At 51.1% G+C, this 121896-nt stretch overlaps 2 protein-coding genes and 1 long non-coding RNA gene across 11 annotated transcripts; all 3 read right to left on the bottom strand.

Annotated features, from left to right (window-relative positions):
- Positions 1-1315: 1315 nt before the first annotated feature.
- Positions 1316-39316, bottom strand: TTYH2 (tweety family member 2). Of its 6 annotated transcripts, none has more exons than XM_037809255.1 (14): positions 39135-39316; positions 31759-31931; positions 27976-28087; positions 23128-23348; positions 18657-18752; positions 18113-18185; positions 12717-12786; positions 12430-12485; positions 11790-11882; positions 11419-11511; positions 9847-9989; positions 8946-9131; positions 8376-8454; positions 1316-3239 (listed from the first exon to the last, which is right to left on the bottom strand). In XM_037809255.1, the coding sequence occupies exons 1-14, from the start codon at positions 39261-39263 to the stop codon at positions 3156-3158; spliced, it is 1608 nt and encodes a 535-aa protein (XP_037665183.1). In that variant the 5' UTR covers positions 39264-39316; the 3' UTR covers positions 1316-3155. The 6 variants fall into 6 exon arrangements, 5 of the variants coding, with proteins under 5 accessions (XP_037665183.1, XP_037665184.1, XP_037665187.1 ...); XM_037809256.1 differs by having other exon boundaries at positions 23128-23344; positions 27984-28087; XR_005212694.1 differs by having other exon boundaries at positions 3176-3239; positions 8946-9082.
- LOC119513812 lies at positions 36674-38833 on the bottom strand. The gene is made up of 3 exons (XR_005212695.1): positions 37648-38833; positions 36957-37142; positions 36674-36853 (listed from the first exon to the last, which is right to left on the bottom strand). It is a non-coding gene; the product is annotated as an uncharacterized LOC119513812 (long non-coding RNA).
- A 5718-nt stretch (positions 39317-45034) lies between the features above and the next one.
- Positions 45035-47777, bottom strand: RPL38 (ribosomal protein L38). 4 transcript variants are annotated; one of them, XM_037810176.1, is made up of 5 exons: positions 47709-47777; positions 47478-47519; positions 47255-47315; positions 45639-45761; positions 45035-45107 (listed from the first exon to the last, which is right to left on the bottom strand). In XM_037810176.1, the coding sequence occupies exons 2-5, from the start codon at positions 47478-47480 to the stop codon at positions 45082-45084; spliced, it is 213 nt and encodes a 70-aa protein (XP_037666104.1). In that variant the 5' UTR covers positions 47481-47519; positions 47709-47777; the 3' UTR covers positions 45035-45081. The 4 variants fall into 4 exon arrangements, with proteins under 4 accessions (XP_037666104.1, XP_037666103.1, XP_037666105.1 ...); XM_037810175.1 differs by having other exon boundaries at positions 47681-47764; XM_037810177.1 differs by having other exon boundaries at positions 47634-47743.
- Positions 47778-121896: the final 74119 nt, after the last annotated feature.

Here is a 121896-nt window from a genome sequence, read left to right as displayed (position 1 = left end):
CCAGAGATAATCAAAGTCCCCAAAGCAAATCTCATCTGATATGGACTGCAGGTTTCTTAAAAATATCACAATTATCATAGAAGAGTTATCCCCTGGCTCCTAGCCTTTTCCCCACTGCTCTTGGTATCCTGTAACTAGACAGAAAGGAGGCTGTTTTGCTGGAGGGGTGGGGAAAACTTATTTCCATTCAAGGGATGCTCGAGTTTCTGGCTCAGCTCTGAGCCTGGTGAGTTCTGATGCCCAGAGCTCTCTGCCTCTCACCTCAGGAGCTCCCAAAGGATGCACGAGCTGCTCCCTTCGGGAAGCTCCTTGAAAGGCAGTCAATCCAGGGGGCACAGCTGGTGCACGGGAAAGTAAACAGCAGCTTAGGGCCCGGGGTGGGGAGGTGGAGCCCGCCCTGCCGAGCCATCTGGGGCTGGCTAGGTGGTTCACTGGTGAAGCGAGGTGCTGCAAAGAAAGCATGAGGGGCGCCTCATGTCACAGGGGCCCCTGCCCAGAGATGCACCTGATGGAGGTGACAGTTCAGGAAGCCAGGGCAGCAAGGACCCGCCACGAAGCTGCAGGAGGCAGGCAGCCCTGCATGCCTCACCTGGGAGAGGGGGTCCCTGAGCGACCTCAGCCCCAACCCTTTGGCACGACAGAGGTGCCCTCTGTGTGCTCAGACACTCCTGGCTCTGCCTCTTGTTCCAGTCAAGTCCTTAACTCTTGGCACCTCCATCACCTTGTTTGTAATCAAACAACCTGATAGGGTTATTTGGAGGCTTAATTAAATATAAATATAAAGCCAGACACCAAAGGCCACATGCTGTATGATTCCAATTATATCAAATATCTGGAAGAGGAAAACCCATAGACAAAAAATTGGGGGATGGGAAGCAACTGCTTAATGGGTACGGGGTCTCCTTTTGGGTGATGGAAATGTCCTGGAAGTAGGGGTGGTGGTTGCACAGCATTGTGATTATATTAAATGCCACTGAATTGTTCACTTTAAAAACTTAAAAAACTAATAGAGTGCTTGGGACATTCCCCAGCATGTTACCCACAGCGAGCACTCAATAAACGCTAGTTATTAGCAACATCAAGGGCAATGAAATTTGGGGAAATTGGGGCGAAAGACTAGGGTCCTCTACGAGCAGCCAGAGGCCCCTCAAGATGTGCCCCACAGCGTTTGTTCAATGGCTCCATCTTTCAACCCTCCCTCTCACCCAATTCGTAGCTTTTAAGCACCTGCCCCCCAACCCCAACCCTGCTAGAAGAAACCATTCTACACCCTCTTTATTCCCTGCGGCTGAGGAAGTCAGAGACCAACCGCATGTTTTAGTACAAGAGGTTTATTTCTCTCCCAGGTGAGGGTACACAGTAGCGAGCAGAGGTCTGCCCACCTGGCTCCTTTAGGGACCACCCAGGGAAGTTTAGTGTAGTCTACGTGCATTAAAAACACCTCCTCGAGTTGCCAAGAATGAAACGTTAAGAAGCAACGCCTTGCCGTGGCGGGAGTTCCCACCTGCACGTGATGTGGTCATACAAAGGGTGAGTCCACGGTGCCCGGGATGCCCAGGTTAAGGCAGGTGAGCGACACTGAGTTCCGGCTGCCCTGTGGCCTGGTTCCGTGACGGAGGCTCCGCTGGGGACTGGGAACCACTCGGCTGCCAGTTGTTTTTTACAAGGTGGCTCTTCCAAACTGGGAATGGAGTCCTGGTCCCCAGCCAAGCATCCCCGTTTCTGGGGTGCAAGGCGGGGAGCGGGTGGCAGTGTTGTGCACTTGGCTGGCAGGAGCTGGAAGCACCCAAGACCCTTAGCCCGGATCCTCGGCGGGTCGTTATTGCTTCCTGGCCAACAAGATCTTCCTTACCTGGCAGGTACAGGTGAGAAGGGAGGTAGGAGGGGTAGGGAAGGGAGCCATCCTCACTTCAAGACAAAATCACCCACTTCTGCCAAAAAGCCTTTCATGACAAACTTGCTTGAGAAGACGAGGGAGAGGGCAGGGTGGCCATCACCTGCCCCCCCAAACAGGGGACTCAGTATTTCCTCCTCAGCTTCCCTCCTCTCTTAAAGGGTCTCCCGCTCTCCCTGAGTGGGAGGAACCCAGAGCCCCATCAAACAGCAGCTTGGGACAGAACACCTCATTTATATTTATTTTATTTAAAAATTCACCCCACCTCGAAATCCATAAAAGAACCCACGAGGCCCATCTCTGCCAAGATGTGGTACAAAACCAAGTGTAAGGAAGGAGCCTCAAATCTACTGTAAAAATAGGATGTGCTATGGGTGGCAATTCTTTGGTTAATCAAAATGTTTAAAACACTGGGGGGAAAAAAAGGGAGAGTTAAGTTGCTTTTAGCGCGTCTGTTAACACCTGAGGCCGTCCCTATGCAGCTGACAAACTCACAACCTCGTTTCTGGGATGGAGAGGAGGCAATGGAAGGTTCCAGAAGACAGGCAGAATGTGGCAGGTATGCACCCACATTCCAGCAGGGGTCTTGCAGCAGAAACCTTCAAGCCTGGGACCCCCAGCCTCCCACCCCAGAGCGTCCCTAATAACTTTCTCCTCCGTGGCCCTGAACTCTTAACTGGATGGTGTTTTGGTCTCATCAGTGATGCCACCTGCCTTAAGAGGACCTCCTCAGCCCACCCCACTGTGACCTGCAGGGAAATGACCACCCATCTGTGCGGGCGGGAGGCGAGGGAGGGGCTGCCCTGCCTCGGCCCGGCCCCCACCTGGCTGCAACCCCCCACCTGGCTGCAACCCCCCACCTGGCTGCCACTCCCCACCTGGCTGCTACCCCCAACCTGACCAGTGCAGGTGGCGGGGCTGAGCCGCCGGGTCATGGAGGGGCTGAGGAACGGCAGCTCCGGGCCAGCACCTCCCGCGTGACCAAGCACCGGGCAGGCCCTTTCTGGCGTGCAGAGGAGGGCACAAGAGGGAGAGGAGGCCCAAGCCCCGGGGTCTTCTATCCTCCAGGGGCTTTCGTCTCAGCCGAGCCCGGGCTGGTTCTCCCTGAATCCCAGCCATTCCTCTACAGTGGCAGGTGCCTTCCAGTCCCCTGGTCCTGCACGTCCCCAGTGGCTTTGGTTTCTATTAAAGAAACGCAGCTTGTATTTGCATTAATTAAAAAACAAAACGGATCAAGGAGGCGGGAGCCCCTGAGAGTCTGTTAGGCTGGATACTCATTCCTGAAGTGCCTCAGGTGCTGCTCGTCCCCCACCGACAGGTAGGTGGCCCTCATGCTGGGAGAGTACTGTGGGGAGAGAGGAGAGGGGAGTCAGAGCAGGCGGTCACGATCATGCCAACTTCATCACCGGGTAAACCCGGGCATTGTACTAGGGAAGCAGTGAGCACTGGGAACCAAGTTTTAACCATGCTGCATTGTGGGGACTGGATGATACTAGGGGGGCTGGGGCAGGCACTTGTGGCTGGTGATGTTTCCAGCCTCAGTGGGCAGCACGCAGCCTGGGAAGTAGGGAGGGGTCCTGTCTCTGGTCCTGGGTCCATCGGGACACCTGGCTGCCAGCCTCAAATGCACAACGAACAAACAGGTCATCCGTCCTCCCCTGCCATGGCTAACAGCTCCCTTCTAATGAATACTGCCAGCAAAAAGGGGTGGGGGCCTCGTACCAGGGGCAGCTTCAGGGTGCACCTGTGCCATTAGGAGCCCACCTGGCAAGTCTGCTGAGGGCACAGGTGTTAGGCTCAGACAGCCATGTTCAAACCCCGCCATCTTACTCATCCTGTGACCTTGGCTGACATTCTTCAACCTCTCTGGGCCTCAGTTTCTCCACCTATAAAATGCACCTAAGAGCACTTAGCTCTTACATTGAAAGGATGAAATGATAAAAAGCAGGCAAGACCCTTGCTAAATAATACATGTAGCCCAAATGACTCAGTCATGCTAAGCCCCACATCAGCAGACCATTAACTTAATTTCTGCTTCTTGTGAGCGTTCAGCTATCCCGGAAGCCCAAACCCAAGGCCAACCAACCACAGCCCCCAGCTCTAATTAAGCTCACAAGTCCCAACCCCTCTGTGTTGTAGTGTCAGCCTCCCTGTACAAACCCTGCCCCTTCCACCATTCTCTACAGCTCCCTTCTACTTTCTGAATGGGATGCAGCCTGATTCATGAATCACTCAGTAAGGTGAGATCGTAAATCGCATGAGAAGTTTTTAACAAACACCCCTGAAACTCACTGTACATTAGAAACACCTGGGGGACTTAAACATCCCTGCCACCCGGCCGCACTCCCATCAGTATTTTTCTTTTATCGGGGTAGAACTCACTGGGAAACTGAGGCCCAGAGAGGTTGAAGAACTTCAGCCAAGGTCACGGGATAAAACTAACCATCTGAAAGTGCCACCAGTATTTCTTAAAGCTCTTTGGGTGACTCCAGTGTGCAGCCAAGTCCTGGAAGCAGTGACCCAACACAAAGGAGGTGCTCGGCAGATGCTCGTTGCTCCTCAGAAGCAGTGACACAGTTATGCTGGGCCAGGGCTGTTCAACTGTTCCGGGCACACAAACTCCCTGGGGGTCTTGCCCACAGGAACTCAGATTCTGCATCCCCACTAGCTTCCAGATGCTGCGGACCCCCTGATCCAGTAGCAAGAGCAGCAGGACCCTGACTGGTCAGTCTTCCAGGGGACGTGCTGACCCCAGGGAAACTTCTGGGGACCAGGCCACTCACACCAGGAAGAGAGTGCTTCCAGCTGGGTCTGGGGGAGAGGGGCATGTGAAGCTCTTTGACCCAGTGGGTCTCATCTGGAGACGATTTTACCCCCTGGGGGACATCTGGCAATAGCTGGAGACATTTTTGGTTGTCACAGCTTGGGGATGGAGGGGGATGTAACTGGCATCTTGGTAAAGACCAGGGATGCTGCGAAGCATCCTCCAATATACAGGACAGCCACTCACATCCAGAATCAATCACCCCGCCCCAAATAACAACAGTGCCAACGGTGAGAAATCCTGCCTCGGAGCAGTGATTCCCAAAGTGTGGTTCCCAAGCCAGGGGCATCAGATTTACCTGGAGACAGGTTAGGAAGCAAATCCTCGGGTCCCACTCGCATTATCCAAAGGAAAAACTGGAGGCAGGCCCAGCAGTCTGGGTTTTAACAAGCCCTTTGGGTGATTCTGATGCCAGCTCCTCGACAGTATTTCCCAAACTTTCCAGGACAAGGATTATCCGGGGCTCTTGTTAACCTACGTTCCCCAGGCTCTTCGCCCGGAGACCATGTCTTAGCGAGTTTAGAGTGAAGTCCTGGTATTGGTTACTTTTAACAATTGCCCTGGGTCACCTTGGTCCATCCAAGTTCAGGAAACTACCTGCGAGGACAAGAGGGATTAAAGGCAGAGCTGTGGGTGCTACAGGCCAGAAGCATTTCTAGCCAAGGCAACAGACTGTCCGATCCGATTGCCTTGCATGGTATCACTGCCAAATCCCCCGTCTTCGACGGATGGAGCTTAGCAGAGGGAGGAATTTATCAATATGTCAAGCACACAGACTAGTGATGGGTATTCAGAACAGACAGCAGGAGAGGGCAGGGGGTGGCAGGCTCTGTCTTTACTGGGACACACTTGGTTTTCTTCATTAGCCGCATCATTAGGTGTGTTTTAAGCCCCCTTCAGCGTCCTGGGGGTGGGGGGTGTTCCCCCAGGCAGGCTGCACTGGGTGGGGCCAAGTTGTCAACTTTGCCAAAGCAGTTAGGGTTTCTGGACAGGGAGGAAGGTTTATTCTGTCCTTGAGACTTGCAAATAAGGTCAGTTCTTGATCTCTGCTAACGGCAGGGGAGTGGCCTGGATCTTTCAGAACAGAAGGCAATCTGACAGTCATTTTTTTATTTGGCATCACAATGGGTGGAGTGTTTTTTTTTTTTCACAATGTCAGATTTCCCCTAATTATATCTTGCTTAGATTAATATTAAAATCAATCTGCATTCCTGGATCCACAGCGGCTGGTGGGAGGAAAAAGGATCCCGGGAGGGTTCTGATTAGCGATAAGACACCAGGCTGGGATTTTTAAATGTGTTGACTCCGAACACTTCAAGCAGCCCTGGATCCCTTCTTCTAGCCCTCAGGAAGAGAGAACAAAATTAGGTCTCGGCTGCTTCGAAGGGAAGCAGAGGCGCTCCGGGTAAATACACCAAGGGGGGCTCAACGGGAGGGAAAGACGGGCGGATGGGTACAGCGGGCTCTCAGCTCAGCCCTTGACATTTGTGGGGTGCCTTGAGCATCGTGGGGTGTTTAGCATCTATCCACAAGATGCCAGCAGCACCTCACCCCAACTGTGACAACCAAAAATGTCTCCAGACATTGCCAGATGTCCCTGGGGAGGCAAAGTTGCTCCTGGGTGAGAACCGCTGCTCAAAGGTATGGCTCAAATGCCACCTACTCCACAGAACCTTCTAGAATCACCCAGAGCAGTGCGGATGGTTCCTCTCTCTGGATCCCGAAGCATTTTATGGCACTTACTTCAGGCAGCTTTACTGAGTCACCCTCCTATAGATTATACACCTCCTGAAGACAGAGATGGGGTCCCTTTACCCTGATCTAACACTACGATTTTCAGAAAGCACTGACAGTTTTACCCAAGCCCTCGGTTCCTGGAAAACAGTGTAGAGTAAGAAATCCCCCCAAACTTTGGTTCCTGACCAAGACAGCCTTAGCTTGACTCAACTTTAGCCAGGCTTCTCCCTGACTCGAAGCCTCTGGCCTCTACAGAATCCAGAACACGTTCACCTGGCCTTGCTTGACCTCCCGCACCAGCCCCCTTCGCTAGCTCATCCCAGTCCTCAAAAACCCTCTGCTTCAGCAGGGTGGAGCCCTCTCTCTTGCTCTCCTGTGGTGAGAGCCTTCTGGTCTCTGCCTACAGCTTAGAAGCACCACGTTTAGGCAGCTGACCCATCGCACGCCCCTGGGGCCCTGGGGGCATCCTGGATTCTCAGGGTCCACAGCCCGTTTCATCAGCCCACTCGCCTGGTTCTCCATGTATCTCTTTCACAAGTTGGACATCTTCTCCTCTGAGATACCTGGACGTGGCAGGTGAAATCCCTCACACAACCCATCCCTGGGAAACACCTGGCTCTAGGACTCTCCAGCCCGCCCCTCTCACAGATCCCAGCCTTGCCTTCCATCTCCCCTTCCTCATTCATGCCACACCTCTAGAGAGAAGGCAGGCTGGGAGGATGCATGTGTGACAACAGAAGGACGGAGTAAGAAATAAGCAGCCCGCTCTGTACTGGCATTTCCTGTATGCCACACACGCAGCCTTTCATAGCAACTGTCACCTCCAGTGCCCAGGACCACCCACAAGGGACATGCTACAATCACCATCCCTGTTTTACAGATGGGGAAACCGAGGCATGGAGAGGCAAAGTACTTGTCCAAGGTCACAGGTCATAAGTGGGCAGCTGGCTGGCCCTGGAGCCTGTGTCCTCAACATTCTACTGTTTCTATATATGGCTCCACCTCAGCCAACGTTCTGATGACCTGCAGATGCTTCTCTTATATAGGACTGCATTTCCTTCTCGGCCTGCCCACCCCTCCAGCCCAGGCTCCTGCCCTCTGCTGAGTCTCAGCTCCCCCGGCTGGGGCGGTGAGTGGGCAGGAGGCAGAGACCCCACTTGGGCATCTCCTGGGGCCACTGGGAGCTGAGCGGGTTTGAGGAAGGCCGTGCTTGGTCCAGAGGCCACGGGTGCAAGGACAGACACAAATCCTAAAAGAATTCTCCCTGCTGCAAAACGGGGATAGACTACCCTGCCCGCTTTCTTACAGCAATTCCTTTAGAAAACTTGTAAATTATTTCTCTGTCCCTTTGAGAGGTACATAAATCCATTTTAAAGGTTAAATAAGCCTCTTGTCAGTTTTATAACCCAGGAATGTATGTGTAAGGATCTCAGAGCCATGTCTTTGACATGTAAGCATTAAGGAAGATAGCACCCCTCTCACCTTGTCTCGGCGAGAGTTTAACTTAGGTGCTTGGCTCCAAGTTGTAGCTCCCTGCTTGTCACAGAGTGTTATGAAGTTTTATTATTCCTTCGGATAAAGGCAATGAACTGACACAGATGGCCGCCCCCATAATCAGGTGAATTTAGGAAGGACTATTGGGTGACAAACGGTGCTGTGAGGCCTCTTGCTTGGGGCCAGGCATCATGTATCTATCTACCTGCCCGGCCTCACAGACAGGTGAGGTTTCTTTCCAGCTCTGCAATCTCCCCCTCAGCTCACCTGGGATGTGCGTTACGGTCTGGTTTAATGCTGAGTAAATAACAAAACGCTTTAATTCCTTTCTGCTTTTGTGGAGAGGATTCACTGGGATGGCGGAGGGTTTTATTTTAAATCATTCCCCCTACAGGGCCACAGCAGCGTCTTTGCCTTCCAGATTACCGTGGGAGGGGGGGAGCCTCTTCCGATGAGTGGAACGTTCTCGTAGCGTGGGTTCCCGCCGAAGAGCACGGCTTGGTTCCTGCAGGGCAGAGGGGAGAGCTCAGGTGGGGTCAGGTGTGTGTGTGGGGGGAGATGGGTGGGGGGTGGGGAGCTGTGCATGTGAATGTCTAGAGAAGGTTCTGTGGGTGTAGATATGTGAATGGAACACAGACTAGCGTGGATGGAGTGTGAGCAGGAAGGCAAGGGCCCAGGGGAGAGGCAGCAGGTGGGGTTCAGCAGGTGCAGGAAGCAGGTGACCTGGTGCTGATTCTTCCTCCCACATGGGGGGGGGGTGTGTGGAGGGGTGAGCAGATGCTGCCGGGGGCCTTCCCTGCAGGCATCTGCGGCTGCAGTGGGGGGACCGTGGTTGGCTTTTGATGCTTTCCCTTCCCCACCCGGCTCTCTGGATGCAAACATGCAGCCGGCAGACCCAGCTCTCTCCCAGGGCTGGAAAGCATGGGGCTGCCCCAGCCTGGGATACGTGTGTGGGGGTTAGTGGGGGAGGGCTTCCCTGGGGAGCCCCTGCCGTACATGTACTCAGAGACAGGAGCATTGGAGATGGTCTGGGCAGGGGGCTGGAGGCTGGTCTGGCTGCCCAGGCCGCTGCTGTAGCTGCAGAAGCTGTGAAGCTGCCCACGAGGGGGGTTGTAAGCGGCGATGCGCCGGGCCTGGGGATTAAAGGGGTCATCGTCGTCGATGTCATCATAGTCCCTGTCCCTAGAGCGAGAGGGAGAATGTGAGCAGCTGTGAGGGAGGCTCCGAGGGAACTACGTTCCAGCCTGCTTCCCAAACTTTCCTCCCAGGTCTCTTTCTCTGGCCAGGTGTGTCTCCTTGAGATTCCTCTAGAGCGTGGTCCTTGGCCCTGCCTCACACGGATCACTCCTCCCCCATTCCCAATTCCATGGCCTTCTCCTCCAGGAAGTCCACCAGGCTGAATGTGCACATTGATTCTTCCTTCCCTGCTACCTCTTGTCTTATCTCCTCACAAGGTGTGTAACCACCAGCTTGTGTCTCTAGCTCCTCAGGGAGATTACAGGTTCCCTGATAATAGTGATGGAATTTATCTTTCTTGTTATTCTCTGGGGCCCCTCTCCCAGCATGGAAAACTATCTTTGGGAATCCATGTTGCAGACTCCTGCTGCGGAAGAGAGGAGAAGCAAGAGGTGCCAGGTGACCGCACGAGGGCTGCCACTATCTTCTGACCCCAGCCCCTGCCCTGGGCTCTGTGGAACCTCCCACTCGGGGTTGGGCTGGAGCCCCGGTGCAGCCTCTGCAGAAATCCAGCCAGCCTTTCGGGGCTGAACACCCCCGCCCCTGCCCCGTCTTGGTCCTGGGCTATCAGGCCTTGGCTCAGTCACAGGGCACAGCTTCCCACCTGTTCCCCCGGAAGCCCCCGGGCAGCAGGAGGCACCCCTCCTGATTGAGACCCCACCTGGTGGCAAAGTGTCTCCAGGCCCGTGGCCCCGTGCAGATCATGATGGAGAAGGCCAGGGCAGCCAGGAGGGAGAAGAGGCCGAGGTAGAGCAAGCCCTCGATGCCGTCGTAGCAGATGCCAGTGAGGGCATCCAGGTAGTCCTGGAGTGGGGAGGGATGGGCAATTGGAGAGGGAGTGGTGGGCTCTGCTCTGGAAGACCCCTGCCCCGGGCTGGACCTGGGGCTCCTGGCCACTGTCCACCCCCAGCATCCTGTGCAGCCATCGACTGGCTGTGCTCTGGAGCTCAATACCACGGGGCTTCTTGGGTTCACACTACCTAGGCCTGCTGAGCTCCTCCTGTGTGCCAGGCCCCGCAGGACTGGCTCTGACAGACACGGTTGCAGGGTAGGGGGAGCCAGACGAGCCTGTCTGAAGCGGGGGTGCTTGAACTGAGGCCAGGGGGCAAGGAGGAGTGCGCCTTAGAAGATGAGGCAGAGAGGACCGGCTGGGCATGCTCAGGAAAGAGAAGCGGAGACAGCAGATGAGGTCAGATGGGGACAGGGGATGCTGGGCCTGGCAGGACAGGTGAGGAGACTGGATTTCATCACCAGGTGATGGGAAGACATGAAAGGGTTTGGGGATGGGAGGAATGCTGCTGTGTGTGGAAGGCCATGGATGGGACAGGAAGGGGGCAAAAGAGTGGGGGCAACCAGTTAGGAGCCTGTGGCCGTCACCCAGCGACACAGGATGGTGGCTTGGGCCATTTGGAAGCTGTGAAGGCAGAGAGATGGTCAGATTCTGGGTACATCTGAGCATATGGTTGCCAGGGCTTGCAGAGGAATGTGGAGGGGCAGGGGGGAAAGGATCTGGGGTGACTCTTGTGTTCTGAGCTCTGCAGTCAGACTGCCAGATGCAAAACCCAATGCCTGGGCTTGCCAGTTCTGGCATTTTCAGGAAGCTACTTAACTCTGTAAGTTCCTGAATCCTCATCTGTAAAATTCCTCCCCCCAAATAACATCTACTTCACAGTGTAACTGTGAGGAGTAAATGACTGCATAAAACAGGGCTGAACATGGAACTGAGTTCTCAATAAATGGCAGCCACAATCACTATTACTATTCATTCCAAATCCATGTGGGATGTGAAAGCTGCCAACGTACATTGGCTTACTGCTTTTGGGGGCTTCACATATTCTGGCATTATAGCATCTCTGTCTGATATTCCAAATTTCTAAGAGATGACCCTGGCAATGAGCATTAGGACTTGCAACCCAGGGAAATGGGTGGGTTGACCAGAAGGCCGGAGTCTGGACAATGGGGAATTGCCTCCCTTAAATGGGTTGGGGTCTCCCAAACTCTAGAGCCAGCCTGACCCACACATTCCCTCCCTTAGAACCTTTCACAGAGCCACCCTGGACAGGCTTGGTCTTGGTCACTGGACAGGCTCAAGAAGCCATGCACCTCCTCCACCTTCCCACCATCCAGCTTTAGCTCCATTCCTATGTCTCCACTGGTTTTTTTTCCCCTGGGAAAATGTGGTCCACTGTGGCACCCACACCTTCACACGCCCCCCCAGGGTCACCCTGAGCACCTTGTGCAGCCCCCGACAATCCAGCATGGCCGTCAGCTGGTGAAGGCCGGCCTCAGATGAGTTCAGCAGCAGCTGGATCTCGAGCAGATCTCCCTGAAGCAGGAAGGGAGAAAGGCAAACATGCAGAAGACAGAATGAATGACGCAGAGTGAGCACATGGGGAGGGCCTGCAGACAAAACCACAAAAGGGCAGCCGGTGCAGAGAACCCTTAAAGGCCAGGGAGGGCCCAACCCGCCAGGGGAGGGAGCTCAGAGACAGCAGCATGCTCTCCCCAGCCTGGGGCTCAGAAGGGGAAAGGACAGGGGAAAGGGTTGTCAGAGTGCAGCTGGAGCTCCCTCTCTTCCGGCAGGGCTGCTGTGGGAGGCCTTACCTCTGCCGAGGGGAAGTGGGGCACGGCAAACTGCAGCAGCCCCCCAATCTGGATCTGCATGGTGGTCAGTGAGCGCTGGAAGACGGTCAGCACCTGGGCCGGGAGAGACCAGCAGTCACGCCGTGAGGCTTGATGCCCAGGAGCCCCCATGGCCGCCCCGGGCCTGCTCCCCTGCAGTCCCACCCCTCACTGCCTCTCCAAGTGGCACCCCTGATTATGGACTTTCCCACTTGCAGGGAGCTTTCCCCTCATCCCTCAGGGTTCTTGAGGGCCACATAGTCCTCTTGCTTCTCCCTCCTTAGCGTAGGCCACAGACTAGCAGCATTGGTCTCAGCTGGGAGCTTGTGAGAAAATCAAGAACCACAGGCCCCAGCCCAGACCTGCTGCATGGCATCTGCATTTTAACCAGATCCCCAGGGCATGTGTATACCCCTAAAGACGGGAGACATGCTGATCTAGAACACACTGCACGAGAGCACCGCCCCCTTCAGAGAAGCGGCTAAACAGAGGACCACGATGGAGCAAGAAACCTCAGCCACCTGCCCATCCTTTCTACTGGTCAGTGTTGAGGGTGGGGGTTGTGAGGTTGCAGGTAGAGGAGGCTATAGGTAGGGTGAGGGCTGGCCTGGGCAGGCCGTACCTGTTGGAAGGGGCTGCTTGCACTCTGGCTGCAGTACAGGTAGTAGCGGGTCACCTCTGCAAGGCAAAGACACTGGCTTCAGGAAGGAGCCCATCCGTTCCCGGCGGCCAAGCCAGGCTGTCGTCCCGAAGGAGGGCAGATCTAGGAAATGACCCAGAGGCCCAGCTGGCCCTGAAATCTGGGGCAGGCAGGTCGGGGGTTGAGGAAGTAGATGACTATGGGGCTGAAAGGGGTAAGTAGAGGCACGGCCTGGCTGTCCATGTGGGCAGAAGCCCCGTGCTCCTTACCTGTTCTAACCTGGCCCTGTGTGATGTTCAGGATGAAGGTGTCAGGAGCCACGCAGAAGTCACTGGTGCCCTGAGCGAGGGAGAGATGGAGGGGATGGAGTCAAGTCGACGTGGCAGGGGCCCGGGCACCTCCTGCCCCAGCCACTCGGTCCCTTTCAGCTCACTGCGGGGGGTGGGGGCAGGGGACAGGACTGGGAGCCACCCTCTGTGGGTTCAAGTCCCAGCTCTGTGACCTTGGAAAGGTGATTTAATCTTCCTATGCCTCCCTTTCCTCATCTGTAACACGGAGCTAACAATGCTATTTGCCTTATGAATTAATATATGTAAAACATTCAGCAAAGTGTCTGGCAGAGGGCAAGAACTATGTCACACACGCACTCACACACCAACAAACGCACACCCACACAGTCCTGCCCCCCCACCCCCATCCTTCCGGCTCCTCACACACCAGCAAGTGCCCAGCACCCCGGGAGAGATGCTTCGTGCTCCAGTCATTACTGCACTTATAATCAATGAGGCCGGGGAGAACCAGCAGGTTCCAGGGTGCTACCCACCAGTCCTGAGCAGGGGATGGGGAAGCTTTGGGGAAAGTGAATAGTGGGGACCTCTCCTCGGTCTGGGTCACTCCTAAGAAGTCTGGGCTCCAAGGAGGGAAGGGGACAGGAGGCCCCTGTCACAGGCACCACTAATGAGGTGTCCCTGCCCCTTCTCACGGCCATGCCTGCTCCGACTTTTTAGCCGGCGCAATCAGCCCTGGGCTCCCATCTCCTAAGGGAGCTGTATCAGGTTGGTTTGGGGAGTGGGACTTAGTGGGGATCCAACAGAGGTCTCCCACTGACGAAGACAAGTGCATGGGTGAGCATTCACGTGACGGCGATGGGGGTGGGGGGAGGGCAGGGGAGGGGAGAGCAAGGGGGGCCCCGGGCACAGCTGGGGCAGCCGGGAGGAGCTATTGCCTGGGACCCTCCCAAGTGTCCGCTGAGCCTGCAGTGACGGCTGAGCTCCTGAGAACAGGGGTGGTGGTCTGAAGGGGCCAACCTGTGACCCTCACATAGTCACACTAAAGGAAATAAGCTATTGCTTATTGAACACGTGCTACGTGCCTCCCAGGGATCGACCAAGACCTCTTATTCTCTCAACAACCCTCCGAGGCAAGTACTAGTGTTCTCTCCATTTTACACATGAGGAAACTGAGGCACGGAGGGCTTAAGTAACTTTTCCGAGGCTCCTGCTGCCGCCAAGGGGTGGGTGGGGGGTGTGGACCCAGGCGGGGTGGGAGGGCTCCAGAGGCCGCGGTCCTCGCCCCCTCACTCTGCGGAGCCAGGGCTGACACCCGCCGCGGCTGGCTTCCCACAGAGCCCTCAGTCTGAGGCCCGGTGTGGCCAAAGGCCTACGATGACCCTCCCTCTTCTCACCGAGGCCACCTCCTCCCCCATCCCCCTTCTTGGGTGTTTCCCTCCTCTCTGCCCTGAACCGAGCCTTCATCCTCCTAAAGCTCTTTATCCTCTGGGGCTCTGTCACACGTGCCCTCTCGCCCTCCCCCGTTAAACTCCTGAGTCACAGGCTGTGCAGCTGGGGTCACAGAAGGGGAGGCTCAGAGTTGCCCAACAGCCTACAGCCCAGTGCTCCCACCCCCACCTCAGGCTCCTCCTTCTTGGTTACTCTGTAGATTCCCAGGAGCAGTGAGGTCCTTTCTGGGTGGTGGAGAAGGGAGAGGGAATGTTATGGGCCAAACTCTAACCCTCAAAAAGATATCTTCATTCTGGGAAAACTGGATTTTCATATGTGTGCTGGTTTGAATGTATTATGTCCCGCAGAAAAAGCCATATTCTTTGATGCAATCTTGTGGGGCAGACATATTAGTGGGGATTAAGTTGGAATGTTTGGATCAGGTTGTTTGCATGGAAATGTGCCCCATCCAACTGTAGGTGATAACTCTGATGAGATATTTCCATGGAGGTGTGGCCCCACCCATTCAGGCTGGGCCTTGATCAGTGGAGCCATATAAATGAGCTGACGGCAGAGGGAACTCAGTGCAGCTGTGAGTGACGTTTTGAAGAGGAGCTACAGCCAAGAGGGACATTTTGAAGAAAGCACAGGAGCTGCAGATGAGAGACAGTTTGAAGAAAGCCGTTGAAAGTAGACTTTTGCTCTGGAGAAGCTAATACCCCAAGTGCAACTAAGAGTGATATTTTTGAGGAACTGCAGCCTAGAGAGGAATGTCCTGGGAGAAAGCCATTTTGAAGCCAGAACTCTGGAGCAGACGCCAGCCACGTGACTTCCCAGCTAACAGAGGTTTTCCGGACACCATTGGCCATCCTCCAGTGAAGGTACCTGATTGCTGATGTGTTACCTTGGACACTTTATGGCCTTAAGACTGTAACTGTGTAACCAAATAAACCCCCTTTTATAAAAGCCAATCCATCTCTGGTGCTTCGCATTCTGGCAGCATTAGCAAACCAGAACAACATGCAAAGAGTGAAAGTGGAGCCTTACCTCACACCATATACAAAAATTAACTCAAAATGGATCAGAGTCCTAAATATAAGAACTAAAAATCCTAGAAGAAAACGTACGGAAACATCTTCAAGTCCTTGTGTTAGGCAATGGATTCTTAGACTTTACACCAAAAGCACAAGCAACAAAAGAAAAAATGGATAAATGAGACCTCATCAAAACTGAAAATTTCTGGGCATCAAAGGACTTTTTCATGAAAATAAAGATGACCTATTCAGTGGGTGAAAATATTTGGAAACCATTTATCTGATAAAGGTTTAATATCCAAAATATACAAAGAACTCCTACAACAAAAATACTCAACTCAACAACAAAAAGACCAACAACCCAAGGGAAAAAGGACTGGAAGAGACATTTTCCCAAAGATATACAAATGGCCAAAAGCACATGAAAAGATGCTCAACATCATTAACTATTAGGGAAATGCAAATCAAAACCACAAGATACCATTTCACAACCAACAGAATGGCTGCTATTAAAATAACAGAAAATAATTAGCATTGGTGAGGATGTGGAGAAATAGGAACACTTGTGCACTGCTGGTTGGAATGTAAAAAAACAAAGCAAAACAAAACAAAAAACAGGGCAAGCACTGTGGAAGATTGTTTGGCAGTTCCTCAGAAAGTCAAGTATAGAATTATGACCCAGCAGTCCCACTTCTAGGTAAAAACCCAGAAGAACTGAAAGCAGGGACTCGAACAGATACTTACACACTGATGTTCATAGCATAATTATTCACAATTGCCCAAAGATGGAAGCAACCCAAGTGTCCATCAACCAACAGATGGATAAACAAAATGTGGTCAATCCACACAATGGAATGCTATTCAGTCATAAAAAAGAATGAAGTTCTGATATATGTTAAAATGTGCATGAACCTTGAAGATGTCATGTTGAGTGAAATAAACCAGACACAAAAGGACAAATAGTTTGTGACAAATAGTTCACTTATATGAAATAACTAGGATGTGCAAATTCATAGAGACAGAAAGTAGATTAAAGGGTACCAGGGGTGGGGGCAGGGAATGGGGAGTTGATGCTTAATTGGTGCAGTTTCTGCTTGGGGTGTTGAAGTTTTGGTGACGAATGGACGGTGGTGATGGCAGAACAACACTGTGAATGTAATTAACACCATAAATTGTATACTTGAAACTGGTTAAAATGGGAAATTTTATGCAGCCTTATACGTTACCACAATAATAGCAATAATAAAGATATGTGGAAGTCCTAACGCCTGGTCCCGTGACTGTGACAATTATTTGAAAATGCGATGAGCTAAGATGAAGCCAAACCTGGTAAGGGTGAGCCCTGACCCTATTACTGCTGTCCTTATTGCAGGGAAGTTTGGACAGGGACAGACAGACAGACAGAAGAGGGAGAAGCCTATGGGACGAGAGGCAGCGACCGAGGTGCTGCAAGCCGAGGGATGCCAAGATTCCAGCCAACACCAGAAGCTGGAAAAGAAGAGGCAGGATCCCCGTACGGGCCGCGGAGACAGCCTGGCCCCCCGACACCCTGCTCTCAGGCTTCTGGTGTCCAGGTCTGCGAGGGAACATTCCTGCTGTTTGCAGCCGCTGCCCAGCTTGTGGAAACCAAACTAGGGAGGGAGGTGGCGGGGTGGGGTGGGGTGGGGTGGGAGGTGGGGAGTGGAGCGAGGGTCCCTGGTGTCACAGGCCTCTGAGAGCAGGTGGCAGCTCGGGAGGCCGCACAAAAGCTCCCCACAATAACCCGTTGACAGCCTCCCTGCCCTCCCCTCCTCTCCCAGCTCCTCCTCACCCCACTTCCTATTAAAATGCCGCATCTCATCTCAGCCCCATCAAAGGCCCATTCAGCTCCATCTCACACTCCCTGTCACACCAGGGCCTGACTAAACCAATTAGGCAAACTGTGTCTCTCTGGCTCTCTTGTGTTCCACGGGCGCCCGGCTGGGAGATTCGATCAGCACTGTTTCCTTGCACCCTGGAGCCTGGGGAGAGGGAGAAGGCCCCGGCGGGAGGGGCTGTCTCCCAAAGCATGGCTCCTGGTGACAGGCTGGACGTCCCGCTGCTCCCGGCAGGCCAAGGCTGTCCCGGGAGCAGGACTGGGCCAGGGAAAGCTCGCCGTGTGCAGCTCTCTTGTGCTCCCACGGCTCTGGCTCCCTCCCCTCCCTGGGCCACTGTCCCTTAGGGACAGCCTTGGGGGCCTCAGAGCACGACTGGGGCCCCCTTCGCTGCCCTTTCCTGTATCTCCAGAACCGAGACAATAAATCCTTGCAGTTTGAAGCCACCCAATTCGTGGCCCTTCCTGACGGCAGCCCTATGACACCAAGCCAGCTACGCACGCAGCAAAAGAAATGTCAACCAAATGAACGAACAGACTTGTGCACACGTCTAATTCACGTTAGGCCTACTAACGACCAAGCAAAACAATATAAGGAGCCCAAAACTATATAGGGAGCCCCCACCTTTTTTTTAAAAAAAAAAACACGTTTTGAGGTCACATGTGGAAACAATACCTTTTGCGTGTTTTAGGCTGCACGTGTGAGCCATGGGAGGGAAGGCAAGCTAAATGCTGACTTCCACGTCCCCAGTGCCCTGGCAAGCAGGCAAAAGTGTTCCTGCCCCTGCCCATCCCCAGCAGACCAGTCCAGTTCAGACCCAGAGGGACTTGCTGCAGCCTGGCAGGCAGGAATCAGCACCAGGCGTCTCCCCTAAATGCCTCGTGACCTTGGGCAAGTCCCTTCCTCTCCCTGGGTCTAGTTCCCAGACTGTGAGGTGAGGGGCCCCTCGGCTTAGGCACTGTGACTGGAAGCCAGCCCTGCCCCAGGAGCTCTGGATGGAACCCCGTCCCACCAGGCAGACCCTCCTGGCCAGACCCCCCATGCCCCCACCCCAACTCACCACGGCGGCGGCGGTGTCTGCAGCCAGGGAAGCCCAGCTGAGAATCAGGGCCAGCACCCCGCAGCACAGCATCCTAGGAGAGAGGTGGGCACTGGGGGTCCGGGCCGAAGGCTGAGGGCTGCTTGGGACAGCTGGGGGTGGATGGTTGGTGGGTGAGAAGGCAAGCCCCCCCTCCCAGCTGAGACCCTGCCCTCGGTCCCTGCATCTCCTACGGTGGTGCCCAAGGAAGTCTCAGCAGCTGCCTGCACCTCAGCCACGTTAACTGCTGGAAGAGGGATGTGGAGCCCAGGGTGGGAGCAGAGGTCCCCGGGCTAAAGGGACACAGGCGGGAGGGTGGAGGCTAAGGTGGAGGGGGACGGCGGCAGTGGCTGGAGGGGCTAATGCTTGGGCTGTGCTTTTCCGGCTGCTCAACAGAAGCTGTCCTTGCTTGGTCTCCAGCTGCTGTCTCCCCTTCAGCTGGGTGTTGAGGAGGGGGTACCCTAGAGTCTGCCCCTCCACACTGGCCCAGCGCGTCACCCCAGGGCCCAGGGGCAGGGTGACTCACAAGGCGAGCAGACACTTGGAGCGCTTGGCCAGTCCCAGGCAGGTGACCAGGCAGATGACCAGGTCCACGATGAAGAGCAGGAGGTAGGAGAGCCACCTGGGGGGAGGGCAGGGCTGGTCAGGGGGCGCTGGGCAGAGACCCCCACCTGCTGTGCCCCCAGAGGCCTGAACTGCAGTCCCCAGGCCCACACTGGCTCTGCGTTCTGACCCAGGCCCAGAGCCAGTGGCCACGCGGTCTAGACAGGGCCGTTTCCTCACCCGGGCGGGAAGAGCCCCGCATGCGTGGGCTGAAGGGCCTGAGGGGGCTGCACCCCATTTCAGCCTGGAGCGAGGAGCCCCCACCCCAATCCCCTGCCCGAACCTCCTGGCTGAGTGCCTAAGCCAGCACGGCCACCAGGACTTGCCGCAATGGTGGAAATGTTCTGCATTTGGGCCGTCCAGCTCAGTAGCAGTCCCGCCTACCTGTGGCCACTGAGGACTTGAAGGGCGGCTTGCGCAACTGAGGAAATGAATTTTAAATGTTATTTAATTTTGTTTAATTTCAATAGCCCCAGGGCTGGTGGCGACCATATGGGACAGCCCAGGTCCAAATTTCCCCTCCGCAGCCTCCCAGCAGGCATTTCCCCGGGCCTGGCGCCCTTTGCTTCCAGAACTTGCCGAGTCCAACTAGGTAGGCTTGACATTTCTGTCCCCAGATCTAAGAAGGGCCCCGACGACACTGGCTTTCTTGACAAACTCTCTGCCTGGATTCCCCAGGGTCTCCCATCTCCTCCTCCCTCTGTCCACCTACAGTTCAGGGCATTTCAGCCAACATTTGCACCGGGCACTGAGCCTGCCCCCAGGGCTACCAGACCGGGGAGGCCCATTCCCAGCCCCCAGGGGCTCCTGGTGGGGCAGCAGAGTCCAAGGGTGTGACATCCTGGGCCCGCAGCCCCCAGGGCACCGATGCAGACCAGGCTTAACCCACAGGCCTTCAGCCCCCATTCCTTTATGCCTTTTACCCCCCAGGGTTGAGCTGATGGGGAAAAACAGGCAGACACCAATTGGGATATCTCTTTGAGCCTCAGTTTCCACATGTATGAAGGAAGCTGGACCTCCTTACCTAGTGGGACTGGGGTGAGGATGAGTGCTTGGTGAAGGCAAAGCCCCACATGCAGGGTGGGTAGGTGGGGTCAGCTCCCAAGCAAGGTGCTGAAGAATCAGCCTAAAGGCTTTGAGAAGATCCTAAACAAACCAGCCCTCTTTCCTTTCCCTTCCAGACAGCACCCCAAGGCAGTCCTCCCAACACAAGGCCAGCTTATCTAGCTGCCACTTCCATCCGACCTGCATTTGCAAACCAGTCAGAGGAGGGCGGAGGCAGAGACAAAGGAGACTTCTCTCCGTCCCCAAAGAGGGCAGTCTTTTTTGGACCATTGTTTCTCTTGAGGCAAGGACCTAAATAAATTCTTTGACTGCTCCTCTCCGCCAATAGCCTTCTGCTTCGCTGATACTAGAGCGAGGGTAAGAAAGAGTTTGGACTGTGGGCTGGGAACGGGGCGGAGCTGGAAGAAAGCGACAAAGAGGCTCGGAGGGGAGAGGGAGTGGCTGGAGCCCATCCAGCAGCCGAGTGAGGTTCTTTCCGCCTTTGTGAATTGAGGGCTAAGGCCAGAAGGGGCCCTTTCCAAATCCTCGGCTCCCTCTGCAGCGTGGGGGCAGGGCCCTGGGAAGATACCTGGGGTTCACAGGAAAGAAGTCGGGGGCTCTGGGAAAGGGCAGAGCAAGCCATCCACCTGGACAAAGCCAACAAGGGCATTTTCCTAGAAGTGGAGCTGGAGCTGGAAAGAAACATGAACACCATCTAGTGGCGTTAAATCCCATTCTGCAGATTAGAAGACCGAGGCCCACGGAGGGGAAGAACAGGGCTCAGATGGCCAGATGCTCCCCCGTAGGACACAGCCAGCCCCCAGGCACCTCTTAAAGGCCTGCTTTCCTGTTTCGAACCCCTACTCTTCACACAGCAGGAAATCAAGCTCGGATCATCTCTGACCCGCCTCTGACCCACGTCCCACGTGTGTGCTCCAGTACGTGTTCTCACACCCGGCCGTGTGCCAGAATGGATTCCTGGAAATAGCTCGCCGAACTGGAGGCCCTTCCCAGAGGAGCCCGTGAGGACTGGGGTTTGTAGCTCTAACCAAGAACTTGGCTCTCTCTGGGGCTGCTCCCGCCCGCTTCCCAGATCCGGCCTCGCGCTGACGCCATGGGGATCCGCATTCGATCCCTCCTGGGTCCGCACGCCTTTCAAAGATTTGGCTTTTACGTCTCCTCCAGCACTTAGTCAGGCCTTGTACAAAAGGACTCAAAAATATCTGCCTAGCGGACAGCTGTGCTCAAGAATCACCCTGAACAAAGAGCGAACCCTAATGTAAACTGTGGACTTTAGTGAATAACTGAACTGTAATAATGTTGGTTTATCGATTGTGATGAATGTGCCACAATCTCGCAAAATGTTCATACTTGGGAAAACTGTGTGTGTGTGTGTGTGGCAGAGGTAATATGGGAACTCTGTTCTTTCTGCAAGATTTTTCTGTAACCCTACGGCTGTTCTTAAGAAAAACAAATCATCCAGACAGCAAAAGAATCATCCCAAAGGAAAAAATGGGGAGGCTGTACAGAGGCAGCCTGGTCCCCTAAAGCTGGCAGCTGGCCCCTAGCGCAGTGAACAAAGCCTCTATTTTAAAGTAGGCTCGAAGGAGAGAAAAAAACACACAACCAGAAGCAGAAGAGGATGGGTGAGGGGTCTCTCAGGAGAAGGGGCAGAAAGGACAGAGCCAATTTTCAGGAGCCACGAGGTGCCAGCCTTGGAGCAGAAATTTTCTGCTTCAATCTGAATAAAGGGTGGGGATTTGGGGAGGGGGGTCATAGGGACCCCCCCAAGTAACCTATGTTGAAATAGCTGCTGTGCAGCTGTCACTGCCCCTTCTCCCATTTTTAATGAAATTCATTGAAAAATAAGCCCCACAATGTGTACAGTCCGACTTATTTCATCACTGTCGTCATTAAAATGCCTCCATTAAGCTCGTGAATGTACACAGCAGGGTCAAAAGGGTCACCCACTTCGTACCCTCCACGGTCCAGTGACAACAAGCTCTCAAAGCCCCAGGCAATGAATGACCCAGGTGTCAGAGACCCAGCAGACACCACTGTTTTGAGTCATGGGAGGCCAACACAGCCCATAGTACCTGCAGGTTCTTGCCATCCCTGGGCATCCATCTGGTGGGAAGTTGGACTAAGGTCCCCTTCCATCAAGAGTGTCCAGGACATCTGGAAATGCAGGGGCTAGAGAGGGATGGGGAGCACTAGCGGGAGCTGGGAACACCCTGAGCTCCCCCTCCTTGGGGCCCTGCTACCTCCTGTCCTTGGGAAGGGGAGAGGCTCTGGAGGGGTGGGGGAGGGCAAATGGCCACCAGGAGCATTTTTTCTGGACTCAATATTGGCCCAACAGTGACCTCCTGGTGTGGAGTGTTACGGTACAAGGGGAGATGAATCCAGAAAACGAGTAAATTGCGCAGTGCCGCTGGTAAAGGCTCTGATTTCTGCCAATGGCTTGAAGAGAAGCCAAAAAACAGGCAGAGGGGAGCATAGTATCAGCTATGTTCTCCACAATTTGTTTATTCATTGCACACTAGAGGCAACTCCGTGCAGGTGCCCTGAGCACACAGCAGTGTGTACATCATGACATGTGTCACCGCTAGGTTGGGGGCCACCGAAAACCTGAGAGTGCCACCTCCTTCCTTGGCTCTCCCCAATGACCTTCACTGGACCCTGCACATGGAGGAAGGACAGCTAGTCCCCAGGGTCCTCCTGCCTCCTGCGCCTTCACCTGAGATGGAGTGTGGGTGATGGAGAGGCAGGGGAGCTGCAAACGGACTCCCAGAGCTTAGATGACTTAGGGATGAGTTTGCAGAAGAAAACCAGGTGAGTTTGGGAAAGGCGGAGGAGGTGCCCCTCATTCTCCCAAGCTATGTAAATGAGGCTGGGGGCACCACGGGGCTTGGGCAGCAGGTACCACCAGGGGAGGCCACCGTCTTCCCACCCCTGCACCTGCGTGTCACTACCAGGAAGCCCTGCCCTCTGGCACCTCGGGCCCTCATTCTAGACACAGATCTGTGCCTGGAGTGGTGTCTGGCCACTGTCCACGCTCTGAACCGTGTGTCCTCCACAAGCCCTGCCAGGCAAGGGACACTTAAAGCACCTGACGCTTCCCCCAGTGCCAGCCGTGGACAGCCAGGGAGCTGTTCAGTCTCTAGCTCGGGGATCTCCGGTATTCCCCTCTGTTCTCCGACTGTAGAAGCAGTTGTTCTACACGCCCACCACCCAGGCTCCTTCAAGTGCTCATCTTCTCTGGTTGTCAGTTACTGGCTTATTAAGACCCTCCGGGGTCACTCCTCCACCTGGGCCCCAAGATGCGGGCTCATACTCCGCCGGCAGCCCACCTGTAGTACTCCACATAGCTGGTCTGGCCGGCCACCTCGGTCAGCTCTGCGGTGACGTCCGTCCACACCGGCAGTCGTGAGAGCTGGGCCCTGATGCTGGCCGCCATCTGCTGCACGAACTTCAGGGTCTGCAGGTAGTCTCCCCGGGCAGCCAAGATCTCACTGAGCCGGGCCAGGTGCTGCTCGAGGTCCACCTTCATCTGCTGGGTGGTTCCGGAAACCTGGGGAGGGGTGGGAGTGAGTCTGGCTCTCCAGGTAGAAGGAGGGTAAAGCTGGGGAAGAAGGTCTTGCAAACAGTGGAAAGAGGGCTGCTGGGGCTTGAGTGAAAGCACCGCCTCACCCCCCAGCCCAGCCCCCCCAGGAGCATCTGAGGCAGCCGCAGAGGACAAAAGGCCCCTAACCCACCAGCGCTCAGTCCATGGGCTCTGGCCTTAATCAGGTTCTAGGCTCCAAGATCCAGAGAGACCCAGATGGGAAACAAACAATTTTTCTTCCTTAAAAATTCTCTTAAAACTTTAAACACTTTGCATGATGAATTATTTTTTAGAGGCACAAACTGTTTACATGGAAGAGTTCCTATATGGCTACATGAACTTTGATTCCCACAGAAGGATTTCTAAATGCCCTACAAGAGAAAGGCTTTGTTGGAGAACTAGCAACAGCCCAGAACATGCCGAGCCCTGTGGGAACGCAGAATGATCCCACTTTGAGATAACAAAGCAGACCCGGCCCTGGGCATTTGAGAAGACAAGTAACCTGGTCTTCTCTGCCTGCTCATGTCCCATCCTGGACGTCTGTCCGGAAGGTGGACGTCCAGGTTCCTGTCCCGCAGCTGGACTTTAGAGCCTGGAGTTGAGCGGATGGGACAGAATCAGCTACCCACTCAAAGGCAGGGCAGAAGGTGGCAGTGCCTGTCCTGAACAGAGTTTCAGACAAATAGCACAGGCAGGGCTCGGATGGGAGACGTGCTTTCAAACAGTCCAGAGCTGGGGTCGACAGGGCCCAGGGACAAGGCTGGGACCTCCGAGCACGGCCCCCCTAAGCTGCCCTGAGCCCCCACGCCAGCAGCGAGGAAAAGAGGAGCTTTGTTGTTTCGCAGTTGTCACGCGAACCCAAGAAACACAGCTGGCTACGAGGGGGCTGGGGCGCTAATCTTCAGCCAGGCAGCCTTGGGCTTCCCAGGCCCAGAAGGGGGATCAAAAAGATGCAGAAAGGGTAGGAACTTCCCACAGGGACAGCTAGGTAATGCTCCTGGTGGCCAACTCTGGGTTCACCCCTCTAGAGGGATTTAGCATCAACTAAAGAACAGCCTTTACAGCTGCTTCACACTGCAAGTTCCTGATTCCTGAAAAGACAATGGCTCTCTTTGTTCTGTTTTGTTTTTCTTGTTATCAGCCGATTGTTCACTTTCCGGCTTATGCCTGGTTCTTACAATCTGGTTAAGGACTAAAGAGATATGAACGGCCTTATAGATGCAGGAGCTTGTAGCTTCACACAGCAAGGAAATGTGAAAGTAAATCCAGTAGCTAAATGTCACCCTAATAAACTTCCCCTTTCAATTTAATAAGATAATATGCATGCAAGTGCTTTGTAACCATAGGCTACAAATAGCACTATTATTAAATATAACGTTAGGAGCGGACCAAGTAATATGTTATTTTTGTATTCCTATATGAAATCAAAACAAAATTTAGAGCAATTGGATTTAAAATTATTTCAAGATTTTTCCCATAAGACCACTTTTTTCTCCTTCCATGGTTCTACATTTTAACTTCTCTACTTCTTAAACCCCTCCTTGCAAAAAAGCAAGACAATAAACATCTGGCAACCATTCTCTTTCCTCCTGATGTCTTCCCATAGGAAACAAAACAAAACAAAACAAAACCATCACAAAATTGACCTACTTACAGTTGTCCCCCTCCCCCACGCCACCCCCCAGTTCCTTTGTGGGTCCAGCAGACAGAGCTCCCAGGGGTGGAATCAGGCTTTCTCCCATGGGGACAGAAGCTCTGAGAGGAAAGGGACAGCTGGGTGCCCTACTGGCGCAGGGTGAGGGCAAGAAGAGGGCGGAAGGTGTTTGTGCTCAGGATAGAGCAGAGGCTCTCGGAGGTGCTCTCTGCACCACCGAGGGAACTTGTTAGAAAAGCACCTTCTCAGCCCTGCCCCGATCTACTGAATCAGGGGCCCTGCTGCTCCTGTTCGAACGAGCCCCTGGAACGAGCCCTTCCGGTGGTTCTGACGCAGGCTCAAGTTTGAGAAGCTCTGGGAAGGAGGAAGTTCCCCACTCCAAGGAGGCAATCAGAGAAGGACGGGTGGGTCAGGCGACGAAGGGGTCAGTGGGTCAAGAGGAGGGGCTGAGACTCAGATCTCAGCTTCATGAGGGTAAGGGGCGGGTGAAAACACAGGATCAAGACCAGGAGCCTGGGTTCTGGCTCTTTCTCTGAAACTTACTAGCTTTCAACCTTGGGCATAGCTTTCAAACTTGGGCATGAACTTAACCTTCCTCCCCCTCTAGGGCTGCTCACAGGCCTGCTGTGGGCTCCAATGTGAGCCTGGAGGAGCCCCAGGGCCAGCGGCAAACAGGGCCCAAGCAGAAAGGAACCTGAGGCCCTTCTTTCAAGCAGAAGATGCTGAGAGCCGGAGGGGCCGGGGGTGTGCACAGGAGCCTTTCACTGGGTGGTCAGGAGGGGGGCACTGGATTCATAGAAGGCACCCTTGGGCTCTGGCACCCCCAAATAAGCCCTTTCTGCCCCTCCAAACTGGAGTGTGCAGCTGATCCAGAACCCTGGGAGGCCTGTCTGAGCCTTTTTCCACCAGCAGGGTGGAGGGGCTCGGGCAAGGGGTGCCTGCCTGGTCAGGGAATGGGAACGCAGAGGAGGGTCGACCTTCACGTGTGGGGTGCAGCCCCGAAGGCTACTCGGTGGCCACCAGGGTCTGAGTCGGCCTGACCAGCGCCAGGGGTCCCACCCCTCCCATTTGGCCACCTACTAGCCCTTCCCCAACCTGAGCCTCCTGTTTCATGAGGATTCTAATTGTTCTGATGATGCTCACATCACTGCCATCACCCCCAATTGGATATTTTTTATGGTTTAGGAGCCTTTCTCCACCATCTCCTCTAACGGCAGTTGTCTGATATTCAGGCCTTTACCTCTCAGATCTGGGTCCAGAGCCCTCTTCCTATTGGGAGAACACAGCACATGCCTGGGCCCCAGGGACCCCAGGGCTCACCCACCCGAGGAGGCAGGAAGTGGGTGGCTGTTGGGATGGAGGCAGCTCATGGCTCGCTGGATGGCCTGGAAACCCCAGGACTCCTGTACACATTTTTCAGTATGGTGGAGAGAGGACAAGGGGCTGATCACGAGGGACATCCCCTGTTTGGGGGAACACGGGGCTTGCTCTGAAATGTCCAAAGCTGGCCCTGGAGCCCCTTCAGGCCCGAGGATGGATGGGCTCCACTTGGGGTTCCTGTGCCCAGTTCCTCTGCCTATGTAATTCTCATCCTGGGGATAAGGACTCCAAGACCTCGAGCTTTCCTGGTCTGGAGAAAGACAAGGCCCATCCCTTAAACCCCCACAAGCAGCCAGTGGAGGCCACGACTTGCGGTGCTGGGGCTCCCCTGGGCTGGGCTCCTCCTCCAGCAACTCTGGAGGTGGGGTGGGGAGGCAGAGGAGAGGGGGCAGCACGATGCCAAGGGCAGGCAGACAGAGCCCAGAGGGCCGTCACCATGGAGCCCCTTCCCCACCAGTGCGTCCCTCCAGGATATACCCACATCTCCGTGTGCCGAGGCTGTCCCTCAGCTCCTCCACCCCTCACTCCAGAAAGCTGACCCAGCCCAGCTTCCAGATACCTGGGGCATCGGCTCTCAGGCTCCCAGGGGTGGGAAGTGGGCCCCAGTGGAACAAGGGGGTGGATGGGTGAGTTTGGCAGGAGACACAGTCCCTGCTCTGGCATCTGACCCTTGGCCATGGGAAGGGCCCCCTCACCCACCCCTCCAGGGTGCCAAGGAACAGAGCAGCTCTGTGTCTTTAAGATGGGTGGCCGGTGGAGGGATTAAAGCCTTAGAGCAGCTTAAGGGCAAGGGAGGGGACACGCTCAAATGAAGACCAATCTGTCCAGCGAATGTCAAGGCAATGCCCAAATATTCCAGTTGGGGCTGGGACTCTGTGGTTGAGGACGCTTGGCACAACTGGGTCACTTGCTAGGGGCATTGCACCACTGCGGGGACCTGGCCCCCAGAGGATCCAGAAAAGGCACAGATGGCCAAGGATTGGTTTCCCTCAAAGCTGAGTTTTGCCTTTTCCACTGAAGCTTCAGCTTCCAGGGGGCACCCAGGGCTGCCACGGGGCTGCCTGGAAAATCAGCCTAGAGCCCCTGATGCTTACAGTGAAGGTGGCATGCACCAAGAGGGCCAAGAGTGGCAGTGGAGAAGACCTCAACTCCGCCCTGCCAGCTCAATCACTCAGGTGGGGACAGCCCTTTCCTTCCTCTGGCCAGCCCAGCCCAATCCTTCACCTTCGAGTCCCCAGATGATGTCGCAGCCCTGGGAGCCAGAGCCCAGAGGATGCTCGCCAGGTTTTCGGGGGCATCTCACCACCCTGTGTGGGGTCCTTCACTTGGTTTGGGAGAATTTTTCCCCCTTGGCCTGCCCTGTCCCCCACAAGCCTTTATATAAAGCACTTAAGTGACCATAACGCAGTAGGGCTATTTTTCCTGGGGATAGAGGACACTGTTCCAGCCACCGTGCAGCGCCCGAGCTGCAGCTAGCTGGCATCTGACAGGGGCTCTTGTTCTGGCCAAACTGCCCGCAGGGGCTGTGCCCATGCCCTGCCAGCTGCCCAGGAGGCTTACCAGGGCATCGATCCCGGAGAAGGTGTGGTTCGCGTTGTCCAAGGAGTAGATCAGCTGGTACACCCCATCATTGGTCTCGCTGTTTCCATAGAAACCAACGCCCACCGCAGCGCTGCAGGCAAGACCCCATCCAAAGGTTAGAGGGCACACCCAGAGGGAGAGGGGCTCAGGGGCGGGGGCGGTGATGGCTAAGGTTCTGGCAGGTGGGGTGAGGTGGGAGGTGGAGGCTAAGGGCCTTACAAAGTCGTGCAGCAGGAACCAGCGTGTTCCTTGGCCCTGGCAGACTTGCTCCAGAGCACACATTTCATTTAGGCAAGAGGGAAATACTGCGGTCCTCTAGTCCAGTGGTTCCGAAAGGTAGAGGAGGGCTGGGCCTTGAACCTAGAGATTCCGGGGTGGTAGGTCTGGGTTGGGTCCAGGAACCCAGACCTTTCACCAGCTCCCCTGGTGATTCTGACATGCAGGTGGGCTTGGGAACTGCTAAGTCATATGCCCAGGGCCGCACTTGGTCTCTCTCTTTGCCTCCAGGAACAGGGTCTCCCTCTCCATTCCCCAGTTTCCCTGCCCCTTCCCACCCATGAGGCAGCCTGTTCTGCTGAAGTTCCAGCTTTCCCATACTGAGCAGAAACCAGCCTCCTTCAACCACGCGCCCACGGGTTCTCGGTCTGTCCTCTGGGGCAGCCCAGAATAAGCCTCCGATTCTGGGGACATCTTTCCAGACAATTGAATGAGGCTCCCATGTCACCCTTTAACTCCTGGTCTCTGAGTCAGACACGTGTCCTTTTGGATCAGGCTGCTGGGCCCTTCTCTCCATCATCCTCACCCTCCAGGAGCAGCTCTGTCTATGGGTCAGGGGCTCTCACATGTGGCCTCTGAACGGAGCACCAACATCCAGGTTGTCCATCCGCTCCAGGCGCAGGGGGGCTAATTAGGGGCCCTACGTGTCATGGGCATGGCCTGTGCCCCCCCAGCCCAGCCCCACTGCCCCGTGGTTACCCACAGCCCTGAGTTTCTTTACCCGAACTGCTGTTAAGCCTGGTCCCCCTCCTTCCCGTAGTGCTGTATTGATTTTTTTTTTTTTTTAAACTAAAAGCAGAACTTGAAATCTATCCCTGTTAAATGTCACCTTATCTGGTTTGGATCCAACATTCCAGGCAGAACAAAGCATTTCCAGTTTTGTCTCTGTCATCTATCATATTTTATCAGACACACACCACTCGGGGTCATCTGAAGATTTATTAAGGAGCCTCCTGAGTTTTCATCCAAAACACTCAATTTGGGGGGGACAACAGATCATATGGGCAGACATTTATACTTTTCATCTAAACAGAACAGGGTCGAGGGTGGGGACCTCAGAAGACCGTTAGCAACCTCTTTTCGGGGTACCCTCAACCCCAAATACAGTATATCTTGTGGAGTGATCCACGGACCACCTGGGGTGCCTGTTAAAAATGCGGAAAAGCAGACCCCACCCTGGGCCCACTGCAGCAGCGTGGCCAGGGAACATGCATTTTAAAGCAGGCCTCTCACAGGCTTCCTGTGTGTGTACACATGAGCACACACGTGCTACACTTTGCGACCTACAGTGTAAATCAGGACGCTCTGGGTAGCTGTTGAACCAGCTGTGCATCCGCTTATCCAGCCTGTATTTCTGTCTAACCCACAGGGATACTGTGGGGGAATTTCATCAAACACCCAGCTGAAATATTAACATACTAAATTTATTATATTTCCATGAGCCTCCATCCAGGGACTACATCAAAAAGAAAATGACTTTATTATGATTTGAAAAAATACCCTTTGTTTTCTCCTTGTATTTATCATTTGATCTTCCAATTATCTGTCTCATGATCCAGTGTTTTCTGGGGATCTGACGCTGAGCCAAGGCTTTTACAACCCTTTAAGGTTGGACCTGATTTATCTGGTCACCATGTCTCCTGGCCACCCGCTCTATTCACAGCGGCTTCCATTGCTCTTAAAATAATTATCATTGCCTAGGTTTGGCTCCCACCCTCTCCTCTCACATCTCTTCACACCAGCACACCATGCTCTCTGCCCCCCACCCAGCACCCTCAGTCCCCACACCCAGCCCTGCTCACCCAGCCTCTCCGCTCCAGCCACACCAGCTGCCTTCAGCTCCTCAGGCGCCCCTGCTCCCTCCTGCCCCAGGGCCTTGGCACGTGCTCCCCTGCCCTCTGCCTGGCCGTCTCCCCTCACAGCTCACCTCACCTTTGCTTAGTTAACGCTTCCTCATCCTACAAGCCGGGGTGCCCTCGTCACCCAGGGATGCGTGGGCAGGTCACCCCATCTCACGCCTACTCCTTTCCTCCACGGCACTGTCCTGAGTGGGTGATCATTCCACCAAGCAGGTGTGTGAATCTTTGCTTCTCCCAATAGACCGAAAGCCACAAGCAGGCAGAACTGGTGCCCATCTGCTTTGCTCACCCTCGGCGACCCTTCGCCTGGTATAACTGATTCGTAGAATGCTGTGGAATGAACCATGCTACACTCACACCTTCTGTTCTGAGTTTTCCTTAGACTGCAGATGATTATTATTTTTACTGTTTCAAGCTTTTCTTCTGTTGGGATATTTTATTTTTTAGAATCTGGCTTCCCATGAGAGCTCCTTCACCTTCCACCTCTCCGCCCACCCCTGTGCCCCTGGCTCTCCATAGGAGGACTTTGACAGCCAGTCACTTCTCAGGAGTCCTTCTTTACTAGGGGATCATACTTGCCTTAAACTCCCAGCCTGGGGCGAGAACTCTTTCCTTTAGGCTAATTATCTACACCCAGGCCCGTGTCTCACCGAGCCCTGGGTCCCTCCCACGTGCTCCAGGCTTCGTCACCCTGCCAGCTCCTCCCTGCCTTTTGGCTGAGACGATCTTTGTGGTGCAGGCGGGTCGGCCAAACTCAACACGCTCTAACATGAGAAAAATGAGCTTGGCCAGGGGAGGCGAAGGGGGTGGCCCCCCGCCCGGGCCCACCCTGTCCTCTCCACTCGGCTCCCACTGTGGGGTCCTGGACACAAACACACTTAGTGAGGGACTCTAACCCCAGAGGGTGGCCACACCCCAGGAGGGGCTCAGGAGGACACTTCAGGAAGCACCTCTGCAGACACAAATACGAGAAAAGGACAGCTCTGGAAAGCAGCCAGTGCGTGTGTGGACGGCACCCGGGGTGGGGTGGGCCGGGCAGCGGGGTCTCTGGCCCAGGAGTCAGAAGTCCTCGTTTTCTCATCCAAAGCAAAGGAGAAGAACTGACTAATGGCACTAAAAGCTACTGATCTTGGGTGAAGATGGAATTGATCTGGGCTGGAGTGAGGCTTTCTCCTGGCCTCTTTGACCCAGGGTGGCAGCTGGGAGGGGACAGGGGCAGAGGGACCAGAGATGCCTACTGCCTGAAAATGCCACGCAGTGCCTTTTCCAGGCAGCAACCCACGGAGGACAAGCTGGGGTGGCAGCCGTTCTGGGGGTCCCCTTGCCACTCCAGGCATCTGATTTCTGTTGTTTGGCAAGAAGAAGGACACATTCACTGGGAGAAAAAGCTCTCCCGTCGCAGTTCCCGGAGCTGGGACAGGAGAGCTCAGTGGGACAGCCAACAGACCACTTGGGGCTGGCCAGGGGGGCTGGTGATGGGGAGAGGGGAGGGATATGTCATGGCCATGGGGCCACCCACCTGATGTTTTAATGCCGAGAGTCTGCCGAGGCTGCCCCACCCTTGCCCCGTGTAGACGGAGATCCCCTCCGGGCTGCGCCCCGCAGGCCCAGCCCGGAGGCCACTCACCAGCAGATGAGCCCCGCCACCACGGCCGCCCAGGTGACGCAGCAGGAGCTGTGCTGTTTGGTCTGCGCTGCCCCGTCCCGCCGCCCGCAGCACAGCCAGACTAGGTAGGCCGTGAGGAAGACGAGGTTCAGCCCCAGGCAGACAGCGGCCACCAGCCCCAGGAGCAGCAGCGACTGGAAGACAGAGAGGCTTGTGTCAGCACTTTGTTCGCCCGTGGGGGGCCCTGAGCATCCCGGCCAGGGGACGTGGGTGTAGGAGCTAGGGACCAGGCATGTGTCCGTTATCTGTCCTATCTTCTTCCCTTCCCTCCTTCCGTGATGAAAGTCCCTGCTCTGTAACCAAGAGCGTTCGTCACTTGGACCCTGGCAGGGAAGGAGACGCAGCTTCGATGGTTTACAATTAGCCACGTGGGTGAGCAGGAGAGGGGCTGCTAAGGGCTGCTCCCTGGGTTTCTGGCTTAAACACCTGGATGCAGGTAGGGCCCTGGGCCCTGCCATTGAACGACTCTGAGCAACTGAACAGCAGAGGCAGGAACTTCCCCCGACAGGGCCGAGGGGGACGCACCCCTCAACAGAGGGAGAAGAGGTACCCCAGGGAGAACCCCAAGAAGAGAGCCAGCCGAGCACATCAGAGGAGGTAGCTTGCTCAGGGCACCTCAGAAGCTGAGAGGGACCCAAGACGGGGCTGGAAAGGGGACCCCATTTTCCTTGTCCAGTCATTCTACAACCGGAATGTAAAGAGCCTGTTCTGGCGGGGGGGGGGGGGGGGGTTCCATCCAGAGACATGAGAACCACCTCCTTGCTGGGTGTCAGGGTGGGCAGCCAGGACATGCCCCATGGTGCCCCTTTCACAGCACCCCGAGGGAAGGGCAGCTGACCCCCAGGTGCCACAGGAGCAGCATGCCCAGAATGCTGAAGGGGACAGAGAGTGCCATGACCTCGGCCCCCTGGAGCAGGCCCCTTCCTAGGGCCTGCCCAGCCCCTTGGGGTCTGCAAAGGGAGCCGCTGTCAGAGGGCCCGGGTGGCTCCCCCTCCCTTGCCCTCCGATTTCTTGATTCAGCCAGATGGATACCAGATGGCACCAGCTTTGGTGGCCGCCAGCCAGGGCTGCAAATCAGGCTCCCCGGCTGACCTGCTTCCTGCGGGCTCCCTGAGTGGTTCCTGGTCTGGAACCCCCAGTGTTCCCATCAGCGGCTGTCAGGGTGGGAGCCTGTTTCAGCAAACCTGTAGGCTGGTGGTGGGGGACGGGGGGACCTGGGGACCCGGGGACCCTCCCAGTCTAAGGGGGAGGCTTACACGCACATGGAGACAGTCCTGAAAAGCAGGCTGGGGGTCTGCAGAGCCAAGGCCCTGGGCCATTTCCAGGAGGGGGAGCAAAGCAGGGTGGGGGAGGCATCCGCCATAGTGGGCGGCACCTGCTTGGGCTGGGAGGGCCCAGGTCCCTGGCCTGTGCTGCTTGGCTGCCCGCTCCTTGCCTGGTCCAAGGATGACTGTCTTGGATCAACAGGTTTCGGAGTCTCAGGGACAAATTGCCAAAGTGGTGGGGACAGCCCAGAAGACAGCAGGAGAAATGGCTCATTTGGGAGTGAGGCAGATGAATCTGACTTAACATTTGGCCTTCACCTCCGCCTAGGATCAGTAAATAGTAGATGCTGCCAGCTCGTGTCCCTCCTCCAGGCAGCTGGGGAGGCGGGGCCAGCGGATCTGAGCACTTTATCCCTGTGAAGTCCCCCTGTCCCAGATCCCCCAGCCTGGACACTCACTAGCATGGCCTGTCCCAGGGACTGACCCCAGGAGCCCCCAGCCTGGGTGAGACAATGGAACACAGCTGCCCTTCTGGATCCCAGCCTGCGCCCCCTCCCCGAGGGTCCTGTATCCTGGGCCAAGGCCAAGAAGGCCAGGATGGAGGGGGTGAGTAGAGCCTCCTACTCAAGGGGAAGTTCACCCTGTGGCATTGATATCTTCTGGGAACTTGCTGGAAATGCAGAATCTCAAGCCCCGCCCTAGACACAGTGAATCAGAACCGCATTTTGAGATAAGCCCCAGGAGATCTGAATCCCATTAAAGTCTGGGAAGTACTGGGTTAGTGTCGATAGAGGTTCTCAAACTTTTCCCAGCAGCTTGGCATTGGCTTCAAACAGAACAGTTTAGCACAGCCCCGTATACAAAAATGGGGATCAGCCGCGAGCAGAGTTCCGATTCAGGAGTGGATGGAAAGTGCGGTGCTCTGTCCTAGCCACCCTATCCTGGTCCCTGGTGCCCTTCTGGGAAAACCCAGGGTCCCCTTAACGGTTTGCACACCTCCAGGCCACAGGCACGCCCTATGCCCCGGCAATTCCACTCCTGGATTTTTATCTTACAGAAAGGAAGGCTCATTGTCTCCAAAAGACACACACACCAATGTTCACAGCAGCTTTGTCAGTAATGGCCCCCAAGTGGAAACAACTCAAATGTCCACCAACAAGTGAACGGATACACAAAATGTGTTACATTCATAAAATGGAAGACGACCTGGCCACGAAAACTAAACTGCAGCCGCAAAAACACTATGAGTGAACCCCACAGATACCATGTTGGAGAGGGAAGCTGGGCTGAAGACTGCACATACTCTACAGTTTAATTTAAATCAAGTCCAAAATCTGAGAAACTCATCACAGTGATGGAAGACCGTTGGGGAGGAGCAGGAGGGAGCCATGTGGCGGGTCAGAAATACTCTATTTTTGATCTGGATGATATCTCACCAGGTATAGATGTAAAAATTCATTGAGTGCATTTAAGATTGTACACTTTCCTGTAAGTTATACCCGATTCTTTTTTTTTTTTTTAAGTAACAAAACAAAAACCCAGACAACTCTCTGGTGTAGATTAGAGAGGCTAATATTCAGACCTCCCCACAGCTACACTTTACTTCTGGTTTGCCTCCTGGGCTGCCCCCCTATCGACCTATCCCCAAATAGCAAATCCCATGCAATCCACCGCCCAGCAAGGCCCAGGATCCTCCAAGAAGTGGTCTAGATGTGGGGTGGTCCGTTCCAACTCTCTGCCCGTCCCCCATCGCCCTGCGAGCCTGGTCCCCCACTAGCAGGGTCCCGGGCTCCAAGCTAAGCAAGCAGCTGGCCTCAATTAGGTCCAGCCCAGGAGAAGGCCCTTTGTTAGCAGCTCACCTCCGGAACCTTCTCCGGGTGCTGGAAGGAAGCTGGGGGTGGTGATGGGAGAGGGGTTGGGTAAGGAGGAGAGGGGGGAGGGGAGGGGAGGAGGAAGGAGGAGCAAAAGGAGGAAGAAGAGGATGCCTGCCCAAAGGAGCCACCTCCCCACAGCTATTCCAGGAAGTCACCTGCTGTGCTCTAATAGGCAATTATTTCCTGCTCCTAATTAACACTGCAAGTTCCCATGTGCATGGTGGGGGAGAGGGGGGCTCTTCCCAGAGGGAGCCAGGAGCAGAGCAAGCCCTCCTGCTCTGACAAAGCTTAGAAAGGATAATTTCCTACTACCTCTTCCCCTGCTCTCATCAAAGTGACTTCAGTTGTTTCTGGTCTGTCACTGTGATGAGAAACCCAGAGCAGAAATGCCAACCCAGGACCCAAGCTGGGACAGCAAGGACTGACTGCATTCTGGGAACAGCCATGCTGAATCTGGACCCCCAGGGGCCTCTGTACTGGACGGGTGAGAGGGTGCAACAGCCAGAGTCCCCCAGGAGATGATGAGAGGTGAGCCAACCTCAGGATGGGGGAGAGAAGCCAGGAGCACCCAGAATTAGAGGCCGCCCTGGGCCCGATCTGGGAGGGTTAAGCTCCCCCTCCTGGGGCCCAGCGTGATCGTCTGATGACCGTGACTCAACGTCCCCACTGGATGAATGAATGGGGCATCCTCATTCCAGCCTTGGCTCCCCACCACCTCCCCGCAGGGCTGGGCTGGCTGCCTGGCCTCTCCAGAGACATGCCCCGAAGTTGGGGTGGGGAGGGAACCTGGCAGTTCTGGGTCCAGCCCCCACTCTGCCCCCTCCCCCGGCCTGAGGATACACACTTGGGGACTCAGGGAATCTAAACGAACCACCCTAAGTTAACATGTTAAAATAATGCCCAAATATAAAAAACTCCAAAATATTCCTGCTATCTCTTAAGACACGTCAAGGGAACAGTCGTTTACTGATCCAGGGGAAGGAGAAATAACACCAGGCAGCTCATGGCTCCTGCACGTTGACAGTAGTGACAGCTAACTTTTGTAGGGGCATGTAGAGTTTACTAGGAGATTTCAAGCTCCAGGGTCTGGTCTCCCTGGGTGGGGCTTGGATGGGTGAGGATCGGATGGCCGCGCCAACATCTGGGAGAGGATGACACTCCGGTGGCTGGTTGAGGGAGACGCTGCTGGACGTGGCACCGGGTGCCGTTCCTGTTAACCCCAACATGGCCCAACATGCCAGCTGGGGTGTGCTCCCTCCCGAGGCAGTGATTGTGACAACAGCAGCTGGCACTGGCCACACGCCTCCTACCCGCTTACCCATCGTTACCTGTTACTATCCCCTCGAAGGAGGAATTACCTCCGTTTGACATGAGAAGACTCAGGCTGAGAAGTTTGGGTGCTTCCCCTGAAGACATGTGGGGACGCCTTCCTTCCTCCAGGCTCCCTCCTCCACCGCCTGCCTGGGACTCCCCCGGAGCCTCTGGTGACCTGAGGCCAGCTCTCCCACGCGGCCTGGAAGACTTGAACAGGCAGCCTGAGGGAAGTCAGGCTCAAGTCCACTGGGGGGGGAGGGGAAGGGACGGATCACCTGTCAGGGGCACCTGAGCTTCCACTGCTCCCCCAAACCCCATAGGGCAAGTGAGGGCACCTGTGTCCTCAGGGCAGTTGTGGGGACAGTGAACTCGTTCAGGATGGTCTAGTTCACCATGTGACCTGCCATTCAGCCATCTCTGTGCTTCTGAGACCCCCTTTGCCTTCTAGATCCTACACACAGCTCATTTCAGTTCAGCACATGTTGCTGAACCTCAAGTTCAATCTCTGTGCCAGGGGACCCTCAATGCACTCAGCGTGTTACATGGGCTATCTCACTTCATACTCACAGATGACGGAAGCGAGGCTCAGAGAGGCTAAGACACCTGCCAATGGTAACACAGTAAGAGACAGAACTGGGGTTCCAACCCAGACAGCCAGATAGCAGAGTCCCAAGCCAAACCACTTTGCTGATGCCAGGGCACTGACCTGACGCCTGAGGCCCTGATGGCCTTGGTTATCGCCATCACCCCCACATCTGGACAGTACTTGGCCTCAAGCAGGTTGGCCAAGTGGATGACTGAGAGCAGAAGGCGCCCAGCTGGTGCTAACTGAGCAGCCACCTGACTGTCCCTGATTGGTGCTCAGGAGGAAAGGGGATGTCCAGGAGGGACCCTGTGGGCAGATAACAGGGGAACTTGCTAAAATAGGAGTGGCCTTAAATAACACTGAGAGCCTGACTTCCTGCCCTGGCCCACCCACTTACCTCCCACCGACCCTCAAGGGCCCAAGAGGGTGGCGGCCCGGGAGCAGTGGCCAATAGGGAGGGGAAGCCCTTCGGAGCCATCTGGTGCCCAGCACCCAGTGTGCCGAGGTTGGAACTCGGGCAGGAGGACAGGGCTGTGAGTGAGCGGGTGCCTCTGGCTCAGCTGTGCCTGTCCATGACCTGGGGAGGCGGAGATTCAGGCCACAGCCGCGGGTCAGACAGGTGCTGTCTTGGGGGTCAGTGGGGTGTGAGAGTGCCCTTCCCATCCCCACCCCCACCCAAGGGTCTTCTTGACCCAGACTGCAGTTTAAGAATTCCTCTGGCGGAGGGCCGGAACCCATGATCAGAGACTCCTGGCTGGGTACGGGATCGGTGTGCAGGGTTTGGGATACACACACACACTCACACACTCACACCAACACAGCTGTGTCTGAAATCCTATCTGCCTCTTTTCATGAGTTCATGAAGCAGAAGATTCCCTGGAGCTGTCCCCAGGCAGCAGGATTCCAGGGATTTCCATAGGCTGCGGGAGAGGGAGTGGTGAGTACACATTAGGGACTGAGCTGCCCCTGGCTTCCTGCCTTCGTCCTCACATAGCAGCAGGAACGGATCCCCAATTCTCCCTTCCTTCTGGAAAAGCAGGCGCATCTGCCAGGGGCCCGAGGGTGGCCGGGACGCTCAGGGTTATTCTTAGACCTCCCGTCAGGGTCAGGGCCGTGGGCAGCACACACCCTACTCCATCAGGATCCCCCGGGGCCTGCAGGAGGACGGCCTGGAGGGGAGAGGGGAACAGCTGACCTCCCTGCTTGGCCTCTCGAGGCCTGCACCTGCCTGGACCTGCCCCCCCCGCCAGAGCTCACCTCTGAGAACCCGATGCAGCAGGCGCCTCGGAGGCCCCTGGGGGGTCAAGTCCCCAGGTGGATAGGTGGCTATGAACAAATGTGCGGCCCTCCTGGGGTGGCCCAGCCCCTTGATCTTTGACCCAAAGGTGGGAACAGGCTTGACGGGACCTGAGGCCAGGCTGGATGATTCTGCAGTTGTCTGAAAGGGGAGGCCTGGGGGGCTCCGGGCCGTCTCGGGGGTGCAGAAGTAGGGAAGAGCAGAAGTCAGGAGATGAGGGGGCCAGGACCCCACAAGCCAAGGCCACTCTAATAAAAGGCCTAGAAGGTGTGGAGGGAGGCAGGGACGGGCGGCATAGGACCAAGGGGGCGACAAAGAGGCTGGCTGTCAACAAAAGGGCAGAGGGGAGGGTGGGAGAAGCGGCTGGTCCCCGGCCACCTTCCTTCCCTCCCTTGAACAGACCCGGCTGTGGGTTCTCCCTGCACAAGGGGGAAGTCACCCACCGCCGCCTCCTGAGCCCTGCGGCCTTCCAGGAGGAACCCAGGCGGCTCTTCAGCCCAAAGTGCTCTGGCCCTGGCCGGGGAGGAGGGCGCTGCTGAGATCAACTCGGGAGACGCACGTCAGTTTCGGCCCAAACTTCTCCCGGGCCACGGCGCCTCGGAGACAGGGCTCCCGAGGCCGCGTCTCGGAACTTCGGGAGGAGAAAAACCTCTGAACGCTCCCCGACATCCCCGCACCTCGCGCGCCACAATTACCCGGGTTCAGGCACAGATGTCCCTGCACCCCCCCCCCCCCGGCCCTGCCCTCCCCTTCCTCGGCGCTCGGTCCCTTCCTCCACTTCCCTAAGGCCTGTTTCGCTCCGATCTTTCCAGGGTTCCTGGTCCACGAGGTTCCCAGACAGGGGTGGAGGGTACGTGGACAAGGGTCCCGGGGGAAAGGAGAAAACGCGCGAAGGGAAGCGGCGGCGAGGGAGAGAGACTGAGGAGCCCCGGGCGCGCGTGGGTCGGACTCGGGTCCTCGGGGACCCGCCGTGGCCCGGCTCTCCGGCGGCGCGGACTCACCTCCTGGTAGCTCTCGTCGCGGGGGTTGAAGGTGCTGTTCACTGGCTGCAGGCGCAGGCTGAGGTGGGGGACGCGGTGCAGCCACACGACCCACCAGGGCGCGATGTACTCCACGCGCGCGGCCGGCATGGCTGTGCCGATCGCCGCCAGCCCCGCTGCAGCCACCGCGGCCGCCGCCGCCCCGCCCGGGTCCCGCCCGCCCCTCCCGGCCCCTCCCCGCCGCTCCCCGCGCCTCCCCTCCCCGTCCCGCGCCCCCGCCCCCGTCTGGCCCCGCCCCGCCCCTCTTGGCCCCGCCCCGCCCTGGGCGAGCGCCTAAGTTCCGAGGAGTCCCGCCGAGCGCCCCCTTCCGGGACTGGCCCCACGGGCGGAAGAGTGGAACAAGTGATGAAAAGTCCCCAAACTCTCCTAATGTCAGTCTCTAGCCCCCCTCCCGGCCTGCTGCTTAGTTGCTTAGATCAAATCAAGGACCTAAGGTGCCACCGAGGGCGGGCGGGCAGCAGAGGCAGGCGTGGGAGAGCGCGGCTGGCTGTCCCAGGGGCTCATGGGGGTGAGTGGACCCCCTAGGGGAGGGGGAGGAGCAGTATTCAATCAGCCTTTGGGTCCTTCACCCTGAATTCACTATCAATCATTTATTGTTCATCTCCCGGGTAAACCACGCACAAAGAGAAGAGAGAGGAGGACCCGTCTCTGGAGCTCCTGACCCACCTGCAGACACAGCTGCACGGACACTGACGCCGCTGAGACAGCGCTGGTGAGTGAAGACCTGGCCTCTTCGGGGCTGAGAAAAGTTGCCGATTCCTCCTGGCAGGTGGGGCAGGGCTGGCTTCCTAGAGGAAGGGCCCCTTGAGCCGGCTGGATGGGTGGGCAGGGAGCAGCGCGGAAGAGCCCGTAGGGACAGGAGACAGGAGAGCACTCTACAGCAAATGTCTGCCGAGCATCTGTGGGGGCCAGGTGCTGTTATATCAGTGCACAAAACAGACAAAAAACCCTGGCTCGTTGCATTTTACTGGGTGGAAGATAATGGTAGCCAAACAAGTAAAACATGTCAGGTCAGAGGGTACTTTGGAGGAAAAGCCAAAGCAGAGCAGGCCACGGTAGACCAGGGCGGGCCAGGGGCGGATCAGGTAGAACTTCGTGGCCTGTGGCCCTTACATTGAGCATTTAAGAGGCCCCATGGAAAGGCCGCTCATTCTCCAAGGCCAAGGTCAGGGAGAAGAGTAAGGACTGGCCAAGGTGTGTGAGGTGGCAGCCACGGAGGAGTGATGGGGTTGTGATGGGATCAGCTTGTGTTGGAGATGAGTCCTGGAGTCCTCGAATCCTTGGGCAGATGGTCGAGCAGGAGACTGGACGCCAGTGAGCAAGGACCCTGAGAGAGAAGCTGCAGATGTGCTTGCCTGAATGCAGGGGGAGGAGTCTGGGATGACTCCGGAGCTTCTGGCTTGGGGAATTGGTGGATGAAGGTGGCAAAAGCAAGACAGGAGCAAAGAGGGGCAGAGGGAGGGAAGGTGCTGAGTTTGAATCAGGCGATGTCAGGGTTCTGAGGTGGAGATGCTTACAGGAACTGGCAGGGGCAGGAGGGGCCTTGCAGGGAGGGCAGCCATTGGCTTAACGAAACCCCCTAAACAAGAACTAGCTTTTCATTATTACTGCTTCTTGACAACTGAATCTCGGCTGAATGAATGAGCAAGGCTGGGAGTGGAAGGGAGAGCAACCAGGATGGCTGTCATTCCTGGGAAAACTTCCACCACAGGAAGTTTCAGGGACAAGGACTGAGATACGAGGCTCAGAGGCAGGTGTGGGCTGGGGGTTAGGGACCGAGAACGGAGGCAGGGGGATGATGGAAATGGAGACTACAAGCTGGGAGGTACAAAGCATCAGAGGGAGCCTTGTGTGGGATGACACCCTGCAAGGAGACACCTGGAACACCCACAAACACACATGGCTGCCCGAGAGGCGGACCCCAGGTGCCCACACTCTGTCAAAGCTCCAGGGGCCCCTGAGGGAGTCCTGCCCCGGGCTGGGCCTTTCCTCCTGGTCGTTGCCATCTGAACACAGCTCCTGTGCCTGGTCGCTGTGCTCGCCTCTGCCAATGCCAAGCGCTGAGAAGGAGCAGACTGGGGAGCAGGCCCAGGCGGACAAGGCTGGGCCGGCTAGTTCCCTCCTAGGGGCTTTCTTTTCATTCAGCACATTTTCATTGAGCATCTTCTCTTCCACAGGGATGCAGTGATGGAGGAAATACACGTTCTCTGCCTGCAGAGTCTCGAGTCCAGCAGGGGAGGTGAGGCAGACTTTTATCCTACAGAGCAGTTAATCACACCCCCTGGTAAGTGCTCTGAAGAGCCCTGTGCTGATGGGTAACAGGAGTGGGGTCCTTGGGGGTCCTCGGGGGGTTGGGGGTTTCCCGAGGAACGATGCAGGAGGTGAGATCTGAAGGATGTCCAGGAATTGAGTAGGGACATGGTGGGGTGCCCTGGCAGAGGGCTCTGAGCAGAGGGAGCAGAGCCTGCTGAGAGTGAGGACCAGGGAGGGAGGTGGGGAGTCATCAAGGGAGAAAACCAGGGTGAGGGGAATGACTAGAGAGAGAGACTGAAAATGGCAGGAACGGAAAACAGAGCAAACAGATCCATGGCTGGCTACTGGGGACCAGGTGAGGGAGGGAACTTTTGGGGTGATAGAAATATTCTATTTGACCGCAATAGTGGTTACATGACTAAACATTTGTCAAAAAACAGAATTGTTCACCAAAAAGGGTGAATTTCACTGTATGTAAATTATGCCTCACTAAACCTGACTTTTGCAAGAAGTATATACGTTTATTACACAAGGAGAAGGAAGAGAAGGAAGAGAAGGAAGGAAGGAAGATCGGAGGCCCTTTTTGGTCTTTATACTCAATGCCCAGCACCTGCGTGTGGAGGTGGGCGTTCAGGGGAAACGGCTGGCTGGGGCATTAGCAGATGACCACCAGGTATGTCCATGGGAAAAGGAGGAAGCCCCTGGGGGAATCCTAGATGGAGGAGGTGGGGGAGGCTGAGCTGGTTTCCCATTCCCAGTTTACCTCCGGGTCCAGATACTCCCCTCTGGGCAGGGGTAGGTGAGCGAAGCTGTGCCTAGCAGAGAAAGGAGGGTGCCCAGGAAGGACCAGGGGTCAGGCAGACGAGACTCAGGGGCTCCCCTCACCATCCACAGGAAGGGGGCCCGGTTGTCTGCTGAGCTGGTTCTAGCCTGGGAAGAAGGCCCTCCTCCCTAAACCCCAAGGGGCTCTGGGTGAATTCAGCTGCATCGGCCTCTGGCCTCTGGACAATGGCTGTGAGACGTCACATTTTATTAATGTTTAAGGTTGGTGGGAGTTGTTGTGAGGTGAGGCAGGTAAGGGTTTCATTCAGCTCCCTCCTCAGGAGCAAGTCTGTGGCCACTAGCGGTTTGGTAGGGACCCCTTCCCAGACCATGTCCCCAGTGGGCACTAACTGATAACAAGAATGATGCAGTCTGCAGCTGATCCTTTCATCTTGAATCCCGTGACAGTCACTGCCTGGTGCCCTGTACTTTGTCCCTGTCTTTCCTTTCCAGGACTCAGAGGCTAAAGCTGCAGATCCTTGCCACGAAACCCCCAAATGCCAGTCAGTGCATCTCCAATAGACTCAGGAGTTGAGGCTGTGTTGAGATTAGGGTGCTGTGAACTCCAGCGCCTGAAGAGAAGGGCTGGCAAGCCATGGAGACCCACGTGGGAGGACTGACTTTGAAACTGGTGCAGCAGAGCCCAGGGTGGACACCCCAGAGGGAGTGGGTGGAGCGAGGGGGAAAGCCTGCAGACAAAGCTCCACCACCGCAGCTGCCTGGCACCCCAAAACCTGCCCAGCCCTCTGCCCACAGCCAGTCACTGACCCTTCCAGCTGCTTCTCCAGAGGCCCACAGACCTAGAGAGCCACACCAGTGAAGCAAAGGACCAGAGGAGGAACAGACTTCCAAGGAACTGGTTGGGGAGTTGTAGGGCTAAGGACAGCACTCCTGGGTCCCTGTAGATCTCCACTACCCACCCCAAACCAACAACAGTGGGCCGTTTGCCCCTGCACCCGGCTAGCAGCTTTCAGTGCCCTCGGGGCTCACCAGTGCTGACAAGGTCACCGTGGTCTCAAAGTGGTTGCTGACACTGGCCACCTGTCAGAAGCACCTGAGGTGTACCAACATAGCTATGCCCCCAGCTGACTCCATCAGAATCTCCAGTCAGCTCCGGCCACCCTAGTATGCAACTCTAAAAGCACTCCAAGTCACTTAGTGCAAGTCAGGGTTGGAAACATTCTATGAAAGAATGCCTTCTCCTGACTGCCAGACAATCCCGGAAGGGCTGGTCTCCTAGGAGCTGGGGCCAGTCCCTTGACAATGTGCTGGGGACAAAGAAAGCCTGACTGGTAAACTCTCCCTCTCCCTTGGGAAGAATGGGGATAGAGGAAAGCTGCTGAAGGTACCAAGTTTTTTCTGCAACAAGGGGCACCCAAGGGGCCACATCTGGGCCTGTCAACCACCACTGGGCATCCTGTGCACCCATCCTCCCCGGGAAGAAACAAAACCCAAGCCTCTCAAACTCATGGCAAAATTCAAAAACTGCTTTCCATCCTTATTATTCTTACAGATTCAGACTGGCGCTGACCCGTTACAACAGGCCTCCTTGCATCAGGGCATTTGGTACATTTAACACAACACCAAGCATGCTGTGTGGCTACTTCTGTATTCTCATTTGTTGTGGTATGGCGCCACCTTGTGGCCTGTTAAGTCATGATACCATCTCCCTTCCACCTCTAATTTGCTGGCAAGAGCCAGGAACTATCCTAAACCTTTTCATGTATCTACATACATTAGGTAATTTAACCTTTACAATAAACCAAATACAGACTAATATATTCACTTTCCATCTGAGGAAACTGAGGCAGAAGTGATTTCTCAAGATCACTCAAGTTAACAAGTAGCAGAACCCAATTCCCAAGGAGTCAAGCCTGACTGGGCCCTTGCTACACTCCGTCTTATAGGACCTGTTTGAGCAGCATGCCCCTTCCAGCTCGCCCCCCACTGCTGTACTAAGGTCCAGAGTTGTGGGGCCTGAGTCAGAGGTCCTACCTCGATCGAAGACCTAGAAGCCTCCCTGCAGCTGTTAACTGGATTTTGCAGAGAATGGTCTTTCAATTCCAAGGGGTCTGTTTCCTGTTTCATTCCCTTTTCCTTGGAATGCTCATCCTACCACTCTCTTCTAGGCTGGCAGCACTTACTCTCTTGTTTTTAGCTTAAATGTTCCTTCTCTGAACCCCATATCTAAATTGTCCTTTCACATGCATTATTCTTACCAACACCATACTTTTCCTTCCCCAAACAGTGCAGGTGTGCAGTACTCAATTGCACAAGTAACTTCATATATTCTCAGCAATACTAATGAAACGCATTAAAGGGGGGATTTTATTCTGTACCTGAGAATGTGTTACAATATGAAGAAAAAATCTTTTGGTTTGGAAAACTTGACACTTATGGGATCTGGGAACAGAAGACAGTGCCTGCCCATAGAGCTTTTAGTATAAGCCCAGATATCTACCTCTGCATCACAGGAATATTCCAACAGGGAAGATACAAAAGGTTGCGATACCACCAGCAGCTACATTCCAAGGAAAGGATGGCTTAGCTGGCAGTTGTTTGCCAGGAACGCTGAACAATTCCTTCCTGGAACAACCACTTTAATTATAAGGCAGCTCATTCTACGTAAATGAATTTTAAGTCTCAAGAGTGCAGACTGGCTCACTTCCACAATTATCTGGCTCTTCAAACTGCCTGCATGGAGGCAGTAACCAGGAGCTATATTTTGTTCCCACCAGAAGCCATCACCAAGAACTCCCCTTCCCATTCTCAAAGACAAGGGATACTTAAGAATTTTTAAAATTTTAATACAGTTCAAATCAGCACATCTGGTTCATTTCAGCTCCTTCACCGCCAAACCTAGAGGGAAAGAGTTACAAAAACAGTCACCCAGAATACATTTTATCTCAGTTCCTATTCCTTGTTTTGATTTTGTACTCATGCTAAGAGTTCACAAAGCTCCCTACCAGGGAGGTTTTGCTTTAAATATTGTTTTATTTGATGTTAAAACATTCCCCCTAAAGGTTCCCAATGAATTCGTACAAAGCCCAAGCTTTGGTAACTAGCACTAAGGTGGGGATTAAAAAGAGTTGTCCAAGGACAAATGTTAGTTGTTATTGTGTTAATAAGCATGGGGATGGAATGACAACAAACCATACTGTCCTTGGCCAAAGAAATGATCTTTGCTATTGCATGTAACCTCTGAAAATCACAATTATTCCTTGCATTGCAAACAGCAAGAGCAAACACTTAAGACAAATCACAAAATGGGCTTCCCTAAATCTGGAGAGGATTCAAAACGAGATGGCGACACACCAACTTTCCAGTCTGGGTCTCTGTCACCCTCCCCCCACCCCCCACCTGAAACACCCCGATTTCAGGGCTCCTCACCTGGGGGCAGGGATTGCTTCAGCTTCTCTGCCTTCTCTTTGTCTGTGATGACCAAGGTATAAAGGTATCTGCTGCACCGAACTTTAAATTTCACATTATCCTTATTTTTCTTGATTTTGACAGCTACCAAGAGACCATAATTAGCAATTAAATTGTGTCACATAACGAGATGCTGCATGGTCCTACTGCTTTACATTTCTGCATCAAGTGACACTCAAATGACTGCAACTGGTCAGCCAGTGACCAGCTGCATTCTCTAGTACTGATCCTCAGATGAAAAAGAAAACATGATTTCCCATTCCTCTATGACCTCAAATTTAAAATATGGTGCCACAAATTTCCCTTTATTAACACCCACGAGCCTGGGGCTTATTCGTTATTCAGTTTTCAGTTATTCAGTTATATCAGTTTTACAACAGATATTTGAAACATTGAACCTAACATCACAGAATCTTCTGTATCCACCTTATTTTTCTTTGAGGAATGAAAGTAGTTCCTGAGTACAGAGGTGGATAATCTGCTGAGATCCAGAACATTCCACCACTCCATTCTTGTGAGTCAAGACTTTGCATAGGAGGATGACATTCTGGGGTACCAGCCTAGAGTTCTTCCTTCAGGAAGCCCCCTTCCCACTGGACAGTGCATGCATGTAAGAAAGCACACACCACAGCTTTTCCTGAAGAGATCTGTCATAACAGGAACACAAAAGTGACCTTCCCTTGCTCCTCAATGAAAATCCCTTTAGAATCCCTTAAGAGGTTCTCCCTACATGACACCGTTTGGCCCCACTACTGGCCCTGTGCATTAGAGATGGTCAGTGTCTTAGCACACCTTAATATGGTCAGCCCAATACTGTTCTGTTTTCAAAAATTACCTAGTTTTATCTTCATGGCAAATCCATTGAGAAGGAAGCTATAAGCAGCATTTGATATACTAGAAAATGATGACACTAAGTTAAATAAGGAGAATGATGTAAGAATTCAAAATCCACCTTGAATAAAGTTTAACCTGTTTCTTAAAACTATAAAAAAGAGATAATAGCACAATTCCCTTCCACATTTGATGTAAAGGAAAAAAACATGGGCAGCAGGGACTGGCATATAGAAACCAGAAACTTGCTGTTTTAGGTTTTCAACTCATTACCTGTTTAGTTTTTATTTACAGGCCAGTAAAAGAACACATATAAAAATAACTTATTAGTAGCTATGTTTCACTGTGAGCAGGGTCTATTTTCAATTCACTACACCCAGGACCTGAAGTGTAGCATTAGCTTAATGTTTAAGGGATGTGCATTTCTAGACTTTCCATCAGTAAGGCTTTCATTCGGTATGAATACACTGTTATGCATATGATATGCCTACTATATGCGCAAAACACGAAGTCAGAATGGTTTTCGAGATGCTCCCAATTAGCTGAGAAGGAGAGCCGTCCGCAACTCCTTCCACCACCTCACATGGACCAAACAGGGTTTTCTCATGGGAAGTACGATAAAACGACTGCTCCCCCCCCAAGCCAGGGATATGCTTAAACAGCTCAAGCTATCTCCTGTGTCTGGGAAGAACGCCCCGGGAGCAACACCAGCTCACGGCGCGCTCCGCGCCAGCGCGAGCACTTACATTTGGCATCCTTTCGCCTGGCTGTGAGCAGGAAGTCCTTGATTTCCTCAATTTTGCGAGGCTACAATACAAAGGGAACGGAGAATAAACTGCTGACGCACCCTCTGACCGGTGATAGTCAAACCCACTATTCCGCTTGGGCCTCCGGAGACCCTGGAAAGCCTCTCCCGCCCCCGTCCCGCACCCAGCCCCCGGGAAGGTCCCACGCAGGGGCCCGGCTCACCATGGTGACGAGGCGCGCTGGGAGGCGGGCGCTGACCTGCACCTAGTTGGGGGAACAGTCCTGGGAGTTAAGAGAGCACGGAAAATGGTCGCGATTCCCGCTTCCCCTCCCTCCGAAATACCGGCTTCATCGCACCCCCTCCTCCTTCCCCGTAACCTCGATCCAGGTCTGGGGTGCCCAAATTTCAACCGGCAGAGGATTACCCCGGATTAACCCCACTTTCCCACACACCGCCGAGAAACAGAGCCAACGGTAAAAAGCAAAGACAGGAAAGAACGAGACTTCCGTTTCCGGGCAGTTAGTCCCTCCCACGGAGGAAACTCGCTACGGTGTCGGCAAAGGGTCAAGAATCACGCGTTCTCCTTTCCCATTTCAGCATCCTGCCCCCTTCTGGTCTAGATTCACGGTGCAGGTCCACGAATGTGATGGATCTTTCCCCCTTTCCAACTCCCCGCTCTCTTCCTTCTCCCCTGTTCTTTCTTCTTCCCTATTTTCTCCTCCAGTCCTTCCTCCTCTCTTCCCTTTCCCGGCCGCAGCGGCCAGCACCTCCCCGCACAGGTTCAGCTAACCCTGATTGTTTACTACATTCATTAGATGCTTTGGGCATCTCCACAGAGCTTTTAGTCATTTAATTGAAGGGGCCCCTTCTGTGAACATTTTGGAATCTCTGGCTAGGGATTCCTCACATTTCCTTCTGGTCTCCTTTTCCAGACACCAAATCTGTCGTGCTCAGAGGGTCCTCCTGTGCCTCAGTTTCCATTTCATGGATCTTTTCCACTTGCTGTTTCACTTCCTTTGGGAATTGGCATAGAATAAGAAACAAATTCATAATCCAGTAGCTGGCACTTATTGAGCGCCTGCCTCGGCAGCACACGTCCTCTCGTGACCCTGGCCGTGGGGAGGCTGAAGGCTCCCGGGGCGCCTTGTCTGAAGGCTTGAGCCGCTCTGGGTCTCGTTCCCGAGCCCAGGCTCCCGGCCGCTTCCATGAGGCTTCCCGTCACCCAGGCCTGCGAACATGACACGAGCTGGCTCACTTTGGGAAGGCCTTCTGGCTCCCCCCAGTCTGCATCCCAGGCCTGATGTGATTTTCCTGAGCACAGTTATCCCCGGTTCTTATACTGTCTTTTAAGGTAGACTCTGGGAAACCTATGGTTATTGATTTTGCTTTTATGTTCTACTTTTATTTTTAACCTCTTTACAAATGTCTACATATTATTATATTTGTTTTCCCCAAATTTAATAACTGCACTACAGAATGTAATTGCCTTGTGCTTATTATTACAGAGTTGATCTGCTGAAGAGAAAGAGCACTTACTTTACCAGGAGGAGCAGAAAGTCTTGTGGACTTGTTCTCCTTCCTTCCTTCCTCCTGCCTCCCTCCCTCCCTTCCTGCTTCCTTCCTTCCTCCCTTCATCCTGTTAGACAAACCTACATTGAACACACTCCTAGGGATTCAGGGGAGACTCTACCAATGATTTCTGTCTGAGGGAGATCACAAAATACTCTAATTGTTCCAGAGAGCCTTTGAAAGAAGCCAGACTGTAGTTCTGCAACTATAGAGGCATCTGAGTTTTAACAGTGGGAAAAGTAAGTTGGTAGAAGCTTAATTTTGGATGTCTGCCGTTCTGGCTCCAGTCTAAGAATCATGGGTACCTCAGCCCCAACCTGAGACGGATGTTCTCAGACTCCTCAGCCTCACTTTGCCAGCTCTCCTCCCCTCCACCCCAGGCAGATGCCTTTTTGGTCTTTTCTACCCCACTGCTCCTGCCCCAGCAACTGCCCTTTCAGCCAAACCAACCTGCCTGCAGGCACTTGCCGTGTACTTTCTGACCTCCAGGCATTTGCCTCTGCTGGTGTCCTCTGCTATGAGGTGCTACCCACCCTTCAAAGCTCAGCTCCCACCTCTCCTCCTTCAGGCAGGACCCTCCACCTCTGGTCTCCTTTCATATGTCTCTCATACAGCAAGCAGTTACTTACACACCACCTCACCGTACTGTGCTGTGCCACAGTATTTAACTTTCCACACATTTGTACTGACTTCTCTTTGAGAGCAGGGACAGGGTTCACATTCCATTGATAACTCTTGGAATGCAGTACCCACCTACATAAGTGGTGTTCGATGCTGGTATCATAGGATTCTTAAGCTGGTTATGACCTCTTAGGTCATTCACTATATGAAGGGATGGATGGGGGAAGGGCTGGGGAGATGGATGGAGAGAAGGATGGAGGGATGGATGGAGGGAGAGCTGGAGGGCTGGAGGGATGGCTGGATAGATGGATGGATGGAGGGAGGGCTGGAGGGAGGGCTGGATAGATGGTGGATGATTGGAGGAAGGGATGGAGAGATGGACGGAGAGAACGATGGAGGGATGGATAGAGGGAGGGCTGGAGGGCTGGGTAGATGCAGGAACAGATGAATGGAGTGAGTGCTGGCTGGATGGTGGGATGAATGGAGAGATGGGGGGAGGGGTGGATTCATGTGCCCACAGTAGTGCCTGGCACATAGTAGGTGCTCAAAAGTATTTGTCGAGTGAATGACTTGCTTCTCATCCCCACTGCAAGACCGACAGGACAGGGACAGGGTGGGGGTGGGGTGGGCACTGCTTTTCCTTTTTGGCAGTGATCCCAGAGAGACAGATGTTCAGCCTCTTGAACTGCATAATTTAAGAAAACATAGACGTGGAGAAACAAAATGCAAAGGTAACTTTGCTCAAATACTAACGGTTCTCTCCAGCTCTCCAAGGTGGGGGCAAATAGCAAAATAAAGGGCAGCTCCTGAAAGCTGAAGAGAGCAGCTGGGAGGGACACATCCACACCATGATGTCATGCTGGCACTAGGGCCAAACCAGTGGCCTCGAGCAGGTCAGAAATCTGGTGGAGGGACTTGTCCTTAAAGAGGTTTGGAAACAATGTCCCAAGAGACGCCACAGGGAGAAAGACAGGCAGGGAGAAGAAGCAAGGTCATGACGTCTAATGCACAGACTGTGCTGGAATCTGATGGTGGGCTGGCAGGAGAGGCCAGTAAACCGGCACTGCGTGGAGGAGGGGCTGCAGGGACAGGCCTGGCTGGGGGTGGGTCTCCAAAGACAGGGAGCACCTGTTCAGACGGCAGAGCTCAAGGGGACATGGTGACTTCGCTCCCAGGCAGGTGGGCTTCCAAGCTGAGTTCATTTGCATGGGGTGGGGGTTGGGGCGCAGCAGCGGGACTGTCTCTGGGCAGGAGTCAACTGATGGTAAGCTGGGCGATGTCTAGCCCCACATGATTTCCAACTAGCTGGAAGCTGATGTCCCCTGGGATGGAAGGTGCCCAAATTCCACTTCCAGAGAGAGGAGGCGGACAAGAGCCGGGCGGTGACCAAGAGGACTGGGGTTAGGGTTGCCAGAAAAGACAGGACACCCAGTTTTCATTTGAATTTCAAATAGACAAAGAATCATTATTAGTTTAACTATGTCCCAGATATTGCATGGGACATACTTATACTAAAAGGATTATTTATCTGAAATTTGAATTTACCTGGGCACCCTGTGATTTTTTTTTTTCTTTTAAATCTGGTAAATCTAACTGGGATGCCAGGCAGGGCTGTGGACCAGGGGTTCTGGGTTGGACACCAGAATTGGGCATAGGGTCAGATTACTCAGTGTGTGATGTGGAATGGAAGGCTGGGGTTTGTGGGAAGCACATATGCTTAATGTGAGCTCAGGAGCTTGCTTAGGGCATTTGTTCATTCGTTCATTTATTCTTTCATCCATTAAACATTTAATGAGTATTTACTTTGGGCCCAGTACTGTGCTAAGCTCTGGGATACAGAGATGAAAACATAAAACCTGCTTTCATTTTAAAAATTAAATTAAATTAAATTAATTTTTAATTTTTACAAACACTCCCCCTACTCCCCTCCTCATAACCTTGAAGTGGCTTTCTATTTCTGTGAATTTTCTAGTACTTGTCATGTCTTAAAAGTGATATACAACTTTTGTCCTTATGTACTTTGAGTATTTCACTGAGTTTAATGTTTTCATGGTTCTTCCACGTTGCAGCCTGTCTCAGAACTTCATTCTTTCTTATGGCTGAAAAATATTCCATTGTGTGTATGTACCACATTTTGATTATCCATTTCATTTGTTGATGGACACTTGTGTTGTTTCCAGCTTTTGGCCGTTGCAAATAATGCTGCTCTCAATAGTCGTGTGCACGTGTCTCCTTGTGACCCTGTTGTCACTCTCTTTGGGGTATGTACTAGAAGTGGCATTGCCGGGTCAAGTGGCGATTCTAGATTTGCCTTCTTGAGGAATGATCATGTAAGACCTGCTTTCAAAACGCTTCCTGCTGGGAGTGGGAGACGGATGGGTCGGGTTGGAAACAACTCCTGAGTAGTGTGTTAACCTCTCACGTGGACATGGGCACCCGGTAGGATGGGAGTCTCTGCCTTCAGGGAGGTCTTTGCCAAGGGGGAGCTTGGAAGTAGAAGTTCACCTGAGAGAGGAGAGGGAGGAGAGCATCCGGCCTGAGGGACAGTGTGTGTGGAGGCACAGAGACTTACGAAGGTGTCTGCGTGGTTGGAGCGGATCCATGGTGAGAGAAGTCAGAAAGTGGGTGTGCCAGTTTGAATGTATTATGTCTCCCCAAACGCCATTATCTGTGATGTAATCTTGTGTGGGCAGACCTATCAGTGTTAATTAGATTGTAATTCTCTGAGTGTTTCCGTGGAGATGCGCCCAACCCAACTGTGGGTGATGACTCTGATTGGATAATTTCCATGGAGGTGTTGGCCCACCCATTGGGTGGGTCTGAATTAAATTACTGGAACCATACAAATGAGCTGACAAACAGAAGGAACTCAGTGCAGCTGTGAGGGACATTTTGAAGAGGTGCTACAGCCGAGTGGGACACTTTGAAGAAAGCACAGGAGCTGCAGATGAGAGACAGTTTGAAGATGGCTGTTGAAAGCAGACTCTTGCTCCAGAGAAGGTGAGAGAGGACAAATATCCCAAGTGCAACTAAGAGTGACATTTTTGAGGAACTGCAGCCTAGAGAGGAACATCCTGGGAGAAAGCCATTTTGAAACCAGAACTTTGGAGCAGATGCCAGCCACATGCCTTCCCAGCTAACGGAGGTTTTCCGGACACCATTGGCCATCCTCCAGTGAAGGTACCTGATTGCTGATGTGTTACCTTGGACACTTTATGGCCTTAAGACTGTAACTGTGTAACCAAATGAACCCCCTTTTATAACAGCCAATCCATCTCTGGTGTTTTGCATTCCAGCAGCATTGGCAAACTAGAACAGTGGGTATGTTTGGGGAAGGGGTTGTTGGCCTGGAAGAGGCACAAGGGAACCTTCTGAGATGCTGAAAGTGTTCTGCAACTTGACCCAGATGATGGCTGCATGGGTGCAGACATGTAAAAATTAATCAAGCTGTGCATTCAAGTTTTGTTTTATGTCTTAGTAAAATTTTAAAAATATGTTAGTTGGGGTCAGATCATGGAGAGCCTGGTGTGTTGTCTTAGTGTGCCAGGCTGCTGTGACACATACCACGCAACGAGTTGGCTTCAACAACAGGAATGTGTGGTTCCTTGGTTTCAGAGACTAGAAGGTGTCAGAAGCCCACGCTCTCTCCTTGACGTCTGTGGTGTTCTGGTGCTGGCCTCGGCCTTGGGTTCCTCAGTTTGTGTCTCTGTTTCCCATCATGTGGCAAAGTCCCTGATCCCTCCTGGGTTTCTCTGATTTCTCTACAAAGCCTCCGGTCATATGAATTCAGGCCACCTGAGCTCAGTCTGGCTGCCCCTAAATAGGAGCACAGAAGATCCTATTCACGAATGAGTCCACACCCTAACTGATAATACAGCTTCAGAGGGTACTGTTTACAAAGGAGTTCACACCCACAGGAATAAGGATTAAGTTTAAGAACATGTCTTTGTTGGGGTACATGATTTAATCTACCTCTTATGCTACAAACACAAAGTGGGCATTTCCCCAGGCACGTCCATGGACCCCTTGCCGTGGCATCTCTGGGGAGCTTCAGATGCAGGTTCCTGGGCTCTTCCCCAGACCGTTTCCATCTGTGTCTCCGAGAGAGGAGCCCAGGACGCTTCACTGGACACCAGCTTCCCTGGTGACTCTAGAAGGGGCTTAGGGTGTATCATGTAGGAGACGAAAGGCTGGGAGCGGGGCCATTGCAGGGTCCGGTTTGCCTTTTGTAGGCCCCTGTGGCTGTGAGCTTCACAGGATGGGTTGAAACCTGCAAGACTGGAGGCTGCGGGAATGGTGAAGGCTAATGCAATTGATTGTCGGAGGCTGACAGGGTGGCATCGTGTTAGAGAACTGGAGATGATCAGTGGGGCATGTCTAGCACTAGAGGACACATTCTTGCCCTCTCCCTCTTCCTTCCTTTCAGACCCAGCTTGGGACGGGGCCCCATCCCTCTGCCGGGCTCAGGGCTGCCCCTGGCTGGGTCTGCAGCAGGAAAGAGCAGGGATAGGTGAAGCACCCAGGCCCCTTCCCCTCCTCCAGCAGGCACCGCCCAGCCACCTCTGCAAGCTAAATGGTTTAGAATTCTCTCTTCAGTCTTCAGGAGCACAGTGGAAGTAGGATCAAAATTAGCTTAAAAATGAGCAGCTGCAGGTGGGCAGAGGGATGGCCACATACATGGCATGATCTGCAGGGGCAGGAAACAGAGTGTTCTCTCATTCAACTCATTCTGGGTGTCCAGTTAACCAGAGTGTGGCCCCTGCTCTGAAGGAGCTCACAGGCCACCGCGATGGGGATAATAGGTCGTGGAAGGTGCCCAGAGATGGGGGGCACTAATTCACCTGAGGGAGTCAGGGAAGGCTTCATGGAGGAGGTGAGACGTGAGTCCAGCCTTGAGGGATCAGTAGGAGTTTGCCAAGAGAATTGGGCAGGGGAAGGGCTTCCAAGCAAAAGGCAGCAGGGAACTGCCATGTGCCCAGTCAGGAGAGCCTGGGGGGTTCCTGGGAACAGTGAGGAGGTCGGTGTGGCTGGAGCAGAGACGAGTAGGGTCTGGGGGTAGGGGTGGGGGAGAAGAGCGTGGGGGCTGGAGTCTGAGGTCTTAGGTGTCCTGTTCCATGAGAGCCGCAGGCAGGGGTTGGGGAGCAGCTCCCCGAATTGCCCTTTCCCACTCCCGGCTGCTCTGCAGGTCTAGCCCAGCGCTCGCCTCGGTTGGGTTTCCTGTCCCACCTCCTTCACTTACCAGCGGAACCTCCAGGGCCCGCTTTCCTTGTTTCCAAAGCTGGGGTGATACCACCTCTCCCTCCTCCCCGAAAGGGCTGCTGTGGAGCTTAAATGGGATCATCAGAAAATCTTAAGCCCTTCAGGAAGTCTGGAAATAATACTCTCCCTGGCCGGGTGTAGTGACCCCCAGTGGCCACACGGGGGCGCCACAGTGGAGGCTGGGAATGGAAACAGCCTCTTTCTGCCTTGAATCTGAAAAGAGCTGCCGAGAGTACTGTTTATAAATTATCAGTAATATTTGCGTGGTACTTCATGCCATCTCATTTATTCTTCGTGCCTTTGGCTGTCCGCAGAGCTGGCCTTTAAACCATCCCAGAAGGGAGCTGTTTATTAATCCGCGACGATTTAGAGCAGGGGGCGAGTGAGCAGCTGGACTTGACTGCCTGGGAAAAGGATGGGGAGGGAGGCAAGAGGGAGCCCTCGAGCAGTGGGGCTGGCTCTTTTTTGGGAACATAAGCTGGGGACACGAGAAGGAATACTGATGGACCCCCTCCCCACCTGCAGCCCTCCAAGGGGTCTGTGAGACCCTCAGGTGCTCCGGGCAGCTGGGGGCAGGGGTTTCAAGTTCTCCAGCTGCTGAGCTAACAGCCACAAAGTCTGACCGGCCTGTCTAGAACACAGTTTCTCAAAGTCAGCCCTACTGATCTTTTGGGGCTGAGGATTCTTTGTTGGGGGCCTGTCCCGGGCACTGGGGGACGTTCAGCAGCTTCCTTGGCCTCCACCCACCAGATGCCAGCACCTCTGATTATGATAACCCTAAATGTCTCCAGACATTGGCAAGTCCCCTGGGGGGTGGTGCAAAATCGATCCTGGTTTAGAACCACTGGACCAGAAGGATGAGACCAAGAGAATATCCTTTATACTAACGGGTGTCTGTACCATGGCTGTAGCCTGGCTACACCTGGGCCTGGGACGCTACCTGTGCACCCAGGGGCCATTTACTCTTATCTGTGTCCACCTAGTGTTTCAACGCCTTTCCCTGCAATGCTCAAAGGATTACTACCCCTCTGCCCCCCGTGCTGCCTGTGCTTGGGCCCCAAGCAGCCGAGCTTGTGGGGTGGGATGTGGTGAGCTGCAGCAGGAGCCCACGGCAGCCCCTACTGGCAGAAGCTCTGACCCCGCGGAACAGTGTTCTCCTTTGCATCGGGTCAGGCGAGATGGCTGAGGGGCTGAGGTCAGCCCAGGGGACAGGGCAGGTGCCTTTTCCAGTGGGAGTGGGGGAAGGGAGAAAAGGCCCAGGGTCTGTCTTTAAGGCACCTCCAAGAGAACAAACATCCATCCATCCACTTAGCTGAGGGGGTCTGATCCAGGCTGGGGATGGGTGGGCTCAGGAAAACCCTCCAAGAGGAAGTAGCATTGATGCAACTTCACAAAGAAGAGAACTTTGCTTTGTTCTGAGAACCCACCCAACACACTCAGAGCAACCTGCTGGAACGCGCCAACACGAACAGCAAGCAGGCTCCAGGGGGACAAAAACCAAGGAGTAATCAGCCTGGGTGGCATCAATCCAGGAAGTCTCCGTGGAGGAAGCGGTGTGATAGGGTGGGAGGAGAACTGTTCCCAGAGCCTGGCAGTCTTGGGTTCACATCCATTTTCTGTCTGGGAGGCCTTGAACAGGTTTCTGGATGTCTGAGCCTCCTTTTCGGTGGAGGAGGGTGCTCATTGCGGCTTCCAGCTGAATTACGAGCCAGGCCGCTGTGTCTCATCGTGTGGCGCCTGCCCCGCAGTCCACGGCCACACTGGTCATGAGAAACCCAGAGACATGAGGAACAGAGGGGTCCTTAGCGCAGCAGCTGGCTCTGCGGCTGACAATGAATGTGAATCCAGGCACCTGTTGCAAAAGGGGTGGCGGAGAAGACCTGCAACCTGCAGAAGAGGGGGTGGGCTGGGGTGGCGGGAGGCCCCCCTACCCGGGCCTGGGCGAGGCAGGTGGAGGGGCATCTCCGAATGCCCTGCCTGGTCTCCTCTGTTCGGTTTTGACAGATGACACCTCCTCACCTCCCTGCTTCCTGCTGCGCCACTGCCCCGTCTTACACTAAGAGCTACTTCCATGCTGTCCGATCTGCTACCGTAAAAAGGATAGATTATAGATGACATCCTCCAGCAGGAAGGACCATCCTGTGTGTGCAGACAAACACCCCTCCTAGATGTCATCATGAGCCAGGGCAGGGGACATTAGAGTGGGGGAGAAAGAGCACAGTCCCTTCAAAATAAGGGACAGGGGCCAGCCTGCCGGCTTGTATATATCTTGCATTATGCAGTGGAAGAGAGAAAATCGATAGAGCTGTCAGCAGTTTCAGTACCACAGACGTCCCCATCTCAGGATGCTCCAGACGGATGCTTCAAATTAAAAAACAGGGGAGGGGGAGAGGGCTTGAAGGGGGTGGGAGATAAACACCCTGACAAGCCAGAGGGAAGGAAGGGCCGCAACTGAGGATCCGGGAAAATTAAAGTCCATAAATCAGGAGGCCTGGAGAGGCCCCGGGTGTGAGTGACAGGAGACCCCTCCTGGCAGCAGTGATGTAGGATGGGTCTGCAGGGATGAGGGGGTCTCCGGGAGGCTGGTGACTGGGTCAGTGGGCTTGTCTCTCCCAGGCGCAGTCCTGGGAGCCGGATGGTCCCTGCGTCCCTGGGGAAATCTGGCACAGCCCCGGGCCGGGCTGCCCCACAGGCTGGGGGCTGGAAGGGATAGCGTGTGGGGGTGGAGTGCAGGCCGCCCCCACCCCAGTCTTGCCCGTCCTCCTGCAGGCCTGCAGGTAGCCGGTGCCCCCTCACCCCAGGCCCCCCAGAGAAGGAAACCAGAGCCGGCCACACAGACCAGGTCCCCAGGGGCAGGAGATTCTGGGTCCAGGAGAGTCTGCTTCCCACCAACACCTCCTCCCACCTCTCACCAGATCCTCCGAGGGCCTGGCGGGAAACAGAGGCACACCCAAACTGGGGGATTTGGGGATAAGCTTAATAAACCTTCATTTCGAAGGCACCGGCAGATGTGGGAAACCAGGTGGGAGAGTGTGGAGCTCCAGGCTGGCAGCGGGGCCTCTCTCACCACCACAGGGCCTGAGGGCGAGGGAAGGGGTGACACCAGACCCCAAGATGGGGGGGGTGCTGCCCGACAGGGGCTGAGACCTTCGTCAGTGGCTGTACAGGCCCGTGGCAACCTCGCAGGAAGAGAGCTGGAGTAGATACCTCGAGCTCCTCCTCCCCTTCCTGTCACCGTCCCTCCCTCCTTCTCTCCTCTCTTTTCCCCTCCCTCCGTCCTTCCATCCTTTCTCTCTCCCTCAGTCCCACCCTCCTTTTCTCAAAACTCCCACCAGGGCACCCCGTCAGCTGAACCCAACAAGCTCCTGGAGGTCCCCCTTGCAGCACAGAGCAGGTGCAGCAGCAGGAGGAGTGGACCCCCAGCCCTGGGAGCAGGAGGCCATCAGCACCTGCCCAGGGCGGCCTCATGGCCTGGGGTGACTGTGTCACTGTCTCTCCAGGTCCCAGGGCTCGGAAGTCCCCCAGGAGTCAGCCCTGGCACTTTTCTGTCCTGCCACCAGCCAGCACCCCCGGGCCCTCGGGAGCCCTTGGCTCTCTTCTCCTCACACCCAGGCCACCTTCAGGCCGATGCATCCACCGGTGAGCCGAGGGGCCCTGTCCGGCGTGTAGCCCGCTGGCCCGCACGGCCACACACGCCCACACACCCACTTGTGCATCCAGGGAAATAGATAGGTCCCAGGCTGCTTCGCCGTGTTACACCGCCCAGGACAAGTTCCACCAATTAAACCGGTGACTGCGTTTCCAAAAGCAATTACGGGAGCGCGGCAGAGCCTCCCAAGGCGAGGAGATAAATGAGAACTCTGCTGGTACGCGGCTGGAAGCAGGGGCTCGAGGGGTCTGCTGGCTGCATAAATCAGAGGACGGGCTGTGTGTGCACCGTGTGTGCATGTGCATGTGCTGGTTTTAAAAAAATTATTATGGCGACATCTATACAGCACAACAGTTCCCCATTTTAACCACTTTCGAGTATGCAATTCAGTGGTGGTAATTATACTCAAAATGTGCTACCATCATCACCATCCATCGCCAGAACTTTAAATCAACCCAAATAGAAACTGGGTGATTTAAGCATTAATTCTCCATTCCCTACCCCTACTCCAGCCCCTAGTAACTTATAGTCTAGTTTCTGACTCTGTGAATTTGCTTTTTCTAATTATTTCATATTAGTGAGTGCATATGATATTTGTTCTTTGGTGTCTGGCTTATTTCATGCAACATGATGTCTTCTAGGTTCATCCATGTTGTTACATGTATCCATACTTCATTCCTTTTTATGGCTGAATAATATTCCATTGTATGTATATACCACATTTTATTTATCCATTCATCAGTTGATGGACATGTGTTGCTTCCATCTTTTGGCAATTGTGATTAATGTCAGCATGAACATTGGTGTGCAAATATCTGTTTGGGTATCTGCTTTCAATTCTTTGGGGTATAGACCTACTAGTGGGATTGCAGGGTCATATGGTTATTCTATACTGCACTTTCTGAGGAACTGCCAAACTCTCTTCAACATTGACTGCACTATTTTACATTTCCGCCAACAATGAATGAGTGTTCCTAATTCTCCACATCCTCTCCAATACTTGTGATTCTCTATTTTCTGAATAGTTGCCATTCTAGTTGGTGTGAAATGGTATCTTATTGTAGTTTTGATTTGCATTTCCCTAATAACTGATGATGTTGAGCATCTTTTCATGTGCTTTTTAGGCATTTGTATATCTTCTTTGAAGAAACGTCTATTCATTTCTCTTACCTGCTTTAAAAAATTGTGTTGTCTTTTTATTGCTGAGTTATAGGATTTCTTTTTATATTGCAGATATTAAACTCTTATCAAATGTGTAGTTTCCAAATATTTTCTCCCATTGAGTCGGCTTTCTTTTTACTTCCATGATAAAATCCTTTGCACTGAAGTTTTCAATTTTGATGAGGTTCCTTTTATCTCATTTTCTCTGGTTGCTTGTGCTTTGGAGTCTAAGAATCCATTGCCTAACACAAGGTCCTGAAGATGTTTCCCTACATTTTCTTCTAAGAGTTTTATACTTCTGGTTTTTATATTTAGGTCTTTGATCCATTTTGAGTTGATTTTTGTATATGGTATGAGGTAAGGGTCCACTTTCATTCTTTTGCATATGGATATTCAGTTTTCCCAGCATCATTTGTTGAAGAGATTATTCTTTCTCCATTGAGTGGACTTGGTACTCTTGTCAAAAATCAGTTGACCATAGTTTGAGGATTTATTTCTGAATTCTCAGTTCTATTCCATTGGCCTGTATGTCTGTCCTTTTGCCAGCATGTACCTGTTTTTGAGCAGGTGTGGCATGTGTGCAGAGAGGCAGAGAGAACCCCATGGAGGAAGCCAGAGCTGGGGGGCAGAAGATGGATCAGGAAGGCAGACATGGAGTCCAAGAGACGCGCAATTTAGGGTGGGAACTGTGTTACCAAACCCATGTCCTTCTGTCTTCTTCCTGCTTTCTTCTCTGGTTCATGAGAGAAGGGAAACAACTACTTTTACAAATCTAGACTCAATCCCAGGAGAACGGGGAGGAGATGCACCTGCCTGCCAGCTGTCTCCAAGGTGAGAAGCCTTTGCCGCCACCCCTCCCCCAAAGGCTCATCATGCGATCTTTGGAGAAGGAAGGAAGGATGCAGGCAGAGTGGCCCTTAGCAGCCTCCTGCCTTGCTGAGGCTCTGGCAGCGGTGGTGGTGGCAGTGACGATGGTGATAGTGGTGGTGGTGGTGGTGGGGACTTTCACAGGGTCGAGTCTGCTCACCATGGCCTTGACCTCCAAGAGATGGCTTTGCCCCCTCTTCTTCCCAGCCCCACCTGCTGTCTGAGTACCTGGTGAGATGGGCATGGATTGTTCCTTTCGCTCTGTCATCCCTCCCATCTCAGAGGTTGAGGGCTGAGAAGGGATGGAAGGTGGGAAGTGGTGGTGGAGGTGAGGGAGGTGGGCTGGGCTCCGTCTGCGATGGGCTGTGTCCTGCCCATTTCCCTTTTACCTTCTCATTCAGAATTTCCCTCCCAGCCCTTGCCTGGCAGGCTAATCTGCTATTAATGGAGCAAGACAGATGCAGTTGGCTTGTTAATTACAGCAGATGAAGTCTTCAGCCCAGGCCTCCTGGGCAGGTCAGGGGAGGGGAGGGGGGAGTAGGGGAGGGGAGCGGCTGCAGCTGATTGGCAACTTGGCTACCCTTGGGTTTAAAAGAACAGGAGCCTGGGGCTTGGAAGAGGTCAATGTGCGTGGCTGACGGGGGTCATTTTAGACCCAGGAAGAAGCCTGCTGGGAGGGCTGGGAGAGACCAGCCTGTGGTTTTGGAATAGAGCAGGAGACAAAGCCCCCACTGTGAAGAGTGCCTACTGTGTGCCAGGTGCCACAGCAGCTGCTCCATGAGGACCATCTCTTGCAATCCTCCCAACAGCCCTAAGTTAGGTGAGCTCACAATCCCTGTTTTACAGAGGAGGCTCCCCAAAGCACAGAGAGGTCAAGTGGCTTGCCTAAGCTCACACAGCTAGTAACCTCATTGAATTCCTCAAATCCTTTTGCCTCCCTCTCCAGAGACCACCAAGAGTAGGACCAAAACGGTGAGGTGATTCATTTCGTCTACAAATACTTAAGTGCTTCCTTTGTGCGAGGATTGGGGATCTAGAGATGAATACACACGGTCCCTGTCCTCATGGAGTTGGAAAAGGAGCCTGGGAGATGGCCTGTTTCCTAGCTCTGCCCACAGGCTCTTCTGGGGCTGGAGACAGTGGCGTGTGACCCTGCCCACGACTCCTTGACCCTGCCCGTGACCTGTGACTCTGCCCATGACAGTGTGACCATAACCCCCTCAATAATTGGACCTACCTGAGCGATCCTGGATTTGCCAGTGGACTCCAAGCCTCTCTTTGGTTTGGGGCTGATCCACCAAGGATTTCATGCAAAGTAGACGCCTCAGAGCACTGTTTGGAGGAGGCCACACTGGGTTTGTGTCCGCAGAAGGCAGAGGCCAGATAGCTCCAGAGAAACAGCAGCTGTCAGACAACTTCCCAGTTCCTATGAGATGGGCTTTTTTTTCCTGCCCTTGGGTACTGTGAGGTCCCCCCACCCCCTTCCCTTCCCAAACATTTCTACCCTTTCCTTTAGCTGCTTTAATAACTTTCTATTTTGTGGAACCAGAGGATCCTCCAGGTAGAGGAGCAAGGTGAGAATTCCTGGTAGGGCCTGAGATCCCTGCACCATAGGGACACAGAAGAGGAGCTGGACTCCTCTGTGGGCCTCAGGGAACAACGTGGTCCTCACCAGGCAGAGAGGAGCATGGGAGGCACCCAGGGAGAGAGATGAGAACGTGGCGGAAGGAACAGTGTGTGCAAAGATGGGGAGATAGGCAAGGAAGGTTGTTGGGACCTTCAGGAAGGAGTGGGCTGGCAAATGTTCAAAACTTGGCTTTCTGGGGAAAAAAAAGTTCCTTCATTTGTAGCATTTGCTGATTCCCATTCCGTGGTCTAAATACTCCTGCCATGGCCAATTTCAAGCTGCCAGCACGCTGTCAACTGGCTTGCAAAACTTTTGGAAATGTAACAGCAGCTCTCACAGGCTGGTCCAAACCAGTTCCAGGATGCTACTGCATCAGATCATCTGCCCTTGCCTAAATGCAAGGGCATATGGGAAGGCAGAAGAGGCTGGAAAGGTGACCGAGACATTGGGAAAGGTTCTGAATGTCACATTATAGAGTTTGAGCTTTAATATGAAGTGGCCAAAACCCAGGTCCTGATTGGGTGACTTTGGCTACATGTGTTAGATGATGCACTGCCATTTCTTGTCCTGCTGTGCTTTGGACTCCCCTTAGGCTGCACCCCTGAATTCTCCAGAGGGTCCGTTTGGGCTGGTATTAGACCTGGAGACGGGAGCACAGAATGCGCGGTTGCTATCTCCTGATAAAGAGGGAGAAGAGGAGTTTGAGCTCTCCCCCAGTCAGCTGCACCTTGGGGCCATCCCTCATCTTAATGAGCCCATCCGATTCTCGTTTGCTAATGAGGAATTTAATGGTCACAGACTGACAAGTGAGACTGAGAGGGAAGACGGGAAGGTCGTTACGAAAATGAAGTGTGTGGCTAAATGCCACACCACTGTCTCCCTGCTCTGCCCCTCCCTGGGTGCGAGCTCAGAGTGGGTGAGAGATGGAATGCAGGGGCTGGCTTGACCTCACCTCAAAAAGGGGCTCCTGGCTGGACCCGTGGGTCAGCACCACGGACAGGGATTGTGGCTCTTCTGGAATGTTCTTTCCTCTCCCTTTGCTCCCAGCTCAAGTTTGTTTTTTCAAGATGGATACACGTTGCCCCCCCTGGAAACCTTTCACACAGCCCCAGATGGGTAAGGGCCCCCAGTGTTTGCATAGAAACCTTTACACATTCTCACAGCGTCTGCCTCATGTTGCTAAAATGCTACATTTCCTTGGCTGTTTTCCCTATTAAGTTTGTGAGCAACTTGAGTGCAGAGTCTGTGTCCTTCTCTCCATATCCTGAATGCTGACCACATGCACGATGCTTGCAATGCAGAGGGAGAAAATTTGTTGAGAGACGAATGAATGAACCAGTAAATAAATGAGTACATACAGGAGTGAAGGAAAGAATGCATGAATAAATTTGTTTAATGAAAGAATCAATGACTATTGAGCCATGGCCAGGATATTGAAAGGGAAGGTAAGGCTTTGGATTCACAAGAAATACCCCATCCCTCAGGCTATAAGCACAAGACAGACAGAGGGAAGTTAGAACCTAGGTTGCCAAAAATCCATATAGCCTCTCCTCCCTTCTTCCATGTTACAGGGATATCCAGAATAAAAATTACACAGCCCAGCTTACCTTGCGTTTATTTGAGGCCAGGTGACTAATTTACAGTCACTAAGGGGTAAGGAGAAGTGGAACATAGAACTCTGGGAAGGGTCCTTAAAGGGAGAGGGTGTGGCCTTCTCCTTCCCTTCCTCTTTTCTGTTGGCAGGACTGTGGGGGCAATGGCTGGAGCTGGAGCAGCCATCTGAGACTTGATACAAAAGACGGGTCCCTTGAGGACTGTGGAGCAGAGTTTTCAGACCAGCCCTAGGCTGCCTACATCCAGATTGTAGTGGAAGAGAGAATTAACTTCTTTTTCCTGCTATTATTTTGGATTTCAATGCCCAGCAGAATCTCATCCTAAGTAATAAATGTGTACCATCATAAAAAGAGACTCCAATGTAACAAACAAGGGCAGGTCAATGCAAGGCAAACTGTGGAAGCTAGCACTGAGCAGGGTTGCCTGAAGGTAATCCCAGGGTGACGTCTGGGCTACCCCTCGAAGGAGGGAGGAAGTGTCTGCAGGAGTGGGTGGGTTGGAGTAAGAGTTTATAATGGTAACTGGGCTCGCAATCGTGGGCTCCTCTCCTCATCCAGCCCAGTGAACCTGCATTGCATCTTGTCCTGTGCTCAACAACCTGGGAAGAAAGAAGGCAGCCAGGCAAGACCTCTCGCTCAGGAATCCTGGCTGCAGCAGGGGATGCAGAGAAGACCCAAGACCACTGAGAGCAAACCTGGTCTGGAAGAACGAGCAGTGGACAGGGAGTCAGTTGGGTATATCTTTGGTTGTTTTCTACGTTTCTTCTCCTACATGGGAAGGCTCTCAATTAATTGAGGCTGATTGCTGGGTTGTTTCTGGGGGTTGGTCCATCAGGCTGGGGCTGGAGAGGCCTTGAGGTAGGCAGGGCCTGTAACTTGCTTCTAACTCACAGAATAGGGTAAAGATGAAGGGATTTTGCAGATGTAATGAAGGTCCCTAAACAGATGACTTTAAGGCAAGCAACAGGGAGATTGTCCTGGGTGGGCCTGACCTAACCAGGTGGGCTTGTTAAAGGAGACATTAGACTCTGTCCCTCCTTGAAGAAGCAAGATGCTGTGAGTTCCACAGCTTTGGGGAAAGTAATTCTGCTCACACTCACCTGAGCTTGAGAGAGCAGGTGCGCCTCAGAGGAGAACCCCAGCCCCAGCCAACACCTTGAGGGCAGCTTGTGAGACCCTGAGTGAAGGACCCAGCTAGGTCAAGCCGGGACCCATGGGAACTGTGAGAACAAATCAGAATCATTTTAAGTCACCAAGTTTGTGATAATTTGTTACAAAGCAACAGAAAATTAACACAGAGGGTCAGACATGCCCGGATCTGGCCCCACTTTGGCCCAGCCCCACAGCCAGCCTCTCTCGATCCGGGAAGTGGAGCTGGCATCTCCACTCATGGCAACGCAACAGTGAAAGAGGAAATTAAAATCCAAGATGGAGCAATTCAAAAACTATGATCTCGACAAACAGCGGTGCTTAGATTTCCCATCACTGATCCCCTCAGCAGATATTCCCCAATCTTGTAATCACGGGAAGACTTTTCCAATTTGGGCTGAATTACCTTCCTTTCCCCTCACCCCTCCTTTATTTCTTTAAATTCTCTGGAACGCACAGTAGATCCTGTGCAGCTGTGGCATCTAAATAGAGGGTGCTAATCATCTTAATTGAAATCTGATCCTGGCAGCAGGAAGGCTCCTTGGGGCTGTGTGCTTCTGCTTATCTCTCCGGAGCAGGGAGCAAATCCTGCCCTTGTCCTGAGATGGGTTCAGGGATATTTGCTTCCAGGAGCCGACACCCTCCAAATGCTGGGAGACGCTGACCAGTGCCAGAGCTCCCACCTCCACAGCGAGGCCAGTCTTGGCCAGGCTCCCAGAGAGGGGGCCCTAAGCGCTTCAAGTCTCCACTTCTGTCTGCCACTAGGCAGTTGTCCCAATCAGCTAACCCAGTGGTGCTCAAGCAGGGGATGAGTTTTACTTTCTGTTCTTAAGGAACACTGGGCAATGTCTGGAGACATTTTTGGTGGTCACAACTGGGTGGTGGGGTGTGTGTGAGTGGGGGGAGATTTCTACTGGCCTCTGGTGGAAAGAGGCCGGGGATCCCGCTAAATATCCTACAATGCCCAGGACAGATCTCATAGTAATGCATGATCTGGCCCCAAATGTTTAATAGCATGGAGGGCTGAGAAACCTGAGTTAACCTAAGCCCTCCTTGATCTCTTTTCTCCCTGTAGAACAGAAAGAACATCCGTAGCTGGAGGTGGGAGATTTGGAAGCAATGAATTTGGATGATGACACACACACACACACACACATCTTTTCTCCACCTTGGTCTTGTTCACTCCTGTTTGTCTTTACAGCGTAGTTCAGGAGTTACCCCCTGGAATCTTCTTCACACCATGGGCTGGATGTCACATACCTCTTCTGTGCTGCAGAACCCTCCACACATAGGGTTTGCCCAGCGTGTATCATCCCCGCGTGAAATCATCGGGTTTGTCTGGCAAGACTAATAGACAGTGACTGCTCCAGTTTGCTAATGCTGCCATTATGCAAAACATCAGAGATGGACTGGCTTTTATAAAGGGCGTTTATGTGATTACAAATTACAGTCTTAAAGCCATAAAGTGTCCAAGGTAAGGAATCAACAACAGGTACCTTCATTGGAGAAAGGCCATTGGCATCAGGAAAACCTCTGTTAGCTGGGAAGGCACGTGGCTGGTTCTGCTTGCTCCCAGGTTGTGTTTCAAAATGGTGTTCCCCAAAGTGTCAGCTTTCAATGTCCATCTTCAAAATGTCTTTGTAAGCTGCAGCTCCTTCAAAATGTCACTCTTAGTTGTTCTCCAAAATGTCATTCACAGCTGCTCTGCATCTGGGCCTGTGTGGCTCTTTTTAAAGTACTCCAGCGATCCAGTAAAGACCCATGCTGAATGGGTGCTGCAACACCTCCATGGAAATAATCCAATGAAAGTGCTTGCCCACAGTTGATTGAGTCACATTTCCATGGAAACACTGAACCAAATAGGTTCCAACCTAATCAACACTAATACATCTGCCCCCACAAGATTGCATCAAAGAATATGGCTTTTTCTGGGGGACATAATATATACAAACTGGCACAGTGACCAAGGTGAGGGCAGTGGCCCCCTTTGTGGGGGACAGTGACCAGAAAAGGCTTCTGGGGGGCTGACCTATTTCTTGATCTGGGTGCTGGTTCTTAGGAGTGCTAATTTTGAGAAAATATGTGCTTTTCTGTGTGTAAATTATAATTCAGTAAAAAAGTTCACTTAAAAATTATCTGGTTTCTGTTTGGTCACTCCCATCTTGTCCTGACTGTAACCTCATCCAGGAAGAGACTGTGTCTGATTTATGCTGTATCTTCCATATCTTTAGCCTGGAGTTCTTTAACCTCTCTGAGCCTCAGTTCCTTCATTTGTAAAGGGATAACAACAATAATAATGATAATAATATTAATAAGATCTGCCTCATAAGGTTTAAAAATATTTTTTGTATTAAATTAGTTAAATGCTTATAAAGTGTTTACTTAGCTCATAAGAACTTGACCTGTATTATTATATCATTATTATTAGGTGCTTAGTTAAGGTTTGTTGAGTGATCCAATAATCTAACTTGAAGCTTGGGGGCTGGGGGTTGTGCCAGTTTGGATAGATTACGTCCCCCCAAGAAAAAACCATGATCTTTTAATCCAATCTCATGGGATATTGGAATTAGGTTGTTTCCATGGAGATGTGACTCACCCAACTGTAGGTGATAGCTCTGATTAGATAATGTCCATGGAGGTGTGGCCCTGCCCATTCAGTGTGGGCCTTGATTAGTTTACTAGAGCCCTATGTAAGAGCTCAGACAGAAGGAGCTTGCTGCTGCAGCTGAGACTGACATTTTGAAGACGGCCGTTGAAAGCTGACACTGACATTTTGGAGAATGCCATTTTGAAACGCAACCTAGGAGCAAGCAGATGCCAGCCATTTGCCTTCCCAGCTAACAGGATTTCCAGATGCGAATGACTTTCTCCAGTGAAAGTACCCTATTGCTGATGGCTTCCCTTGGACACTTTATAGCCTTAAGACTGTAACCTTGTAATCAAATAAACCCCCCTTATAAAAGCCAATCCATTTCTGGTGTTTTGGGAAACAGTAGCATTAGCAAACCAGCACAGGGGTATATGGGAATTCTGTACTTTCTTCATGATTATTCTGTAAACCTACAACTGCTCTAATAAAAATAAAAATAAAAATAAAAATAAATCATATGTGAAAAAAAAAAAAACTTGACACCTTCACCCACCTAAGCAGTCCCTCCCCACCCGCCAGTGCCGGCCCCTGGCTCATTGGCTGCCCTGGCTCGGTCCGGGTGTGGGGTGACCTGACCTCAGGCTTCCTCGGGGAGGGGCTCTCTGGTGGGACCCCCTCCGTACCTGCTGGCGAGCAGCCACTCAAGATTGTCCCACCAAAGTAATTATGGCTATGGGCACCAGGGAGACGTTTACCACTCACTAAAAAACATCTTTCCCGAGCAAGACCATTAACCCCCGACATTTAACCAGGAACCACAAGTCTCAGCCCCGGGAGATGCTGTGGTTCCCAAACCCGGGAACGAGGGGCCACTGAGCTTATGCTACTTTTGCTTCTCAGGCTCTTTCGTTTCATCCTCAGCAGGGACAGATGACCCCGGGCTGACCCCCTCTGACCTGTGAGAAGCTCAAGAATCTTTGGCTTTTAGGAAAGCCCATTGCAGGGGTGTCGAGGCATTCATTCATTTATTCATTCAGCATTTATGGAGTTCTTAGGGGGTTGGGTGCTGGGGTACAAGATGGAACACTCAGTTCTCCCCGACATTGCAGACCCTAAAGTACCTGATCCGCTCAAGCCCCCACCCACCTGAAGCCACAGTGGGGGGATGGGGGTTCCCTTTTCTCTCTTACCTGCTCTCTGTGACCCTGAGAACTTGGCCCTGATTGTTGGATCACAGGATCAACCCCCAAAGGCATGGTGCAGATGATGGTGAGGAAGGCAGGCTGTCCACACGCTCCCCACCAGGGAGCTTTGGAGCAGCTGGGTCCTGGGCGAGGAGCCCACCACCCTGGCTGTCCCCCGGGGCCACTGATTTTGTGTCTCTTTTCATCCCTGCATCCTGACAACAGACCCTCATGGAGAGGAGGCTCCTTGGTGGAGTGACTGACAGCTTTGTTTGGATGATGACTTTGTCCTGGCATAATAATTAATTGCTTCCCCTTTCACTCTGGAAATATGTCCTGGTTTACAATAAATCACAGGGTCCCCTATGTCTGGGGCATCTCTCTTCCTAGTACCAACCCCTGCCCTCCAGGCTCAAGGTGGCTTCCCACAGACAGAGGCTTGAAATAAGGGGGGTTAATCCATCACAGAGGGCCAGAGCGAGGGTGAGGGGGACACCAGGGACAGTGTGGGACATGGTGTGGTGCGGTCTAAGGTGCTGGGTGGGGCTGGGGAGGCCAAGGGCTGGGGTCTAAATCCACACCAAGGGGTGGGCTTTGTCCTGGAGTTGTGGAGAGGATGCCGAGACCCTCTGGTCAGGCTGCTCAAAGTGTGGTCCATGGACCAGCGCCCGTCTGAGAACTGTCCATTGCCTGTTCTCAGTCGAGTGAGTTTGAAAATCAAGAGTGAGCATCTAGAAACTCTTACAGCAATTTGACAAAGTCATTTCCTATCTGTGGATTTAGCAATAATAAAAATCAGGTTTGTGTTTTGTACAAGTTTCATTTCTCTGATAATTCATTTTTTATGTTAGTTTTACAAAAGTATAATGGTACAGCCATATTGGAAAACCAGTCTGGCAGTTCCTAAAAAAGTTAATCACAGAGTTATCCCAGAGCCCAGCAATTCCACTCCTAGTTATATGCCCAAGACAATTGAAGACATATGTCCAGACAAAAATTTGTACATGAATTTTTATGGCAGCTTTATTCGTTAACAGCCAAAAAGTGGAAACAGCCCCAATGTCCGTCAATGGATGAACAAAATGTGGATAAATGTGGATAAACAAAATGTGGTCTGCCACCCAATGGAATATTTTTCAGCCACAAAAGGAGTGAAGTTCCGATACTCACACGATATGGCTGAATCTCAAAATCATTTGCTGAGTGAAAGAAGCCAGACACAAAAGCCACGTATCGTGTGATTCCATTTATATGAAATATCCAGAATAGGCAAATCCACAGAAACAGAAGGTAGATTAGAGGTTGCTGGGCCTCGGGGTGGCAGGAATGGGGAGAGGAAGCTAACTGGGGTGGGGTTTCCTTCTGGGGTGATGAAAATGTTCTGTAATCAGCGGTGATGGTTGCACAACCTTGTGACTATACTACAACCATTGAATTGTACACTTTAAAAGGGTGAACTTCATAGTATGTGAATTATATCTTTTTTAAAAAAATTAAATTCAGTTTTATTGAGATACAGTCACATACCACACAATCATACATGGCGCATAATTAACCGTCCACAGCACCATTATACAACTATGCACCCATCACCCCAATCCATCCTTGAACACCTTCCTCACAACAGAAAGAATCAGAACAAGAATAAAAAATAAAAGTAAAAAAGAACACCCAGATCATCCCCCCATCCCACCCTATTTTTTGTTTAGTTTTTGTCCCCATTTTTCCACTCATCCATCCACACACTGGCAGGGAGTGAGATCCACAAGGTCTTCACAATCACACTGTTACCCCTTGCAAGCTACATGGTTACACAATCGTCTTCAAGAGTCAAGGCCACTGGGTTGGAGTTTGATAGATTCAGGTATTTACCTCTAGCTACTCCAACACAACAAAACCTAAAAAGTGTTATCTATATAGTATGTAAGAATGTCCACCAGAGTGACCTCTTGTTTCCACCTGAAATCTCCCAGCTACTGAAACTTTACTGTGCTTCATTTTGCAACCCCCTTTTGGTCAAGATCCCCGGGAGTCATACCCTGCGTTGCTAGGGAGATTTACACCCCTGGGAGTCGGGTCCCACGTAGCGGGGAGGGTAGTGTGTTCACCCACTGAGCTGGCTCGGAGAGAGAGGCCACATAGAAGCAACACCAACAGAGGCACTCAGGGGGAGACTCTCGGGCACAATTATAAGCAGGTTTAGCCTCTTTGCAGTAACGAGCTTCATAAGGGCGAGTCCCGTGATGGAGGGCTCAGCACACCAACCCGTCAGTCCCCAATGTTTGTGAGAACATCAGTAACCACCCAGGTGAGGAAGTCCAACACCTCCACACCTTCCCCCAGCTCCCCAGGGTGAATTATATCTTAATTGTAAAAAAGTATTGACGGTTCATATGGTGTGTGAATATATCGCAATAAAACTGCAAAAAAAAAAAGTAATCACCTGCTACAGGTTGGACATTTTTTAAAAGCGCTGGTCCTTCACTGCAGGTAGTTGGAAGCCTTGGCTGAGGTCCCCTTTCACATGAGGACACAGCTGTGGCCAAGGACGGACGGGCCAGTTCATCCTGGGGTGAGAGAGGCAGGAGGCTCAGGGCCTGCCTCAGCCACGTGTTCTGCACAGCCATCAGCTCAAGGTACACGGGCCACTGGGCGTCACATCAACTCCAGAAATCCATGCTCCGTACCTGCACCCAAACACCTCAAAGTAGAACTTCTACATGACAAGACTTCTGGTGGGGGACTGGCTTTCCTGATCTTGGCTCTCCTTCCACTCAGCTGGGAGTCCCCCACCCCAGAGACTGGGTCCCCATTGCCAGACACAAGTCTGAGGCCTGCTGGGACCCAGGGACCGGGACCCCCCTGCTCTGCCAGCCAGAGCTGGGGTGCAGCTCAGCTCTCTGCCCTGCGGGGGCTCCCCGGGGCCTGCTGGAATGCAGAGGGGCCTGCAGCCCAGGAGAAGCCGTGGGCAGCGCCAACAGCCAGGGCCTCTGGACTGACCTGTCCAGGGCCACTGATGTGCTGGAGGAGGGGGGACAGGCAGGGAGGGAAAGACCAGCCCCCCCCCCCCCACCATGTCTGCTGGTCTACGAACAGAACCGGGATAAATAATGACCACAAGAGATAATGAGATAAGAGCGAGAATCGCTAGCATTTAATGGGGGCCTGCCTCAAGCTTTGCTCTATGCTAAGAGCTTTACTGTCACTAAATACCCCCAAGCTTCTCAGGTGGGTGCTAGTATTGGCTCTAACTTACTGCTGAGGAAACTGAGTATGCTTGGGACCCCACGGCTACCTCGTGGTGGAGCCCGGCCTTGCATGCCATCTGCTCGCCGTCAGGAGGGGACCTTTAGCCCTGCACCCTCTGCACCCTCCTCCAGCACCTGCGGCATGGAGGGAGAGCTGGAAGCCTGCAGGGGCACACGAGGGAGCAAGAGCCGCCTGACCCAGCTGGGGTCCCCCACCGGTGCCCTGCCCCGGGCAGACCAGGGGAAGGCAGCTGGCACTGGTGCCTGACAACCTGGCCCAGGGCCCTAGAGCGCCCTGCTCAAGCTGAGATGGAGGCAGGGGGATGGCCTGGTTGACCTACAGCACTTCCAGACTCATGCACCAGTTGACTGTTGCGTGGCCGAAACCAGCCAAGTGCTGGGAGAATCCAGCTCCCTCCTGTCTCTTCCCAGCTGAGGGCCGGCTACTAGCTACCGGGGCAACATGTGGACTGGGATCTGGACCACATGTGGGGAACCGCGGGAGACCTCTGAGACCCAGCCCTTCCCCAGGGCTGCAGGGACACAGGGGGGCTGGCCGAGGCCAGATACAGAGTGGGGAGGAGCAGAAGTTTCTGGAAGGGAAGGAGGAGGAGAGGGACGGAGGTTGGGGGTGGAGGGCATTCCAGGATATCTCCACCATCATTTAACTTTCATTTCCCAACCGGTGGCATCACTCACTCCAAATGCAGTTCGTAAAAATTACAATTGATGTTTCAATTAGTTATAATTTACAGAGCGATTACATTTAATTTCTCTTTTATTGTATTTTAATGGCTTCAAATTTCTTGTTGATGAGATGTGCTCTGAAGCCATCGGCCAGAGGGTGGGGAGGGGCTGGGGTCTTCAGGGGGCAGCGGGTGCTGATAGCTCTGGTCCTCTTGGCGGCTGTGGTCCCCCCCACCCAGCTGGCCTGAGGCCACGCCAGGCTTTGCCGCACCCGGGAGGTGGTGTGGGAGCGAAGCCGCAGAGCAGGTGGGTGGGAGGTGTGGGGCCCTCGCGCTGTGGGCATCGGTTTAAATTTTCCTGCTAATGGAGAAGGAGCATTTGCATCATCTTAACTAAGGATCTGGGGGAATGAGGCGGAGATAAGAGGAGGGAGCCCCTGGGTGAGCAGCCAGGGAGAGAAAGCCTTGGCCAGGCCAGGGCCGAACCAATGAGCCTTGCCCCTTCCTCAGACTAGAAGAACTAGCAACAGCCTCCAGAAGAGCTCAGCAGCCTGGGGCCTAATGCTTGGAAGGGAGAAGCGGAGAGGGTGAGGGGGGCGCCTCTTTGTACAACTTCTGTATTTCTCACGGATCCTTGGTGAGGGTCAGGGAGCACGTGCCTCCCGAAGCAATTAGATCCTCAGATGGATGGCATCTGCTTTCTTGGCCCCAGACTCCAGTTGGGTTGCAAAAGGGAGCTCCTAGGGTCCGGTTCTTTTTGAAGCTTGTTGTTCTTTAGAAGAAGTTCCTTGAAGAGGTCCCTCCGCTCTCCTTCCTGCTTCTGGAAGCTCGATAATGACTGGGGCCTGGTGGGGATGGGGGCTCCATGCTGGCTGCTGGGGTCCATGGATGTGCCTCTTGGAAACTGTGGCCTCCCAGCCATTGCTTTGTACCCAAGGACTGACTCCATACTGGGGTCCCAAGTCCTGCTGTCTGATGGCTGGGGTCACTGTGGCTGCTCGTGGAGCTTGGTAATTGGAAGTGGCTCAGGGGTGCGGGCCTTTCTGCCACTTGGTGACTGTTCTCAGCCCAGCCTGCTTTGAAGCGCCTTCAAAGTGTTTCCCAGGAAGGCCCCCAAATTGCCTGAAAAGCAGCCTGGACTTTGTTGAGTGTGCAAGCAAGAAGAGACGACAACTTCACAGGGCTTCCTTTACTTCTTGGCTTCCCCAGGTGGGAGGAAGGAGCCAGAACATCAAAGCCTGGGGAAGTGGGGACTGGACACGGAGTACAGGTCCTAAATCAGGCTGCTGAACAACCTGCTGGCCTGGAGAAGCTGCTCCTGGCCAGTGGCTCTGAATTCCTATTTAGGAGGGCCCGGGAGGGCTGCAATGTTGGAGAGAGCCTGAAGCTGTATCAGCTCGGAGGGGGCTGCTGATGGAGAGGATGGAGGGGGGTCTGACCCCAGCATTCCTCCCCCCATCCCCATGCACCCCCTTCCTCCACGCCTCCCGGTGCTGTCCTGCCCTGGGCCCGGGTCTCCTGCTAGGAGCAGAGCTGGAAGGACAGGCTGGCTGGAGGGGCGTGCAGCCATGGCTAACCGGCATGGTGAAGCTTCCGGAAACACATCAAGGAAACAAAGATATTTCAAAGGAATGGGGATTCCAGGCTGGAGAAGAGAAGTCTAGAAGACAAGGGCACTTTCTAATTTCTAAACAGTTAAATTAACCGAGGAGAGTGAAGACCCAGTGGGGCATCTTATGTCCTCTGCATCTGGCTTGAATCTTAGCCCCCCCAAAATTAGCAGATTTGTGTCCAGTGCTTTTACCTGTTACCCAAAGCATTTAGCTTCCTGAAAATTCCAGTGTTCTCAGCAATGACTATCAAACACTCTCATTTTTGTTAATTAATCAGATTTTTAAAAAAGGAAACAGGCCATTTATCAATTTTGCTGAAGGATACTTCCCTTTATTCAGAAATTCTTTAAATTCTCTGAATGTGTGAGGGCTGTCGAGATTCCCTGGGCCTCAGTTTACCCCAGGTGGTTGTGGCAGTTGGGGAGGGGCATTAAACTAGCAAATCTCAAGGTCCCCTTCCATCTCTGCCTTGTCACACGTGTTTACAGAGCCCTTGACAGGAAGGAGTTGGCTTAACCCTGTGGCGCCAGCAGCAGAAATGTCAATGTGGGGCAGATATTCCACTTTCCAACCCCCAGCCCAGTCCTCCGCCAGAGCCGATGGCCCAGCCAACATCTCTCCTCCCCCTTCCTGGGAACGGCGCCTCCTTCGCTGTGCACGATTCTGGTGGACAGACTGTCACAGTGTGACGTGTGGCCCCTGAGCAGCGGTAGTACCTCAAGGCCACAGGAGTCGATCCAAGGAGGGGCCAGGGATCTGAGTGGCTTCACCAGGGTCCGACTGTGGGATTTAGATATCCAGAGCAGGAAAGGGAGAGATGGCCCCCTGGTTTCACATGCTGGTATTGTGCGAGACTGGAGGGGCCGGTGGCCATCATCTCCCCTCCTCCTGCTGCCCAAAGGAAGCCCAGATGCAGAAGGAGAGGATGAGGCCAGCAATGGAGAGAAGCAGAACCTGGAGATGGGAGGGCAGTGGGGCAGTTAAGAAAGAATGAGAGAGGATGAAAAACCTGAGGCGATTGTCCTGAATCCAGGCCTGCCCACCTCCCCCCTTTCCCTACACATTATCGGCTTGAGCCAGTTTGAGTTGCATTTCTGTCACTTGCAACAGAGCTCTGACAAACACAAGGGCACACGCAGTAAGGAGTAGCTGTCTGCAGCGGTGTTCAAGGAGAGGCTGGATGAGCCAACATCAGGGTCATCAGTACAAGCGACTCCTGCTTTGGGAGGGGGTGGAGCTGGATTAATGATGTCAATAAACAGATATTAGATACCTTGTGTGTGCAAAATACTGGGGATGCAGAGATGAAAGACAATGGTAAAACTGTCTTTAGTATGTGCAAAAAGGATCAATTAGAAGATAAGGATGAGCAGCAGGTAATGGGGTGGAGGTGAGCTCTCAGCAGCCCCAGAGGCCAGGCCGGCTGCACAGCGGGTGCCTGGGAAGTATCTGTTGAATAAATGAATTTAGATGATTTTGTGGTTCACCTGCTTATGTTCTCCCTGTGATTTATGCCGTGTGCACACTCCCTCCCGCCGCCCTGCCAGCTCCTGGCACAGCCCTGGGAACCTGGGACTGCTGAATAAGCATCCGTGACACGCCACGGGGCGGCTGGTGGATGAATGATTGGTGGCTGCCATGACAGAAAGCTGCCACCATTCATCTTATCGTCTGTGGCCCTCCCTGCGGTGGCAGTGGGAGTGGCATGGGGGCCTGTGTGGCTCCTGGAATTTGGGCCTGTAATAACTCATTTTGTGGATTATCCGTGGTCTGTTTCTAGCTGCCTTCTCGTGCCCCTTTTCAACCAGTTTGCTTCTGGGCTGTCATTAGCAAGGACCAGGCGCACGTGGCCTTGTCAACACCCACTGCTTACACCCGGGCTGTCCGGGTGTCCTGGGGAAGCCTGGGTGGGGGCTGTTCCCAGAGACTCCTGCCAGGTATCTTGGCATCTATCATCCCTCTCCTCGCAAGGGGGAGGCCGGCTGCAGGTCCGCGTGCGACCACTAGATGCCGCTGTTTCTTAATGGATGAGAAGCGGGAGTCGGGCCGCGGGGAAGGAGAGGGACGCTCCAGCTCGGCCCCGGGAACGAACGCGCCCGGATGGCGCCCATTTCATAGATGGGCACTACGGGGTCGGAGGCAGAGAAAAGGCACAGGTAAGGTTTTGCCCCCGGATGAAGGACCCAAGGGTTCTGACTCCTGGTTCCCGCATCCAGCCGCTCTCTTCAGGACCTCTCCTGCGTGCCCAGGAGGGGAGCCTTGCACAGGTGAGAGAGCAGGTGCGGGAGGGAGCCAGGAGGTTCAGGTGAGTCGGGCTTGGGAGGGGCGGGGCGAGGGCGCGACGCGGAGGCACTGCCGCTGGAAAGGCTTGTTGGTCCTGCCTTCCTCCTCATCTCCTGTCTTCTCTCCGGCCTCTCATTTTGCTGGGGGTCTAAGGAGGGCGGCGGGAAAGGGAGAAGAGAGCCAGCCGGGCTGGGGTGGGGGCTGGGGGGGGGGTTCCTCTTTTCAAAGGAGAATCCATGCACACTGCGGGAACGCCTGGGGCTGCCCCGGATTCTGCGTGGGCGCCCTCCCTTCCCGCCTCCTGCCCAGTGCCAGGCGCCCAGGGGACCCTCGGGCAGTGCGGGGTCTGGGATTGGGGTCATGGAGACCAGAGGAGAGGATGGGAGGGGGCGCTCCCCGAGGGGCAGGTCCAGGGCTCCCCAGACAGGCAGCGACTGGCTCCTGAGCCTGCAGATACAGTCCCAGCTATGACTGGACACCCCTTAGGGCACCCAAAGTTAAACCCTCAAAGGCCATAGCTGCAGCCCACCACCGTGGGAGGGGAGCCATGGGGGCTGGGGTTAGGATGGATGCTTTTCTGGTTTAATCAGAGGTAAGAAAGGGTAACTGCCGCCTACTGTTTCCCCCAGGGGCCTAACATTCTGTCATTAGAGACTGATTTATTTAGATCATACCATACCTCCCCACTAGGAGTTTTTCATAGTTCCTTGCATGTAGTAGACCATTCAGTAAATACTTGTCAACCGAGTCTCCATTAAAATGAAAATACCCTGAGGAGGGATAAACTATTTTCATTTGCTCACACTTCACTGTGAATTAGTTTATCGCACTAACTAGTGCCCTCACAAGGTTTCTGAGAGACCCAGCATGGATATGTTTGAAGAGGCACCTGGGGTGAGAGGGAGATTTGGAATTTGGGCAAGTGCCTGGGCCAGACGGATTCACTGAGAGGGAGGGTCCATGATCCCAAGGTCGGCCCAAGGATGCTAGGTGTGCTTGCTGCGCCCTCTTGAAGAGTCTTTAAAGGTTCCATCTTTCTGGGGAAAATGTCCCAAATCCTCACCAAGATTAAAAAAGCCCTTTGTGATCGGGTCTTCTCTCGCCCATCAAGTCTCCTGTCTTGACACTCTCGATGCTTTAGCCAAACTCTTCCTTGAACATAAAGCGAGGCCTGTTGCCTCCTTCCCTTTGCACTTGCTGTTTATTCTCTATGCCTGCCTCACTATCCCACGTTCTGCCTGCTTAATGCCAATTAATGATTCAAATTTGGCTTAGAACATCACTTCCTCCAGGAAGCCTTCCGTGACTAACCCAGTGTGGAGGAAGTTCTCCCGATTGGTGATCCTGTAGCACTCTGTAGCTGACTCTCATAACAGTTATGTGGCAGAATTAGGACAGATTAATAAGAAAGTACTACATGTGCAGGAGCTTAAAAAGTTCCAGCTGTATAGGAGAAATAATAGAAAGCTACAGTTGTCTGTCTGTGTCAGTCAGGGTCCAGCCAGAAATATAGAAAACACACGAGTTATTTTATTAGAATTTGGTGTAGAGAATTGGCTAAAATATGTATCAGAGGACCGAGAAGGCCTAAAGAGAACACTGAAGTTGTGTGGATACTGTCACTGTGGAAAGGAGCCACTAGGGCTGGCAGAATAAAGGGAAGGATAAATGGTTATCTGACCCCAGAAGCTTGGGGGGGAGGTTCCATGGAGCTGGACTCAGACCTCTGTGGCTGGCTTGTGTTGCTATCCCGAGGGAGCATGGAGATGTTGTGCCATAAAGAACTGATTGCTGGAACGAGCTGCTCCTGCTGGGGTGGAGATTCGCTGCTCGAGTGAGATGGGCAAGGAGAGCAAGGATCCCTTCTCTCTCCTCCAGCCTTCCAGTTTCTCTCTAGTCCTGTTATCACCAGAACCCAGCAGCCCTGTTATCAGCTGGCAAAGGAGGCATTTGCTGCAGAGTCCCAGCCCCAGCCCCACAAATCAGATTTTGGAAGGGTGGACTTGGAGTTGAGAAATAATAGCTTAAAAACTGGCACAGTCCACCCCTTTGGCTGCTTAGCACTTATCCACATCTGTGTATGTTTAAACCCCATCTAATGAAAGTAACAACAAATTTAAGCTTTTACTTTACAAGATGCAGCTGTCTTGTTCAAAGATGCTCACCTTGTTCTCAGAAAGGGGAGACCCAAAATCTCAACAGCCTTATATCCCACTCTGCATGACAGTCATTGTATTCATTTCCAGGTGTTGTTAATTACCTCTCAGATTTAGTCACAGCCCCATCTGAGTATTCTGTAACTTAAAGGCCAAATTACAAAGGTAGCTATTGCCAATACTCCTTATATACCCTCCATCTCTGCCACCATAACCACTTTGTGCCTAGTCCTATTGAGCAGGCACTGGGATGACGAGGGAAAAAAGCAGACTGACATCCACAGAATGTGTCATCTTGTCCATCCGATTATGGAAAGCCTCCTCTATAGTGACTACCAGTTGGTGAGCACTCAGACAGGACACAAATACATTCATACTCCATGCTGACTCCAAGAGTCCCTCCATGCACCTCTTCCCCAGAGCTCCTTGTCACCATCTTCTAATCTCATTCTTGCCAAGTCCCTGACCATCCAGTCAAACCATAACCACAGCCCATGAGTAGCGCAGATTCTTACTTCTGGCCAAAGTGGACAACCAAAGATACTACTTGGACTTCTGCCTACTGGGAGGATTTTCCCTTCGCCACTGCCTGTTAGAGACTTTCTTACTGGGACTGTAACATTGTAGCAATCTGTTTATGGGTAGTGCCAGCATATCATGCAGAACCATCTGTAGAGTCCTTTCTTTCTCAGTCAACTGGTCATAAGGAACTCCCCATGAGTCTGTAGATGTAATTCTATTCTTCAGAGGCAGCCACTGTGTTTTTGTAGTTTTGTTCCTCTTTAGTGGTCTCTAAACACTATTTTTATGCCTCCATTTCTTGATTTATCTACTTTAGACATACACTAGTTTCCCACTATGGAAGATGATGGAGATTTAGCTTATTTCTATATCCTCCTATTTTTGGTAATTATATTTATTTCTTCTATGGATTACCTTATCAATTTTAAATAATATACTTAAAATATCCAATTCTTATTCCTGTAATGTGAGATAGTAACTCTTGTGTGCTTGCTCTGTGAGATGAAGACATTATTAGATCTTCTTCCCTTCTCCCCACCCCTTTGGAGTCCCCAGCGTCTGCCAGCTTTATCACTACATTTTCATTGTCAAGGTTTATGACCTTTACATTCTTTTCTTTAAAAGTATTTATGTCAACCATGTTTTATCTGTAGATTGATTTTAAAAATTGAAATCCGGTAAACAGCCTTCACATTTTGATGATGTAAATATTGTTTTCTGCAGTGAACAGGAATAAGGATTATATTTTCTTCCCTTTCAAGCCTATATGCAACCCTTGAACAAGGGTTTAAAGGAGAAGTTTCCTTACATCAAAGTCAAATGGATTATCTTTGAGCATTCTCCATCAGTTGTTCAAAATGTTGCCACATTTTAGTTTTCTTCATGCTTAGATCATGATTTTTGGGGGGTATAATTTTGTGTCCTGCCCCCCGGAGTTTTCAAGTGCATATTTGTATTCTCTTTGAGAGAAGAGAAATTATCTTCATCATTTCATAAATTGTTGCAGTTTGCTAATGTTGCCATTTTGCAAAACACCAGAAATGGATTGGCTTTTATAAAGGTGGTTTATTTGGTTACAAAGTTATAGTCTTAAGGCCATAAAATGTCCAAGGTAAGGCATCAACAATAGCATACCTTCACTGGAGAAAAGCCATTGGCATCCAGAAAACCTCTGTTAGCTGGGAAAGCACGCGGCTGGCATCTGCTTGCTCCCAGGTTGTGTTTCACAATGATGTTCTCCAAAATGTCAGCGTCAGCTTTCAATGTCCATCTTCAAAATGTCTCTCTTGGCTGTCGCTCTGAGGTCCTTCTGTTTGTGAGCTTTTTAATAAGACTCCAGTGAACTAATCAAGACCCACACTGAATGGGTGGGGCCACAACTCCATGGAAATATTCAATCAGGGGTCACACCCTAACCAAAGGTGTCACTCACAGTTGGATTAGTCACATCTCCATGGAAACAACCTAATTCCAATATCCCATGACATTGGATTAAAAGATCATGACTTTTTCTTGGGGGACATCATATATCCAAACTGGCACATAAGTATTTTACAGTTTCTTACTAAGTCTACCGTTTGCTCAGAATTCATTTTACTCTTCTTGAAGATCTTATTTTTGGAATCCATTGACTTCATATTCTAACCCAGATATCATCCTGGATTTTCCTTTTTCCAGTAGTTCTGCTGTTTTTTAAGTCTTGAATTTTCCTTTTTCTTGGTATCTTCTTCATTTTGTTAAAGTACCTCCTCCAATAATTTCTTTAGAAAGAGGGCACAGAAGGTAAATTTTCTATTTAGGCATCTGAGATTTTGTTTATTGGTAGTTTGGTCAGGCACAGATTTTTTTTTTTTTAATTCTAACTATTTATTTATAAATTGTTTTTGGTGTTCTACATAAATAATCATATATTCTGCAAATAAGAAAAGGTTTTTTTAATTCTTTCCAATTTCTATACATTTTTACCATTATCTTTTTTTTTATTAAATTCAGTTTTATTGAAATACATTCACACACCATACAATCATCCATGATATACATTCCACTGTCCACAGTATGATAACATAGTTATGCATTCATCACCACAATCTATCTCTGCACATTTTCCTTACATCAGAAAGAACCAGAACAAGAATAAAAAATAAAAGTGAAAAAAGAACACCCAAATCATCCCCCCATCCCACCCCATTTGTCCTTTAGTTTTTATCCCCATTCCTCCACTCATCCATACACTAGATAAAGGGGGCGTGATCCACAAGGTCTTCACAATCACACTGTCACCCCTTGTAATCTACATTATTATATAATTGTCTTCAGGAGTCCAGACTGCTGGGTTGGAGTTTGGTAGTTTCAGGTATTTACTTCTAGCTATTCCAATACATTAAAGCCTAAGAGGTGTTATCTGTATAGTGCATAAGAATGTCCACCAGAGTGACCTCTCAACTCCATTTGGAATCTCTCAGCCACTGAAACCATTTCGTCTCATTTTGCATCCCCCTTTTGGTCAAGAAGATACTCTCAGTCCCACGATGCCGGGTCCACATTCATCCCCGGGAGTCATACTCTGCGTTGCCAGGGAGATTTACACCCTTGCGAGTCGGGTCCCACATAGGGGGGAGGGCAGCGAGTTCACCTGTCGAGATGGCTCAGTTAGAGAGAGAGAGAGAGGGCCACATCTGAGCAACAAAGAGGTACTCGGGGAGACTCTTAGGCACCATTACATACAACTTTAGACTCTCCTTTGTGGTAATGAGCTTCATAAGGGCAAGTCCCATGCTCGAGGGCTCAGCACGTCAAACCGCCAGTCCCAATGTTTGTGACAACATCAACACCAGCCCAGGTGAGGATGTCCAACACATCCGCACCTTCCCCCAGATCCTCGGGGCTGGGGAGGGGGAGGCTGTAAATATATTTTTTATTATCTGCCCAAATTACTCTAGGATGTGTCACTATTTCACACCAGCCTATACTAACCTACTGTATCTCACTTCCTTTTCAAAGTTGCATGCAATTGTGGTGTTTGAACAAATCGACTGTAGAGTTGTACCGTTTAGAAAATTTAGATCCTGTACCAAATAGATATCTATTCCCTTGGTCTCATATGATCAGGCACAGATTTTTAGCTTCAAAATAGACTTCTTTCAGAATGTGGAATTCATTACTGTCTTCTGGATCCTGTTTTTGTGATGAGAAACCATGGGTAATTTCTCATTCCTTTGTTGATAACTTTCCTGCCTTTCCCCTCTGGAAACTTACAGTGTCTTCAGTTTATTTGTGATGGACAAAAGTTTCCTAATAATGACTTCTGATTGTGCTTATTTTTTCATTCATTTTACTCAGAAGGCTGTTTTAGTTGAAGGCTTTTTTTCTGCCTAGAATAATGAAAAACTTTCTTCTACTATTTATTTGAATAGTTTCCTTCCTTCTGTTTCTCTCTTTTCTCTTTCTAGAGTACCTATTATTCAGATGTTGGACCTTCTAGATTGGTCTTCTGTGTCTCTAATATTTTCTCTTTCTTTTCATTACTTTGTCTTCTCTTTTTTATTCCACATAATGGAGATTTGTTCAATTTTACCATCTAACCCTTCTATTGCATTTATATTTCAGCAACCACACACTTCACGTTCTAAGAACTTTTTCTTGTTCTCTGACGATTCCTTTCCCATTCCAATCTGTTCTCTTTTCCTGGATGCAGTAGCCTTTCTCATTTCTTTGATGATAAAATTGGCTGAATTTTATGTTTCTTTGTGGATAGCTTTTAATTTTCCTTATTTACCTTGGAATTTCTCTTTCATTTTTCACACATCTAGTGTGTCTTGTTTGTCTGTTTCTGTTTAGGAAAGAAAGAAGGGTGTAATTATTCTAGGTTTCTTGTATTTTTATGCTTTTATTTTACCACTCAGTGCCTTCCCTGTATAGGAAACTGCCTAGAAGTTCTGGGTTCATGCACAAGGCTTTCGTCTTAGCCGGCTTCATTTTAGGAGGAGTGTCCAGGAAGGGGCTCTTAAGCTGTGTTGAAAGGAGACCCAAATGGCAGAATGAGAGGCACTTTGCTCTGGAACACCAGTGTCCACACTAGCAGCCCCCATTCTCCACAGGGGAGAATTTATTTAGCTGGGGGTCTTTCTCTGGTTTTTATAACGCTGCCTATTGCTCTGCTAGGTGGGAATGGGGTGGGAGGGGGATGTTTTAGTTTACTAGCTGCTAAAACAAATACTATACAATGGGGTGGCTGAAACAACAGGAGTTTGTTGATTCATAGTTAAAGAGGCTAGAAGGCTTGTGGTGTCCGTATCTTCTGGTTGACCAGCAGTCTTTGGAGTTCCTGGCTTTTCCATCACATGGAGATGCACATGGCAGTGCCTTCTACTTTCTCCTCTGCTTTCAGTTCACTTCCAGCCTCTGGCTTCTTCCCATGGCTTCTCCTTTTGTGTCCAGCTTCCTTTGCTTAGAAGGTCTTCAGCAATATAGGATGAAGGCCCACCTTCCTTGAGTTTGGGGACACCTTAACCAATAACATCTTCAAAGCTCCTGTTTACGAATGGGTCCACACCCACTGTATCAGGGGTTGGGACCTAAATAGGCCTGTTGTGGGGGACAGAATTCAATCCCCAACAGGAGGTGAAGGACACCTTTGTTACACAGGCTTTCAATGAACCCCTATTGATTAACAGCCTCATTTTGCCTCCCACTGCAGGTTGTACCTGACAATTGCAAGCCCTGATCTCTCTAGGTCCTTCAGTGCAGATTTGGCAGCTGACTCAACTTGGCCCTCTCATGCACATTCTGATGGCAGCTCCCTCCATGCTGCTGCATCAGTACACACAAAATGCACACATTGGTGCACACAAAATGCACACTACAGGACTCGCTGATGGGTTGGATGTAGGAGATCAGGGAAAGAGAGGAACCTAGGGTAGCTCCTAGGTGTGTTGGCTTGAGTGCAAGGGCATGCCATGTGATGCCGTTTGAAGGGGTGGGGAGGTCAAAGGAGCTCTCCTCACCCTTGTGTATGTGCTGTGCTCTCCCATCCACTAATGACTTCCCTTCTTTTTATAATTACTAGTTTAGTACCCTTCTTGCCCCTTTATTATTTATTGTATTTATTATGAAGTGCCAACAATGCAATACACACTGTTTTAGACAGAAAGGATAGAAGAAGAAACAAGTGAGATGAGGTCCTTACTCTCATGAAGATTCTGGTAGGAAATAGACTATAAGCAAACAGATAGATTTGTAAAGAATGGATGGAGATGCAGAGAAATAAATTGGGTGATGGTATAGAGCAAATGAGATGCTTCTTTAGCTAGGGCAGTCAGGGAAGGCCTGGAGGAGGTGACTTTTCATCTAAGAGCCGTAAGACAAGTGGAACAAGTCTCACCAAGATGGGGGTCGGGTAGCAGGTGGGAGGAGAGCAGGCACAGAAAACAGTAGGTGCAAAGATAGGAATAATCTGGGTGAACTGGAGAATCAGAAAGAAGGTGCATGTGCCTGGAGCAGAGGGGGGGAGGGAGAAGGGTGTGCTCCGACCCTGGGGAAGTTGGCAGCACCCACATCATCTGCGGCCTTGGAGGTTGGAGTGAGGAGTTTGCTTGTTATTCTGAGTGTTAAAGAAAGCCATTTAGGCAGGGAAGTGACTTAATATGATTTATAAATTTAAAATCCACCCATTCCTTGGCTGCTGAGTGGAGAGTGCTTGTATGTGGCAGCGGAGAAAGCAAGGAGGCCAGTTAAGAGACTATTAGGGCAGTGCAGGCAGGAGGGGATGGCAGCTTGTCCGTGGTGGAGATGGATGGAGGGAAGTGGACGCATCCAGGATATGATCGATGAGCCGAGTCTACCCAGGACTCGCTGATGGGTTGGATGTAGGGGATTAGGGAAAGAGAGGAACTCAGGGTAGCTCCTAGATGTGTTGGCTTGAGTACAAGGACATGCCATGTGATGCCGTTTGAAGGCGTGGGAAGGTCAAGGGAGCCTGGGGGCTGGAGGGACTGAGGAGCTGCATCGGGTGTGTTTCTGACATCCCCATGGAGGTGCCATGTTATGGTGACAGTTGGATATAGAGGTCTGGGGTTCTGGGAGGAGATTATGTCTAGAATAGAGATTTGGGAATGCTTGATCCGGAGATGGCATTGAAATCCATGGAACTGGGCGGGCCCTTGGAGGAGTAAGTGGGGAGAGAAGGGGGTGGAGCAAGGACTGAGCCCGGGGACAATCCCTTATTGATGGTTCAAGGAAAGCCAGTAAAGGAGAGAGAGAAATGCAGGCCACAGGGTGCCAGGAACCCAGCACAAGGAGGACGACCCCAGAGACCAAGAGAAGGTCAGAGTGGGCGATGATGCTGGGTGCTGCTGAGGAGTAAAGCAGGCTGAGGACTGGCACGTTACACTTGAATCTGTGATGTGAAGAAACGTGGAGCCCGCAGGAGTGCACTCTCACAGGCGGGATTTTGGTTGACTGGAGCAGCAGGGCGAGGTGGTGACTTCAGACGACTCTAAGGAAGTTTTGCTGGAGGAGCAGGTGAGCAGCTCTGCAGGTCTTCGATTGCAACGGCGGCTGCTGCTCGGGGCACCTCACAGGCACGACTGCATTCTGGGCTGGAGGTTTTGCTTAACTGCCCTGCCCCTTCTCCATTTTCTCTGGGAAAGATGCCTCTCTCCCTCTGCCACCCAACACACACACACGTACACATTCACACACCCTCACACATACACATACACATGCACATATATGCAAATATGCATGCATGCACATACACATAACATGCACACAATCCACTCATGCTCATGCTCATACACACACACACACACACACACACACACGGACACACTCGCACACATGGACACGCACAACTCACATACACACATGCATGTACACACTCACACTTATGCTCACACACAAACACACACCCACACATGGGCATACACTTACATACACTCTCATACTCACACATGCCCCCATGCATGCACACACAAACATGCACACTCATGCACACACGGTGAACAGCTCTGTTAGCATCACAACCTACCTCCCGACTGGGGTTCCTTGGTTTGGGATAACCTGGGTCCTGCCAAGTCACTCAGACTTCCTTCCCTAAATTATGATCCTCTAACCACAGGGGTTGGTCCAGGGGTTGTCACCTGACCCACTTGGGCCAGAGATACCTCCAGGAAATTTGGAATTGGGAAAGGAGAGAGCAATCTCTTGTCTCCTGGAAGCCAGATCTGTAACATATAAACCCAGGGCTTGCTTGGTCCTGCTCTCCCCAGCCTGGCTGGGAAGTAGATGATGCAGGTCTGGAGAGAGAACGAGCAGAAGGGAAATGAGCCCCTGTCCAGATCTTTCTGGAAGCCTGCCTGAATCTCCCTCCTCGGCTTCTATGAGAGTAAATTCCTCTTTTTAAGTTAGTTGGTGTGTATTTCTGCTACTTGTGACCAAGGGTCCTTATGATTTCAGTATTATTGTCCCATTTTCCCAAATGATGAAGCTGAGCTTTGGAGAGTTTAGGTAACTTGCCCGTGGTCATTTAGCTGGCACTGGAGACAAGCCAGGTGTGTTTGCAAAGCCCATTCTTTCCTCACCACTCCCCCTTCCTGAATCCTTCTCCCCCCAGGGACAGAGATTCTTCTTTGTCTGACCCCTGCCTTTTGGATTCACTATGCAATTATGACAAACATATGTCTCAGAACTTCCATGACAGCCTCAATGTCAAACACTGCCCCGTTGCTCCAGCAAGTGCACTGAAGGAGCTCAGAAAATGCGGTCACCATCACCACCCTGCAGGGCATTATTGCTCCACCCTTCAATGTCTTGTTAACTGAGAGTGAAGCTAGAGAAACATGATGAGGGGCTAGCGGGGGAAAAGAGGGGGAGGGACAGTTCAGCATCCAGATGGTGGGGAGACCATGGAAGGTGGAGGAGAACCAGGTTAAGAAAGAAAAAAGGAAGAAAAGAAGACGAGAAGGGAAGGATGCAAGAAGAGCGACTGAATTAAAAGCAAGCCTGGAAGCAGTGGTCTTTCTCCCTGGCAAACATGGTCATGTGGTTTAACCTGATTTGGTCCTTTGATGCTTTCCACTGTCTCAGGATAAAGTCCAAACTCTCTGGCTTTGCCCAAAGTTCCTGCAGGCTGGTCCCTGCTGCCTCCCTCCCTCTCCTCGGGCTGCCCTGCTCTTGCTCGCTGGACTCCTCAGACCAGGAGAGACCAGGAAAGGAAGGAAACTGCTGCAAGAGGCTGGTCATTGCCAAGGGCTGCTGGTGCTCCATCCCTCGGGACTGGGTGACGTGCATCTCAGCCCCCGGGGATGGGAGGGGGAGGGGAAAGCCATTGCCCATCAGCTCCTGTCTCCTTTGGTCCAGGCTGGTTCCAGGACCTTAACGTCCTCTAGTCTCCCAACTATATGGCAGTGAGTGTTCTCAGGCGTGGTGTGCCACGGTGACGGAGAAGCCCGGGTGCAGAAATGAGGGGTCATCTGTGAGCGGCTGGTGGCTGCGGAGCTTGTTGCCGCGGCAGGCAGTGCAGTCGGAGGTGGTGCATGGGAGACAGCTTCCGGAAGCACCTTCCCTGACCCCCTGTCTCAAGATGGTCCCCTGATTATTCACTCTCAGCACCCCATTTGTTTTCCACGTAACACTTAAGCTGGCTTGGGTTTATTTTATGTGTGTCTACTTATTTTTAATTTGTCCCCCCTCCCCCAGCTTTGGCATTTTAAGACGGAGAACTCACGGGGTCAGGGATGGGTTCACTGGGTGGCCCCAAGATCTGGCGTGTGGTTGGTTCTCAATCAATATTTGTTGAATGAATGAATGGATGGATGGATGGAAAAAGAGAGCAAAGGGAGAGTGAGGGCAGTGAGCAGGAGAGAGCAGAGCCGAGGCCTGAGTGGGACCCAGCCATGTCCCCGGGCCAAGCCGCCCGCCTTGACTGACAGTGGTTCTGTCTCCCTTCTGGGCACCTGGAGGGCTGCACTTTCCCTCCGCTTTCAGGTTAGGAACGGCCACGTGACTCTCTCTAATCAAGAAAATAGGAGCAGAACTGACGTTTTTGCTTCTGGGTGGCAAATCAGAGCCAGTTCGTGATTTCCTCCCTGCCCTTACCCCGCTGTGGTGGTCGAGCCCCCACTGAGATGGAGCCTTTGCATCCTGGGTGCCCTACAAGCAGAGCCCCTGCCAATCTGTGTGCACAGGGAGCGTGCGGAGGAGGTAAAGGCTGGTTTGTGTTAAGCGACTAAGTTTGGGGATAGTTGTTACTGTAGCTTATCCCATTCTACCCTGACTAATACGCCAAGGAAGCTTCTGGCCAAGGGGTCTGCTGACTTTCTGGAGGAAAGCCTCCCTCTAGGCATAGTGGCTGCTATTCCATCCTTCTCCTGAGTAAGCACTTCCCAGTCTGTTCTGCAGCTGTAGCTGCTGCTTCTCTCTCTGGATACAAGGTTTCCCAGCCCCAGTGGAAGGAGGCTATAGATCAGCTTTCAGCTTTGCTTAGCCCTGGGAAGTCCTGCTGAATTCTTAGCTCAATGTGTGTGTGTGTGTGTGTGTGTGTGTGTGTGTGTGTGTGTGTGTGTGTCTGGGACTGCCTCTACTCAGCCAGCCTAAACCAGGGCAGACAGCCCCTGTGAACATTGTCTACACTCTCTGGTTGGTATTGGGCTCTTTCACCCAGCTTTGCATTCAGGTGGAGTGTTTCAGTTTGCTAACGCTGCTGAAAAGCAACGTATGAGAAATGGATTGGCTTTTTCAATGGAGATTTATTAGGTTGCAAATTTACAGTTCTGAGGCCATGAAAGTGTCCAAACTAAGGCATCAACAAGAGGATACCTTGACTGAAGAAAGGCCAGCGGTGGTCTGGGGTGCCTCTGTCACATGGGAAGGCACATGGCTGCAGTCAGCTGGGCCTCTCCTGGGGTTAGCTTCTGATCTCTGTTGCTTTCTCCAAAATGTCTCTGGGCTTCTGTCTTAGCATCTCTCTCTCAGCTCCTGTGCATCCTTTCTTTGTTCTCCCAGGGCATTTCTCTCTAAGCGACTGGGAGTCCTCTCTTAGCCATCTCAGGCAAGAGTAAGTGCCCTGTCTGTGGCAGATTGGATTATCATTCTCCTTTTGTCACGTGTGAGGCACTGAGAGAGTGGAATATCTTTTCCTACTCCACAGATATTGCTCTTGGCCATGTGACTTGTTTTGGCCAGTAGAATTTGACAGACATTATTTAAGCGCAGTCATTTAAAATGCATGTGTGATTTGACTTGCCCCCCTGAAATCTGCTGTCTGAAGGATGCTCAGAGTAGCTTCTGGTCCAAGGAGAATGTATAGACATACAGGGCAGACTTCAACTCAACCCGAAACCTGGAGTCCAGCTCAACCAACCCTCGGCCTGAAGCAGAACTTCTTCAGCCAAAGGACAGCCCTATAACCAAACCAACACACAAAAACAAAACCCCAAACACCAAAAAATAAGTAAAACCTGCTTGTTATTTTAAGCCACTGAGTTTCTTTGTTTTTTTTTTAAGGGAAAAGGAATCTTGATGGGATTTTATTATTTGGTATCCCAGTTTTAATCTAATTAGCCTATGTTTTATTTATTTAATTTCACTGTTTTATTGTGAAATAATTTCAAACTTACAGGGTGGTTGCAAAATAATACGAACTTCATGCAAAGAACTTACATAACCGCCCCCCACATACGCAGAGCCACCAATTTTAACATTTTGCCATCTTTGCCATGTCATTCTATTTTCTGTCTATCTATCTATCTATCTGTCTATCTATCTATCTGTCTGTCTATGTCTATATCTGTTTTCTGAACATTTCAGAGCAGGTTGCACACATCATACTCCTTGAACACATAATTATTCCATGTACATTTCCAATGAAGAAGGATATTCATTCAGTTAATCACCTTAAGTGCAGTTATCAAGTTCAAGAAATTTACCACTGATGTAGACTTTACATTCTACATTCTAATTTTTTCTTATATCCCAATAATGTCATTTTGAGCCTTTTCTCCTCCAGTTTGAGGTTGCATCCAGTATCATGTATAGCATCAGTTGTCATCATCTCTTTAGTTTATGTCTTTCTTGTTTTTTTAAACTGTGGAAACATATATAGAACTTAAGTCTTTCCATTCCAGCCCCTCCCATGTGTACCAATCAGTGGGATTAATCACATTCACAGTGTGAGCTATTGACTTTTGGGGTTGTTACACAGCAATAGCTAATACACTGTCACTAAAGGTAATTGTCCAGACTTAAGACCATTTGGTAGAACATTGCAAAGGGGATTCTGGAGTTAGGTAGGTGCTCAGACCAGGACATCTTTAAGGTCCCTTTTCAGCCTTGAGGTCCTGTGGTTTTATGGCGTGTCCCGAAGGGCTTTGTGTCGCCTCTGCTGTTGGAGACCTGCACTCAGGAATCCTAGGGAGCAGGATCAAGGTGGAAATAAAATTTTAAGCTCTGCACTTCCCACTTCAGCTAGAGAGTTCATTGATCCATCAAGAACGCATAAACTACTCTAAGTCCTTAAAACAAACAAAGGGAATTTTTAATAGGAATCTGGTTACACTGAGAAGACAAACAGGGGATGAGGTAACCTAGAGATTAGCAAAAAGATTAGAAAAATCAGGGAGCTGTGGCTATTCCTGGGCTGGAGAGACAACGGAGTGAGGTGGCATTACCAGACCCTGGGGGCTGGGGTGACCCCAGGAAAGCTGGAACCGCGGAGGGCCTGCCTGCTGGGTGCCGGAGCTGCAGAGGAGATGCAGCTGCTTCCAGAGTCCATCCGAGGCAGAGCGAGGCCCTGGCTCCCCACTTCCTCCTGCCCCCTGCCTCTCCCCAGGCCTTCCCCTGACTGAACCCAGCTGACTGGGAAATGCCGGGGTCCGAGAAGGGCGGGGGAAGGACGAGGAGTGGGTCTGAGGGAAACAAGCTGCGACCAGTATGTCTCATTTGTGCGTGCTTTGGCCAACCTGTCCTCGTGATTGATGGCCTCTCCATCCACCCAGCTGACGATAAGATGCCCAGAGCGTCTCATTGCATGCTTGCCCACATACCGACATCTACTTTAGCCACAATTCCTGGGAGTTCTACCTCCAAAATACCCTTGAATATACTTGAATAAAGATCCTTCTCGCCATTTCTTCTATCACCACCTGGATCTCTGGAGCAGCCTCCTAGACTTGCCTCTTTTGAGATCCATTCTTCACCCGGCAGCCAGAAAGAGATTTTTCAATATAAATCAGATCAGGTTATTCCTTTGGTTAAAGCCCATCAATGGCTGTCAAGTTCAAACTCTTTTGTCCCACATGATCTTTCGCCTGCTGCCTTTTCAAGCTTGTCTTATGCTATATTCTTCCTCTCTCGCTGTGCTCCAGCCGCTCTCTGGCCTTTCCACAGTCCTTAGAACCAGGTGGAATCTTTCCTGCCCCAGGGCCTTTGCACCCCCTGCCCTCCACCTTTTATCCTGACTGGTTTTCCATCCTTCAGGTCTCAGCTGAAATGCGACCTTCTCAGAGATGCCTTTGTTTGCTGCCCTCCCCTTGTTGTATCCTCCCAACGCTGTCCTCTGCCTCTTCACCCTTCAAATGTCTTCATAGCCCTTGTGACAAGCTGTCTTTACTTTTTGTGTTTGGTGCTTTGTCCATTCTCTGTGTCCCAGACTAGCGTATAATCTCTATGAGAACAGGGTTGTGCCTTTCTCCGTGACTCATATGTAGTTGGCACTCAACAAGTGTGGTTGAATCAAATAATAAATGGACAAGAGAGAGGGGCTGAGAGGGGCCGGGTGACCCAGTGGCACTCAGCTTGACCTCTGGAAGGAAAAGTGAATTTCCATGAACAGCCAAGGGTCAGCGGCCTGACCTTTGTGTATAGAGATGGTGAGGAGGCTGTGTGGCATGTTTGTGAGACCAGCTCCCTCTGTCACATCACGCTAGACAGCTTTAGGTAGGGGAGTGGAAGGGTGCTAAATAAAGCCAAACTCTCATTGTCTCTGGTCTCCTGATTACCAGGTACTTAGACTGTAGTTACAGTCAGTGGTGATGAGCTGTAATTGCAGACGTTTTCGTGGTTATTTTTCCCTCTGGAAAATAAAGTGATACCTGCAATTTCCCCAAAGATGCACTTCAGTGTACCATCCCCTGGCAGTGGTTGGGCAGTCTTCCTGCCCCATGTCCGGGGGCTTTTCCTTTATCTCACGGTGAGTGGGTGGGCTGGCTGGGGGTGGGTGGCTCTGTGTCCTGGCCTTTGCTCTGGCACCAACTTGCTTGATGATTCTGGACCTCCATCTGCCCATCTGGAAAATGGACCTTGTGCTGGGGGAGGTGAGGTGGGCAGGGATTGAATCCCACTGGGGCCCACAGGACTTAAAGGAGGAGCTCATGGGAGCCAAACAAGCAAGGTAGAGAATCCGGACTAGGACACAGCCAGAAAGAGGCCACCTGGCCTCAGCTTTAGAGCTTATTCCTAACCTCAGGGCCCCTCAACCTCCACCAACTTCATCCTGGCCCCTGTTTGCTAAAGCCCTTGCTTCTGGCTCTAGGAGCCACCATCAGGAGTCTGAAGCTTGGAAACCCCCAGGTTCCGATGCCAGTGGTTGAGGGTATGGGAGCAGGTGGAGTCCCCGACCTGGCATCCAGGGGAGCCTGTGCCCCTGGGTCCCCGAGTCGTCGTCCTGATTGATGTTTCCACTGGGACACCGTTATGCGCTGATTCTGGGCGATGGAACTCTGCCTTGGCTGCCTGCAGGCTTAGTGGCTTTCCTGTGGGCTGTGCTGAGAGCTGAGGAGCTCTGCAAAATATCGCTTTAATGGGAAGATGTGTTCCAAGTTTTCTAGCTCCAGACAGCAGATTTTTCAAAGCACATTTTGAGCCCGGTCTATTCCCAGGCTGGGGGCAGCCTCTGCTGGTTTCCCGGCTCAGAAAGACAGGCGGGCAGGGGCCAGCCAGGATGTCAGGCCTGCTTTCCTTCTCCCAGCCCCCTCTGCTGCTGATTTCTCTGTTCCAGGCCCCCTCTGGAGCTGAATCCGGGCTCTTGGGTCTCTCTCGCTCTGTACCCAGCAGGCCCACCTGTCACTGGAGGTTTCTTTGGGTTTTTGACATAAGGAGACAGAACAGAAGAAGGCTCTCCCATGAACCACCCCCTCTTTTCTTTCTTAACCTAGACCTTGAAGAAGACAAACTCCCCACCTGGTTATAAGTGATGAGTCATTCCTCAGACACAGGTCTGAAGAAAGATTCGTCTACCGAGCAGACATATCTGGAGTCTGACCCACAGCCTCTGGGCCTCACATCTGATTTCCCCAAACCGGGAGATGGTTCCATGGAAAGGTCTTGCCGCCAGCGCCAGCGTGGCTGCATCTGCACTTCCTGCCCCAGGGCTCCTCCGACCGGAGAATGCCAGCGGGAGCTCGGCGGGGAGCTTGCTCGGTCCACCTGCGTGTGCAACTTAGTGCTAGCAGGCCTGGGGCAGTGGCTAGATGCCCCGGCTTCCAGCCTTCCAGGGAGCACTTCTGGAGGCATTGCAACCATTAGGCCGTCCCGGAGGAAGCCGGCACCCGCTGCTCACAGCCGGGGCCTCACTAGTACCCCTCACGCTGGCTTTTCTTCTGTCCTTACCTCCTTCTCCTACCTCCTTCATTCCTACTCCCTAGATCATCTCCCAAATAAAACACGTGCATGCATGTCCTCATCTCAGGCTCTGTTTGTGGGGATCCCTGGCCAAGACACCCCTATTTCAGAGGGTCACCAAGTCCCAGACGCTGGTGTTCCAGGATCCGGCTTGGGGGTGGGTTGAAAGTGGTGATGGAGGATAAGTGAGCAAGGGACAGAGCTGGGACCCAGGCTGGGGACCTGGGCTGTGGTCACCCATCCGCTCCCAGCCCAGCCTCTTCTTTTTGCCCAAACTCCTAAGACATCCCTGTTCTTCCCTTGGTTCAAACTTATATTCCATCTGGATGTCTCCAAGTTCATTCATCTTTCTTAACGTGACTCCTTTATCTTCCTTAAAAATGGTTCTCCTGTTCCCCAGCCCTGGGCACCTGGCTTCTCTGGTCTGCATCTAGAACCATCCAACCCCAGAGAGGGAGGCAGAAAGCACCCCTGTCCCAGTTCTTTAACCAGGCTCATCGGGACGTCAACGGGGAGATGCTAAGGCCCGAGCACTGTGCCTCACGCAGGGCCATGTGTTTGTTCCCACACAACAGGAGGAAATACACACAGAAGAAGCCAAGCACATGATAGCAACAGCCAGCTTCTTAGACATTTGGTTCTCATGCCTTCATGCTCTGTGCGCTTTTCTCTTTTAATGGTTGTGCTTTCGGGCTGGCAGGGCTGGGGCACAGAGGAAGGCTCCGAGGTGTGGAGAGAGTGTGATGTGCACGACAGCCATGGAGAACGTGAAAGTAAAGAGGAGCTGCCATTTGGAGGCTCCGGGCCAGTTCTTAGCCCTGAATGACTCAGGTTGGGATTCTCCCAGAGGGCAATGGGGCAGGAGGGATGTCTGTAGGGTGACCTTGCCGGCCCCTTCCGTTTTGGCAGAGAGGGCATGGCAGCGACCTGAGCCCCTGGATCCAGTGGGGTCAGAAGGTGGCCCATGACCCAGGCACTTTGGAATTGGACAAGGCAGGACCACGGAGGAAGGCAGTGCTCAGGCCTGGATGGACGTGGGGGGGTGCTGTGGTCTTGTCCATTTGACTTTGTGTCATTGTCCCCGGCTCCACCTGGGACCCAGCCCCAGTGTCGTGATGACTTACCTGGCTCCCGGAGTCTTTGGCTTCCACTTTCCTTGTGGTTCCTCAGTCTGATCTGTTGCTTTGCCCGGTTTATTCCTTCTACATTGGCACCTGGGTTAGCCTGGGCTGCCCCAACTGGTTGCCCCTGTCTCACCTAACCCAGGTGCTAAGGGTGGTGGCAGCACAGCCTGGACAGAAGGGAGGAAAGAGGTGAGACAAGTAGGGAGAGCATGGAATTGGCAGGACATGAGGGGGCCAGGAGTGAGAAGAAAAAACCTTGCTCTTAGGATTTGTACTCGAGCAAGTGGCTGACGGTGGTGCCAGTCTTCGAGATGGGAAAGACCGAGGTGGTGGTGGTGGGAGGTGGGTGGGGCATGGGGGGAATAAACAAGTCAAAGCTCAGCTTCCTCCCCAGGCAGGTGGCCCTGGCCCTCCTTTGGGAATGGCCTCCACTATTCCAGGAAGGCTGTCCCACAAGGCTCTGCTAGCTTTCTTAGAGACAGGGTGACCAACATGTTCCGGTTTGCCTGGGAGTTTTCTGGTTCTAGCCTTGAATGTCCTGCATCCTGGAAACCCCTTCAGTCCCAGGCAAACCAGTCCATTTGGTCACCCCACTTGGAGATCCAGTGGGGAGTAGCCAGGGAAGGCATCTGGTCAATTGAGGAAACTGTGTGCAGAGGCTGGGGCTCCCAGGGGTGTGGAAGAGAGAAGCCCCCAGAGAAGATAAGCCAAGTCTAGGAGAGGAGGAGGCAGGGAGGGGCTGCAGGGTTGAGTCAGGCCCTGAGAGCCGAGGCTGGCTCTGGGGCTCCCCGCAGCACACCCCTTCCCTTTCTCCTAGCTGAGAGGCAGCAGCGGTTTCATCAAATTTAGATTAAAAGGTGTAATTTTGCTGGGACACCTGCTGCTCCGAGATGCTGCTGTATTTTGCAGATGGAAGTCTCAGGGGCTCCCACCCCCTCACCCTGCATGCAGGGCCCCTGTTTCCCTCCATCTAACCCCCTGCTGCTCTGTCTTCCCGCCAGGCCCCACCGAGGGCATATCCACAGGCAGCCCTCAGGGAAGGTGGGTTTTCTCTTTCGCATTCCCCTTTTCTTCTTTGTTTCCAGGCTTACAGCCTTTGGGGAAGGTCTGGCTGATAGGATCTGCATTATGGGGCAGAGAACCCTTGACCAGGGAGCCACCTTCATTGCCGAGATCCCACGTGGCAACCAGTTCCGGCTGCACTGCCCCTGCATGCCTGCCTGTGTGCTGGGTGTGTGTGTGTGCAGAAAACAGTGGTTTCATTAGGAGGCCCTAATGAAACAGAGAACAACCCAGCTAATGGTGGTTGCAACCGGCAAGTGCAAACATGTCTGGGACAATGGACACACCCCCGAGGGAGAAGCAGGAGACTGTCGCCTTCCCCACTGGAAGGGCCGCCCGGAAGGCCAGCAGGGTCACCCTCTGCCATTTCTCCCAAGCATTGCAGTGACCCCGAGCGTGTCTCGAGTGTGGGAGCCCCACAGCCAGCTGGCGCCCCAGCAGAATTTTGTATTTGAGCAAAATGCTGGATTGTCTGAAAGTTTCCCATCAGCTTCAGGAGGGGCCTAGCACTGTTTAGTTTGAGGGGTGGGGTGAGCCTTTGTGTGACTCTACCCACCCCTGGACAGGAATTCCAAGGGTGGTGGGAGTGGGCAATTGAGAATAAATGAAAGGGGCCGGTGGCCCCTTCTTGTCTTAAAAGCCCAATTTATGTTGTTAATCAAGAAGCGTTTATTGAGCATCTACTATGCTCCAGAAACAGTTTTAGTTGTTTGGGATGTGTCAGTGCACAGCAGAGACATTGGTCCCTGCTTTTGCGGAGTTTGCATTCTGGTGGGATGTGAAACGTAACAATGGGCGTTGTAACCTAGTAAATTACGTTGTGTGTTGGAAGGTAATAAGCACTATTGAAAAAAGGAAAAGTAAGCGAGGCTAAGAGGAATGGGACGACTGGGTGGGGTGGGATGGGGGAGGAGGCTGCAGTAGGGATACGGTGGTCAGAGGTGGGCTCAGTGGGAAGGTGAGATGTGAGCAAAGTCTCGAAGGGGGTGAGATGTGAGCAAATCTTAGGAGGTGAGCTGTGGCCTCTGCTCGGGTCTGTGGCTGCGCCAGCCTGCATTTCTGTCGGGAACCTGACAGCTTACCTCCCTTGCCCCCTGGCCTTCCTCATCCTGGCCCCGCTAGGAAAGGAACTCAGCCCAGGTCCCCTGGGGAGACGACTCGGTCTCCTATTCAGGGAATGCCACAGACATGACCTCTGAGCCCCAGCCTGGGTGTGGGATCCTAGGAAGCCATCCCTCCTTGTCTGTCCTTGGGAGCCATCCCTTCTGGCACCCCTGGCTTTGCTTTCTTCCCCAGCCATGGTGCCCCTTCCCCCCATCTTCCCCCATGAGGACATCCTCATAATGGGCTGATTTTATGCAAACACATTGAAAAAGCCGCAGTGCTCCAGGGAAGCCACCATAATCCTTTTGTGCATTGTCTCTGATGGCTGCATTAATGATCTTTTCCAGAGTACCCCTTTCCTACCAACCATTAACACAGGAAGGAGGTGGGAAGGGGAGGAGGGAAGGAGGAAGGGGGCTGGGGAGGGGACAGAGCAGAGCTCCAGCTAACAGCTTCTCCCTTGTGGGAGAGGAGGACTTAGCGTCTCTCGTGGGACAGGGGTCCCAGACCTTTGTCCGTCAGGGGTCCCACTGCATCTACTCTCACAGGGAAAAGTCCGGCTCCGGGCCTGGGCAACTCTGATCCTGGGGCCCGTTTCCCAAGGGGCATGGACGCGTGTGGAGAACCGAGTCCGTGCTGGGGTGGATGAAGTCAGTTTCACTGAGCCCGTTTTGCAATTTGCTCAAGCTCACACAGGTAGCAAGTGGCAGGGTCGAAATTTGAACTCAGATCTCTAATGCAGCACTTGTCCACTGGACCAAAGCCTCCCGCCACTTCCTACCATCCCCTGGGTGTGGCATCCCGGAGACCCAGCTACCTGGGACGGTGTCAATGACTCTGATCTCTGCCACCCATTCCCTGGGACAGGGTTGGAGCAGTCACCTCAGAGACTTCCCTCCCAAAGCTTCCCGCTTCCTGGCTCTGTCTCCACTCTCCCCCTTCTCCTGGATCAGGAACCCCCTTTCCCACCTTTGGACTCTAGGCCATGCCCTGCTGACCGGCCCAGTCTGGGTTCTGTGCTGACCCAGCCCAATGGAAAGGCTCTGACTCCAGGCCCTTGGGGGAACTGACCTCTGACCTCCAGGCCCCCCACTCCACCCCCCATTTCTGCCTCGGGCCTCTCTTTGGCCATCTTTATGAACCAGGGAAAGAAGCAGCCCTCCCCCAGTAGGAAAGCACAGTAAGATCTATGGGATTTAATAAGATCACCAAGACTTGGTGCTACTGCAGTTTCCGGCGACAAAGCAGTCTTGGGGGAGGTAAATTTCCTTTTCTTTAATCCACTGTTTCTTAAGCAGGTGACCCACTCTGTGTTATTACAAGCAGGTTATTATTACCATAAATCCTTCTGGTTCTGCTTCTTCCATTTACATTAAATATAATCTCTGTTATGGCGCCTAAATGAGCTTTCATAGGAGGAAATCTCTATAATTTTAAAAGGGGTCAGGAATGCGAGCGAGGCTGGGGAAGGGGAGGGCAGAAAAAGGGAACGAGATGAAGGTTTCAGACTCCAAAGAAGGAGAGGGGCCTGGGCTGCAGCCCCTTTTATCCATTCATTCACGTATTCAGAAAATACACAGCCAAGCCACAGGGGTCACAACTGACAGAACACGCTGGCCTCCGTGGTGCTCCCAGTCTAGAGGGGAGGCAGCGAGCCGCTGTGCATTCAATTGCTCTAATGGCACTTGTGGGCACACGCTGCATCTGTTCTAGTGCGCAGGAATGTTCTAGGCTCCAGGGATAAGGTAATCAATAAGATGCAGGCCCTGTTTTCCCCAGAGCTTACGTCCTAGAGGAGTAAGAGACCAAATAAATGAATCAGATGCGTTCGGATGGTGATACATCCTTGAGGAAACTGAAAAGGGACAGTGATGGAGTGGATGGATAGCTGGTTAGGTCTGCAGGTGGGAAGGCTGCACAGACCTGGATAGGCACTTCGTCCTACAAATTCAGCTCTCCACCCTTCTCCCCTCTGCATGCAGAGGGCTGAGCTGCAGCCAGGGGCCGGCTCCCGTGTCCTCTGGGTTCCGATTGCTTTTGCCAGCAGAGAGGACTGGCAGAGACTGGGGGGAGGAGGGCGTGAAGCTGGGCTGTTCCCCGGATTCCATCTTAGCAAATCAGTGCGGCCTGGGAAGAGCTCCATCCCCGGTCCCCGCTTCGGGCCCAGGGGTGGCACCAGCCCCGGGCATTGCATTAAGCCTCGTGGTCTCCTCCAACCTGGTCATGACTCTGTAGATTGTCCCCTCGTTAAACTCACTGCCAATGGCCCATATGATTGTGCCACCCGTGTTCTGCTGAGAGTCCAATGGAGGGAGCCTCTGCGGAACACAGTTGTGCAAAGATCTGGGAAGAATCTGGAGATGGAGGAAAAGCAGATGAAGAGGCCTGAAGGGAGTATGAGCTTAGTGGGTTTGTGGAAACAAAAGAAAGCCACCAGGGCTGGCGCAAGGTGAGTAAAGGAGAACTAGGCAAGATAGAGCCGTTGCTAGTTTGAGACAGATTCATAGGGTCAGGCAAGCCAGGCAAAAAGGATTAGGGCTTTTGGTTTTTGTTTGTTTTGTTTTTAACCTGCAATTTCTTAGCATTTTTTAAGGTAAAATTTACATGAAATGAAATGCACAAATCTTAAGTGTATGCTTTTTGAGTTTTCATAAATGAAAACACCCTGGTAATGGAACCCATCTTCAATAAAAATATAAAAAGTTCCTTGTGCCCCTTTCCAGTCAATCCCACCTCTCCATAGGTGATCACAGCTCTGATTTCTATTGCCATTAATTAGTTTTGCCTGTTCTTGAACTTTATGTAAATGGAATCATACAGTAAGTATTATTTTGTGTCTGGCTTCTTTTGCTCAATGTAATGTTTGCAAGATTTATTGCATGTATCCGTAGTTTGATCTTTCTGATTGCTGAGTCACATTCCATTGCGTGAATATACTACGGTTTATCTTTCCTCCTGCTGATAGACATTTTGGTTGTTTCCTGTCTCTGGCTACTATAAATAAAATCAATATGGATTTTCTTGCACAAGTATTTTTGTAGACATATGTTCTCATTTCTCTTGAATAAATACATGGGGGTAAAATTGCTGGGTCATAAAATATATGAAAGTTTAATGGTTTTCCAAAATGGCTTTATCACTTTACACTCCCATCAAAAATGTATGAGAATTCCAGTTGTGCTGCATTCTTGTCAACACTTGTTGTCATCAGTCCTTTTGATTTTAGCCATTCTGGTAAGTGTGTAGTTATTCCAGCATCATTTAGGGAAAATATTTTTTCACCACTGAATTGCCTTGATGCCTTTAAAAAATTAATTGACCATATTTATGTGAGTCTATTTATGGACTATTTTATTTCATCAGTCTATTTATCTATCCTTACACCAACAATATGCTGTTTTGTAGCTTTATAGTAGGTCTTAAAATGAGCTAGTGTGAGTCTTCCAGCTTTCTCTTTATTTTTTCAAAATTTCTTTGGCTATTCTATGTCCTTTGTATTTTCACATGACTTTTATAATCATCTTGTAATTTCCTGCAAAAAATTCTGTGATTTTGATAGCGATTTCATTGAATCAGTAGAACAATTTGGAGAGAAATTACATCTTAAAACAGAAAGTATTCCAATCCATGGACATGGTGTATGTATTAGTCAGGGTTCTCTAGGGAAACAAAACCAGCAGGAGATATCTGTAAATGATGAGATTTTAGAATAGAGTTTTATGCAACTGTGGGGATACACGAATCCAAATTCTGCAGGGCAGGCTGCAAGCTGGCAACTCAGATGAAGGTTTTCCATGAATACCCCAGGAATAGCTGGCTGGCTGAAGTAGAGTTGAAAATTCTCTCTTCTGACTGCTGAAGTCTTCACTTCTCCTTTTCAAGCCTCCAACTGATTGGATTAATTGTCTCTGATTGCTGAAGACATTCCCCTTAGTTGATTGTAGATGTAATCAGTCATAGATGCAATCAACATACTTTTGATTTAAGTCCAAGAAATGTCCTTGCAGTACCATTACCCGGTCAAGTTGACACATAAAATATCACAGTATATTACTCCATTTATTTAGCTCTTCCTTAATTTTTCTCAGCAGTGTTTGTCTTTTTCAATGCACAGATTGTGCACATCTTTTGATAAATTTGTTACATTTTTGGATGCTATTGCTAATGGGATTTTTGGTCATTTTATTTCCTAATTGTTTGCCGTAGGTGTATAGAAAACAATAATAAAATTTTATTATATTGGCCTATGTGCTGCAGTCTTGCTAAATTAATTTTTTAGTTCTAGTAGTTTTTTTAGTAGATTCTTAATTTTTCTTTATGTAAACAATCATGTCTTGTGTGAAAAAGAGTTTTACTGCTTCTTTTACAACCTGTATGTCTTTTCTTTCTTTTTCTTACCTTATTGCTTTGGCTAGAACCTCCAGTACAATGTTAAGTAGAAATGGTAAGAAGAGAAAGCTTTGCCTTTTTCCCAAAATTAGGAGGAAATCATTCAGTTTTTACCATTTGGTATGACATTACCTGTGGTTTTGTTGTACATGCCCTATATCATATTAAGGAACTGATCCTCCAATTCTTCTTTTGCTGAGGGTTTTAAGTTGTGAATGGTTGCTGAATTTTGTTAAGTGCTTTTTCTGAATCTATTGAGATCTTGTGATTTTTCTTCTTTAATTCACTCATATGCTGAATTATATTGCTTAACATTTGAATATTGAAGCAGTCTTGCATTCCTGGCATTAAACTTGACTTGGTTATGCTGTACTCTATACATTTTATATATTGCTGGATATGATTTGTTAAAATTTGTTAAGAATTTTTTTAAACTATGCTCCTAAGGGATACTGGTGTGAAATTTTCTTCTTATATTGTCTTTTACAGGTTTGGGGTATGGGATTATGCTAATCTCATAAACTGAGTTGGGGGGTGTTCTCTCATCCTCTATTTTCTAAAAGAGTTTTGTTTAAAGATTGATATTATTTCTTTCTTAAAAGTTTGAAGCTATTACTAGTGAAGCCGTCTGGGTTTACAGTTTTCTTTGTCACATTATTTTTCTATTAGGATTTCAACTTTTAAAATAGGTATATAGCTGTTCTCATTTTCTATTTCTTCTTGAGTCAGTTTTGGTATTTTGTCTTTTCAAAACATTTTTCCTTTTCACGTAAGTTGATGATTTTTTTGGCATAATATTGTTTATAATATTGTTTTATAATCATTTGGGTTTTTGTAGAATTTGTAGTGAAGTTCCCTCATTTATTCATATTGACAATTAGTGTTTTTACTTTTTTTCTTTTCTTGCTTGGTCTTGGTAGGGGTTTATCAATTATATCAATCTTTTAAAATAAGCAAATTTGAGAGTTGTTAAATTTTTAATAGTTTATCTGTTTTCTATTTAATTGGGTCTTCTTCTTCTTCTTATTATTATTATTATAGTTTCTCAGCTGTACACAAATACTATACAAAGGATTGACTTGAAAATAGGAATTTATCAGCTCACGGTTTCATAGGCTAGAAGGCTGGCTCCCTCCTGGGGTTGCTATTTTCTGGCTGGCCACAGTCTTTGGGGTTCCTTGGGTTTTCCATCACGTGACAATGCACATGGTGGCTTCTTCTCCTTTTTCTTCCAGGTTCCTTTGACTTCCAGCTTCTGGCTGCTCCCCGTGGCTTCTCTTCTGTGTCCAGTTATCTTGGCCTATAAGGACTTTCAGCTCTATTAGATTAAGGCCCCCGTCATTCAGTGTGGAGCACACCCTAACTAACAACATCTCCAAAGGTCTTATTTACATCCACAGGACCAGGGGTGGGGCTTGAGCATGGCTTTTGTGGGGAACAGGATTCAATCCCCAACACTACTCTTATTATTATTTTTTTTATTACATTTCTTCTACTTTCTTTGGTTTTAATTTGCTCTTCTTTTTCTAGCTTCCTTTGCTGGTTTGAATGTATTATGTCCCCCAGAAAAGGCCATGTTCTTTGATGCAATCTTGTGGGGCAGACATATTAGTGGGGATTAGGTTGGAACATTTGGATTACGTTGTTTGCATGAAATGTGCCCCACCCAACTGTAAGTGATAACTCTGATGAGATATTTCCATGGAGGTGTGGCCCCACCCATTCAGGGTGGGCTTTGATCAGTGGAGCCATATAAATGAGCTGACGGCAGAGGGAACTCAGTGCAGCTGTGAGTGACGTTTTGAAGAGGAGCTACAGCCAAGAGGGACACTTCGAAGAAAGCACAGGAGCTGCAGATGAGAGACAGTTTGAAGAAGGCCGTTGAAAGCAGACTCTTGCTCCCGAGAAGCTAAGAGAGGACAAACACCCTGATAACAACTAAGAGTGACAGTTTGAGGAATTGCAGCCTAGAGAGGAATGTCCTGGGAGAAACCATTTTGAAACCAGAACTTTGGAGCAGACACCAGCCATGAGCCTTCCCAGCTAACAGAGACTTTCTGGATACCATTGGCCATCCTCCAGTGAAGGTACCCTTTGTTGATGGACACTTTATGGCCTTAAGACTGTAACTGTGTAACCAAATAAACCCCCTTCTATAAAAGCCAATCCGTCTCTGGTGTTTTGTATTCCAGCAGCATTAGCAAACTAGAACGCTTCCCACAGTGAAAACTTAGATCTTTGATTTAAACCTTCCTTCTTTTTTAATAAAGGCATTTAAAGGCATAAATCTCCCTATAAGCACTTTGTTAGTGGCATCCCACAGATTTTTAAAATCAGCATATCAAGGTATAAATTACATATATATTAAAATTCACCAATTTTAAGTGTACAATTAAATGAGTTTTGACTAATGTCATTACCCATGTAACTGCCATTAGATCCAAGATACAAAATATTTCCCTCACCTCCCAAATAATTCCCTTATGTCCCTTGTGGTAAATCCTTCCCTAACCCCCCGGCAACCTCTGATCCAAATTCTATCACTATAGTTTTGCCTTTTCTAGAAATTCATGGAAATGGAATTATACACTATAGTCTTTTGTTTAACTTCTTCCACTTAGCATAATGCTTTTGAGAGGCATCAGTGTTACTGCATGTATCAGTAATTTGCTCTTTTTTATTGCTGTGTAGAATTACATTGTATGGATATACTACAATTTATTTATTCTCCTGTTGATGAAGATTTATGTTATTTCCAATTTTGGGCCATTATAAATAAAGCCTCTATGAACATCCATATAGAAGTCTCTGTGTTGACATATGTTTTCATTTCTCTCAGGCAAGTGTGTCAGAGTGGAATTACTGGGTTATATGGGAAGTGTAAGTTTCCCTTTAGGAGAAACTTTCCAAAGTGGCTATACCATTTTACATTCTCAAAGTAAGTCCATTCCCTGTTACTTCATCTTGGCCTGAGGTAAGACTATTGTTTGGCTTTAAACATTCAATCATCTTTAAAGAGATTGAAAAATGAGAAAATGTATTTTATATACACCTGCATATTAACCATTTCTGGCATTCTTCCTTCCTTTGTGTAGATTCACATTTCCATCTGGTATCATTTTGCTTCTGCCTGAGTATCTTCTTACTACATGTCTTGAAGCTCAGGATTGCCGGTGATGAACTCTGTCTGCTTTTGTGTGTGTTTTGCTGTGTGTGCACTCACACGTACACTTAATGTTTATCTGTGGGTTCATTGAGTTTCTTCGATCTGCAAGTTTATAGTTTTCATCAAATTTGGGAAAAAGTTTAGCCATCTTCAAATATGTTTCTGCCTTTCTGTTTTTCTGAAATTTCAAGTATGCATAGATTAGAACATTTGATATTGTCCCACAGGTCACTGATTTTCTGTTTTGTTTTGTTTTTTTTTCAGGCATTTTTCTGTCTGAACTGCATTTTGGATAGTTTCTATGCTATGCTTTCAAAGTGCAGAGATCTTCTGCACTAACTCTTAGTCTCCTCCTGTGTATTTTTATTTTAGATATTACATTTTTTGTGTCTGGAAGTTCCATTTGGGTCTTTTTATATCTTTTATTTATCTCCTCATCATGTTCATGCTTTTAATTAAAAAAAATCTTCTTAGCCTTTATAGGGTATTTATAATAGCTTTAAAAATGTCCTTACATATTAATTCCACCATTTCTATAATTTTTGGGTCTGTGTTCTCTTTGTTATGGGTAATATCTTCCTCCTTCCTTTCATGCCTAGTTATTTTTGAATGGATGATGGATATTGTGATTTGTGCCACATTGTGTTTTTTTCTTTAAAGAGTTTTAGAATTTGTTACAGCACATAGTTAAGTTACTTTGATCAGTTTGGTCCTTTTGAGGTTTGCTTTTAATCTTTGTTAGTGCTTCTCTGGAGAAGATTTAATCTAGAGCTAATTTGGCCCCATGACTAAATCGATACCTTTCTGAGGACTCTATCTGATGTCCTGTGTGTTATGAAGTCTTGCTATTCTGACTGTGGGAAAATGAGCTCGGTGAACCCTCCAAGCCCCATGTGAGCTTCAGGCATAGTTTGACCTACTACTTGCCAGTGGTTCTTTCCCTGTCTCATGGAATTGTACCCCACTGACACGCAGATCAGTATTTAGCCAAAGAATCAAGGTGACTTTCATGCAGATCTTCTTGCTCTCTTTTTCTCTCTGTGCAGCTCCTCTTTGTCCAGTATTCTGTCCCCTAAACTTTAGTTCCTCATCCTCCACAAAATTCAGTTTGTCTTTTTAAATTTTAGCTGTATTAATGTAGCTCTGCTTTGGTTCTCCCTCCCTTTGCTGAAGCCTGGAAATGCTGTTGACAGTAAACTGGGGGAGTCACAGGGCTAACCTTGTTTTTTCCTTTGTATCAGGGATTACTCTTCTGCCTGTTGTTCAAGTCTGGAAATAGTTGTTTCATATGTTTTGTACAGTTTTCTAGTAGTTTGTAGTAAGTGGGAAAGTCCTATAGTACTTAATTCTTCATGAATGAAAACAGAAGTCTAGCCCACAGATTTTGATGTGTTTTCATTATCATTCAGTTAAAAATATTTTCTGATTTCCTTTCTTTGATTTAGGGGTTATTGAGAAGTATGTTATTTAATTTCCAAATATTTGGGTGGGGATATCTTATTGTCATTGATTTCTAATTTAATTCTATTATGGCCAGACAATATATTTTGTTATATCCAATATTTGGAAATTATTGAGACTTATTTTATGCCCCAGAATATGTTCTATCTTGGTGAATATTCCATAAGAATTTGAAAAGAATTTGTACTCTGCAATCATCGGATATAGTGTGCTATAAAGATCAATTAGGTGAAACTGGTTGATAGTGCTATTAAGATCTTCTGTATCCTTATTGGTTTTTTCCTAGTTGTTCCATCAATTACTGAGATAAGGGTGTTAAAATCTCCAACTTTGATTGTGGATTTGTCTATTACTCCATTTAGTACTATTAGTTTTTGCTTGATGTATTTTGAAGTTCTGCTATCAGGTGCATACATTTTGGGATTGCTATGTGTTCCTGATGAATTTATTCTTTTATTGTTATGAAGTATTCCTCTTTACCTCTGGTAATACTCATCATCTTCAATTTTGTTTCCTCTCATATTAATATAGGCACTTCAGCTTTCTGATGCTTACTATTTGCATGCTGTATCTTTTTTCATGCTTTTACTTTTGATTTCTTTTATTTTAAATAAAAAATAATCCAATCTGACAATCTCTCCCTTTTATTCTGGAGTTTTAGTCTGTTTATACTTAATGTAATTATTGATAAGGTTTAAGACTACTGTCCTACTCTATTAGTTATTGCTGCATAACAGATTACCACAAATGTAGCCACTTAAACATCACACATTTATTATCTCAGAATCTTTGTGGGTCAGGAGTGTTGGCATGGCTTAACTGGGTCCTGCAGGGACTGCATCAAGGTAATGGCTGGGGCCAGGGTCTCATCTGAAGGCTTGACTGGGGAAGCACCTGCTTCCAAGGTCATGAGCATATTGTCTGGACTCAGTTCATTGAAGGCTGTTGAGTTGGGGGCCTCAGAGTCCTGCTGGCTGTTAGCTGGAGGCCACTCCCAGTTCCTTGCCAAAACAGTTGACTTCATCAAAGCCAGCACAGGAGAGAGCTTGCTAGGATGTTACAACCTTCTGTAACTATTGTGGAAGTGACATCCCATCACCTTTGCTGTATTAAATTGGTTGGCGGCAAGTCACAGGCTTTGTCTACACCCAAGGGGAGGGTTTTCCACAGGGTGTGACTACCAGGAGGTGGGGATCATTGGGTAGCTGCAACATTGCTACTTGTTTTCTAGTTGTCTCTCTTGTGTGTTTTTTTTTTTTTCTCTTTTCCTGTTTTCTTATAGGTTGTTTTTTTCATTAAGATTTATTCATACACCATACAATCATCCAAAATATACAATCAATTGATCACATTACCATCATATAGTTGTTCTTTCATCACCCTGATCTATTTTTTTTTAACATTTCCTTGTACAAGAAAAGGTGATAATAAGAATAAAAGAATAATAGTGAAAAAAGAACACCGAAATTGTCCCCCCCTCCACCCTATTTTTCCTTTAGTTTTTTGCCCCCATTTTTCTACTCATCCATCCATACACTGGATAAAGGGAGTATGATCCACAAGTTTTTCAAAATCACACTGTAACCCCTCATAAGCTACATTGTTACACAATCGTCTTCAAGAATCAAGGTTACTGGGTTGCAGTTTGATAGTTTCAGGTATTTACTTCTAGCTGTTCCGATACATTTTAACCTAAAAAGTGATATCTATATAATGCGTAAGAATATCCACCAGAATGACCTCTCGACTCCATTTGAAATCTCTCAGCCACTGAAGCTTTATTTTGTTTCATTTTGAACCCCTCTTTTCGTCAAGAAGATGTTCTCAATCCCACGATACTGAGTCCAGATTCATCCCCAGGAGTCATATCCTGCATTGCCAGGGAGATTTACACCCCTGGGAGTCAGGTCCCACGTAGTGGGGAGGGCAGTGAGTTCACCTGCCAAGGTAGCTTAGTTAGAGAGAGAGGCCACATCTAAGCAACAAAGAGGCACTCAGGGGTAGACACTTAGGCACAATTATTTTTTTTTTAAATATTCAGTGTTAAATTTTAAGCCCTTGATTGGCTTTTTATCTATATGCCATTGTAGATAATGGCATATAGGGCTGTTCTATACAGCTTAAGCTTACCATAGTATGCTTAGCGTTAATACTGTAAGACTTCACATGAAATGTAAGCATCTTACAACAGTAAAATTCTATTTATCCCTTTGTGCTATCGTTATTATGTTGGATTTAATAACATTGGGACCCTTTTCTGTTCTAGCATTTCCACTCAGAAATTGGGTGAGGTACGTGTCCCCTCTCAGACTGCTCATTCCTCAGGCAATTAAGTGGGATTGGGAGAAAAATCCAAGCATGTCAGGGCCAGATTAATTGAGGTACACAGAAGTTATGGATATGCTAATGCTTTATGTTAATGACTGATGAGGGTGGGTAATTGGAGATGGCACAAGGGTGCAGAGTTGTGAAGAAATTCAGTTCTTAGAGAAAATATTAGATTCGGAGAGCTTAAGAAAGATTAATGGAAGGTCTAGAATTACAAAGAGCAACCAGTTGGAACTGTTTGGAACAGAAATGCTTGGGGGCAGTAACCTTGAGGGGATCATGGGCCCAGATTAGGGAGATGTGGCCGGGTCCCCGGGAAGGGGCAGAGCTGGGGTTTGAGTGTCCTTGAGGAGAGATGTGACCTGGAGCAGGCGGCTGCGGCCAGCAGAAGGTCATCCCTGGGGCCAAGAGCTATGGCTCAGGCTTGGACAGGGTTGGAGTCGTGGTGGTGGGGGAGGGGGGGAACCAGAAGTAACCGGAAAGGCAGGACCTGAATTGCCCTCCCAGCCCCTCACTGGTGTTTGGTTTCTGTCCATGACTGCCCCTCACTGTGGGCACCGTTTCCAGAGCCTGATCTGCTGGGCCCTTGGGCACCGTTAAAGGAGAGTGATCCAAGTTGAAAATGGCAGAGAAGCCCTCTGTTTCATTGAAGGAGGGAAAGCAAGGATGTCCTGTATCTCTTCTCCCTAATGGGGAGAATTGGGGGGAGGACTGAATCTGTCCACAACTCCAGGGGTGCTCTGGGTGTCTGGTATGAAACCCCAATCCCGGGCGCAGAACCATGTGCTCAGGTCACGGGCCTCCGTTCTTCCCGCGAGAGCCAGTGGTCGATTTCCAGGCACTGCCCTTTGGCATCTGTAAGCCTGTCGTCTGGGGGATGAAGGATGGGGGTGAGTGTGCTTACCAGGGTGGCTCTGCCCTGAAACAGCTGCTTCTGATCAATGCTGTCTCGCCCAGTCTCTTCATCTCCTTCATGGCAGGCCCCTGCTCGCCGCCACCTCCCGCCTGCCTCCGAGATCTCAGCCCCCTTGCTTCAGTCACCATCCTTCTCCCAGACAGCCTGGTCAGTGCATGGGTGCTGGAGGCACCTCTGGCCTTTCCGGCTCCCAGGGTGATGGATGAGTGGGCTGTGCTCCTCCTGTGTCCTCTCCCACCTCGCCCCCTCCCTGACTGTCAGAGTGCAGTGGAAAATCCCCGATTCTGTGGGTTCTGCAGAGCCCTATGTGATCATGTCCCATGTGCATGGGAGGAAGGTAGAGGCTAAGGCTGGGGAGGAGGCTGGGTGCCCGCTCTGGGGAGCCCGTGCTCTCCTGCCCTGGACTCAGAGAAGCAGGCCGCCTGTCCCCCTTGCTGGGGGCAAACCTTTCCTTTAGAGAACCTCAAGTCCCTCAGCCTGATTTTTCCAGTCCAGAAGGTCTTCAAGATAATCTTGTCCAGTCATTTCCAAACTTCAGAAAATAATCTGCCAAGTCTCTTATGCAAATGAAATCTAACCCAGAAGCCCAGATCAGAAAATCTAACCCAGAAGCCCAGAAGCTTAAACAGATCAAGAGAGAGCTGCCCAGGGGTGGAAGCCAGTGCCTGCCTTACTGATTCTCCCCCCAACCTACTTCCCTCTGTGCAGCCCCATGGGGCTGTGCTGAGCCCCCTGGGACTCCCCGGAGGCCAGCTTGAAAACCAGCAATGCAGTCCCATTTCCAGACGGGAGACTGAGGCCAGAGAACAGAATGGCACGGCCTGGTTTACAAGCTGCTCAGCGACCAGGTTAAAACCCCAATCTTTTATCGCCTCAGTCCAGGGCTCTTTCCACCCGGTTCCTCCTGGCCTGGGGGCCCTGGGTGGGCTGGGGTCACGAAACAGCAGGTTCCACAGAAGGAGGCCCCGAGGAAACCAGAGTGCACCCGGGATCACCAGGAATGTGAGGTGCAGGAGCTGCTGCCCCTGAAGTTCCATTTTGGGTGGGTTGCTACATTTTCGCCAAATGACTTTTTTAATTGCTTGATTTACTTATCTCGTCTCGGATCTGCTGATGTACTCCGCTGCCTTTTAATTGCTTGAAAAGTTGAGCAGTTTTTCATGTTTTAAGGAGTGCTGAATTGTATAATTAAAACACTAACAGTGTAAATCAACAGTGCAGAAGAAAGACAGCGGAGAATTAAGCAAGTGTATTGGCATAATAATAAAATCAAACCGGCATGAAGAGGCCCCATTACCGAGGAGATGCTGAATACTAATGACACTCAGATCTGGGGGTGGGGGAAGCTCACAGGAACCCCCCCCCCCACCTCCCGCACTACAAGGGAGAGAGGGGAATTGAACAAAGAGATCGCTAGTTGTGAAAGTCTGCATGTTGCTAAGGCGCAGGGCAGCAGTAGAGCCTGTGGCATGGAAATGGCTTTTAATTAGCGTGTGCTTCCAGAGCAGGTTGGGAGTCCGGGCTCCAAGGGGGTGTCCGGGCTGAGGGGGGTGGGTGGGGAGGACGGAGGACGTGTGACGGATGGGAGGATGTCCACAGAGCCACCTCTCCTTCAGGTTTGCTTCCGTTCAAGAGGATGGACTGTAGGAGGGGAACCTATAAGAAACTTTCCTCCTCTCTCCTTCCTCCCTCCTCCCTCTCTCTCTCTCCCTCCTTCCTTCTTCCCTTCCTTCTTTTCTTCTTCCCTCCTTTTCTCCCTCCTTCCTTCACATCAAAGTAATCCATGCCCAGCTCAAGACATTCAAACAATACAGAAATATTTAACATAAAACATGACAGTTCTCTGTAGCCCTGCCCTTGACTTTCTGCTCCCTGGCTTCCTTCTCCCAAGGATGGACCAAGTGCTAAAGGGAGTGCAGGGTGGAGATCAAGGCTCAGGGACCGACCCTGGAGGGTCGCAAGTGGGCCAGGCTGGAAAACGCTCACGTTCACCGCGCGTCTTGCTGCAGCCTCTCCTGGAGAGCGTGAGGTGGGACGCTGGCCCGGGGAGACGCTCCGTGGAAACAAGGGTTTGCACCCAGTAAGTTTGGAAAATGCTGGTCAAACAAAACCAAACAGATTTGTCTTGAACCACAGCAATTCCTGAACCTTTGCGTGAGCTATGTCTCCTCTTGGTGGTCTCCATGCCCACCACCAGCTTGACCTTCTTGGACCCTGGAACTGTTTCTTTCAAGGCTCATGAATCCACAGCCCATGGAATGTGAGTTCCAAGGACAACACTTTGGAAGGTGTTGGGTTCTAGAGGAAAGAGCATTTGACATGAATGGGTTGATCTGTTTCCATCCCAGATCCACCACTTACTAACCAGCTGTGTGACCTGGGGTCGATCCCGTATCCTCCCTGGGCCTTGGGCTCCCCATCTCGGAAATGAGGCCAACGAAGCCCACCTCTCAGGATCTGGTCAGGGGGAAATCAGATATGCATGTGAAGGCGTGGACCCTCGGGCTGACCATGGGGCCTGGCCGTGACTAGCAGAGGTGTCCTCTAGGGACGATCCACCGCCGGGGGAATCTGTCCACTGCCCACCTCCCGTACCACCGATACGAAGACTGAATAATTGAGATAGCTCGGAGAGAACATGGAAGTCGTGGTGGATGCGAGATGGGGTCACACTCTAGAAAATGAAAACAAAGACAGTAAACTGGAAAAGCAGCTGAGCCAACTGCAAGCAGGATGGGCATCTGGGAAGCTGAGAGTTGGCAAGGAGGGGGAATAGTCTGGAAAAATGCAGTCACTAGCAAGGCCAGGATTAGGGCCAGATGGGTGAGCCGCTCACCTTGGACACAAAATGTAAGGGGGCACCAAGCCCTCACTAATCAAGATAAATAATATTTTAAGGCAGTAACAAAGAAATTAAGAAACAAAAATGAATGCAAACGCATCCACGATGAACAAAATATCAACATTTCAAATAAAAACAGGATCTGACCTTGCATTTGCACAACTCACCTTATTTGCCTCGCCTCAGTCCCAGCTCTGAGAGTTAAACCTCCCGCCCATGCTTAGTCCGCTGAGGGGCCCAGTCCCAGGGACAGGCTCCTGGAGCTCCCACACCTGGGGAAGGGGCCTCTCACACCTGCAGTCAGCGCCGCATGGACAGAGGTGGGTGTGGGACGTGTGGGGGTTCCAACAGAAATCAGCTAGGGAAGCCAAGTTGGAGGTGAGGTGAGTGGCCAGGCTTGGGGTGCTCCTTCCTCAGTGCAGATTCCGGTGATTCTGTCTCAATTGGAACATAGTCTGGGGGTGGAGAAGGAAAGCCCAGGGAAGGAGATGTACTGGGGAGGGATCTGAAGGGAAGAGGGCTCCTGGCCACTCTGCCGTGGTAACAGAAACCCCCTTTGACGTCCCACATTTAATTGTTTAACCTCCATGACAGCCTTGCCTGATCCCAGATCTGTCTGGCTTCATGGGATCTGGGCTATGTTGTCTCTGGAGAAGTGGGGAGGGGACTCTTCTAGAACCTGGGAGGGTGCATTTCCAGGCTGGTAGGAGATTTAGGACTGCTGTTCCTGTCTCATGAAAAAGGAGAAAAGGGAAGGATTTTCTGTGGCATCCCTGTCTGTAAACAGCTCCCTTCCCTCTGGGGAATCCCCTATCTCACTCCTTCACCCCATAACCCACACACATTGTGCTGGGAGTTGATCTCATTAATAAAATTGCTCTGGGACCTGTCCCAGCTATAGCCCACCTACACTGATAAATCTTAGGCCGCAGACTTAATATCTGATGTGTACACCACCTCGTTCCTTACCCTCATGATGGATGGTTCACATATTGAATCAATATGGCCCTCATAACATTTACGTATTTGTGTCGTTAATAAGCAATAAGTCACCAGGTCGGCACTGCTCTACTGGGCTCTCAGTAGATCCATGCAGAAGCTAACCTTCTCCTCCATCCCTTGCACCAGCCCTGATGGCTGGTATTGATTGGCTTGGCCGAAATGGGACACAGAGCACACTATGGAGTCAGGTGGGGACAGACTCTGAGGAATCTCAGTAATGCTTTTTGCACCCTCTGTCAGATAGACTGGCTCTTCTTTTGTTCCCAGAAGGAAAGAGGCCTTTCCTATGTTGTGGTCCTCTGTGGCCAGCGAGTCCCCAGGCTGGGGGATGGTTTTCTTCTCATTATCTCCTTATCTACCTTGTCATCTTTGTCCCCACTGCCCTTACCAGCCAGGTCCTTATCAGCTCTCACCTCCCAGCTGCCAGCCACACTCCATCCCTATGTCCCACTCCTTCTCTGCAAGACTTTGCTTCCTTTCATCCTGCTGAGTGCCTGTTTGGAGCCACTGCTCTGCTCTGAAATCTCTTTGGTTTGGCTTCAAGACACCTGGTAATCTACCTGCCAAATGACCCGGTGTCCCATCTTCCACCTTTTCCAACTAGCTTGGTCCATCTCCTTCACTTTCCTTCCAACACACACACACACACGCACACACACACACACGCACACACACACACATGCACACACACACACACACACCTGCCTTTTCATTTATGCCATTCCACATACCTGGAATGCTTTTCCAAATGTCTCCATCAATTCAAAATCTATTCATCTTCCAAAGTCAGCTCACCTACTCCATCAAATGTTACCCAACTTTTCCAATGACTACTAACTTAACTTTCTTGCCTCTCAGCAGCTCCTTACCCGCTTTTCTGGTCCATTTAACAAATATTTATAGCCCTGGACTAGCTTCTTGGATTATAATGGTACTAAACCAGTTATATTCTTCAAGAGCTTAAAATCTAGTGCAGAAGGCAGGCAGTCATCAAAAGATAACACAAATAAATGTACAATTCAATGGGGGTTAGTGCCACAGAGGAGAGATGCTTCTTGCTGCCACTGGGGCTGGGCAGAGGGGCGTTGGCCTGTCCGGGAAAGTCAGGGAAGGCTTCTTAGTGTGCGTGGGGTGGGGGCAGGGTTTAAGCAGGAGAGCAGCTCAGGTTGCGGGGCCAGCATGTGCAAAGTCCCCGTGGCAGGAGGGAGCTTGGAGAATTGGGGGAACTGAAAGAAGCTGGCGTGATTGAAACACAGAAAGCAGGACAAGGCTGGAGGGTGAAAGTGGAGCAAGGAGGAGTGGGAGGGGAGGGCAGGGGCCAGATCATGTAGGACCCATTATAGGTTGTGGTAAGACACCAGTTCTTTGTCCTAAGAGCAGTAGGAAACCAGCAGCAAGTTTTAAGGAGAGAGGTGACATGCTTTGAAAAGCATGCATTTGAAAAGCTCACTATTACTTTGTAAAGAATAGGTAAAGGGGGTGTTTTAGATTGTTAATGCTGATGAAAAGCAATATACCAGAAATGGCTTGGCTTTTAACAATGGGGATTTATTAGCTTACAAGTTTATAGTTCTAAGGCCATGAAAATGTCCAAATTAAGTATCAAAAGGATCGCCAGGCACATGGTGATGTCTGCTGGACTCTCCCTGCTCTCCCAGGTTTTGTTGCTTCCAGCTTCTGGCTTTGGTGGCTTCCTCTCGGTTTCTGTTTCTTTCTTTCTGAGCTTCTGCGTGCCCTCTCTCAGCTTCTCTGGGGCTTTCTTCTGTGTTTTTCTCTGTATATTCACCCTGTTTGTATAGGACTCCAGTAAGAGGATGAGGACCCACCTGGGGCAAGCTTCAGCTGACATAATCTAATTATAAGTTCCCACCCATGATAAATCTACACCCACTGGAATGGATTAAATTTAAGAACATGATCTTTCCTGGGGTCCATACAGCTTCAAGCCATCACAGTGGGTAAGGCAGGGGTGTGGTGGGAGAGCCGTTAGGAGGCCACTGCAACAGTCCATGTGACACACAATGGATGGTCAGGGATGGTGGTGGGGTGGGAGCAGTGGACCCGTTGGAGTGGCATTCAGGAAGAAAAACCATCAGAACTCAACATTTAGGATGTGGGGGACAAAGGAGGTGGCAGGATCAGCAGTTTATGACTCAGGGTCCTGGACAGAGGATGGGGCCCTCACTGAGCCAGGGAGAGTGGAAGAGGATCGAGGTGGAGGGGCAGGAGGTTGGATTTGGGCATGTCAAGGCTGAGGGGCCTTGGAAACACCAGAGGCACCATCGGACGCACAGGTGGGGGACTCAGGAGAGACTTTGGCTGGGGATATAGATAATAATAGAGAGCTGGGGGGCAAAGATGGAAGCCCTGGGAGAAAAAAGAGAGAGTGCTAAGAGGGTCTCGGAGTGAGCATTGGGGATGTCCCCTCTCGGGCTTTGTCTGCACCCCCCCACTTCTGTACTTCCTTCTAGTCCTTCTTCAGACATGCAGCAGGAGCCCCATAAGCAATTTCTGAAGGAATGTATTTTCCATGGTCTGCTAGTTTCACTTTTTTTATTGAAGTGAAATTCACATAACATAAAATGAACCATTTTAAAGTGAACCATTCATTGGCATTTAGTACATTCAAAATATCATGCAGCCAATACCTTGGACTAGCTCCAGAACATTTTCATCACCCCCAAAGGAAACCCTGTACCCATTAGCAATCACTCCCCATTCACCTGTCCCCGCAGCCCCTGCAGCCACCACCTGTGTTCTACCTCGATGGATTTACCTTTTCTGGATATTTCATACAAATGGAATCATACAATAGGTGACCTTTTGCATCTGGCTTCTTTCACTTAACATAATGTTTTCCAGGTTCATTCAAGTACTAGCATTTGTCAGTACTTCCTTCCTCTTTATGGCTGCGTAACATTCCATTGTGTGGATAGACCACAACTAGTTGTCCTCACATTTGTTTGGTCCTCCAGTTCCACTGGAGACACGGGCTGTGTCTTGGCTTCTTACCTGCCCTTCTTTGCAGTAATACTCCTACCTCCCGATAGTGGGGTCCCTTCTCCACGCCAGGCACCTGGGTGGGCCCTGGAACGCCTCGCAACGGGCAGATGAGGAACCTGAGTGTTCCAGTTTGCTAAAGCTACGAGAATGCAATATATAGAAATTGGTTGGCTTTTACAAAGGGGATTTATTAGGTTTCAAGTTTACAGTTCTAAGGCCTTGAAAATGTCCAAATTAAGGCATCAAGAGGAAGATACCTTCTCTGAGGAAAGGCTGCTGGCATCCGGGGCTCCTCTGTCACATGGGAAGGCACATGGCTGGCATCTACTGGTCCTTCGCTCTCAGATTCTGTTGCTTTCAGCTTCTGATTCCAGTGGCTTTCTCTCAGCTCCTCCAGGGGCTTTTTTATTTCTAAGCTCTCTTAGGTTTTCCTGCCTTTTATCCTCTCATAAAGGACTCCGGTAAAGGATTAAGACCCACCTTGAATGGGGTGGTCACATCTCAATCAAAACAACCTAATCAAAAGGTCCCACCCACAGTAGGTCTAGTCCTACAGGAATGGATTAAAAGAACATGGTCTTTTCTGGGGTACATAACAGCTTCAAACCAGCATACTGAGTTTTGGTGGAGTTAAGGACATAACAAAAATGTTCCTGCTAGCTACTGCTGCATAACAAACCACTTGAACACTTAGTGTCTAGAAATAAGAAGCATCTCTTTTGCTCATGGGCCTGCAATTTGGGCAGGGCTTGGTGCACACGTCCTGTGTCTGTTCCACACGTCCTGAGTTTGTTCCAAATAGCATCACTTGGGGCAGCTCAATGGGGGCTGGAGGGTCCACTTCCAAGATGGCTGACAAGTTGGTTCTGGCCACTGGCAAACACTGTCAGTTAAGACGACTCCTGTGAGCAGAAAATAGGCAAAAAAAAAAAAAAAAAAAAAGGCCCATTCCTAGGGTTAAAAAGGTACAAATCCACCTAGACATGGGGAGAGGATTTGGTCATCACAGCCTCTTTTCATCTCCCTCTCTAGTTTGTCCTTCCAGAAGGCCCTCCTGGGTGCCCCCCACTTGGCTCTCCACATCCCTCTTGTGAGGCACTTGTACAAGCCAAGTTCTGCGTTATTGTCTGTTCCTTGCTACTAGTTTGTCCTATTTCCCTCCAGAAAAGTGCCTGCTTTTTTATGATGTCATCCTTGTGGGTATTTATCTGAACAGCAGTTACTCATTCAGCTCTCTGTACTCTTCTTCGTCTAGAAAAGATTTAAAGTAGACAAAAAGAATGCATAAAATATAAGAAGACCGACATAAATTAAAAACTTGGGTAAAAAAAGAAAAGAGGTAAAATGGGGCAGAAATGAGACTGAAAATGCATGCCCTACTAGGCTGTGCACTGGAACAGGTCTGGGTCTAAGCTTTCAGGAATTGGAGGGAAAGGGGCACCATGGAGATGCCCAGTAAATTTTATCTTCCTTTTCCTTTCTGTGGCAGTTTTAAAACATAGCCCCAGTTTTTGCTACTTATGGTGGCTTGGAGCTATGCACCCCAGAAAAACATGTTCTTAAACTTGATCCTTCCCTGTGGGTGAAAACCCATAATAAATAGGACCTTTTGATGAGGTGACTACAGTTAAGGCACGGTGCAACTGAATCAGAATGGGTCTTTATCCTGTTACTGGATAAGCAGAGTGAAATCAGACCCATAGACAGAAAGCCAAGGGAAGGAGCAGGAAGTCAATGGAACCCAGAGAAGCCAGGAGAGCCATTGCCATGTGACAGAAAAGCCAAGGACCAAGGATCACCAGCAGCCAGCCCCAAACGCCACCGTCTTCTGGGAGAAAGCATTGCCTTAATGATGCCTGGAGTTTGGACTTCTCCTAGCCTCAAAACCATGAGCCAACTGTTTAAGCCAACCCACTGCATGGCATTTTCTTTAGCAGCCAGGAAACTAAAACACTGCCGCTCCTATCAAGAGGTGGGGGTCTGTGTTTCCTCCCTTGGATTTTGCTCTGTGATTGACCAGTGGAATGTGGTTGAAATGGTGTTCTCTCAATTTCTAGGCCTAGGCCTTAACTGGGCAGCTTTTGCTTCCTTCTCTTGGGGCAGTGGTTCCTGGAATTCAGCCACCATGCTGTGAAGATGCCAAAAGCCACACGGAGAGGTCAAGTCTGGGTGTTCTGGCTGATGGCTCCAGCTGAGGTCCGGGTAGCCAGTAAGAGCTGGCATATATAAATGAGCGAGTTCGGATGACTCCAGGCCCCCAGCTGTCGAGTCACCCCTCCTTCAAACCACCCCAGCCAAGGCCACCTGGAGCAGAGACGAGTGTGTTCCTGAGTCCTGCCCAAATTGCAGATTCAGGAGATAAATGTTACTGTGTGAAGCCTGTATGTTTGGGGTGATTTGTTGCAAAGCAATAGATAACTGAACACCTTCCCACATGTTCCCACCTTCTGTTCATTCAACAAATATTTTTTAGCTCTGATCACAAGCCGGCCACAATTCTAGAAGCTATGAATAGAGCAGTGAAAAAAAAAATGAGAATCCTTACCTTCGTGGAAATTGTTTCAGTTAGGGAGGCAGATAACAGGTAAGAAAAATAAATAAAATATATGGAATGGAAGTGATGTAAAATGCCAAGCGGGAAGACAAAGTAGGGAAGGGAGTAGGAGGTGACAGAGGTACGATTTTATAAATAGGGCAGCCGGGGAAGGTGTCACCACACTGATGGCAGTAGAACAAGACTTCAAGGAAATGAGGGAACAGGTTACATGGACACCTGGAGAAAGAGCTTTCCAGGCAGAGGGAACAGTGTGTGCAAAGGCCCTGAGGTGGGATGTGCCTGGAATATTTGCAGAATATCCAGTGGAGCTAGATGGAGTGTCTGCAGGCATGGGGAGGGAAGTGGTAGGATGTGATATAGGGTAGTGGGGTCAGATAGTGTAGGTCCTGTAGATCACCATAAGGACTTTTTACTCATGGGGGGGTTTGAGTGGAGGGTCACTCTGGCTGCTGGGTGAGGCTGTAGTGGGCACAGGGAGACCACCTAGGAAGCCATTGCACTAATCCAGGTGAGAGATAAGGGGCCTTAAACCAGCAAAGAGCAGTGGAGGTGGTGACAAGTGGTCAGAATCCTGAAATACTTTGAAGGCAGAGCTGATGGGATTTGCTGAAGGATCAGATGTGGGTGTGATGGAAAGAGAGGAGCCAAGAATGTCTCCAACAGTTTGGTTGGTGCAACTGGAAAGATTGGTTTGCCATTGACCAAGCTGGGGAAGACAGTGAGAGAAGTAGGTTTTGTGGGGACGGGGGATTTTGGAAGTTCAGTTTGGGGCGTGTTAAGTTTGAGATCCCGCTGTTACTGGGATCCAAGCTGGCCCCAGGGGTCTCTACCTCCTGGTCTTTGAAGCTTTGAGTGGTCCCTTCCCACACTGGCCCTGGGGTTGGTCCATGTGACTAAGAGCAGGTGGCAGCCATAATGGCACGTCACTTCTGAGATGAGGCTGTAAAAGACCCACCTTCTGTCTGTTTCCATTTCTCTTTCTTTCTGGGATCACTTGCCCTGGGGTGAGCCAGCTGTCAAACCTGGAGAGGCCGAGTGGTAGGAAGCCAAAGCCTCCAGCCAGCAGCCGCGTGAGTGAGCCTGGAAGCAGAGCCTCCAGCTCAGAAATCCCTCAGATGAACAGCCCAGAGGACACCTCACCTCAACCCCGAGAGACACCGTGGCTGCTTGGATGACCCATAGGACCCACGGACGACCCACAGGATCCATGGACAACCTGTATGGACCCATGGATGAACTGTAGGGTCCACGGACGACCCGTGTGGACTCATGGGTGACCCGTATCCACCCATGTGGACCCAAGGATGGCCCATGTGGACCCATAGATGGCCCATGTGGACCCAGGGACAACCCGTACAGACCCATGGGCCACCTGTGTGGACCACTTAGACGACTGCATGGAGGGCCCCAAGCTCGGCTGAATGCTCTGCTATCCCATCTTGAAATTCTTAATAAATTTAAACCAGGGCCCTGCAGTTTATGTAACTGTCCTGGCCCTTTGTTAAGCTCCCCTGGCCACCCAGACTGAGGGTGCCATTTTCCTGCCAGCCCCACTTTACATCCAGGAAATTGAGTTTGAAGGAAGCTCCATATCTTGCCCGAGGGCCACACAGCTAGTAAGAGGTGGAGTCAGGATCTGAACCCAGGCACTCCGCCTCCATCCGCCGAGTTCTTTCCAGCTCAGGGAGCCCAGATGACAAGCCTGGGATGGAAACCTGCAGGATTTTGCATACAGTGTGTGCTGGTTGCGTCTCCTTTGATGAGGAGTCAGGAGGCTGCCTGGGGTCCCTTTTTTCTCCCGTGATTGTGTTCCTGATTGTCTAGGCCCAGCCTGGTTCAAAGCCTCCCTGCTGGGCTGAGTCCCTAACCCAGCAGCCCTCACCGGGCCTCGGCTGCTCCCCTGACCTGGGCTCCTTCCCAGGGCGGCGTCTGCCTGCTGCTCACAGCGCAGAGACTCTCCCCGTCCCCTGCCTCACCCCCCACACCCCCGGGGCTGCTGCAGCCAGGCTCTCCCTGGCCCTGACGTGACAGATGAGGAAAGGAAATTTGGAAGGGGCTTAATGCTTTTGTTGCTGCCTCTGATTTTATTTTAAAAGGAAGGTGGCGGCGAAGGGGCACTGGCAGACAGGAGAGGTTTCCCCTGGTGGAGTGAGTGGTGAATCAAGATAAATGGAGGCTCCTTTTGGAATCTTGTTACAATCACCCCAACTCCCTTTCCTGGCCAAAGGTATGTGTTGAAATCCTGGAAGCTGTGGAAGCAGGACTTTGGTGCAATCAGATGCCCATGGATGTTGGGTCTGGAAGGGAAGGCTTCAAGTTCTTTCTGTTTTGTGGTTTTTCTGCCCAATGGGGACCCTTTGGGGCCCCTTGGTCCTTGGAAGCAAAGGGGAGGAGCATCTACTCTGGTTTCTTGCCGTCCCGCAGGTACAATTCATGCCAAACCCAGTGGCCCTGCTTTCGCGAACAGTTTCAATGCCATCTCTGCTGCTTCTTAGCTGGGTGACCTTGAGCAAGCTCCTTAACCCCTCAGAGCTTCATTTCCTCCTTGGGGAGCCAAGGGAAGTCACAGCCACTTCTCGGCTCAGATGTGAGATTTGAGTTTTTGCGGATAAAGTTCCTAACCCAGGATCTGGCTCACTGCAGACTCCAAATATACAAACTTATTATTTTACAAGTAACAGTAGAAGCGACATAGCTTGGGGAGGGACAGTTCTAAGGCACTGGTGCCCCACATTTGTCTAGTGTTTATAAATGCCCAATATTTGGGGTGGTGGTGGTGGTGGGTGGCTGGAGGTGCCCTGCACTGAGGAAACATAATTCAAGGTAAATACCCTGCAGTTTTGGCAACCTCGTTTTCCAGCTGCAGGTTCCCAACTCCGGGGGGACCCGGCTCTCCTTCCTCCCTTGTTATTTAAAGTCGGAGGGGTGTATAAATCAACCAAAATAATTCACGAGAATCATTAGCTCCTCTAAGGAGGCCTCTTTTACCGGCAGCATTAAATTAAAAACAGTGCAAAACTGCGGCTTTTTAAAACCCATCAGCTCCAATTCCTCCCTCCTGCCTGCTGTAATCGAAGGCTGCTGGGATCTAATGAAATGAAATTAGCATCTTCAATCCCCCTCTGGCTACCGGATGCATGAAAAACATCTCTTTGAGTTGCAGAGCTGAAGGGAGATGTCAGAGGCACGAGGGGGTCCCTCCCTTCTGCCCCAGACCCCTCATTCTGTGCGTTTGCCACACTCCTGCCCACCGAGCTGCTGGGGAGGGGGTGG

The sequence above is a fragment of the Choloepus didactylus genome, chromosome 18, assembly GCF_015220235.1.
Source record: "Choloepus didactylus isolate mChoDid1 chromosome 18, mChoDid1.pri, whole genome shotgun sequence".
In the NCBI taxonomy this organism is placed as follows: Eukaryota; Metazoa; Chordata; class Mammalia; order Pilosa; family Megalonychidae; genus Choloepus; species Choloepus didactylus.
The sequence above is the reverse complement of the archived record's forward strand: the minus strand, read 5'-3'. Positions and strand labels throughout refer to the sequence as shown.

What these genes read in the sequence shown, in the direction of transcription:
- TTYH2 (XM_037809255.1), bottom strand. Translation starts at nt 39,263, where the DNA reads ATGCCGGCCGCGCGCGTGGAGTACATCGCGCCCTGGTGGGTCGTGTGG. An exon ending in TCTCCGGGATCGATGCCCTG is followed by an intron (nt 23,349 to 27,975) that starts GTAAGCCTCCTG and finishes ACCCCTCCCCAG; the next exon opens with GTTTCCGGAACCACCCAGCA. An exon ending in ACAGGGCCAGGTTAGAACAG is followed by an intron (nt 12,486 to 12,716) that starts GTAAGGAGCACG and finishes TTTGCCTTGCAG; the next exon opens with AGGTGACCCGCTACTACCTG.
- RPL38 (XM_037810176.1), bottom strand. An exon ending in CAGGCGAAAGGATGCCAAAT is followed by an intron (nt 45,762 to 47,254) that starts GTAAGTGCTCGC and finishes GTCTCTTGGTAG; the next exon opens with CTGTCAAAATCAAGAAAAAT. An exon ending in GAAGCAATCCCTGCCCCCAG is followed by an intron (nt 45,108 to 45,638) that starts GTGAGGAGCCCT and finishes CTTTCCCTCTAG; the next exon opens with GTTTGGCGGTGAAGGAGCTG.